Here is a 144,179-nt window from a genome sequence, read left to right as displayed (position 1 = left end):
ATCCATCCATCCATCAACACATCCTATTCATCCATCCTGCCGTCCGTCCATCCATCCATCCATTGATCCATCAACACATCTTATTTCATCCATCCAGCCATCTACACATTCTATTCCATCCATCAACACATTCTATTCCATCCATCCATCAACACATCTTGCTCCATCCATCCATCAACACATCTTGCTCCGTCCATCCATCAACACATCTTGCTCCATCCATCCATTTACACATCCTCTTTTTGTTGGATTCTTTTAAACTTTTTGCACTTTATTTTGCTGAACTCAAGGCCAACCCATTTAATTGCCTGTTTAATTCTTCATTTATTTAAGCTTTTTTGTTTTGTTTTATTCTTTAAAATAATTTGAGACCAACATTGAACGAGGGCAAATCTTAGTAAATTGGTTCCTAGTATTTGTCCCCGTTTTATTATTATTCATATGGTTTATTTGTATTATTGCCACACATGTATATAGGTAACTGACAAACCCAGTCATCATGACACACAAGTACATGCAGAGAGAAAAATAAGTCATTTTCGGTAGCGCATAAGCTACTATTCCTGTCTCCCTTATTCATGTATTTCATATATTTTCTAAATATACATTTTTTAAAAATATCAAAGTGCTTTTGTTTTGAAAGAGAAATCTTTCTGATTTCTGCGTTTCATGTCCAAATCCTCCCAAGGTGTTTAAAATGTATTGTGTAGCTCAATAAAGTTTGTTAAAGATGATTAGCGAAATACCAACAAATCTGAAATCAGAGATATTCACTTGCATTGGTTTTGTGTCAAAGTGCTAAAAAGCTAGCATTTGGAGACAGTGGCAAGGTAAACATGGGTCATTTGGATGAACTATCCCTTTAATATTAAAGCACATGTTCACACCCTTTCCCTAGGGAAACCTAGACAATGGTTTAGGTGACTGGAAATTCAGTTGCTATAATTACTATTTCTGACGCATTTTATGTTATTATTTTAAGCTTTCCAAATGACAGAGGATTCAGTTACTTGGATAACCTTGGATCTTGGATAACCCTGGATCTTGGATCACCCTGTCTCTATGTAACATGTTGTGCCACGACTATTTTCCCCCTCAATGCATGTGTCAGAAAGAAGCACCATCATGATCCGAGTGTTGAGAGTGCTTGTGAAATAGATTTGGGCAGCTGTCTAATACTATCCAGATTTACTTTTTGAGGGCTTGAATCAGGTGATTCTAAAGGGAGCAATACACAGAGATAAACTATCTTTATAGACACAAACGGGCATCTTGTTTTGTAATATTCTTTCATACATTACATCATATAATCTTATATCATACATTTCTTACATGTTTTCTTCATGGTAGTGTCTCATAAAGACACCTGTTTATGGAGTCTGAATTGTGTACATGAATTCAAGGGCCAGAATCTGTTGGCATGATAAAACATATCAGTTCACATTTTAATATCATCTGGCGTGATTTCTCTGTTTGAACTTTTTAGTAATGAGTTTGACACTCATCCAAGGGATTCCATATGGACTCAAGTATTTCCAGGCTGCCTATCGTTAAAGCCATTCCGTGCATGATGGGAGTCTAATATAGTCTACCCAGTTGCATATACAGCTTAGATTTACACTGCTGTATTTAACGGCATGATGAATGAATAAGAAACTATTAGAGGTGTAGCATCATCCTTTTCTCTTTACCCCTTCTTCATTTACTTCCTGCCTTCTAGTTTTCCAATCTACCCGTCATAGGATTCATTCCACTCAATTAACTTTATCTGATTTGTGCATTTTAGTAATTTAGCAGACACTCTTATCCAGATACATTTTCGTCCTGCAGCAGAGAAATAAAACGAGAAGTCATTTTGATAGATAGTATCGGGAGGATGCTTCCCTCCCCTTTTCCATGGTAAGGCAGCTTCAGCCCGTGGGGGCAGGTGTTTGGGGATTGTGCTCTACTATACTTGGATAGCAGCCAATGGATGTTAACACTGCTGCCTGCATACTCCTTATTACAAACACCTTCCCAATTGGCCTCTCCTCTATCCATCCTTCAGCTTGCCAGATGAGAAAGATATTCCTTCCCCCATGCATGTTGGCTTGCTTACTGTTGCACTGGGCAAAGTCAGAGGACTGTGAGTGAGCGTGCTGAGTGAGTGAGTGAGCGTGCTGAGTGAGTGAGCGTGCTGAGTGAGTGAGCGTGCTGAGTGAGTGAGCGTGCTGAGTGAGTGAGCGTGCTGAGTGAGTGAGCGTACAGTATCCAGGCGAACAGAAGACAGGAAGGCAGCCCCCAGTGTGAGACAGACTGGTAGTAGCAGAGAAAGGAGGATAGAGGAGCTGAAGCACACACAGAGAGGTATGTGTGCTAGTCAGCTGTGTGTCTGTGCCTGTGTTGTGTGCCTGTGTGGTTGTGTGTGTGCTTGTGTATGAGAAAGAGAGGAGAATTGTGAATGAAAGCTCTGCAAGTTCATGTGTGTATGCATTGCTTTGTTCTCTGCATGCTGTGTTGTAATGAAGAGTATATGTACCAACATTTGTTTTACTCCAGGGACTAAAGCTTAAGTGGAACAAAACAAGACACATCTCAAATTAAGACAGTAGACGTTGCATCTTTGTCAAACTATACAAAGCTTGAGGAATGAATCTTTATACAATTTATTTAAAAAAAATGTTTTTAGAGACACTCAAAGGTTTTTCTACAGATGACACTACTCTGTTGACACATTACAAGACCTGTTTTAGAACCTCATCTAGTTACAGCACTGAATCATTTTCTATATTTTTCTTTCTTTCTGTCTCTCGCTCTGCATTGTTTTCCTGCTGGTTGCAATGCGCATTATTATCTCTCTCATTGAAGGGACAGCTCTGCCAGCCAAGCCTGTGCGAATCTGCTCTTGTTCTCCCCTAAATCTCTGCAATCTCAGGTGGAAACACATCTCGTGTCTAGGAAGAAATTGGCTTTAAGACTCAGATTCCCTCTTTGGATGATATGTGTTGTATTATTTTTTATAAAACCTTTTGATTATACCTGTTCATCTAGATGATGAACTCTCTCAGGTCAAAGTTTAGTCTGATTGACTGAGTCATGCGCTCTCAGTCCTGCCTAGCTGACCGCTGTACCGAGGTATGTGTGGGCTTTAGGCTGAAGTGAGTCTCTCTGCCTCATTAGCTGCATGGCTGCTCTGCGCTGTAGAAGCGATTGCTGCAGCAGTGTTTCAGTACAGGGATAGTTCACCCAAATTACTCTTCCACATATAATGATTGTATATGGACAAGTAGACTGCAATCCCCTCTTTTCCATCTGATTTACCGAGCAACGGTCACCAATCGTTGACTCGCATCCAAATCGTTTTACAGTAGCTTTAAAGAAACTTCAGAGACTGGGATGATTTGGGCTTCTAGGGGGACTTTAAGCTTTGAGCCTTTTTCCAAATGTCAAACGAGCAAAGAGCTATAAGTATGTGCATTTTCTACAGTGCCACTATGTGGCTTAATGCTTCCATAGCACTCCTATAGGCTACTGTCCTTACCTACATTATGCATACAGAATTACACACCCAAGTTGAGTCAATCTGATATACAGTTCATGAGAAGAAGATTTCTGAAGGTTTTTGTGGACATTTGGTTTGGATGGGAATGCAAGGGGCCTCACAGCAGTTCTAAGAGCAACATTTAGGAGAACTATCTGAGCTTTCTGTACTGTATGTTCAGAGTGTTCACTCAATAGGAAGGTGTAGGGGGAAGTTTCCCTAAGGCTAGATTCAATCCGGACAGAGGAAGATCCGCACTATAGCGCAATTTAAATGTAAAGGTAATTTCAGATTGAGCCGACAAATGCAGCATTTACCTTCAATGCAGTATCCGGGAACGCAGGAACAGCTCCAGACCATTATTCCTCCTCAACCAGACCACTTTACAGTTGGCACTATGCATTGGGGCAGGGAGCCTTCTCCTGGCAACCGCCAAACCCAGATTCGTCCGTCAGACTGCCAGATGATGAAGCGTAATTCATCACTCCAGAGAACGTGTTTTCACTGCTCCAGAGTCCAATGGCGGCGAGCTTTACACCACTCCAGCCGACACTTGGCATTGCACATGGTGATCTTAGGCTTCTGTGCAGCTGCTCAGCCATGGAAACCCATTTCATGAAGCTCCTGATGAATAATTATTTTGCTGACGTTGCTTCCAGAGACAGTATGGAACTCGGTAGTGAGTGTTGCAACCGAGGACAGATGTTTTTACGTGCCTCAGCACTCGCTGGTCCCGTTCTTTGAGCTTGTGTGGCCTACCACTTCGCGGCTGAGTCATTGTTGCTCCTAGACATTTCTACTTCACAATAACAGCCCTTACAGTTGACCGGGGCAGCTCTAGCAGGGCAGAAATTTGACCAACTGACTTGTTGTAAATGTTGTATCCTATGACTGTGTCACATTGAACGTCACTGAGCTCTTCAGTAAGGCCATTCTACTGCCAATGTTTGTATTTTGAGATTGCATGGCTGTGTGCTCGATTTTATACACCTGTCATCAACAGGTGTGGCTGAAATAGCCGATTCCACTCATTTAAAGGGGTGTCCACATACTTTTGTATATATGGTGTATTTTACATGGTAATACATATTGTACATGCATCATCAATCAATATAAAGAAGTTGAAAACATTGGTTCTGTCCATTTGAAATGTAAGCATTTTAATTTGTTTCCCTCAATGTTTACTGATACACATTAAATGTCACCATAATCCTTTAGGGATGCATCCTAAATGGCACCCTATTCCCTACACAGTGCACTACTTTTGACCATGTCCAACCTAGGTTACTGTTCTGAACAGATTATCCTCCCTTTCCTTTGCAATGTAGAGCAGTCTACATTGAGTGTAAACAGAACATTATTGTAATCCTGGGTGTTGTTGTCTTTCACTTGCAGAGTACGGGCGTTTCGAGGCCAAAATCCATGATCTGCGGGAACAGATGATGAACCATAGCATGAGCTCTGGGTCCGGATCCCTCCGAACCAATCAGAAACGCTCCCTTTACGTCAGGTGGGTCTCTTTTGGACTTAGTTAAAGTCATCCTGAATAGATGGCATTAACATCATTTTTCTATAATAGCATGTCTTCCTCTGACTCCCTCACAGGGCACTGTTGGACTATGAAAAGGCCAAAGACAGTGGACTCCCTAGCCAGGGCCTCAGCTTCAGGTATGGGGACATCCTCCACGTCATCAACGCCTCAGACGATGAATGGTGGCAGGCCCGGAGGGTGACCCCTGATGGGGACAGCGAAGAGATGGGGGTCATCCCCAGCAAGAGGAGGTAAGTGGTGGATTTGCTAAACTAAACGTCAAAGTGCTTAACCAAAAGGTTTGCTTCTGGGGGACAGTGGACTCTACGTCCCTACCTTTTCGCAAAATTTACCTGTGAGTGGCTGAAAGAAAAAGTTTCTTCATTCCTGTTCCTGCAACAAAATTAACATTTGTTGTATCATTTTACTGCAAGAAAAACGTAATTGTACAACAGCTACTTTTAAATTAGGCTTCCTGTGAGAGATTATACAGGTCTACTATATCCAAGCCTTCAGCATTTAACCCATCTCAAGAGGTGCAATAGGTGTGGTAGACCAGGGGGTGCTGCTGCACCTGGTAGACCAGGGGGTGCTGCTGCACCTGGTAGACCAAGGGGTGCTGCTGCACCTGCATATAACAACTGAGTGACAAGCACAAACATTGTTTTAAAACAAATAAATTCCAGCAGATAGCGTTGGAGAAATGGAAAACCCACTGCAGCATGACTGTTTGTGTCAATGTGTCTGTCCTGGTACTGGCAGGGTTGAGAGGAAAGAACGAGCTCGACTAAAGACAGTGAAGTTCAATGCCAAACCGGGAACCATCGATTCCAAAGGGGTAAGTGCTAAGATCTTATACTAAGGACTGGCAAGCCAACTTAACTTTTGAAGGAAGACATTTTCTGAAATGGAAGTGGTTGTAAACCCATATACAGTGCCTTGCGAAAGTATTCGGCCCCCTTGAACTTTGCGACCTTTTGCCACATTTCAGGCTTCAAACATAAAGATATAAAACTGTATTTTTTTGTGAAGAATCAACAACATGTGGGACACAATCATGAAGTGGAACGACATTTATTGGATATTTCAAACTTTTTTAACAAATCAAAAACTGAAAAATTGGGCGTGCAAAATTATTCAGCCCCCTTAAGTTAATACTTTGTAGCGCCACCTTTTGCTGCGATTACAGCTGTAAGTCGCTTGGGGTATGTCTCTATCAGTTTTGCACATCGAGAGACTGAAATTTTTTCCCATTCCTCCTTGCAAAACAGCTCGAGCTCAGTGAGGTTGGATGGAGAGCATTTGTGAACAGCAGTTTTCAGTTCTTTCCACAGATTCTGGATTGGATTCAGGTCTGGACTTTGACTTGGCCATTCTAACACCTGGATATGTTTATTTTTGAACCATTCCATTGTAGATTTTGCTTTATGTTTTGGATCATTGTCTTGTTGGAAGACAAATCTCCGTCCCAGTCTCAAGTCTTTTGCAGACTCCATCATGTTTTCTTCCAGAATGGTCCTGTATTTGGCTCCATCCATCTTCCCATCAATTTTAACCGTCTTCCCTGTCCCTGCTGAAGAAAAGCAGGCCCAAACCATGATGCTGCCACCACCATGTTTGACAGTGGGGATGGTGTGTTCATTGTGATGAGCTGTGTTACTTTTACGCCAAACATAACGTTTTGCATTGTTGCCAAAAAGTTCAATTTTGGTTTCATCTGACCAGAGCACCTTCTTCCACATGTTTGGTGTGTCTCCCAGGTGGCTGGTGGCAAACTTTAAACAACACTTTTTATGGATATCTTTAAGAAATGGCTTTCTTCTTGCCACTTCCATAAAGGCCAGATTTGTGCAATATACAACTGATTGTTGTCCTATGGACAGAGTCTCCCACCTTAGCTGTAGATCTCTGCAGTTCATCCAGAGTGATCATGGGCCTCTTGGCTGCATCTCTGATCAGTCTTCTCCTCTATGAGCTGAAAGTTTAGAGGGACGGCCAGGTCTTGGTAGATTTGCAGTGGTCTGATACTCCTTCCATTTCAATATTATCGCTTGCACAGTGCTCCTTGGGATGTTTAAAGCTTGGGAAATCTTTTTGTATCCAAATCCGGCTTTAAACTTCTTCACAACAGTATCTCGGACCTGCCTGGTGTGTTCCTTGTTCTTCATGATGCTCTCTGCGCTTTTAACGGACCTCTGAGACTATCACAGTGCAGGTGCATTTATACGGAGACTTGATTACACACAGGTGGATTGTATTTATCATCATTAGTCATTTAGGTCAACATTGGATCATTCAGAGATCCTCACTGAACTTCTGGAGAGAGTTTGCTGCACTGAAAGTAAAGGGGCTGAATAATTGTGCACGCCCAATTTTTCAGTTTTTGATTTGTTAACAAAGTTTGAAATTTCCAATAAATGTCGTTCCACTTCATGATTGTGTCCCACTTGTTGTTGATTTTTCACAAAAAAATACAGTTTTATATCTTTATGTTTGAAGCCTGAAATGTGGCAAAAGGTCGCAAAGTTCAAGGGGGCCGAATACTTTCGCAAAGCACTGTATCAATTACATTCCTTTGTGATATGAAGTGGAGAAAGTAGCTTCTAAACCTCTAAACCTTTGTTTTTGTCTTAATACACGTGAAATGTGGATGTGTAACGTTATCAAGAGCAGCTTTCAGATTTCACATCAGGTTTCTCAGATTTCCCCTCGCATTAGGAGAAGTTGTGGTAGTAATTTATGTTCATCTAAAGCATAAACATTAGCCTTACATGGCACATATTGGTCTCTCTGCCTTGTGTTTCATTATTTATGAGCAAAGACATCCACTGGATGTCAGATCTTTGTAAGTCTGCATAAGCAGACTTAAATGTAAATGTAAATGTCCTTCCTGTGTGGCAAAGACATCACATCTCTGCAGCAGCACCTTCTCCCTGACAGCTTTACCTCACAGCCCTTACCCTAAATAAACATTGCACATTGTATAATTAGATTTTTTTGTGAAGCATTAGAGGCTATTTTTTCCTTTAATGTCATATCGGTCCCTGGGCCAACCTCTGCAGAAGCCAAATCAACATACATCCTTCAAACTCTTCGTCCATTTTGGACATAACAGCAGAACATTTGGCCGTGTTCCTAAGTGTTTTTGCATGCCTATGTTACAAGTAACGAGTAGATGTTGTGTTGTATTCGCTGCGCTCTTTTTAAAACAGGTTCCAAAAGGTTTTGGAGGGTTAGATCATACAAATGTATTTAAATGTTTAACAGATACCTCTCTTCACATTTCTCAAAAATATTGAAAAGTTGTACTGACATTTTGCACGGTTATAGCTCAAATACTGTCCATAAGCTTCCAGTAAAGAGAGACACAACTTCCCCTTGGATTATAGCTGAACTATACCTATTTTAGCCTCCCCAATAGGCTAACATCTCTTGATTAGGTCTCCAGGTGTTGAACTAAGGTCGCTATAGTATATGAACATTTCACTACACCTGCAATAACATCTGCTAAACATGTGTATGTGACCAATAAAATTTGAGAAACAGACGCCTCACAAGTCCTCAATTGGAAGCTCCATTAAATAGTACCCGCAAAGACCCGTCTCAACGTCAACAGTGAAGAGACGACTCCAGGATGCTGGCCTTCTCGGCAAAGTTCCTCTGTCTAGTGTCTGTGTTCTTTTGCCCATCTTAATCTTTTCTTTTTATTGGCAAGTCTGAGATATGGCTTTTTCTTTAAATCTCTGCCTAGAAGGCCAGCATCCCAGAGTCACCTCTTCACTGTTGATGTTAAGACTGGTGTTTTGCGGGTACTATTTAATGAAGCTGCCAATTGAGGACTTGTGAAGCATCTGTTTCTCAAACTAGTCACTAATGTACTTGTCCTCTTTCTCCGTTGTGCACCGGGGCCTCCCACTACTCTATGTATTCTGGTTAGAGCTAGTTTGCGCTGTTCTGTGAAGTGAGTAGTACACAGCGTTGTACAATATCTTCAGTTTCTTGCCAATTTCTCCAATTGAATAGCCTTCATTTTTAAGAACAAGAATAGACTGATTAGTTTATTCTTTGTTTCTGGCCATTTTGAGCCTGTAATCAAACCCACAAATGCTGATGCTCCAGAAACTCAAATAGTCTAAAGAAGGCCAGTTTTATTGCTTCTTTAATCAGAACAACAGTTCAGCTGTGCTAACATAATTGCAAAATAGTTTTCTAATGATCAATTGTCCTTTAAAAATGATACATTTGGATTAGCTAACACAACGTGCCATTGGAACACAGGAGTGATGTTTGCTGATAATGGGCCTATGTAGATATTCCATCAAAAAATCTGCCGTTTCCAGCTACAATAGTCATTTACAACATTAACAATGTCTACACTGTATTTCTGATCAATTTGTTGTTATTTTAATGGACAAAACTGTTTGCTTTTCTTTCAAAAACAAGAACATTTCTAAGTGACCCTAAACTTTTGAACAGAAGTGTACGTAGTTAAGGCTGGTATTGTAACCAGTTTCGGTGATCATTGCTGGTTTAACGATTATACCTTTAGAATCGGATTTATGAAGCACATGCATGCAAATGAGTATTCGTCACAAATAAACATCACAACTGCAATTCCTTCTTTCTCCTCCACGCCACCTCCTAGCTTTTCAAACAGCGCTATGCACAACTTCTCTCCTTTAATTTTGTTTGTTTGTAATTTAACACTCAAAACATTTGATCAATCTGACCCCTTCGTATCATAATTCTTTATATGTTTGTTAATTTAGGATTTGATATCTTCACAAGCCTATCTAAATATATAGTTTTCGTTAACAATGACCTGATTTCTTTAAGCCATGTCATGGGATCTCATCCTTCCACCTCCTGAAGTTTTAACCTGCATGATTGTTGGACATCATTTGTATCACAGCCATGTTCCTAATGTCATAGCATGATCCTGTTAACATCTTTGCTGCATGGCATACCACATATCGGCATTTATCTGTGTGTTTGACACGTGCTCTCTGATTTTGTTTTATTTTCAAGTGTTTGAGAATGTTTTGGGTGCAATTGTGCACATGAAGTAAATGATGGCAAATTATTACTGTGTAGTTCTTCTCTATCAAACATTGAGTCATTTTGACAGTGTTATCATCGAACAGACAAACAAAATGAGATATTTGTGAAATGTCATGATTAATTAGTATTAGCTAAAGCAACATATTTATATGATTAGGTTATAATTCAACCCTGCTCTGATGGATGAATCATCTAGTGTAATGTCAGTACTGTGGTGTCAGTCCTGTCGTCCATTTCTGGTGACCACGCCATAATTTCTTCATGTCCCACATATTGCAGCTCGTTGGTTTGTCAGCATGAATATGACAACAGTTAGAGCTCCCTGTTTGCCCCACCCCATGCTTTCTTTCCTCCACAGTCATTCAATGACAAGCGTAAAAACAACTTCATCTTTACACGAAAGTTCCCATTCTACAAGAACAAGGAGTTGGGTGAGCAGGATGGCAGTGATTCAGAACGTAAGTAGGCTTGAACACACACGCACACTGACACGGGTACACACACTGACACAGGTACACACACCGACACAGGTACATATAGGTGACATATAAATTGTGGAGACGTGTGCAGGGATAGGGTTTTCACGGAGGTCCCCCTCCTATCTTTCTTTTTTCTCTCTCTGGTGGCTCTGGTGCAGTGATGGTGTCTGGGTGCTCAGATCAGGATCAACACTGAGCAGTCACCAGTGGTTCCTCAAAAACTACCCCGGCCATCATCTATCACAAAGTGGTCCAATTATCTGATGTGACTTTTTTTATTTTTAAAATACAGTTTATGACAGGTTATGACCGGTTCAGGCTGGTCGTCTTGTGTCTGAACAGATGATCTGAGCTCGGCTAACTAATCTTGCCTTTCAGGATTTCACAGCTTCCACTCTTTAATGCCACTTACCTCTTCCTTCCACCTTTCTGGCTATCTCTGCCCTGTCTCCTTGTCTTTGCTTTCTTGGGACGGCCATGTAGGACATCCCAGGATTAGGTGACGACGGGTATGGGACGAAGACGCTGAGTAAGTTGGTTGAGGAATGGTCCTGTCTGTACAGTCAAACAACACTCCACTCCCCCCAAAACATTTCTCTTTTGACTTAGTGTTTGTTTCCTCTCTCTTTATTTTTTTGTTCCCTTATTGACTCATTTTGATAGCCTGTTTGCATGCTTCAGTATGACCTCTCAGTTTTTGTCCTGATTGTCTTGATTTCTGTCACCTCCCATCCTAACTCTGACATTGTTTGCAAATCACAAAAAAAGAAAGACATAAAAAAAGTGTTTGAGTTGTCTGGAAATACATTTTGTGTTTTTATCATGTAACTAGTATGTTCATTGTCTCTTTCTATAACAGACACAGCTGTTTGGATGTACTCTTGGGCAGCTGAATGTGATCACCTATTTTTAGGCCAGCATGCTGAGGTGTTCGTACTGTCAATGCTGTGTATATTTGTGCCTTTAAATGATTTCACATAGTACATTTTTAATGTCCTCTGTAATCTAGGATCCATGATCTTCCTCTATTTTGATGTATTGTTGAATCCCATGAAAATATGAGGTGCAAAGTGAAAGGGAAAAGTGCTCTTTCCTCCCATGTCTTGCTAGCTACGGTAGTCTCTTAACCCTTTACACTCGTACCCATATACTGTTTCAAAATGGCATATTTGGGCACTAATAAGCAGGGGTTGGAACCAAAAGTATGAACAGAACCACATTTTTTTTGTTCTCTTTCACTGTTCCAACCAGCAAAATAAAATTCTGAACCTGTTCAAATCCCCAAAAAGTACCGGTTTATATCGTTCCGTTCTGTTCCTTTTTTAACCTGTAAATCAGCGTTTTTTTACATTTAGCTCATTAAATTACTTCACCAATCAGTGCGAATACAGCAGGCAAGCTAGTTGTTCACATGCGTGATGGAAAGACAAGTGTGGCCTATGGCGCAAGATGCGACTGAAATTTGTCAGGTGGGGAGAGAGCGAGTGAGGGTTGAAGAAGAGGCTTAAAGCTCTGGGCATCTTGTTGTGACATGCATTATCTGAATTAGGTCCACAGAATTATACCTAAGAGGGGTGGTTTCTATGGAGGAACTTTGAATGTCCTTTGAGCTAGCTAGCTAACAAGCTTGTGTGTGCAGAGCGGCACCTGAATTAAAAACACGTCTTAGCTTTTTGTAGTTAATAAATCCATATGATAACTAGGACTATAGTATCCTTACCTACATAGCATTGAAAAACTTAATCCATTCTTCTTTAGCTATTTCATTAAAACGTCAGTACAGTAGCCTATGTTTCTGAGGTGGAGGGGCAGGTAGCCTAAAAGCCTAAACACGCACACACACACTGGCAACGATTTTTTTCAGCATGCAGGCAGACACTATAATATATTTATAAGTGATAGAGTGAGGGCTTTGCATAGGCGCTTTGTTGTGTTTTTTTTGTGGGACTAGAATAAAAATGCCTGGAACGTAAAATAACATTATTATCCGGTTCCTATCCTTTTAAAATAACGGTTCAGTTCCCGGAACAGTATGGATCACTTTCGTTCCCGGTTCCGTTTCTTTCCCCCCCCAAAAAACATAAGGTTTCGGTTCTGTTCCCTGAACCGGTCCCAACCCCTGCTAATAAGCGCCTAAATTGGAACGTGGTGGCTGTACAGTAATATGCTATACATGACATCAGAGCTCTGGCTCTGTGCTTCACAAGGCTGTATGGGTTTTGACTGACAGCTGTTCTGAACTTGAGCACAGCGCAACAAGAAGTTGCTCCCATCCCTCCCGCTAATTGGGCAACATTTGAAAATGTTTTGTTGAGTGAGGAAAATGCTGTAAATTAAGATGACTCAAATGTATTTTGAAAGGTGAGACATTGAGGATTATAATAAATACCGCTTTGATGTCATACAAGCAAGCCAACCACCGTGAGTCCAAATGTGTACTTCACATTTCCAGATTCTAAATCTCATGTCATATACAGTGTCAATGTTTATGATCACTATGTTTGATGTACAGTTACAAGATGACATGGCATCATCACCTGGTTTTTCTGAACAGAATGAGCCTGTTTGTTTATTGAGAAGAACATTGGCTGTGGCACACGCACTTGAATGCACTCATGACTCCTTTCTATGCGGACCAAAATTACAATCTGTTTTTCTGAATTACCTTCTGAAAGCCTAACTTATAACTTAGCTAGTCATGTTGGTAATAGAACAAGCCCACTTGACTGAGATTGTGAATTATAAAATGGACTGTTTTTAGATTACGTAAACAACAACAGTAGTTGTGTGATGGGGATGAAATAACTACAACTACAAGTCTGCTTGCTCTAGTTCCTCAATTTCACAGCTAGGAGAGCTCAGAAAAGTACCTTAGAGTTGAAGATTCTTTGAGTCATAAGTGTATTGAAATTGCTGAGGAACTGTGCACACATTTTCCTGTTATCTTCAAACTGTTACTTTTCCATTGCTACCATGGTTATGCATAAGCTTTTCATATGGAATTATGTAAGAAACATTTAAATGTAGCCCTATCCATATAGGCCAAATCCCATGAGTGTAAAGGGTTACAGGTTTTATTTTACTGCAACATTAATGGACACCCATCTATTGTAATGTTAGCTTTCTCCTCTTTTTTTATAAAACTATTATCTTGCTGTGTTTGATCCCTATCCTTGGATCAGAATACAAATAGTTGCAGAATAAAATCATGTTGGTACTTTCTTGCACATACTAACCAATCAACTTATACTAACCAATCAACTTATACTAACCAATCAACTAATACTAACCAATCAACTTATACTAACCAATCAACTTATACTAACCAATCAACTAATACTAACCAATCAACTAATACTAACCAATCAACTTATACTAACCAATCAACTAATACTAACCAATCAACTAATACTAACCAATCAACTTATACTAACCAATCAACTTATACTAACCAATCAACTAATACTAACCAATCAACTAATACTAACCAATCAACTTATACTAACCAATCAACTTATACTAACCAATCAACTTGTACTAACCAATCAACTAATACTAACCAACTTGTACAAAAAATGTGGAAATCAATCAATCCGCCATCATTAACACAATGGAAAAATCTAATGATTTATTATTGAAATTGTATGGGCGACCGAGGAAAAACAAATTGGTACAATTCAAGGCCAAGTGGCAAACCATAATGCAGCCACTAGGGATGGGGGTGTGAACATGCTGGTCTGGCTAGATGAGATGTAGCCATTATTTGTGTGCGTCCGTAAATTGTTGTTTGTATCTGGAGTAACAAAATCTATAAAATACAAATCTACTTAGCATGCACTCTAAAAGCAGAACCAATTAGATACAGCTGTACCTTTTCTGTGAGTTGCAAGGTTCATATAGATTTTATATGTGTTATGCTGAGCGTTAAAACTAAAGCAGGACAAATATTGTGTTATAGTAGAAGGTTAAATGAATCCTGGCAAAGGGAATGGGAAGGTTTTGAGACAAGCACACAACGTGATCATCCTCCCGAGAGCTACAGTCATTACCTAAAATAGATTAGGCCTATATTGACAATCTTTTGACTAGAGAAAATGATTTGCCCTCATAATATTCAAATGTATCGACCAAATAGTACAATGAAGCAATATAACTTGACACATTTCCCAACCCAAGCTCTAAATGAAAACGCATCCACTGGTCATTACTGCAGGCGAGAGAAAATAACCTCAGTGTTTGTGTTTGTGTTTGTTTGGGATTATACGGATACTTGAAAAGGATGTTTGCATAGTGCACTAGACAGTCACAATTCACTTTGAAAGCAGTATAAACGTTCTTGCCTTCTGTTGGGTGTTGTGTCACCACTCTTTGTCCACAATCAGTCTCATTCCTTTTTTTGTATGGCACAATTTACATTGAGCGTTTTCATTGAATGCTTCTAATCACTTCTTTATTCATCCAGATTGACATTCCTCCTGTCTTGGGACACTTGGTCAAGAGAATAAGCATGAACATGCATGTAATGTCCGTTTTAGTAACTTTTCTGTTTTATAGTAACTATTTTAGTAACTGTTTTATGTCACCAGGGAGTCAAGAGGACATGATTCTCTCCTATGAGCCTGTCATTCGGCAAGAGAGTGAGTCCTCTTCCAGTCTTTTATCAGAGTGGTCCTTGATAATGCACTATTTCAGTCAGTGAAACATTAGCTGCTTGCACATTGTCATGTATATATCTATGCACGCCAGTGTGTACAAGCACCACAGAGGTTTTAAAAATGAGACTAAACAATTGATTACTTCCTGTAACTCCTGCGAGGAAGATTCTGGAAAGTTCTTCCGTACTAGTTATTTACAGGAAGTAATCGCTGGTTGAGTCTCTAGACATCAAAACCTCTCTGGCACGAATACGCATTGGCTTGCTCAGATATAGCGTGGTTGTTGTAGTGAAATTGCTTGCCCACATTTACTGTGGAGACTAATGCTCAATGCACAGTTATAACCTATTATGTCTGTAAGTGAGTTGATTGACACATTTTATCTTACAGTTAATTACGCCAGACCCGTCATAATCCTTGGACCAATGAAAGACAGAATCAACGACGACCTGATATCCGAATTTCCTGACAAATTTGGCTCCTGCGTGCCACGTAAGTCCCTCTACCATCACAAGGAGATCAGTGGCCGTATGTATAACGCTTCTCAGATTAGGAGCGCTGATTTTGGATCAGTTTTGCCTCAGGTCAAAATTGATAAGATTTCATGGACAGGGTGAACCTGGGCCCAGATTCACAAAACCTTCTTTGGAATACATTTCTTCTTAACTGCCATTTTCACCTTAAGTATAGACTTATGAAGAAAGTTAAGCAAAGTTGCTATTCCTCAATAAAGTTATTGGAAATGTTCATACGTTTTTTCCTATGTTTCTTCCTATGAAAAGAGTTAAGAAGAAATGGGATTCTTGAAAATAATGTTTTAGGATCTTCTTGAAAATGTACTCAACTTTAGGACAGCTAAACCCTTGTCTTGTGACAACTGGATACTTTTGTAACCATGTATGTTTTCTTGCGCCACTGCCACAGACACAGTTGGCTACCGGACATTTAAATTAACAATAATAATTAACAATATTCTAGAAGTATTAAATAGCTAGCGTTAGCTTGTTAATTTGCAAAGAAGAACATGGCTAACTTAGCTAACGTTAATGTTGTTAACTATGTTGGCTAATGTTGTTATGCGTTAGCTCTTACCGGTCACGCAGTCCCTCTACCACTGCCTCTCCTATCATGGACAAAACCTTCTCCTCCAGCTGGTCCACATGAATGGTTGATACCCCTCCCCCCATCCAGTCTTCTTCAAATCCCTGCTTCTCTCAACTCCCTTCTTAGCAGCCGACTTGATGTCGGACTACTGTCCCTTGCTATACCCCCGACGGTGAAGACAGACTTGGGCACTCTCGCCCATCCTCTCTTTTGGTCTCTGCAATGACCCTTTAGTTATCGAGTCTCCCCAACAGCAACCTTTTCCTGGCTGCTATTTCCTCCACCATCACTTCAAGCTCTTGTTTTTGCACTTTCCTTGGTTATCCATTTTTGTGTTGATATACAGTAGCTAGTCTGATGGCTATAATGTGTGAATAATAACGTTTGTTTTTGTGTATAAAGGGTTCGCGAGCCAACAACAACAACAAACATTCTCAAGACATAAAGCAGATGAATAAATGTAATAAAATGGAAATATTAGAACTTTATTATAGTGGGCCAAATCCTATCATCCCTGTCACATAAGCTTATTTATTGGTTTCAAGCACGTCGCTAATGTCAATGCCACATAAGAAGATAGTTTTTAGGAAAGATATTTACGAAGTTCTTCAGAAAACTATGAATTCCGAAGAACATTTTGAGGAATTGCACTTACAAACTAAGTAGTGTTTTGTGAATCTGGCCCATGATCCTGGATCAGCACTTATACTCTGAGACGCTTGATACATATGGCCCCAGTCTACCAGGCTGTCTCAGGGTGGACACAGTTGCTGCATCAAGAATACATTGTGTGATCATGTGCCCTTGTGATTAGCTCTCCCTAATAAATTCCACCGTGCTGCCAATATACCATTGTAGTTTTATTTTATACCCATCTTCATTTGCTATGTTGTTATGGTGTTTGATTCATTATTTTTCCTCATTTCTCACCAAAAAGCTATTAATGTTCCCCCCCTTACATGTTTTGTTGGGTTCTTTGATTTGTATTATACATACTTGGTTAAATTATCCAGAGATGATTTCTTGATGACAATAATAATGTAGGTTGTTATTATACCCTGCTATTCACATGTGCAATTCTATTGAACCATTAAAGGGGAAGTTCAGGATTTTAGAATTTGACGTTAAGTCTCATGCTGAAAGTAGTCTATAGGCCAGGAGAAACTGTAATCCAAGGTTCGGTTTTTCTTGAAGAAATTACTATGAACTTCAGCTAACTTTAGCCACAGCTAGGTAATAATCAATGAAAGTTTATTTTTATTTTTTATGGCCAACTGAGAAAGGCAAAATCCAATAAAAGCTATGGGAACAAATCCAAATACATGTGGAATTCGTTTTACAGACAACAGGATTTGGAGTTTTGGCTGTAGACCAGATACTGTTTATGTATAGTAGTGTGACCATACTACTAAGTTCAAAGGTTCATGGACAGTAGAGTGCTTCTGGCATTTTACTCTAAAACCATTTTTCATACATTTCTCATTGGTACGCCATTAGTATGGTCTCACAATCCAATTATTTTGCACATTCAAGCCTCATATAGCGGTCCTAATAGCAGGCCTATGATTCATTCCTGAAAAAGTTTTGGATCCTTATGAGAGTTTTTGCTCCTGTTTGATTTTGGTAATCAGGAGACTGAACGTAATGTAATGAAAATAATTTTGAAAACTTGGATTTTTGGGACAGTATTAAAAGTTGACTAAGTAAGAAATAATCAACGAGGGGCTATGCATTCTATGGAAAATAATGAACAACGTGGAAGTGTGTAGCACGTCGTGGAACTGACCTTCCACAGAGTTGCATTATTTTCCAGAGATCGCACAGAGCTTCAAGTTGATTATCCCTTTTATACCATGGCTATAATTGAATACATTTGCCACTAGAAATGTGTTCATTTGCTGGTAGAAATGTGTTCAACATCCACTAGAGTAGCTCTATAATGCCCTTCAAGCCAATCAGAAAGGAGTATTCAACAATTCCATGGTATAATTAAACAATAAGGCACGAGGGGGTGTGGTATATGGCCAATATACTACAACTAAGGGTTGTTCTTAGGCACAACACATCGTGGAGTGCCTGGACACAGAACCTTAGCTGTGGTATATTGGTCATATACCACAAACCTCCGACATGCCTTAATGCTATTATAAACTGGTTATCAACGTAATTAGAGCAGTAAAAATAAATGTTTTGTCATACCCGTAGTATACGGTCTGATATACCATGGCTGTCAGCCAATCAGCATTCAGGGCTCAAACCACCCAGTTTTTAATGAGGAATATTTACAAACAATTGTTTGAGTTATATGACCTTTTTAAATACAGTTTTTCAGTATAATGATAGTATTTCATACTATTGTATATTTCAAAGAACTGTCCACACCACTGTCTACTTGATGTCATATTTTTATTTTGATCGCCATTGTTTTGATTTGGTTTGTTTTAATTGATTTATCTTTTTATTCCATCTATTTTGTAAACCATGTAAAGCGGCTAACTGTTCAGGGCAGCCAGGTAAGTGAGCCCCTTAGTTGCTGTATACAGAATGTAGTGTAACTAAGTTATTGGTTAATACAATGTAGTGAAAGGAAGTAGAATATGTTCCACACTGTTGTAAGTAGTAGATTGAAAATGGACTTAGAGTAGAAATTGCAGTATTGACATTTTAAAAATACTCCAAATGCCTCTCTACACATAGTTACCAGGAGATGTACAGATTCATTGTGGGGAATTGGGAAATTTCCCTTACTATTAAATCTACACATTTTTTAACAGTGTGATGGAGAATCTATAGATTTCCAGTGGAATCGCTAGACTTCCCTATTTTACACATTTACCGTAACACATATACCAAAGGTCAGATTGAACAAAATGCACATTTACCGTAACACATAAACCAAAGGTCAGATTGAACAAAATGCACATTTACAGTATCATTAACAGTTAGACTGGGTTTACATTCAAATCACCCTGCAAACACCAGATCTTAGCTTAGGTGCACTACTTTTTATGCTTTCAAAACACGATCATGGTATTTTGAAACATTTTCAGTGCATAATTAATTAGTTTGTTTACACAAACAGGTATAATAGTTGTGTTTATGTACAGTATCTATACTGTAGTCACACTGTACCTGCCTATGTAACTATAATATAAATAAAAGGTACTACGCTTCGATCACACCCACAGCGTCATTGCATTTTGGTACGACAGAATTACATTAATTTCCAATGAAACGCTGCATTTGACTTGCAGCATTGCGTTACAGAGGCGGTTGCAGTGTGTTCTGTGTGGTGCATCCTTTGAATTTATTGAACGTATGCGTCAAACTGTATGTGTAGACGGCTTAACAGAAATGGTAGCAGAAGGTGAATGTTGAACTTTTGTTGCACACATATCCAGATGATGCTGCGTACTATTTTGTGCAAGGACTCTTATCGTTGTGTTCGAAGTGTGGGATGTAGTGCCTTCTGAGATACTTCTAAATTGTTAAACCGATCACTATACGCTGCCCCCTCTATTACTCGCTTATCAAAAAGTTGCACATTCAGTTAAACAGTTTCCTCCCATTACATTGTACTTTCTGTATTATTTTAGCTTATTGTCTTCTCCTCTTGCATCAAAGATACCACTCGGTCGAGGAGGGACTACGAGGTCGATGGGCGGGACTACCATTTTGTAATGTCCAGAGAGCAGATGGAGCAGGACATCCAAGAGCACAAGTTCATTGAGGCGGGCCAGTACAACGACAATCTATATGGAACCAGTGTTCAGTCGGTCAAATATGTGGCGGAGAGGGTGAGTGTCACTGTCATTGAGATATACTGTATTTAGGCACTGTGTTTTCAACAGGCAGAAAAATAACGGTGGCTGGCGGCGGTGCGCTAATCCAATGTTAACTTTTATGGCTTATGCCTCGATCACATCGACAATGTTATTGCATTTTGGTACAACAGAAGTACATTAATTTCCAATGGAAATGTTCTGTTTGGTGCACAAATTGGATTTATTAAACGTATGCGTCAAACTGTATGCGTCGACGGCTTGACAGAAATGGTAGCAGAAGGTGATTGTTGAACTTTTGCGCAAAAGTGCTATTAGTGTGATCAAGGAATAACCATTTCCTTAATTAACTTCACTGAAACATTTTGTTGTTGTATTTTACGATCTTGTCTCATCGCTGGAACTCCCCAACGGGCTCAGGAGAGGCGAAGGTGGAGTCGCGCGTCCTTCGAAACATGACTCACCTAACTGCGCTCCTTTACACCCGCCAGCTTAACCCATTTGCCAGCCGCACCAATGTGTCGGAGGAAACACTGTTCAACTGGCTACCGGGGTCAGCGTTGCAGTGCCTTAGACCGCTGAGTCACTCAGGAGGCCCCACTGAAACTATATCTAACCTAATTCCTTAACCTAACCTTAACTCTACTACTACCTTAATACATATCGACCCCTATACATTAACTAACAAAAATGTTCTGCTGGTCGAAAATACACTTCCATATTTAACACTATTCAGGTTCCATTAAAATCTGTGGTTGTAGCATTGTGCTGATCTATATTTAATCCAGACAAAATGTGTTTTTATGTGTGATGTAACCACACAAAAAGATCATACCAAAATGTTTATTTTATTAGACCAATTTCAGAATTTTAAAATGTGGGTCTTATTGGACAAATAACTTAAAGGACAACCATGGTCTCCAAACATATCTATTCCTTTGTATGTGTTAAATACCTCTTCTAATAAAGTATTATGTCAGAAACAGTTATTTGACTCAATCAAGGACATTATGTAAATTCAATGATATACACTTTGTGTACAAAACATTAAGGTTACCTGCACTTTCCATGACATAGAATGACCAGGTGAATCCAGGTGAAAGCTATGATCCCTTATTGATGTCACTGGTTAAATCCACTTCAAATCAGTGTAGATAAAGGGGAGGGGACAGGTTAAAGAAGGATGTTTAAGCCTTGAGACAGTTGAGACGGGGATTGTGTTTGTACCATACAGAAGGTGAATGGGCATGACAAAATATGTAAGTGTCCTTTGAACTGTAGGCGCACCGGTTTGTGTCAAGAACTGCAACGCTGCTGGGTTTTTCACACTCAAAATTTCCCGTGTGTATCAAGAATAGGCCACCACCCAAAGGACATCCAGCCAACTTTACACATCTGTGGGAAGCATTGGAGTCAACATGGGCCAATATCCCTATGGAATGCTTTCGACACCTTGTCCTGACAAATTTGGTATTTGGTATTTTATTAGGATCCCCATTCGCTGTTGCAAAAGTTGCAGCTACTCTTCAAATCAGTGTAGATAAAGGGAGCTGTTCTGAGGGCAAAAGGGGATGCAACTCAATATTAGGAAGGTGTTCTTAATGTTTGTACACTCAGTGTATACTGTATAGAGTATGTACGTGTATAAACTGTCTCTTTCCTCTGTCAGCAGGGTAAACATTGCATACTGGACGTGTCAGGGAATGCCATAAAACGACTACAAGTAGCACAACTCTACCCCATTGCCATCTTTATAAAGCCTAGGTCCATTGATTCATTAATGTGAGTTCTCTCATATCCTAACTCATGAAAATATTACATAGCAGATGTGTTTATTACGGATATCCAATACAGGAGAAGGAGCTGTCATCATTAAATCGAGTGCAGAATATATTTTTAAATGGGGAGGGGGTAAATCAGGCAATTAAGTGGAAATGGGAGTTGAATTGACAAATACCACATTAACCTAATGAACGTAATTCATAGTCCATACATGTGGAAATGTAGTTGCAGAGATTAGAACCTTTGGGACTGATTTCCCAGACATAGATTGAGCTTGCTTTTTAGTCCAGGACTAGGCATAATCTGTGTCTGGGAAACTGCCCCAGGGTCTCTGATGCCTCACAACAAACCTTTGTTCCCAGGGAGATGAATAAGAGATTAACAGAAGAGCAGGCCAGGAAGACATTTGACCGGGCCATGAAGTTGGAGCAGGAGTTTGGCGAGTTTTTCACAGGTACAGTATCCATGAGTAAAGATGCACAATGTTCCTCATTTTAGACAAAAGAGATGTGAAAGTTGTAGTCTCAACCCTTGTTAATGTATACAGTCCTGGGGCCTCATTTCTCAAGCCTCTGTGGATTAAAAAGAAATTGGCCCACATGGAGATACTACAATTAGATGGGAATTATGAACATTATTGATGTTCATCATTTCAATGATTAAACAGATCCCTACTGTAATTCTGCATATGTGAATGAGCATTACAAGCCTGCCTGGATAATGCCCTTCATTCACCTTTTATGGTGACAAATTACACCCTCATTTGCTGTATGGTTAAGAACTATTAGAACTAAGCCACGGCAGTAAAAACCAAAAGAGCAGGTGTTTGCAGAATGTTTTAATCTTTTGCAGTGACTTTTTCCACCTTAACCTGTGTGACCACAATGTGTTCTATGGGTGCAATTTATTATCATCACAAACAGTATGTACATGACAAAAAAAGATTTCCTTCTATTAGGAAATAATTTATAAATGGTTAGATCTGCCTGTACTAAATGTATCCCCTTGTTTTGCAGCCCTTGTTCAAGGTGACACCTTAGAAGACATTTATAACCACTGCAAAATGGTGATAGAGGAGCATTCAGGACCCTACATCTGGATCCCATCAAAAGAGAAATTATGAGAACACACCACTTTGGCAGGGATATTGGACTGCTAGATTCACAACATACTTTGTAACATATGTTCAACTGTAATGGTAATTTATATTGTTCATAATTATAGCCAATTAAACTGATTTTTTTCTTATAGTTTCTTTTTTTTCCACGTTCAATATGAATGTTCCTGAATGTACACCACAACGTTTAAGACACATTTTTGGCCTATAACAATTGACTGTTTGTATATTTCATGTTTTTATTTTTAAAAATGCTAAGGAAATTTAATAAACAAGGGCATGTGTTCACGTCGACACTGCGTGGAATTTCAAATGAATATTCGAAGATCGCCACGCCAATGAAGGAGGGGAAGGAAATAATATCAGCTTCTTTTGCTTCTCTCCACACAACAGCTAGCACTGTGTCCCCTGACATTCACCTCACATCAGTAGTTGACATTTTGTGTGACTTTAGCATCTATGGCCCTTGGACACAGTTCATCGTAATCCGCCTATTTTTACGTTCTTCTTCTTCTTTTTTATTATTTTGTGAATTCAGATTTGTTTGAAAATGTTTTCTTTGAATAAGAATTCTCAACTGTATTGTTTTTTGTTGTTGTGCAGATTATTTCTTAAAAAATACAATTATTGTTAAGATGCTTTGATTAGAATGAAGAATTAAGGGGGACATCTACATTTAGGTGTAGGAAATGTGACATTATATTTTGCTATTTATATTGATAGAGGGCACAACAGCACAAAGTATTTATTATGAAGATATATAACTTTGATTAAAAAACGAATAAATCATCTGATCTTAATTGTTTAACATAGTGTGTGGTAGATTTAGAGATGATGGGGTTGTTATTTGAGAGTAAATGGAAAACTACAGGTCCCAAGTCCTTTGAGGACTGATAGTAAGTAATGCACTGTGGTGAGCCTAAAGTCTTAATCCGTATATTCACAAAGCAGTCTAATGATAACTTTGCCACTTAGGAGCAATTCTTATCAGAATTCTGTAATTTTTCCCATAAGTGTAATACATTTTCTGAAAGTAATTCCCAAATTCTCACTTTGCGCACGTTTGCCACAGACTTCCCAACATTTGAATTCCCAGTGGCCGAGTGCAGCATCTGGAAAGTGTCTGAAGTGAAATTTCACAAATGAAAAGTAAGTATCATAATGAATTACAGTAGGCCTATAACCAAATGCAATGTGCTTTGTTACTTTTTTTTCCATTCATGAAACACATTTGGGGATTTTGATGAATGGAAGCTCCTGTGTCCGTTCAATTATTTAAAGAACTATAGTCTTGTATATCGGATACAATTAAAGTAAATTAAAAGGATTATTTTATGATTTCTTACCAGTCTTACGTTTATCAATCAATCTTATTTTATTTAGTGAACGCTGAAATGACAATATGCCTCTAACAAAGCTCTTAATTTAGGAGAGGTGGAGAGGACTTCTAAGGGCTTTAGAATTTTCTTAACTGTCAGCTTTTGCCATTACCAAGCCTAGACACATCAGCCTATTAAAGATCTTAAAAGACTAAAATATCTTGTGCCAATATTGCATTGATGCATCATTGACAAGGCTACTAGCTACTACTAACATTAGACAACATTTAAGTTTTCGAATATATTACAAAATCCCACGTTTTTGTATATCTGTTTCACACATATCCATGTGCTTTTAAGGAAAAAAAGATAAGAGGTCCATGTTGTAAGTTCATCATATGTTGTAAAAAAACAAAGAGCCTTACGGATTTGTCAAATAGAAGTCCTGTAGGATATTGTTATTGTCATCGCTCCAAGGTGGCACCATGCAAAAGTGCACTTTAACCATAGTTTCTCACGTGATGGATGATTATTGTAATGCATATCCTATAACATGTTAAAGGCCTACATGTCAGTGAAGCCAACATGAATATACTAATGATTGTATATATTGATGTCTCCTCGCCAGCAGAGGGCGTAATCACTCTATGGGTTGGCTCCACCAGGCTATCATTGATGAATATCAAATCAAATGTATTTATAAAGCCCTTCATACATCAGCTGATGTCACAAAGTGCTGTACAGAAACCCAGCCTAAAACCCCAAACAGCAAGCAATGCAGATGTAGAAGCACGATGGCTAGGAAAAACTCCCTAGAAAGGCCAGAACCCAGGAAGAAACCTAGAGAGGACCCAGGCTATGAGGGGTGGCCAGTCCTCTTCTGGCTGTGCCGGGTGGAGATTATAACAGTACATGGCCAAGATGTTCAAATGTTCATAGATAACCAGCAGGTTCAAATAATAATAATCACAGTGGTTGTTGAGGGTGCAACAGGTCAGCACCTCAGGAGTAAATGTCAGTTGGCTTTTCATAGCCGATCATTCAGAGTATCTCTACCGCTCCTGCTGTCTCTAGAGAGTTGAAAATACCAGGTACGGGACAGTTAGCACGTCCGGTGAACAGGTCAGGGTTCCATTGCCGCAGGCAGAACAGTTGAAATTGGAGCAGCAGCATGGCCAGGTGTACTGGGGACAGCGAGGAGTCATCAGGCCAGGTAGTTCTGAGGCATGGTCCTAGGGCTCAGGTCCTCTGAGAAAAAGAAAGAAAGAGAAAGAAAGAAAGAGAGAATTAGAAAGAGAATACTTAAATTCACACAGGACACCGGATAAGACAGGAGAAATACTCCAGATATAAGAGACTGACCCTAGCCCCCCGACACAAACTACTGCAGCATAAATACTAGAGACTGAGACAGGAGGGATCGGGAGACACTGTGGCCCCATCCGACGATACCCCCGGACAGGGCCAACCAGGCAGGATATAACCCCACCCACTGCCAAAGCACAGCCCCCACACCATTAGAGGGATATCTTCAACCACCAATTTACCATCCTGAGACAAGGCCGAGTATAGCCCACAAAGGTCACCGCCACGGCACAACCCAAGGGTGGCGCCAACCCAGACAGGGAGATCACGTCAGTGACTCAACCCACTCAAGTGACGCACCTCTCCTCGGGACGGCATGGAAGAGCAACTGTAAGCCAGTGACTCAGCCCCTGTAATAGTGTTTAGAGACAGAGAATCACAGTGGCGAGAGGGGAACCAGCCAAGCAGAGACAGCAAGGGCGGTTCGCTTCTCCAGTGCCTTTCCATTCACCTTCACACTCTTGGGCCAGACTACACTCAATCATAGGACCAACTGAAGAGATGAGTCTTCAATAAAGACTTAAAGGTTGAGACCGAGTCTGCGTCTCTCACATGGGTAGGCAGACCATTCCATAAAAATAGAGCTCTATTGGAGAAACCCCTGCTTCTATGATATATTGGGGGTCCACTTTCTATGATATAATAGAATCTCTTCTTCTATGATATAATGGGGGTCCTCAAACAATCGTTTAAGTGCATGCCGCCACCTACTGTGCTGGACGATGTACGATCAATCATGATCTTCCCAATTCTGTACTACCATGAAAAAATTAACTAAAACAAAATAAATCCCTACTAACTTTTACCACACCCTCCCCCAAAACCCCTCCCCAACCCTATTAAACTATATCTATATCATGCTGAAACACTCCAGCCTTAGGATTGTTCAGGATGTCAACAACCATTTCAACAGTAACATCTGTTACCCCCAATATCTCTTTTGCCATCTCCACATGAGCCCACTCAGACACTCTTGACACTCATTCCATGTGCACAGTCCAATAGCACTACAAAAACATCCTTCTTCAGACACCCACATAGAGGTTGAAAAATCCCTGATAGCGTTATCATCTTATGCAAAAATGTAAAACAACGCATTGCTGAACACTGCAGCTCAATCTGGTGTAAGAACACTGACTATCCAGTAGTAGCTCACTTTGTTGAAGCGAACCGTCCTCTCTCCTCCCTCAAATACACAGGCATTGAGCATGTTGCTCTACCAAGGAAAGGAGGTAACATTGAGATCTGCCATTTGTGCTGTAGACTTGTTAGGTAATCCAGCCATCTCTGACATTCTATGCAGGCTTATTGGTGCTTACGAATGGCTCCTCGTCCTCCAATTATCCAGTACTTCCGCCTCATCTCCCCATAGACCCTCTCTGGCCCTGGGTGGAGAAGCCTCTCATCATAACTCTTGATGAGGAGCCTGGTAAGAGGGTGTCTGGAGTCAAGGATAATTTGGTGGATAGCATCGGGGTCCAAAACCGACTCTGATCACTCCAAGGATTTGATCATATTCTGGGGCGAGAGAGAGAAGACGGCTCTCCTTAGCAACTTCCCTACCGGCTTTCAGAGCTTTTAGCTCCTCAGGGAAGCTAACTGCTTGTGTATGCTGGAGGAGTAGTGTCTCTGCCGCAAGGCAGGTGGGTATAGAAGCCACCCCATCTGAGGTCTGGTTTGTGGCGCCGATCAGATCCGGCAATGTTTGGGATTGTGCTAGGTCAGGGAGTGCTGTTGTTGGTTCCGTGAGCTTCAGTTGGTTGCGGAGGGGCCACACGCCTGGGGGCTGTCGGCCACTCGTTCTCTAGTTGGGACAAGAATGGTGGTCCCAAGCTCCAGCGATGGGGTTGAGCCAGTTCCTTAAGTGTTTTACCGCAAGTAACGTCATCAGCAGGATTGTTTATGCTATCAACATACCTCCAGTCCTGGACTTCTATTAGGTCTTGGATTTCCGCAATGCGAGTTCCGACGAACACCTTAAACCTGCAAGACACCGACATGAGCCAGGTCAATGCAGTGGTCGAATCACTCCAGTAGATGGCAAGGTGAGCTCACAAGGTAGAGGCCAACTGGGCGCTGGAAAGGGCAGCACTGAGTTCCAGCCAAGGCATTGACAACTGCTTCTTGGGTGCGACCCTGGACCTGGCCATGACAAAGGAGACATGGGTGTGGCCTGCCTTATCCTCCACTCTTAGATAGGAAACCGCCCCATAAGCTCGCTCCGAAGCGTCACAGAACACATGCAGTTCCAGGCATGATCCCAGTTGGCCAGCACAGGGTGGTACATAACATCCTGGCATTTGGACTTCAGAGAGCTCCGATAACTCTGTTTCCCAACAGATCCATCGTTCCACTAGGTCAGCCGGGTGGATCGGTTCATCCCAGTCTCTCTTGGTAGCTTCCGGTTGGTTCATCCCAGTCCCTCTTGGTCTGCCACAGGTCCTGGACTAAGACTTTGGCCCGGGTTGTGTATGGCAGGATATACCCAAGGGGATCGTATTGACTGGCCAGGGTCCTATAGATGGTACGCTGAGTGGGGGTTTTGGTACTCAGGGCTGAGCGGTGCTTGTACCCCAGGGTATCCGGTATGCAGCTCCATCTCAGTCCTAGAGTGGGCTCTTCTGGGTTAACACCAGACTGCGATAGCCATAGTTCACTGCTACTGGACCTAGCTTGTTGAGGGAGGTGCTGGATAACCTCCGCACTGTTACTAGCCCACTATCGGACTTCAAATCCCCCTTTGGACAGTAGATTCCGTACTTTATCAAGGAGTGCTTTCACTTCAGCCATGGATGGGTTGCTCTGTAAGAGATTATCCACATAGAAGGCATTTTCCACTGAATTCCATACCTCTGGGTCACTGTCTGGATGCTCCCGTGCGTGTCTCTGCAGAGCATATATGGCACAGCAAGGACTGCAGGTGGTGTCAAATGGGAGTTCTTGCCATTCATAGATGGTGGGCTCTGCGTCTCGTTCCATATAATAATAATAATAATATAATAATATATCCCATTTAGCAGACGCTTTTCTCCAAAGCGACTTACAAGTCGGCTGGGGCCACTACTTTTACATATGGGTGGCCCCAGTGGGAAACGAACCCACGACGCTTGGCGTTGCAAGCGCCATGCTCTACCGACTGAGCCACACAGGACAGGACACAGGACTATCTCGCCATATGAACCGGAGCAGTGTGGTGTCGGAAGGCAGCAGACGAATCTGATGAAACATGGCTTTAATGTCTCCACTGATGGCTGTAGAGTGTTGCCGGAACCGGAGGAGGACACAGAGCAAGGAAGGACCTAAGGTTGGTCCGGGGAGTAGACAGTCATTCAGGCTTTGACCAGCAGCTTGGAATAACAGTTGAAGACAAGTCGGTACTTCCCACCGTGTTGCTGGATAACATGGTGAGGGAGACACCAGGATTTGCTGAGTGTGTTCCCCTCTCCGTGAGTGGTCACTTTTGTGACATAGCCTGCCTTCACAAGGTTATGAATCTCTCGGTTGGAGAAGGTGTCCATCTTCCAGAGCATCTCTACATTCTGAAGGAGGTCAGTGGCTGCACAGGGGGATGGAGTTGGATTGCTTCTGGTGAAGAGGACTTGCTGTGACTGTACAGCTTGGGTGGAGAGAAGTAGATGGGCTGGACCTTGCACAGCCCAACCCAAGGATGTACGGACAGCAATGGGCCCTCCTTCTGGTCCAGCTCGTATAGGCTCAGTCGGGGTGATGAGATGTGGGTGGTCAGACCCAATCAGGATAAGTGGCGCTACTCTGGCCAGGTTAGGAAGATGCAATCCTCGTAGATGAGGATATTGTTTCTGTAGAACACTTACCGGGCAGGAGTGCTCTGCAAGATTCAAGCCATCTAAGGCATTGGTGATGTTATAGGCCACATCCCTGTTTCCTGAAGGTGAAATGCTAAAGGTCACAACAGAGCCTTTCATTTGGATAACATCATGTCGCACTGTTCTGAGATTAAGGGTCTCGGGGGTCCCCTCCAGGTTAAGCTGACGGGTGGCCGCCGTGAGAATGATTGTTCTTTCTGACCCATCATCTAAAATGGCGAATGTATCAATGCTTCTCCCTTCACTTTGTAGAGTGACCTTGACCACCTTCAACATGACCCTTGGAGACCGGTTCTGCTGATTGAGGTACACCTCCTTTGCAGCTCCTTCCATGAGCATACTCTGCTCTTTCTGTGCTTGGAGAATTACATCAAGCAACACGGTGAGATGGATTTCCTTACAGCGATTGCAGGGTTTCCTCAATGTGCAGGTCTCCCCACCTTATGGCTACGGGCACACTTGTAGCATCACTCGCCTGAAGCGATCCAGGCCTTCAATTGAGTTTGAGTGAGCTTTTTAACCCTGGAGCATGAGCCAAGGAAGTGCCCCTTACTATTGCAATATGGGCAGTAAGGCTGGAATTTGATGTTCTTGCTCTTGAGAGGAGTCTTCTTCCCGGGTTTCTCCCCGGCTTCACTATTTAACTTCTTCGATATAGGGGGCGCTCTTTTAATTTTTGGATAAAAAAACGTTCCCGTTTTAAACAAGATATTTTGTCACGAAAAGATGCTCGACTATGCATATAATTAACAGCTTTGGAAAGAAAACACTGACGTTTCCAAAACTGCAAAGATATTGTCTGTGAGTGCCACAGAACTAATGCTACAAGTGAAACCAAGATGAAATTTCATACAGGAAGTGCCCCAGATTTTGAATGCGCTGTGTTCCAATGTCTCCTTATATGGCTGTGAATGCGCCAGGAATGAGCCTACACTTTCTGTCATTTCCCCAAGGTGTCTGCAGCATTGTGACGTATTTGTAGGCATATCATTGGAAGATTGACCACAAGAGACTACATTTACCAGGTGTCCGCTTGGGGTCCTCCGTCGGAATTATTGCGCAATCTCCAGCTGCGTGCACTTTTCCATTTTCTTCAGAGGAGAAAGGCAACTGCCACGAATGATTTATCATCGAATAGATATGTGAAAAACACCTTGAGGATTGATTCTAAACAACGTTTGCCATGTTTCTGTCAATATTATGGAGTTAATTTGGAAAGAAGTTTGGCGTTGTAATGACTGAATTTTCAGGGTTTTTTCTTAGCCAAAACGTGATGAACAAAACTGAGCGATTTCTCCTACACAAATAATCTTTTTGGAAAAACTGAACATTTGCTATCTTTATTTTATTTTCTTACCTTTATTTAACTAGGCAAGTCAGTTAAGAACAAATTCTTATTGTCAATGACGGCCTAGGAACAGTGGGTTAACTGCCTTGTTCAGGGGCAGAACGACAGATTTGTACCTTGTCAGCTCGGGGATTTGAACTTGCAACCTTCCGGTTACTAGTCCAAAGCTCTAACCACTAGGCTGCCGCCCAGTGCTCCTCATTGAAAACATCTGAAGTTCTTCAAAGGTAAATGATTTTATTTTAATGCTTTTCTTGTTTTTGTGAAAATGTTGCCTGCTGAATGCTAGGCTAATGCTATGCTAGCTATCAATACCTCTTACACAAATGCTTATGTAGCGATGGTTGAAAAGCATATTTTGAAAATCTGAGATGACAGTGTTGTTAACAAAAGGCTAAGCTTGTGAGTGAATATATTTATTTTATTTCATTTTGCAATTTTCATGAATAGTTAACGTTGCGTTATGCTAATGAGCTTGAAGCTATGATTACGCTCCCGGATACGGGATTGCTCGACGCTAGAGGTTAAGTACATGGTAGTGGGATTTGGCCTTTTCGGTCCCTCCTGGCATTCAAACTCCTTCCTTCCCCCAGTGGCTATGGCTGAGATTGTAGCCTGGTGAGCGATGCTCTTCGCCTTTGCCTTCACCTCCAACCTTGTGGCCAGGTCTCTGAGAGCATAGGTGCTTCTCGAGCCCTCTCTCAGGATGCCCTTGTTCAAACAATGTTCAATGAAACAGTCTCTGAGGTACACTGGAAGTTTGCTAAGAAGCCTGTCCACGTGGGAACCACATTTCAGCTCGTTCCATTCTTCTCCTTCAACGGATTGGAGCATTGAGGTCAGGGATTGGACAGCCAGGGAGAACTCTTGGAAGGCAGCATGGTCTCCCATTTTAAGGGCTTGGAGAGCGGCAGTGTACGGTGTTGTGGAGTGGATAAAGGATTGGGCTAGGATTGGGCTAGCCTGTATGCACTGGGAAACCGCAAATGATCCATTAGTATTTGGTATTTGTAGCGTTCTGACAGATGACTATGAATACCCAGTAGGCTCTCCAATGCCATTTCCAAAAGGACAAATTCACTCTCCTTTCCGCTCTCAAAGTATGGTAGTTTGGGTCTGGGAATTCCATAGGCTGAGGCTACTAGTAGTTTCATAATGTTCGCTCCCTTAACTGGTTGCGTGAAGGATAAACCCGGGACTTCTGATGAGCCCACTGTGGCCTCATTGGGCCGGTCCCCTACTGTCCCAGACCCTCCATTGATGCAGCCGGAATTGGGTGAGACCCCTCCCACCTGAGATTTGAGGACTGGCCTGGCCCTGGACGAAAGGAACAATTTGCCGTGGTTGGTAATTGGCGGAAAGGCAAAGGAGTGATGCTTTGTCCAGATGGAGGAATGCTAACTTGTGTCACTGGCATAGAGGGAGTTGGTGGAGCGGCCTGTCCCCCGTGCTGGCTGTTGACCCCGGAGCCTCCGGGGACTGTGTGCCATGCTGTACCAGAGGGGCAGATTGGGAAAGAAAGACAGGTCAGGACCATGTGGAGGGGTGGTCAGGTCAACTCCCTGTTCGTTCTTCTCCAGGAAGGATGAGACCATCCGTGCCTCCTCCAATTCCATTCTGGCTTGATGGTGCCGTCGCTGCTGTGCCAGGTCCTTGGAAATGAATTCCCGTTCCTGTAGAGCTCTACGGGCCTGCACATCCAATTGGTGACATTGTTCGTCAGCCTGTTGTTCCTCCTCAATCTGACGCTCAATTTCCTCCAAAGCCAATAATTTCATCCTCTTTTGTAGGACAGCGGTCTGTGAATCGCTGAGGGCTAGTGAATGGCGTCTACCATGGCCACTTCCAAAGGGGTATCCACCGGTTGAACTCCCACTCCGTCTAGAGTGCCTCAACATTTTCCCATTAGTTAAGGGGTGAGCGGAACCTGCCTCAGGAAGCTGGTGCTGTGCTGTTGGAGTCACCTCCATGGGTTCTTCATGTAGACCACTTTCCTGCTCCAAAGCAGTTTCCGGTCCTTGGCTCAGATGGCTGAAACGTATAGTTGATCCATCAACACTTTGAGCTCTGGTGGACTTGCCCTTTGATGTTGGAAACTCAACCACATAATCCTTAAAATAACCAGGTGCTTGCCTAGTTCTTCTGGTGCTGCTGGTCGTTGAGGATGAAGCCTTTGTTGCTTTCGGCTTAGCTCCTGGATATTTCCTTTGTTCCAAGACCTTTCCCTCAGCTGCTCTCTCCTCCTCTCTTCTTCCTTCCAGTGGAGGCAATTCTTCCCTCTCCTCCAGTCATTTAGGCTCGTAACTATTTATCATATATCATGAAGGAATACAAACAGTGGTTATTCAATCTATAATCCCCATTAGTTTGATATCAAAGTCAAACATTACACAATGTTTGAAGCGTGAGCTCCAAGCCGCGCTCCGCAGTAATAACTATAAACAATAACTGATGGCCCACTCTCCGGATCGCAACAGATAGTTCAGATGAAAGGTAACAGAGTCGGTGGACTTGTGTGGATTCATGGACGCACAGAACTTCTGGATCAGATGGAGTTAAGGAAGAGAAAGCAGTGAGCTCGGGCGATGGCAATTTCCTCCTTTTATGGAGTTGAGATCTGTCTGACATTTCCACCTGACCTAATTAAAGTGCCCCTGGCCCAGCTGAGTAAGTGTCAATGAATTAAAGGATTATTCCACCAACTTCATGGGCCTTTTCTACAGTACACTTCAACTGTATATCCTGTGTGTACTTTCTGGCAAATGTGTCAAATGTACCTGTTTTAAGGTATCCATTTGAGAGAAACCCTTCCAACAATCAGACCAATGGTATGGTTTCTCTCTTGCGTGAACTCTCTGATAATGGTTAGTTTAGGGTTTGTAATAAAGCACTTTCACAGTCAGAGCAGGAGTGAGGCTTCTCTCACCATGAGGAATATATTTCACAATCTCTTCCTCTTCTTTAATCAGCCCCAGTGTTTGACTGCAGTCTCCCAGCTTTACTGATATCATCTCTGGATCCTGCGCTGCACACTGGACTCCACTGTCACAATCAGGAACCAGTGACTCTGGTTTGGGCTCAGTGTGGAAGGAGAGTGGCAGGCTGTGTCTGTCCTCACTGTCCTACAAATTGATGAGAGAAAATATATTCAAACAAATTGATGGCACAGCATTATCACAACTCTCTTATATGGTAGAAGTGAGACCTTATAGCTTATTAAAATGGCTAAATGACTTGCCTATATATGGAACAAATGTATAAATGAGTGTGGAAGGTAGCCTAGTTGTTAAGACAGTCTGGCTAGTGCATGACCCATAATTGCTCAGTTGCTCTGGATAGGAGTGTCTGCTAAATTAGTAAAATGTAATAAATACACAACTAATATTGTTCCATCACTCACCATTTCAAAAACGGGTTTGTCACCTGATTTCCCTTGAAATATCTGTGATGCTTTGTTAATCAAGCAGACTTTATGAGATCTCTGTACTTAAAAGTTGTTTCCTGACGAGAGCTAGTTAACGTTATATGGTTAAACAAACACAAATGCAGCTACTTTGCTGTTATTCTGGCTGCAGTGTTTGACGTGACTGTAAATTAGCCGTAGTTGGCAAGCTAGCAAGCAAGGGATAAGAACGTTGCCAGCCAGTATGACAATAGAACGAATGACTGGGTCGCGCCCATAGATACAGAACAAAATACTTAATGACTGTGTCACGTTTTTGGCAACAGAACCAATAGAACGAACGACAAACGATTTGTACCGGGACTGTATCTTGTGGAAGGATAAATAAACAAAAATAAAGTTTAATTAAAATCTCAATCATTATTTTAACATGTTGGTAACCCATTGCATAACGCTCTCGAAGCGTGCGCTTGGCGGATATATTGGCACCGTAACAACACCCGTGCCAATATATCCTCTGAACACCGGTATTAACACTTAAATATGTGATAGGTCAGGTTCGGGATCATTTTCAAGTCATCTGCTGGTTACTGTCCTAACCCTGGAACGGGTAGTACCGTAAAAAGGAGCTGGCTTTCTGAAAACTGTGGCCATCCTGTCTGCTCTCTATGGGCTGGGTTTCTATTTAGTTTAAAAGGAATTAAGATGATCTTAGTGCTACAATGCTTTTGGGAAACCCAGCCCAGGTCTCGTTGAAAGTTGTAATCATCCAAATTAAACGAATAATTGTGTTAGTGGCGGAGTTTGGGGTGAGAAAAACTGGAATGGTGTTACTCCAGCTAACAATTTAGTGATATTACCTAAGAAGCTGGTGTTTGGAGGATATATCGAGGGCCGGCAAACCGTGCCAATATATCCTCCAAACACCAGCATCGAGGGCATTATCACTTTTATACAACAGGTTACCAAGATAGTCCAATAATATTTCGTTAACTTTATTTTTATGAATTTATTCACGCTATTTAATCCTTCCACAAGATATAGTCCTGACACAAATCTAAGGTTGCGCCCCAAGCCGGCTGGTCGTTCATTCTATTTGTTCGGTTATCAGAGACACGACCCAGTTGTTCAGACTTTTTGTTCTGTATCTATGGATTCCATTGTCATACTGGCTGGCAATGTTCTTGTCCCTTGCTTGCTAGCTAGCCAACTACGGCGAACTTACAGTCACGTAAAACAGTGCAGACAGTAGCTGCATTTGCATTAGTTTAAGCTGTTTTTTAGTGACATTTATTTGTATACATCCATAACAATGAGCTAATGAGGCGCGATTTCGCCTGGCATAGAAAATGTGCTCTCTCCTCAGGACACCGTTCAGAGGAGCAAGCTAACAACACAGCCAACTGAATCTGGAAAGACTACAAACTAGATGCACTTCATTCCGTTTGACTTTTTTCAATTTACATTTCTTTGTATATTTCCATAAAAATGATGCCCGCTGATTCATGTTTTCGACAGGCTGAGAAACACTGCCTGTCTGTCTTCTGAATATTGAAACAATGATGCAAATGTCAGAGACACAGGAGCTAATGTTTAAACAAATAGCTGCTGTTGAAAACTACATGTTGGTCTAAAATAAATGTGAGATAATGTTTTAATGCTTTTTATAATGGAGATCAATTATATAACTTGCCTGAATGGGCTGATGAGACAGTGGATTGCGCAGTCAGATGGAACAGAGTAAATAGGCATTTTAATGTCATAGATTTAGCTGGTGGTAACTTGTGGAATAGACACTGGCTGAAATGCGCTTTTAACCAATCAGCATTAGACCCACCAGTTGTATAATAGGACATTAGTATATAACAGACCTCCCACTGTCCTCACTTTCAGGATCCAGTCCTACGTACCAACCTACCTGCTGTCCTCATGCACTTTGATTATACTATAGCACTTAGCACCATGACCAAGATCTCTATTCATTTAAGTGATCAGATTAGGGCTTTCAGGAGGAAGGGGAAATCTAGTGAGGACATTTCAAAAATACTGTTAGATTTGGGGATTACAGTCACGGACAGTGCTATTCGAAAACACTATCGTCAGATGCCTGTTTTACGCCGAACGCGAAAGCCCAGGAAAATGAACAGGTATAGTATGGCTGCAGTACGCCTAATAATGCTAAACATAATGTTTAAATACATCTACTGGTAGCCTTTACTGTATGCTGCACATTTTTAGATTGTATACCATTTCCAGCAAGACTATACAAGCCATCTACTCACTGATTGATGAAGATGATGAGCGATCGGCGAAGGAGATGAGGAATCTGTTGGCATCACAGCACAACATCAACATTGCTCTAATCACAGTCAGAAGGCAGTTGAAGAAACTTGGGTGGATTTCTAAGAATAAGGCTCGGTATGAAACATATGTTTCTGAAGGTATTGTAGGCTTTCTGTTTTACAGAACATTAACCATGTGGGTTCTTGTTCTGTAGTTTCGACCCAATGGAAAAACGCGTGGTTCCAAAGAAAGCGGTGAGTTTGGCGAGATTCCTAAAACGTGTTTGTGTATGCAGCATTTGTGTAGAACAGTCACTTGTGATTGTTAAGATTGAGTGAGCTAATGCATCTACTGTTTCTATCATAGGCCATGATAGATGGGGGGCCAGCGCAGTACCATTCCGCTCAGCTGATGAAGTTGCACATGGAGCAGATTCAAACTTTGAAAACTGACATCGAGTCATTGAAGGTAGACCAGCAGAAAGAGAAACATTATCTGAGGGCTGAGATACGGGCTACGGCTGATGCATTGGTCCAGAGCCAGGTGGCATTGGCAGAGTGCCAGGCCGCATTGGTGGAGAGTCAGACAGAGAATGGTTCGTTGAAGAGGGAAGAGATGGAGTCACAATTCATGCCAATCCATGTGAGCTCCGGAACCACACTTCCGACAGGCAGTTCGTCAGTTCACCCTGACATTTCCATTCCTCGACTGACACCAGAACGTAACGAACTGCTCACCGAGCACAGCATGGGCCGCCCGGACCGTTATGCTGTTGTGCTATTCCAAGAATGCGTAACCAAAGAGAGATATCGCGAGTGGGCACAGAATACCAATTGGGATGGATCCAGAGGCAAATTTGGCTTACCAGTGAATCTCCGAGTGTTCATCATGAAAAATGTGTCTCAGATGTTTCTCTCCTTGAGTGATGCAACCCGAAAAAGCATAAAAGATCGAGTAAATGAATCTTTGAGGAAGCCGAGGAAGTCTGGATATGGCATGGCCCGTTTTCCTTGAATTAGGCATATGTCTACAGTATGTAGGCTAGTAAAATTATAGTTGCCCTGTTTGTTGTTTTTGTCACACTTTACAGTGGCCGAATAAACATCCATATTTTGAATGTATTTTTATTTGTATCGAACTCAATAATATACATTCTACTACTGTAAATAGGGGCCGTCATTGCAAATAATAATTTGTTCTTAACTGACTTGCCTAGTTAAAGATGAAATAAAAATACAAATAAAAGATGCTGTGTTTAAATTTGTTTGAATACAGTACTGGGCTTACAGTAGTGACGGACATAGGTCACAATCAATTCATGCCTTGACGAGCCATTAAATTGGCTAGCTGAAACCCTCATAATAGCTAATTGGTGATCGAAACTACTTTGACTGAGACACAAATTCATTTGAATTTGTATATGCAAGCGATTACATCGCAGAAGTTGGTGTTACTCAGAAAGAAAACATGGATACAAGATTAAAATATAAATATAAAAAACGAAAATACCCTGTAGAAACAAAATAAAAGGACTATAGGCAGGTTTAAACGAGTACGCCAGCCGTTCCACTAAAATCACAATGTTTACCATTTATAGGCCTATAGTCATGCTACAAAGGGTGTATAAAAAAAATTGAAACCACCAAATGTCGGTCTTTAACCGTCCCAATATTTCATTCAATATTCGGAACACATTTCTATGAAAATGTATGGCTTGAAATGTAATGATGGATGTTTTAGGTAGGCTATAGGCTTACATAACGTCTGGTGTGCATCACAGGAGGTTGGTGGCACCTTAACTGGGGAGAACGGGCTCGTGGTAATGACTGGAGCGGGGTCTTTGGAATGGTATCAAACACATGGTTTCCAGGTGTTTACTGCCATTCCATTTGCTCCGTTCCTGCCATTATTATGAACCATTCTCAGCAGCCTCCACTGCTCTGCATGCAACTGAAAAGTCACATTTGTTGGAATTATGCCTTGCGGTTAAATACATCAACGTCTCGTCAGCAACACTAAAAAAGTACTTCCGGGTCACAATTTTAGAACTGTTCAAAATAAAATAAAAATACCTGTATATATTGGAAATTGAAAAATAATTGTCTAACCATGAACCATTATTCATATGTTCATATTTAAGAGACATTTGCATCAAATGTGCGTTTTAAAACATGTTCCAATTAAGTGATAATGCCATCGAAGCCGGTGTTTAGTTGTCTCATAGTAATGAATATGTAGGATCGGGATGAGACAGACAGGTAGGCAGTATTTCTCAGCCAGTTGAAATCATGAATTAGCTGGCATCATTTGTATGTATATATACAAAGAAATGTAAATTAAAAAAAGTCAAACGAAACAAAGTGGAGCAAGTTTGCATTCTTTCCAGCTTCAGTTTGAAGTTGTGTTAGCTGTGTTTTTGGTTCGCTCCCCTGAACAACAGTGACCTGAGGAGAGAGCACATTTACTATGCCAGGCTAAATTGCGCATCATTAGTTCATTGTTATGGATGTATCCATAAACGTCACTAGAAAACAGCTTAAACAAATGCAAATGGACTACTGTCTGCACTGTTTGACGCGACTGTAGCTAGCAATAAGAACGTTTCCAGCCAGCATGACAATGAAACATTTAGAACTGTTCTGTCCATAGATAAAGAACAAAAAGACAGGACTGGGTCACGTCTCTGGCAACCGAACCAATAGAACGAAAGACTAGCCGGCTTGGGTAGCAAACCCTAGATTTGTTTCGGTACTATATCTTGTGGAAGGATGAAATAGTATGAATAAATAAATCAAAATACAGTTTTTAAAGAAGATCTGTCAATCATTATTTGAACATGTTAGTAATCCATTGTATAAAAGTAATAATGCCCTCGACGCAGGTGTTTGGAGGATATATTGGCATGGTTTGCCTAACAACACCAGTGCCATCCTCCAAACAGCTGGAGATTGAATTTGAGAATTGAAACCATGTTGCAAATGTCGGAGAGACAAACAGCAAAGTTGAAAACGAAATGTTAGTCTAGATGCTTTTTATAGTGGAGATCAAGTTTACAATTTACCTGACTGGGCTGATGAGGCAGTCAGATGGAACAGAGTAAATAGGCATTTTAACGTCAGATTTAGCTGGTGGTAATTTGTGGAATCGACACTGGCTGGAATGCGCTTTTAACCAATCAGCATTCAGGATTAGATCCACATTGTTTCAATATTCAAATTCAATCCCCAGATGTTCCATAGTAATGTGAACGTGTCGGGAGTCAGGATGAGACAGGCAGGAAGCTTTTCTCAGCCAGTCGAAATCATGAATCAGCATCATTTTTATGGATATATACAAAGAACTATCAATAGAAAACAGGTAAAACAAAACGAAGTGCCGCTATCTTTCCAGCTTCAGTTTGAAGTGATTGTGTTAGCTGTGTTTTTGGTGTTGGATTCTGTATTTTACATTATAGACATTAGCATATATATGATTCAATATTATCTGATGTTGGTTGTGTGAGGTGTCTGCATTTGTGCACTGGAGCATCATTATGAGATTAAACAACTGCTTGCTACTTGCCTGTTTGTGTGTGACAAGAACTGAGTAACATGGTGTGACCTGCATGTTGCAAAACTGTAGATAACAGCCCAGCAGATGCTTTGTCCTTGTGTTTGTATGTAACAATATTGAGCACATGGTGTGACTTGCTGTATCTTACAAAGTTGTGATAGGGAGGGGTGGTCATCACGAGGTTTAACTGAGATGGAAAAATACTGAACAACACTGTAGCAGGAACTGAGCAACTGTTATAACTAGGGGGTGATACCAGAACAGTAGGAATCTATACATCGACGGAGGGAGGACTCCAAGAAGCACCAAGAGGCGGGGACCTGCCTGAGCGCCTGCGATAGGCTGGGCAAGTTTAAACCACGCCCAGCCTCTACTGTGATAGACATAGTTCCAACCCGTCTGTTGGCCTATCGCAGTATAAAGAATACTGTTTTCATACATCCTGTCAGTTCTCTGTTCTGCCCTGCGTGGTATTACAGTGAGCCCGTATATACGAAAGTTGCATTTGCCATTTATTACTTAGCTAATAAAAAATACATAGTATACAATCGGTGACTCATTGTTATATTTATCCTGATACCAGATTCGAATTTACGCAACCCTAACAATGGCTAGCTCCTCATGAAAACAGTGTCCTGAGGAGAGAGCACATTTTCTACGCCAGTCGAAATCGCGCATCATGAGCTCATTGTTATGGATGCATCCAAATAAATGTGACTAGAAAACAGCTTAGACAAACGCAAATGCAGACACTTTGCTGTTATTCTGGCTGTAATGTTTGACGTGACTGTAAGTTAGCCGTAGTTGGCAAGCTAGCAAGCAAGGGATAAGAAGGTTGCCTGCCAGTATGATAAATAGCACACCTAGAACGAACGACTGAGTCTCGTCCATAGATACAGAACAAAAAGACTGAACAACTAGGTCGCATCTCTGGCAACCGAACACTCACACTTTAACCCCCCCCCCCAACCCCCTACTTGCTGTGACCTTGCTGTTAGTACATTTCCACCAAAAAAAGTAGCTTACTATGACTGTGATATGTGGTTGCCTCACCTAGCCACCTTAAGACGAATGCACCAACTATAAATCACTCTGTCATATAGCAGATGCTCTTGTCCAATGTAAAATGAGTTAAATTAAGGAATGTCAAGTGCTCAGAGAAGACCCTCAGACTGCCAACTTAATATGCACAATGTACACACTTGAGGCTAAAGAACCTGTTTCTTATCTTCACCCTGATGTAGCCAATAGTTCATATGATGGAGTGTCAGTGGTGCAGCTCAATCAAATCTGACACCCAACATTTTGGGAATGAATACTACCACTTAAAGACAGAAAGTTGGGGTAGAGGTTTATCAGATGAGGAAACCTTAAGCTCTATGAAAAATGCTGCTCATCTGATTCAGTTAACTGGAAAGGTTGACATAAGCAAGGACACACTGAAATGTGTTTTGCCAGATGAGGAAACTTTTGGAGGGTTCAGGCATACTCCAAATAATGGTGTGTTATGTTAACTCGTGACAAATGGGAGAGGTCCATTCAGAAGCAAGGTTAACTTCAGTTGTGGTGTTTATGCACGCTTGTTCTCTAAAGTAGTCTTATGAGAGGGCAATGTGAATACACTTTCTCACAATGGCATAGCATGTTTTACATGAGTTACCGGAGGAAATTACTTAGTTGAAAGAAGTTAAGGTTTTAAGCTTGAACAATATAGCAGACAGATGAAATGAAGCTATATGCTTAATTATGAAGTGATTTAGTGGTGGTTGGCACCAATATCGATAATTTGATATATCGATTCCGTTTGATATGAGCAAGGCATATCGTGATATTGGTTTATTCTTTGTGTTCCTACACTATTCTCCCTCTAAAAAAAGCATACATTACTGTTCCTGCATGCACAAAGACCTCCCACAGACCAAACATTTTTCCTGTATAGTGCTAAATTTGTACCAAATTGTTCAGGCATCCCATTTTAAGCTATTTGACAACAGTAAAAGGCCAGCAACTCTCCTTATTATTCAGAGTCCCATTAAATGACACCATATACTAAGTCTACAGACCCTGCTAAGTATTCCCAACCACACTTTTACATTGGCATAGCTTTTTTTCTCTATAAAGACAATATGTAATTTATAGACCTACTGTGTACTGCATTGGGACCAATGAAATGTGTGAACTAGAAAGGACTGCTGGGTATTTAGACAACATTCATCCAACAAATAACACCACATATAGACTCGAGTACTAGATCAATAGAGTCTGTAGAATATTGTTTGTTACATTACTTAAGCTCCAGCCATTTCTCAATACGCTCCACCTTATATTATATCAAGTAGTAATTATCTTTCGTTTAGATTTTCCCCCGATGATGCCATGACGCTTAATGTTAAATACTTCCCTTATGGTCTCACCCCCAACCCCAAACCAACAGATGAGACGAACCACAGTTTGATTCAAGAAGCAGCTGTATTTGACCAGAAAGGCATCTCCAATCCAGTGTCTTTACAGCATTTTCTCTCACACAACATTTCAGTGTAAAAATCCTTCACTCTAATAATAGAAAATCACCTTCAATAAATCCAAAATAACAATTATAATGTATCTAAAAATAAATCAAGATTCCTCCCACTGGGAACAGACTTCATTTCAATGTTTAGTTTTGATTTACATTTGGTTGAGTTGTCAACTAATGTGAATTCAAAGTGAAATAAACAAATGTCACCATGTCATTGGATTTAGACAGTTAGGTATAAGAAAAAGAAAATTCCCTTAAGTTTATGATTTTTTTCAAATCCAATCAGTATTCCATGTTGACTCAAACTCACATGGATTTTTTGTTGTTGTTGAAATGACATGGAAACAACGTTGATTCAACCAGTTTTTGCCCAGTGGGCTTCTATTTTCATTACCACAGAATTGCCAATGGAAATAGAAAACCATAAGGATTTTTTTAAGTACGATGTTTTTTTTTAGCTTAATCTATAGGATTGTAAGAGTGCTCAGGTGAGGCAGACTTGCATTAGCGAAGATTGGCATCTCTATCGGACGAGGCCACAGAGGCGGCTAACATAATGGGTATTAAGTATCTTTATAAGAACATACAAAGTCGAGTAAGAGTCCCTGTCGCACTGTGATATGTTGCAGTTACCTGCACTGCAGCAGAATCATACCAGGTACAGTCCCCTACCTGCTCTCCTCCTCTCCCCTCTCTCCCCTTTTCTTATGCGGTCACTAGAAGAGTAGGCAGTGTTAGGAGTGTAGAAAAAGAATGGACAGAACAGGCATGGTTCCCCATGTCATTGGGAAATGGATACGGTTGGCAACCTGTTGGATGTGCTGCACAGGGAGCTCGGAAATGTCACGGACATTGGAGTGCTTAAGAATTCATTCTTCATTCTTAAATAGATACAATTAAAATAATCTAAGATCCTATGAGCAATAGCTAATTGCTTTTAGAGGATAATGCCCATTCTAATCATTCTGTTTCTGTGATTAGGTGAGAATTGTCACCGTAAAATCAACCCCTGACCCTATGCACTTGTGGAGATCTGAAAGGATAAGATAGACATAAGTAATATAGTAATAGTTTCAACATGCTCTCTGATTGGCTGGATGCCATATTGCTTACACAAATCCAATCTTCTCACAACCCCACTAGTGAAGGGAGGCAAAGGTTGATTTGGGATTGGACCGGTTTGTCATCCATAGGTGGTCTGCTGCGATCCTCTGTGCTAAATGCTAAGGAGAAGTGGGCATGGTGACTAGTATAGGACCTGTTGCAGACGGTCCTATCTAGCACTAACTGATATGCTTCCTCTAATCCCTGAGTTTGGAAAAAACAAACAATTGATGTGAGGTGTAGCAAGAGCTCAGAGGAGTTGGCAACCCGTTCGCTATTAGAGTATAAGGTGGCAGTATAAGGTGGTTGAAGTTTCCTTAAGTACAGTTCTAGGATTAGCTTCCTCTCCCCCAAACTTAAACATAAGTGGAGAAAATGCAAAACTGACCCAAGATCAGGGTCTAGGAACAACTTCACACTACTCCTATTAGGTGTAGTAGACAGGCCGACATATATTTAACCAGATCTCTTATTGTTGCAAGCTGGGATTTGTAGTTCCGACTGTTCCGGGGTTGTACAGAGACTACAGAAAAAGGCAGGCCCTCTGTTCCGATTCTCCTGTTTCACAGCTCCACCGTGTGGTCAACTGCTGCAGCTGAACCGTTTCCCCACAGATAGGTTGGTGTGAGAGTGAAATGTGTGACTGTTGACAATGTACTGTGTTTTGATGGTGTGGTTGACGGTATTCCCTGAATTCTCTGCATCAGGTTTGGGCTCAATTCGAATTGAAGTCAGTAAATTCAGAAAGTGAATTTAAAATCCAAAATGTGTAAAAGTTGACATAAATAGCTTCTCCTTTTCAGTTTATTGAGAAGTGATTGAAATTAGATGCCCTTTTTTCAATAATTGAATTGGAATTTCAGTTGACTGCCTTCAATTCGAACTGAGCCAAACCTGGCTCCGCACTAGTGAAAAGTAAGGCGAGATACGTCCAGGTAAGATATGGGCGTTGACTTGGGAGGCAGGGAGAGAGTAGAGTAAGGTAGGCAGTGATGGTGGAGCAAGAGAGAAGCACAGCACAGCAGAGCTCTTGAAACCATAAGACAAACAAGAAAAACAGCCCCTAAAAAAGTTTGGAAGACTGCCGATTGGTACAGTCCTAAATGTATAGGTATGTGTGTGTGTAACATTGAAGGAAATATATGAGCCATCCACCCCTCCATATGGCTATCTCTCCCTTCCACCCCCCACCCCTCCCCAGTGGATGTATGTTGAGAGACTATACTGGTCCTCTCTTTTGTAGCTCCTGGATAAATGCTGAAAGAGAAAGAGGAAGGGAATTCATGAGAAAGGCACCAAAATTCCTTACACATTGTCTTGTGATTTAGTCATTATATAAAAAGTCCAAATATATGATTCGTAATATGTGAATTGAGAGAATATAAAATAAAATACTTTAAGTATTAAGACCCCTTGACTTGTTCCACATTTTGTTACATTTGTCTTATTCTAAAAGGGATTAAATAGTTTTTCCCTCAACAACCGACACACAATGCCCATAATAACAAAGCAAAGAGTTTATTTTTCCCCCAGCAAATTTATAAAAAATAAAAACAGAAATATTACATTTACATAAGTATTCAGACCCTTTACTCAGTACTTTGTTAAGGCAGCTTTGGCAGCGAATACAACCTTGAGTCTTCTTGGGTATGACGCTACAAGCTTGGCACACTTGTATTTGTGGAGTTACTCTCATTCTTCTCTGCAGACCCTCTCAAGCTCTGTCAGGTTGGATGGGGAGCGTTGCTGCACAACTATTTTCAGGTCTCTCCAGAGCTGTTTGATCGGGATCAAGTCCGTGCTCTAGCCAGGCCACTCAAGGACATTCAGAGACTTGTCCCGAAGCCACTCCTGCGTGGTCTTGGCTGTGTGCTTCGGGTCGTTATCCTGTTGGAAGATGAACCTTCGCCCCAGTCTGAAGTCCTGAGCGCTCTGGAACAGGTTTTCATCAAGGATCTCTCTGCATTTTACTCTGTTCATCTTTCCCTTGATCCTCACTAGTCTCCCAGTCACTGCTGAAAAACATCCCCCACAGCATGATGCTGCCATCACCATGCTTCACAGTAGGGATTGTGCCAGGTTTCCTTCAGATGTGACGCTTGGCATTCAGGTTTTATCAGACCAGAGAATCTTGTTTCTCGTGGTCTGAGAGTCATTAGGTGCCTTTTGGCAAACTCCAAGCCGGTTTTCATGTGCCTTTTACTAAGGAGTGGCTTCCGTCTGGCCACTCTACCATAAAGGCCTGATTAGTGGAGTGCTGCATAGATGGTTGTCCTTCTGGACAGTTTTCCCATTTCCACAGAGGAACTCTGAAGCTCTGTCAGAGTGACCATCAGGTTTTTGGTCACCTCCCTGACCAAGGCCCTTCTCCCCAGATTATTCAGTTTGGCTGGGCGGCCAGCTCAAGGAAGAGTCTTGGTGGTTTCAAACCACTTATATTTAAGGGACCCTCAATGCTGCAGACATGTTTTGATACACTTCCCCAGATCTGTGCCTCAACACAATCCTGTCACGGAGCTCTACGGCCATTTCCTTCAACCTAATGGCTTGGTTTCTGCTCTGACATGCAGTGTTAGTTGTGGGACCTTATATAGACAGGTGTATGCCTCTCCAAATCATGTCCAATAAATTGAATTGACCACAAGTGGACTCCAATCAAGTTGTAGAAACATCAAAGATGATCAATGTAAACAGGATGTATCTGAGCTCAATTTCGAGTCTCATAGCAAAGGGTCTGAATACTTCTGCAAATAAGGTATTTGTTCTTTATTTTTAACACATTTGCAAACATTTCGAAAAACCTGTTTTCATTTTGTCATTATAGGGTATTGTGTGTAGATTGATTAAAAAAACATTTAAATCCATAATCCTGTTAAGTAACAAAATGTGGAAATAGTTCAGCGGTCTGAATACTTTCCCGAATACACTGTATGTAGTGTTAGAGCACAGGAGGGTGGCGGCACCTTAATTGGGGAGGATGGGATCATGGTAATGGCTGAAGTGGAATAAGTGGAATGTTAGTAAATACAACAAACACATGGGTTGAAAGCGTTTGATTCCATTCCAGTCATTATCATGAGCCGTCCTCCCCTCAGCAGCCTCCAATGTGTTAGAGGCATATGAATATACTACTGCGGCTGGAGCAACATTGTATTGTGATTCCTATTGACTGTACTGCTAAAGACATACAAAAATACAAGCTAGGGAGTGCTCCTTGAAATGGATGGACAAATCAGGAACTCACCACAGATGATTTCATCCTTCACTTTATGGAGCTCTTTTCTCACTTCCTCAAGGATGTCCTAAACACACAAATTATCTTCATCATCACAGTCATTATCATTCTGATCATCTCCAATCAATTAAGCATATACTCAAACCAAGAACACCTGCTTTCCCACAAATACAAAAAATGAAAGTGTTAACTGACAATTTAAATGTATTTTTAATTTAACCTTTAACTAGGCAAGTCAGCTAAGAACAAATTCTTATTTACATTGACGGCCTACCCTGGCCAAACCCGGACAATGCTGAGCCAATTGTGCGCCATCCTATGGGACCCCCAATCACGGCTAGATGTGATTCAGCCTGGATGATGCCAAGTCATCCTCATCTGACACCATCAGTGGGGGAGCAATGGCCACCCTGTTATCTCTAGCCTACATACCAATAATCCTTTAAACAACATTAACAGGTAATGGTGGAGCTCACCTGTTTGATTCTCTCCATCTCTGTGTCTTCACTGCCTGTGCTGTCCGTGGTACTGTTCACTGCCTTCATCCTGAGAGATACAGCGAGAGAGATACAGCGAGAGAGAAAGGCGTGAGGAGAGGGAGAATGAAAAAAGGAGTGAATGGAGAGATGGTCAGAGAGAGGGAGGGCAACAACAAACCCCAAGGATATGGAAGCTCAGTTCGGGCAACAGTGGCGGGTTGTTGTGCTGCCATGGCAACAAATGGCAATCTTGACAGGAGCCACGGACCAGCCATCTTGTCACCATTAACAGCAGAAGCGCAACGGAAAACTGCAGACTGTTGCACCAACATAGAAACTTGGTCAGTGTATTATTTTTAATATTGGAGGTTGAAACCATTTCACTGAATGGGTCAAATTTGCCTACATTAGTTGCAATGGTTTGTTCCAACCAAGCACAAGTACACCAGATTGAATTTCATCATAGCCACTGGCCTTGAGTTAATCAGTTTTGTTTCCACATCTGAGGGAGAGAGAATTGTTTTACTCAAGTGGTGACTTGAGCGAAACCCCAGTCCAGAAACATACCTTAACCCTTTGGCACTTGACGTAGATCTGAAAAAACTGGATAAGTAATACGGTAGTTCCACCACCTTGCCCTCTGATAGGCTAGGTGGAATTTTCCCCATATTGCTTATACATATCCAATCCGTTCAAATCTATACCAGTGCCTAGGGTGTATAGAGGGTTGTTTCTGGGCCATGCCCTGGACTAGGGTAGTGTCATTAGCAGAAGCTGGACAGAAACGCTTAGTCAGAAGACATAGTAAAGACACACAGCAGGCTCAAAGCAAGGCGGCAGAAAAAAATAATCAAATTTACTGAAACCATCTCTTGCGCTTCTCCTGTGATACTTTTTAAAATCTCAGCAAGACCGAAAAGACAAAAACATGGAGTACCAAAGACGTGGCCAGAACTTGAGAATTGCTAGGCCCTAAAGCAGTGTTTCCCAATCCTGGTCATTTATGTACAGTGCCTTGTGAAAGTATTCGGCCCCCTTGAACTTTGCAACCTTTTGCCACATTTCAGGCTTCAAACATAAAGATATAAAACTGTATTTTTTGTGAAGAATCAACAACAAGTGGGACACAATCATGAAGTGGATCGACATTTATTGGATATTTCAAACTTTTTTAACAAATCAAAAACTGAAAAATTGGGCGTGCAAATTATTCAGCCCCTTTACTTTCAGTGCAGCAAACTCTCTCCAGAAGTTCAGTGAGGATCTCTGAATGATCCAATGTTGACCTAAATGACTAATGATGATAAATACAATCCACCTGTGTGTAACCAAGTCTCCGTATAAATGCACCTGCACTGTGATAGTCTCAGAGGTCCGTTAAAAGCGCAGAGAGCATCATGAAGAACAAGGAACACACCAGGCAGGTCCGAGATACTGTTGTGAAGAAGTTTAAAGCCGGATTTGGATACAAAAAGATTTCCCAAGCTTTAAACATCCCAAGGAGCACTGTGCAAGTGATAATATTGAAATGGAAGGAGTATCAGACCACTGCAAATCTACCAAGACCTGGCCGTCCCTCTAAACTTTCAGCTCATAGAGGAGAAGACTGATCAGAGATGCAGCCAAGAGGCCCATGATCACTCTGGATGAACTGCAGAGATCTACAGCTGAGGTGGGAGACTCTGTCCATAGGACAACAATCAGTCGTATATTGCACAAATCTGGCCTTTATGGAAGAGTGGCAAGAAGAAAGCCATTTCTTAAAGATATCCATAAAAAGTGTCGTTTAAAGTTTGCCACAAGCCACCTGGGAGACACACCAAACATGTGGAAGAAGGTGCTCTGGTCAGATGAAACCAAAATTGAACTTTTTGGCAACAATGCAAAACGTTATGTTTGGCGTAAAAGCAACACAGCTCATCACAATGAACACACCATCCCCACTGTCAAACATGGTGGCAGCATCATGGTTTGGGCCTGCTTTTCTTCAGCAGGGACAGGGAAGACGGTTAAAATTGATGGGAAGATGGATGGAGCCAAATACAGGACCATTCTGGAAGAGAACCTGATGGAGTCTGCAAAAGACCTGAGACTGGGATGGAGATTTGTCTTCCAACCAGACAATGATCCAAAACATAAAGCAAAATCTACAATGGAATGCTTCAGAAATAAACATATCCAGGTGTTAGAATGGCCAAGTCAAAGTCGAGACCTGAATCCAATCGAGAATATGTGGAAAGAACTGAAAACTGCTGTTCACAAATGCTCTCCATCCAACCTCACTGAGCAGTATAAAAGACCTGTCCACAACCTCAAACAGTCACACTCCAAACTCCACTATGGTCAAGACCAAAGAGATGTCAAAGGACACCAGAAACAAAATTGTAGACCTGCACCAGGCTGGGAAGACTGAATCTGCAATAGATAAGCAGCTTGGTTTGAAGAAATCAACTGTGGTAGCAATTATTAGGAAATGGAAGACATACAAGACCACTGATAATCTCCCTCGATCTGGGGCTCCACGCAAGATCTCACCCCGTGGGGTCAAAATGATCACAAGAACGGTGAGCAAAAATCCCAGAACCACACGGGGGGACCTAGTGAATGACCTGCAGAGAGCTGGGACCAAAGTAACAAAGCCTACCATCAGCAAGGGCATTGAAGATGAAACGTGGCTGGGTATTTCAGCATGACAATGATCCCAAACACACCGCCCGGGCAACGAAGAAGTGGCTTCGTAAGAAGCATTTCAAGGTCCTGGAGTGGCCGAGCCAGTCTCCAGATCTCAACCGCATAGAAAATCTTGAAAGTCCGTGTTGCCCAGCAACAGCCCCAAAACATTGCTGCTCTAGAGGAGATCTGCATGGAGTAATGGGCCAAAAAAACAGCAACAGTGTGTGAAAACCTTGTGAAGACTTACAGAAAACGTTTGACCTCTGTTATATACTATTTGTTGGCAATGCCAAAGTATTGAGATAAACTTTTGTTATTGACCAAATACTTATTTTCCTCCATAATTTGCAAATAAATTCATTAAAAATCCTACAATGTGATTTTGAGAGGATGTTTATTTTTTTGCTGAGTTTAGTTGACGGACGTTGGTTCAATTGTTTGAATTCCATTTTGTTCATTTTTTTTCTGTGAGCTCAATGCAGAGTTTGTCTAGAGATAAATTATATCGAGTTGTAGTTTCCAACAGGCCAATATTCTACATAGTTTAGCTTTGAAAACGTGTCAACTAACTGCAATGACCATAATTCATTGCGTGCATGCTTAAACTTGTCTGGTCTGTACAGAGTAATCCACAGAGACTGAGAGAAGAGAGAACGCGAGACTGAAAGGGATAGAAAGCAGTTGCTTCACGAACCGGGAAATACATGATCTAAGTGATTGATAAGATGGCGCCGGAGAAGAAGGCAGACGTTTTACATGCCCCCAACCGAATGGAACTTATTTTTTTTAAACTTATTTTGTACATAATGTTGCTGCTACCATCTCTTATGACGGAAAATAACTTCTGGACATCAGGACTGCGATTACTCACCACAGACTGGCAGAAGAGTGAGTTTGTTCATTCACAAGGCCACATGGTCAGATGAATTACCAGGACATGTACATTCACAAGGCCGCAGGGCCAGACAGATTACCAGGACGCGTACTGCGATTATGCGCTGACAAACTGGCAAGTGTCTTCACTGACATTTTCAATCGCTCCCTGTCCGAGTCTGTAATACCAACATGTCTTAGCCAGACCACCATTGTGTCTGTGCCCAAGAACACTAAGGTAACCTGCCTAAATGAAAACCGACCCATAGCACACACGTCTGTAGACATGAAGTGCTTAGAAAGGCTGGTCATGGCTCACATCAACACCATTATCCCAGAAACCCTAGACCCACTCCAATTTGCATACCGCCCTAACAGATCCACAGATGATGCAATCTCTATTGCACACCACACTACCCTTTAACATCTAGACAAAAGGAACACCTATGTGAGAATGCTATTCATTGACTACAGCTCAGCATTAAACACCATAGTCCCCTCAAAGCTCCTCAATAAGCTAAGGGCCCTGGGACTAAACACCTCCCTCTGCAACTGGATCCTGGACTTCCTGACGGTGGTAAGGGTAGGTAAACACCACATCCGCCACGCTGATCCTCAACACAGGGGCCCCTCAGGTGTGTGTGCTCAGTCCCCTCCTGTACTCCCTGTTCACTCATGACAGCACGGCCAGGCATGACTCCAACACCATCATTAAGTTTGCAGATGACAACAGTGGTAGGCCTGATCATCGACAACAACGAGACAGCCTATAGGGAGGTCTGAGACCTGGCCGCGTGGTGCCAGGACAACAACCTCTCCTTCAACGTGATCAAGACAAAGGAGATGATTGTGCACTACAGGAAAAAGAGGACAGAGCACACCCCCATTCTCATCGAAGGGGCTGCGGTGGAGCAGGTTGAGAGCTTGAAGTTCCTTTGGTGTCCACATCACCAACAAACTAACATGGTCCAAGTACACCAAGACAGTCGTGAAGAGGGCACGACAAAACCTATTCCCCCTCAGGAGACTGAAAAGATTTGGCATGGGTCCTCAGATCCTCAAAAGGTTCTACAGCTGCACCATCTAGAGCATCCTGACTAATTGCATCACTGAATGGTATGGCAACTGCTCGGTCTCCGACCGCAAGGCACTACAGAGGGTAGTGTGAACAGCCCAGTACATCACTGGGGCCAAGCTTCCTGCCATCCAGGACCTCTATACCAGACGGTGTCAGAGGAAGGCCCTAAAAATTGTCAATGACTCCAGCCACCCTAGTCATAGATTGTTCTCTCTGCTACCGCATGGCAAGGGTACCGGAGAGCCAAGTCTAGGTCCAAGAGGCTTCTAAACAGCTTCTACCCCCAAGCCATAAGACTCCTGAACACCTAATCAAATTAATACTCAGATTTGCAACCAAAATAATGCATAGTGCATTAAATAAAATACAAAAATAGAAAACTGATAATTTTTCCATAATCGAATCCAAACAGACTTCAAAAACTACTCATTGCTCAACACTACTAGTGAGACTGTAGCATAGCTGCAGACAGACGTGGAGTTCCGGCATAAGGGAAAAGGATGGGGGGGGGTTAAATAGGGGGTACCTGGACACTGGGGTAGAGGATGGAGAAGGGGGAACGGGAGGAAGGGCAGAGGTGGTGGGGCTTGCGCTGCTGTCCTGCACCTGGGTCTTGGTGGTTGAGTTAGTCCTGTTTGAGACATGCAAGATTTTCTCTCAAACACACTCTTTTTACAGTGCCAGAAAGATGGGATAGAGAGGGGCAGGGCCGGCTCCACGGGGGTCACAGATGGAATTTGTGCCCACACAGTTGTCTCTCCATAGTAAACATAAAAACAGTTATTGTAGTGAATTAAACTGGGGGGACTGTAATTTCCTGCACCACAGGTATTCGAGACAGCGTGTTGGCGTTTATTGTGTGGACATTCAACAGACGGGTGAATTCCCTACCGTGGCATGGTGGCGGATTTCTCCCACGGTCTCCTGAGGGTGTCTGTCATGGCAAAAGTAGATCATGAAAATTATGAAACATCAAAATCTATATTATGTTTATGAGCTATATTATACTTTATTCAGTAAAAAGGCCAACCAGTGCTTCACAGCTCAAATCAGACAAAGGATAGATCATTCATATGAGGCAAAGAGATCTGGGTTGTATTCATTAGTGCACACTGTAGCAAAAGAAAAGAGAACTAGGTTTAGGTAGTCCCTCCCCATTTTGGTGTGTTTTCTTTAATTTGGTACCTAATGAATATGACCCAGGAAACTACACTAGCTGTCACAAGTTAAATGTATACAAACATAAGACTTCCAGTGCATTCGCAAAGTACTCAGACCCCTTCACTTTTTCCACATTTTGTTACATTATAGCCTTATTCTAAAATTAATTCAATCGTTTTCTCCCCTTAAATCTACACAATAGCAATGACAAAGCAAAAACAGATTAGATTTTTTGCAAATGTATTAAAAAAAACAACTGAAATATCACATTTAAAGAAGTATTCAGACACTTTACTCAGTACTTTGTAGAAGCACCTTTGGTCGCGACTACAGCCTTGCGTCTTCTGGTGTATGACGCTACAAGCTTGGCACACCTGTATTTGGGGAGTTGGTCCCATTCTTCTCAAGTGGTCATGTTGTATGGGGAGCGTCGCTGCACAGCCATTTTCAGGTCTCTCCAGAGATGTTCGATCGTGTTCAAGTCCGGGCTCTGGCTGGGCCACTCAGACATTCAGAGACATGTCCCGAAGCCACTCCTGCATGGTCTTGGCTGTGTGCTTAGGGTCTTTGTCCTGTTGGAAGGTGAACCTTCACCCCAATCTGAGGTCGTGAGCGCTCTGGAGCAGGTTTTCATCAAGGACCCGACTAATCTCCCAGTCCCTGCCACTGAAAAACATCACCACAGCATGATGCTGCCACCACCCTGCTTCACCGTAGGGACGGTGCCAGGTGTCCTCCAGATGTGATGCTTGGCATTCAGACAGGTGTGTGCCTTTCCAAATCATGTCCAATCAATTTCATTTACCACAGGTGGACTCCAATCAAGTTGTAGAAACATCAAGGATGATCAATAAAAACAGGAGCACCTGAGCTCAATTTCGAGTCTCATAGCAAAGGGTCTGAATACTTATGTAAATAAGGTATGTTTAATTTTTTTTAAATGCATTTGCAAAAAAATGTATAACAACCTGTTTTATTTGTGTCATTATGGGGTATTGTGTGTATATTGATGAGGAATAAAAATAAAATTACTACATTTTAGAATAAGGCTGCAACGAAACAAAATGTGGAAAAAGTGAAGGGGTCTGAATACTTTCCAAATGCATCGTACATCATTTTAAGATCAGTGGAGTGTTCCAGAAAACAGGCCCATTAAGTTAACCAGTTAACTTTGCTAAGCAGTAAAATACTATATCTCCTTTGATTTTAGAAAGCTAAACTTTGATATGGGTTGTTGGTTGTCGAGTCAATTATACCATGCTAATTTCAAGTCTATACATCTTAAAAACGATGCTATTTCAGAAACGCATCATTTGTGACACAGCTCGCGGCTGTGCTTCCCTTTGTAGTCTGTAATAGTTTGCAAGCCCTGCCACATAAGATGAGCGTTGGAGCTGGCGTAGTATGATTCAGTCTCAGCCCCGTATTGACGCTTTGCCTGTTTGATGGTTCGTCGCAGAGCATCGCATGATTTCTTGTAAGCTTCTGGGTTAGAGTCCCGCACCTTGAAAGCGGCAGCTCTACCCTTTAGCTCAGTGCGAGTGTTGCCTGTAATCCATGGCTTCTGGTTGAGGTATGTACTTACAGTCACTGTGGGGACGACATCCTCGATGCACTTATTGATAAAGCCAGTGACTGATGTGGTGTATTCCTCAATGCCATCGGAAGAATCCCGGAACTTTCCAGTCTGTGATAGCAAAACAGTCCTGTAGTTTAGCATCTGCTTCACCTGACCACTTTTTGTATAGACCGAGTCACTGGTGATTCCTGCTTTCATTTTTGCTTGTCAGCAGGAATCAGGAGGATAGAGTTGTGGTCGGATTTACCAAATGGAGGGAAGGGAGAGCTTTGTACGCATCTCTGTGTGTGGAGTACAGGTGAACTCGTTCCCCCCCCCTCTGGTTGCACATTTAACATTTGGTAGAACTGATTTAAGTTTCACTGCATTAAAGTCTCCGGCCACTAGGAGAGCCTCCTCTGGGTGAGTGGTTTCCTGTTTGCTTATTTCCTTATACAGCTGACTGAGTTCGGTCTAAGTGCCAGCATCTGTCTGTGGTGGTAAATAAACAGCCACAAAAAGTATAGCTGAAAAATCTCTAGGCAAGTAGTGTGGCCTGCAATTTATCACAATATACTCTACCTCAGGCAAGCAAAATCTAGAGACTTCCTTAGCTGTTTACAAATATGCACAGACCTCCGCTCTTCGTCTTACCGGAGTGTGATGTTCTATCTTCCCGGTGCAGTGTGTATCTCGCTAGCTGAATATCCATGTTGTAATTCAGCCACGATTCCGTGAAACATAGGATATTACAGTTTTTGATGTCCCGTTGGTAGTATATTTGTGATCGTACCTCGTCTAGTTTATTGTCCAATGATTGCATGTTGGCGAGTAGTATTGACGGTAACGGCAGCTTTCCCACTCACCTTTTCCGGGTCCTGACGAGGCATCCAGCTCTTTGTCCTCTACACCAGCGTCGCTTCCTCTTGCAAATAATGGGGATGTAATCCAAGTAAAAAATGTCCTGTCTTAGCTCAGTTAGGATCACCACTATTTTAAGAATGTGAAATGTCAGAATAATATCAGAGAGAATGATTTATTTCAGCTTTTATTTAGTTCATCACATTCTCAGTGGGTCAGAAGTTTACAAACACTCAATTAGTATTTGGTAGCACTGCCTTTAAATTGTTTAGCTTGGGTCAAACGTTTCGGGTAGCCTTCCACAAGCTTCACACAATAAGTTGGGTGAATTTTGGCCCCTTCCTCCTGACAGAGCTGGTGTAATGTAGTCAGGTTTTTAGGCCTCCTTGCTTGCAAACGCTTTTTCAGTTCTGCCCACAAATGTTCTATGTGATTGAGGTCAGGGCTTTGTGATGGCACCTCCAATACCTTGACTTTGTCCTTAAGCCATTTTTCCACAACTTTGAAAGTATGCTTGGGGTCATTGTCCGTTTGGAAGACCCATTTGTGACCAAGCTTTAACTTCCTGACTGACGTCTTGAGACGTTGCTTCAATATATCCACAAAATGTCCTTCCTCATGATGCCATCTACTTTGTGAAGTGCACTAATCTCTTCTGCAGCAAAGCACCCCCACAACATGATGCTGCCACCCCCGTGATTCACGGTTGGGATGGTGTTCTTCAGCTTGCAAGCCTCCCCCTTTTTCCTCCAAACATAACGATGGTCATTATGGCCAAACAGTTCTATTTTTGTTTCATCAGACCAGAGGACATTTCTCCAAAAAGTATGATATTTGTCCCCATGTGCAGTTGCAAACCGTAGTCTGGCTTTCCTATGGTGGTTTTGAAGCAGTGGCTTCTTCCTTGCTGAGCGGCCTTTCAGGTTATGTCGATATAGGACTCGTTTTACTGTGAATATAGACACTTTTGTACCCGTTTCCTCCAGCGTCTTCACAAGGTCCTTTAATGTTGTTCTGGGATTGATTCGCACCAAAGTACGTTCATCTCTAGGTCACAGAACGCGTCTCCTTCCTGAGCGGTATGACGACTGCGTGGTTCCATGGTGTTTATACTTGCATACTATTGTTTGTACAGATGAAAGTGGTACCTTCAAGCGTTTGGAAATTGCTCCCAAGGATGAACCAGACTTGTGGAGGTCTACAATTGTTTTTCTGAGTTCTTGTCTGATTTCTTTTGATTTTCCCATGATGTCAAGCAAAGAGGCACCGAGTTTGAAGGTATCCAATTGACTCAAATGATGTCAATTAGCCCATCAGAAGCTTCTAAAGCCATGACATAATTTTCTGGAATTTTCCAAGCTGTTTAAAGGCATAGTCAATTTAGTGTATGTAAACTTCTGACCCACTAGAATTGTGATACAGTGAAGTAATCTGTCTGTAAACAATTGTTGGAAAAATGGACTTTTCATACACAAAGTAGATGTCCTAAACGACTTGCCAAAACTATAGTTTGTTAACAAGAAATTTGTGGAGTGGTTGAAAAACGAGTTTTAATGACTCCAACCTAAGTGTATGTAAACTTCAGACTCCAACTGTATGTATGTATGTCTGTCTGTATGTATTCAGCCATTACATTTTTGAAACAGTTAGTGGGCCAACTCATTGATCCTGCTTTCTGGAACAGCTCCCAGGTGCATGCTGAGTCAAACACAAAAAGAATGGACTGAAGACTTCAGTGGATCTACTCACCACCTTGGCCTGAGGACTTTGAGGAGTCTTCCTAAAATCACAGAGAAAGAAAACAACATTGTGTCATCCCTTTACTATGCACATATGTTTTTAACCATAGTGTGACTTGACTTGCAGCTTACACACACATTCTTATTTAAAAGCAGAGGTATAAAGTATTTTTTTGGGTGGGGGTATCTGTACTTTACTATTTATATATATTTGACTACTTTTACTTCTCTAAATTCCTTAAGGAAAATGTATGGAGTAAAAAGTATATTTTCTTGACACCCAAAAGTACTCGTTATATTTTGAATGCTTAGCAGGACAGGAAAAAGGTCCAATTCACACACTTATCAACAGAACATCCCTGGTCATCCCATTGCCTCTGATCTGGTCGAATCACTAAACACACATGCTTCGTTTGTAAATTATGTCTGAGTGTTGGAGTGTGCCTTTGGCTTTCCGTAAAAAAAAAATAAAAAAAATTTAATGAAGAAAATGGTGCCGTCTGGTTTGCTTAATATAAGAATTTGAAATTATTTATACTTTTGATACTTAAGTATATTTTAAACCAACTATTTTTAGACTTTTACTGAAGTAGAATTTTACTGGGTGACTTACTTTTTCTTTAGTTATTTTTTATTAAGTTATCTTTACGTTTACTAGGGTATGACAATTGGGTACTTTTTCCACCACTGCTTAAAACCTCTTAAGGATCCACCCCTTTTTAAAAAGATTATTGACCTAAAATGACATACCCAAATATAAGTGCCTGTATCTCAGGCCCTGAAGCAAGATATGCATAGTATTGGTACCATTTGAAAGGAAACACTTAAGTGTGGAAATATTAAAGGAATGTAAGAGAATATAACACAATTTATCTGGTAAAAGATAATACGAAGAAAAAACCCAAACTTTTTTGTATTTTTTTTGTACCATCATCTTTGAAATGCAAGAGAAAGGCCATAATGTATTATTCCAGCCCAGATGCAATTGAGATTTTAGCCACTCTGTGGCAGCAGTGTATGTGCAATGTTTTAGACTGATTCAATGAACCATTGCATTTCTGGTCAAAATGTTGTAGCAAGACTGCACAAATGTGCCTAATTTGTTTATTAATAACTTTATGTTCAAAATTGTGCACTCTTCTCAAACAATAGCATGTTATTCTTTCACTGTAATAGCTACTGTAAATTGAACAGTGCAGTTAGATTAACAAGAATTTAATCTTTCTGCCCATATCAGATATGTCTATGTCCTGGGAAATTGTTTTGTTACTTACAACCTCATGCTAATCGCATTAGCCTACATTTTTTAAACTTCCCGCTTTGGGCTGGATGTGTCAAGGTCAAGTTTGCATTCAAGCCTCAGTTTTGGATTTAAAACATTTTTTGATGCTGTGCGGGCCTCCTCTTTCAATGTCTAGTTCATACATATATAATCTATGGGCAGAATTACTGTTTACCTCAATTAGCCACGAAATCCCTAGTGTGAAAGAGACTTTTGTTGAAGTTGTCTCGGGCCATTTTCATTACATTGCCCCCCATGTGGGCCAGCCCCCAAGCAATTCGAGTTCCAGCCTATGAGCTTCAACCACTTGCATTTGAGTGGCAGCTAGCAAGAAGTCTGCCCAGCGTAATCCAGTGACAGTTACAGGGCTGGCCCAAAGGCTCAGTTGACACAGCAGAGACAGAGTAATAACGTGGTACGCATACGTGACGTAGTACGCAATTACCGGAGAATCTCTTTAAGTATTTATTAGAGGAGGATTGTTGTCTCTACAAATATCATTGACAGGAGACTTACATTGCCGGGCTCATCCTTCTTTGCGCCTGGATTATCTGACATTTTCTTCCTGAATACAAAGACACACAATGAAGACGAGATCTAAGCCTCAGCAATCACACACATGCACAGTTAAATGATCATAAACGTCACACACAACGTTAACACATCACACACACTCGTCCAGGCCCACATTTAACAAAGACTGAGACAGTGGCTCACCGTCGGGCCAGGATGGCACTCATCTCCCCCATCAGATTTCCTCCCCCACCACCTCCTCCTCCTCCAGATGTAGGAAGTGCCGCCGCACCGCTATCTTCCTACAGAGAGAGACTCTGTTTCAATATTTTAAAATGCAACCTTCTTTCCTACCTTCCTTCAAGAAACCACTAATCTGGGACTAAGATTTGAGAAAGGTGGAAACCATGTCTTCATCTACAGTATATCCATGCACTTAAAGACCAGGGATTACCTCAAGAAAAAGATGGAAGAAAAGATGCATTTGAAAGTTGTTCGACTCACTGAACCAACAAGGTGTTCACTAAATTTTAAACATGCATCAACAATGGAATATCGAGTAAAAGAGATGCGTTCCAGGTCTTTTTTGAAGGTTCGATGCCTACACAATTCAAACAAGATATTCTATATGATATTGCCGTGGCTCTTGAGACGTTAAATACTTCTCCAGGCTTCATAAGATCTGATCATATGCACAGCATGACTACAATGAAGACTACCTGGAAAACGTCTGACACCGGTCTCACCTTCGTGGATTTGCGTAGTTTGGCTCCTGCCAGGGCAGCAGCTAGTCCACCGGGATCACCGAGACCCCCTCCATCCCCCCCTCCTCCTGGCAGAGGTGGGGCAGGTGGTGCCCCGGACCCAGGGGGTGGTGGGGGGCCAGGTGGGGGTGGAGGGCCAGCAGGTGGGGGGCCTGGGGGTGGTGGCGGGCCTGGGGAGGCGGGGGTCCACCGGGGGCTGAGGGAGGGGCGGGTGGGGCTGTAGGAGGGATGGCTGCGGCCTGTCTCTCTCTCTCCTGCTGCTCCTGCCTCTGCAGCTCCATTCTATGAGGGGAGAGACACAGACAGGGTTCTTTATATCAGTTAATGTTCACACACAGATGTAGGAGCTTTTCATTTGAGCCAGTTTGCTACAGCAGGACAAAAATCCAGCAGCAACAGGAAATGCAAATGATTATGTACATTTTTCGTATGGGAAAATAAAGCCTGAAATTTCAAAATGGAACTTCAGAAAGTTCTCCTGCAACAGGGTTATCAAATTAAGATCCTACATCTGTATAAACAGGCACACACAAAGGTGTATACACGCATACACAAAAAATGAAAGACTCATGATTGGATATTATTTACACATTATCTTCGCATCATCTACACACCATACCACCAATGTACAACGTAAAATAACTTAGTGTGTGGTACTGTAGATTAGTGTTTTAAATCAAATTATATGTCACACACACCAAATACAACCTTACTGTGAAATGCTTACAAGTCCTTAACCAACAATGCAGTTCAAGAAAGAGTGTTAAGAAAATATTTGCTAAATAAAATGTAAACAATTTAAAGTAGCACAAAATTGCATAACAATAACGAGGCTATATACAGGGGGTACCAGTACCGAGTCAATGTGCAGGGGTACAGGTTAGTTTGTACATGTATGCTGGGGTAAAATGTGACTAAAATAAACAGTGAGTAGCAGCAGTGTAAAAATAAAAGGGGGGTGTTAATGTAAATAGTCTGGGTGGCACTGTAGATTAGAGTGTGTTAGTGTGTGGCACTGTAGATTAGAGTGTGTGGCACTGTAGATTAGAGTGCGTTAGTGTGTGGTACTGTAGGAACTATTGTGCCATTCAGCAGACACTTTTATACAAAGCCACTAACATTAGGAAATTGAACCCAGCGCCCATGCTCTACCAACTGAGCCACACAGAACCAGACTGCGTTAGTGTCAGGGTTAGATGTCAGTGACAGTCATAATAGGAGAATTGCAACAAAGAAACAGAACTTGTCATGGAGCACCGTGTTCGTATACTTTTAAGAAAACCAGTGCTGAAGGGAGATTACATGCACCAGCATGCTAAAATAAGCTTCACTAAAACAAAAAACCCACAAGTATAAACCAGTGATTAAGCTATTGTCTAGAATCTTTTTTCCCACCCCAATGAGTTATCAACCAATCAGGAGAATTGGAAATTTAGGCTGATGCATGTAAAATACTTATTTTAAGAACAGGGGAGTAGTAGGCCTATGTGTGCTATTTGATATTTGAAAAAGCTTTAGACTACATTTTCATTTATAAAAAAATATAGATTATAACAGTTTTTGAATACTCCTACTAACTACACTAACAGTACTATTTGTGACGTAAGTATGTCAAAAGTTATAGGATGTCGTACTAAATTCACCAAAATACAAAGTATACAAGCAGTGGACACTATTTCCGTGCTTTTAGGGCCCATAATGCAATTCTTCAGATAATGGGCTTGGCTTCACAACTTTTTCAGATTTGAAGAAAATGGCAGAAAATATGCAGCCGAAGTCCTTTAACTAATTATGACAAATGTTAAGCAATGTAAGAAAGTAATGACTTTTCAAATAAGTTAAGTTACACGTTATGTTGCCTGACAATTTGTTAGCTACGCTATCCTTACAAACCACGTAGCATTACAGTATGTACCGGTATGTTAGCTAGTTACCGTCCTAACCAACATTAGTTAGCTACTAATAAAGCTAACTAACAACCCAACGTTTATTGATTTGATTATTCACGTTATTCTTAGGGGGTATTAGTCGTGAGTTCTCAATGGACATAGTTAATTCTTGCTATCTACTCCGATTTCAGAGAACTCGTCTGAGTGTGGCAGAGCGCAGAATAACTGATGGATTTACGAATGCTCAACACCCGTTATATTTGAATATGGCCAGTGTCAGTAAACGTCAACAAAAACAAGTGTAATTAAATTGTTGCCAGCAGCACAGAAACAGTCACCAACGCTCTGGATAACATGAACACTGCCTAACCAGCACTGCAAGGCCGAGTAAAATGGTCAGAATGAGGTGTTCTCTCATTTGTGTCTGGAAGTAGCTAGCAAGCTAGCCAACGTTAGCCAGTTAGCTTGGGAGCTTGCCTGCCGTTGTGAGGTCAGAACACTCGAATCCGATCAACCCTACTCCACGACCAGAGCGTCCAGTGTATGCTCCGAAAGCGAAATGCTCTGAATTTACGAAGGGACAATCTGACAACGCTCTGGTTTTGTGCACACGAACTCCAGATTGAATTTATGAACACACCTAAAACCATAAAATGTCTAGCTATGTTATGCTAACAAGCTAGCAAGAGGTTGCATAGCAACAGCATCAACTTCTGGTAGACAGGCAAAGCAATAGTATGCTCAACTGAAAGGATACCGTTCGTTTAAGGTATGAACTAAACTATAACTAATAGTATATACTCTTTTAACTATGTAGTATGTTAATAAGGGTATTCGGACACAGTTTATGTAACCCATCAAGATTGACCTGGTTTAGTTAAAAATTTCAAATATGGACAGTGCAGGGATATCCGGCCAGGTCTTGATAAGAAATTACAATACTTTTTAAATACAAATTGTAATTACCCAAGAAAACTGTACCCGGTAACTGAACTAAATGACTATCGCCGTTCACTTCTGTCACCATGAACGGCTTTAAGAGACGAGTCAAGGATCATATCACCTCTACCTTACTGGACACCCTAGACCCACTTCAATTTACTTACCACCCCAACAGATCCACAGACGATGCATGGCTTTGTGATGGCCACTCCAACACCTTGACTTTATTGTCCTTAAGCCATTTATTTTATTCGACCACCTTTTTCTCCCCAATTTCGTGGTATCCAATTGTTAGTAATTACTATCTTGTCTCATCGCTACAACTCCCGTGCAGGCTCGGGAGAGACGAAGGTCGAAAGCCACGCGTCCTCTGAAACACAACCCAACCAAGCCGCACTGCTTCTTAACACAGCGTGCCTCCAAAACGGAAGCCAGCCGCACCAATGTGTCGGAGGAAACACTGTGCACCTGGCTAACTTGGTTAGCGTGCACTGCGCCCGGCCGCTGGTGCGTGGTGAGACAAGGATATCCCTACCGGCCAAACCCTCCCTAACCCGGACGACGCTAGGCCAATTGTGCGTCACCCCACGGACCTCCCGGTTGTGGCCGGCTGCGGCAGAGCCCGGGAGCGATCCCAGAGTCTCTGGTGGCACAGCTAGCGCTGCAATGCCCGAGACCACTGCGCCACTCGGGAGGCCCGTCCTTAAGCCATTTTGCCACAACTTTGGAAGTATGCTTGGGGTCATTGTCCATTTGGAAGACCCATTTGTGACAAAGCTTTAGCTTCCTGACTGATGTCTTGAGATGTTGCTTCAACATATCCACAAAATGTCCTTCCTCATGATGCTATCGATTATGTGAAGTGCACCAGTCCCTCCTGCAGCAAAGCACTCCCACAACATGATGCTGCCACCCCGGTGCATCACGGTTGGGATGGTGTTCTTCAGTTTGCAAGCCTCCCCCTTTTTCCTCCAAACATACCGATGGTCATTATGGCCAAACAAGATGTTTTGTTCATTAAAATAACATCAAATTGATCAGAAACACAGTGCTAATGTTGTAAATGAATATTGTAACTGGAAACAGCAGTCCGCGTGATCAAAACAATCTTGAAGCGTGGATTCCCATTGGTTAGACCAGCGTTGAATTGAACTTAGCACAAGTATTTCCGGTTTGAGTGTCTGCCTATGGGAAGGGAAGAGCAAAATGGAGTTGTGATCAGATTTGCCGAAGGGAGGTCGGGGGAGGTCCTTGAGGAAGTTGGAGTAGCAGTGGTTGTGTTTTAGCAGTGCGAGTACTGCAGTCAATGTCGATAGAACTTCGGTAGCATTTTCCTCAAATTTGCTTTGTTAAAATCCTTAGTTACAATAAATGCGGCATCAGGATATGTGGTTTCCAGTTTGTATAAAGTCAAGTGACGTTCTTTGAGGTTCGTCGTGGTATCGGCTTGAGGGGGGAATATACACAGCTGTATAAGGAGGTAATTCAGTCAGCATTTCATTGTGTGGTATTCTAGGTTGGGTGATCAAAAGGACTTGAGTTTCTGTATGTTGTTATCACAATCACACCATGAGTAGCTAATCATGAAACATACACTCCCGTCCTTCTTCCCGGAGAGATATTTATCTACATTGGCGAACAGATGCCCATTATCAGCAACCTGTGTTCCAATGGCATGTGGTGTTAGCTAATCCAAGTTAAGCTAATTGAACATTAGAAAACCCCTTTCCTATTATGGTAGCCCAGCTGAAAACAGTTGCGTTAATTAAAGGAGCAATAAAAACTGTCCTTCTTTAGACTAGTTGAGTATCTGGAGATTCAGCATTTATGGGTATGATTACAGGCTCAAAATACCAGAAATGAAGACATTTCTTCTGACAGTGGTAAATCTATTCTTGATCTGGGAAATGAAGGCTATTCCATGTGAGAAATTGCCAAGAAACTGAAGATCTTGTACAACGCTGTGTACTACTTCCCTTCACAGAACAGCGCAAACTGGCTCTAACCAGAATAGAAAGAGTGACAGGCCCCGGTGAACAACTGAACAAGAGGACAAGTACACGAGTTTCTAGTTTGAGAAACAGATGCCTCACAAGTCCTCAACCGGAAGCTTCATTAAATAGTACCCACAAAACACCAGTCTCAACGTCAACAGTGAAGAGGCGACTGCAGGATGTTGGCCTTCTAGGCAGAGTTGCAAAGAAAAAGCCATATCTCAGACTGGCCAATAAAAATAAAAGATTAAGATGGACAATAGAACAGACACTGGACAGAGCAAGATAGGAAAAGTGTTATGGCCAGACAAATCTTAAGTTTGAGGTGTTCGGATCACAAAGAACAACATTCGTGAGACGCAAAAAAAAAATGAAAAGATGCCGGAGGAGTGCTGATGCAATCTATCAAGCATGGTGGAGGCAATGTGATGGTCTGGGGTTCTTTGGTGGTGGTAAAATTGGAGATTTGTACAGGGTAAAAGGGATCTTGAAGAAGGAAGGCTATCACGCCATTTTGCAATGCCATGCCATACCCTGTGTACAGCGCTTAATTGGAGCCAATTTCCTCCTACAACAGGACAATGACCCAAAGCATAGCTCCAAACTATGTAAGAACTATTTAGGGAAGAAGCAGTCAGCTGGTATACTGTCTATAAAGGAGTGGCCAGAACAGTCACCGGATCTCAACCCTATTGAGTTGTTGTGGAAGCAGCTTGACCGTATGGTACGTAAGAAGTGCCCATCAAGCCAATCTAACTTGTGGGAGGTGCTTCAGGAAGCATGGGGTGAAATCTCTTCAGATTACCTCAACAAATTGACAACTAGAATGCGGAAGGTCTGCAAGGCTGTAATTGCTGCAAATGGAGGATTCTTTGATGAAAGCGAAGTTTGAAGGAGACAATTATTATTTAAATTAAAAATCATTATTTATAATTTAACGTTTTGACTATATTTCCTATTCATTTTGCAACTAACTTCATGTATGTTTTCATGGAAAACAAGGACATTTCTAAGTATTTAGTCAGCCACCAATTGTGCAAGTTCTCCCACTTAAAAGGATGAGAGGCGCCTGTAATTTTCATCATAGGTACACTTCAACTATGACAGACAAAATAAGAAAAAAAATCCAGAAAATCACAATGTAGGATTTTTAATGAATTTCCAAATTATGGTGGAAAATAAGGATTTGGTCACCTACAAACAAGCAAGATTTCTGGCTCTCACAGACCTGTAACTTCTTCTTTAAGAAGCTCCTCTGTCCTCCACTTGTTAACTGTATTAATGACACCGGTTTGAACTTGTTATCAGTATAAAAGACACCTGTCCACAACCTCAAACAGTCACACTCCAAACTCCACTATGGTCAAGACCAAAGAGCTGTCAAAGCACACCAGAAACAAAATTGTAGACCTGCACCAGGCTGGGAAGACAGAATCTGCAATAGGTAAGCAGCTTGGTTTGAAGAAATCAATTGTGGGAGCAATTATTAGGAAATGGAAGACATACAAGACCACTGATAATCTCCCTTGATCTGTGGCTCCACACAAGATCTCACCCCGTGGGGTCAAAATGATCACAAGAACAGTGAGCAAAAATCCCAGAACCACACGGGGGGACCGAGTGAATGATCTGCAGAGAGCTGGGACCAAAGTAACAAAGCCTACCATCAGTAACACACTACGCCGCCAGGGACTCAACTACTGCAGTGCCAGACATGTCCCCCTGATTAAGCCAGTACATGTCCAGGCCCATCTGAAGTTTGCTAGAGAGCATTTGGATGATCCAGAAGAAGATTGGGAGAAGGTCGTATGGTCAGATGAAACCAAAATAGAACCTCTTGGTAAAAACACAACTCGTTGTGTTTGGAGGACAAAGAATGCTGAGTTGTCTCCAAAGAACACCATACCTACTGTGAAGCATGGGGGTGGAAACATCATGCTTTGGAGCCGTTTTTCTGCAAAGGGACCAGGATGACTGATCCGTTCTAAAGGAAAGAATGAATGAGGCCATGTATCGTGAGATTTTGAGTGAAAACCTCCTTCCATCAACAAGGGCATTGAAGATGAAACGTGGCTGGGTCTTTCAGCATGACAATGATCCCAAACACACCGCCCGGGCAACGAAGGAGTGGCTTCGTAAGAAGAATTTCAAGGTCCTGGAGTGGCCTAGCCAGTCTCCAGATCTCAACCCCATAGAAAATCTTTGGAGGGAGTTGAAAGTCCGTGTTGCCGAGCAACAGCCCCAAAACATCACTGCTCTAGAGGAGATCTGCATGGAGGAATGGGCCAAAATACCAGCAACAGTGTGTGAAAACCTTGTGAAGACTGACAGAAAACATTTCACCTCTGTTATTGCCAACAAAGGGTATATAACAGAGTACTGAGATAAACTTATTGACCAAATACTTATTTTCTACCATAATTTGCAAATAAATTCATTAAAAATCCTACAATGTGATTTTCTGGATTTTTTTTCCTAATTTTGTCTGTAATAGTTGAAGTGTACCTATGATAAATTACAGGCCTCTCATCTTTTTAAGTGGGAGAACTTGCACAATTAGTGGCTGACTAAATTATTTTTTGCCCCACTGTATGCTTAATTCTATTCCTCTACTTAGATGTGTGTATTGTTCTGAAACAGTTAGATGTTAGTTGTTAGATATTACTGCACTGTTGGAGCGAGAAACACAAGCATTTTGCTACACGGCCTCCGAAACACGACCTCACCACACTGCTCCTTGACACATTGCTCGCTTAACCCGTAAGCCATCTGCAACAATGTGTCGGAGGAAACACCATACAGCTGGTGACCAAAGTTAGTGTGCATGCGACTGGCAACCACTAGGAGTCGCTAGAACGCGATGGGATAAGGACATCCCAGCCAGCCAAACCCTCCCCTAACCCGGACAATGCTGGGCCAATTGTGTGCCACCTCATGGGTCTGCAATGCAGTGCCTTAGACCGCTGCTCCACTCAGGAGGCGCAGAGTGTTTTAGACATATAAAATGTGTGAAGTTGTAAGGTAGAGAGTGTGTTTTACTAATTGTGCACAACCAATATGAAGATGTGGGTAAGTTGGTATGCAACAGGAACATTACCAGGAGCTATAGAGAACTTATATTTGGTGCTGTACTACTCAGCACCTGAAGAAACCCTAAAATTATGTGAACGATACCTCCTCTGCTGCTCCAGCTCCTCTGGGGAGGGTCCATTCTGGACAGGGCGAGGGAGAGAGGAGTATCCTGAAGATAGAAAAAGACAACGAGTGAGTGAGTAATGTGTATTTTAGCAGTCCTGTTTAAATGCATTTTTTTAAGTATCTTTCCCTTCTCCCTTTCTGACAACATCTATCCAATGGTGTTAGGTAAAGGCTAGAATCCTTAATTGTGAAACAGCCACGTTCTTTTGCGATATTAGAAGAATTGCCTGCAGACAACAAATACTGTTTTTCCTTCTCTGACTTAAAAAAAAACATCACGTTGCGCGACGCTCCTCACCTCTACTTTGACAAAAAAAAAATTATAATAACAATGGTGGTGAGGTGGACAGTGGTGCAGTTTCCCCTACTGCGGATTCCAGTTCACTGATTGAAGCAAGAAAGAAATAACAGGCGAGCGACCTTCCGTTCAATTTATTTAAAATTCACAGTGAACAAACAAAATGCGTTTCACGTTAATTTATTTTTCTATATATATTTTTGGTATGCATTGAATTTTTGTCCTATATTGTGGGTCATACCAGAGTCGCCGAGAGCACTCAGCACCTCCAGGGCGTGCATCATGCCGTTGGCAAAGAGGGTGGCGTCCTCCTTGCTGCCGAAGTTCAGTCCCCACACCTGCCGGGCGTCCCGCCACTGGTGGAAGTTGGTTGTGGCCTGATTGTACTTCAGCACCTTGACGATTGGACAGTTGATCACCACCTGGGAGTGTCAGGCAGGAAGTAAAAGACAATGAGAAACTATGAGTGGAATGAGAGTATGCATTCACTGAGAGAATGTGTGTGTGGAATATAGCATGTGTAGGTAAGTAAACACTGGAGAGAGAACCTAGATTGTATTTGTACCTTGTATTTCAAAATGGTTTAATCCTTGTATCCCTTCATGCTCAACTAGTGCTACAGTCAGTGCCTTGCAAAATTATTAATTCCCCTTTGGTATTACAACCTGTAATTTAAATGGATTTTTATTTTTTGTAATAGACATCCACAAAATATTCCAAATTTGTGAAGTAAAATGGAGCAGAAAAAAAAGGACTTGTTTCAAAAAAAGTATTTATTTTTTTTTAAACGGAAAAGTGGCACCACCAAGCCCAAGGAGCTCTCCTAACAGGTCAGGGACACAGTTGTTGAGAAGTATGTGGGAGACTCCCCAAAAAAATGGAAGAAGGTTCTCTGGTTAGATGAGACTAAAATTGAGCTTTCCAAGGAAAACACTATGTCTGGCGCAAACTAAACACCTCTCATCACTCCGAGAACACATCCCCACAGTGAAGCATGGTGGTAGCAGCATCATGTCGTGGGGATATTTTTCCATCGGCAGAGACAGGGAAACTGGTCAGAATTGAAGGAATGATGGATGGCACTAAATACAGGGAAATTCTTGAGGGAAAACTTTCAGTCTTCCAGCAATTTGAGACTGGGACGGAGGTTCACCTTCCAGCAGGACAATGACCCTAAGCATACTGCTAAAGCAACACTCAAGTGGTTTAAGGGGACACATTTAAATGTCTTGGAATGGTCTAGTCAAAGCCCAGACCTCAATCCAATTGAGAATATTTGAGGTATGACAAAGATTTCTGAACACTAGTGGAACCCATCCAACTTGCAGGAGCTAGAGCAGTTATGCCTTGAAGAATGGGCAGAAATCCCAGTGGCTAGATATGCCAAGCTTATAGAGACTTGCAGCTGTAATTGCTGCAAAATTCTTAAGGTTAGCCAATAACTCTGAATGGTTAATGGTTAAGGTTTAGAATATGCTTAGAATAAATATTTGAAAAATAACTTTCTATCACTGGATTTGAACATGCAACCTTTTGAACCAGAGGCAGATGCTTATACCCATCCACAACACTACTTGAAGTTAACAGCGCTCACTGTTTCCCCTAGTGTCCAGTTTCCATATCTCCTCCAACGTCCTCAGACATGGATGGACGCTGAATACTGACTTGTATCACGGGTGACCTGCCTGGCCCCATCTGTGGAATCAGTGAAGCGGAGGTGCATTTGAAAATAGAGCTATTAGTGAAACTGTGCTAATATGCTTGGCTAAGTCTCTCTAGTCAATTGTGCTACTAGTAGTGGACCCTTCCATTGCCCTTTCCAAAGCAATAGAGCTTTTGTAAACTGTGCTAAGATGCTAGGCTAGGATAAACTAAAAGTTGGTTCAAGTTAGGCTTGGCTACACTAGGTCTCTTTCATCTTAGTGTGGGTCCTCCACTACCCTAGTGTGAGAGGAAGGTGTGTGAGAGCAGAGGTAGTGACACACAGTAAACAGAAGTGATATAGGGAACCCAGAGAGAAAGAGGAAGACATCTGACACATACAACCCAAACTATACTAATGACACTAACCTCAAGGAGCAGAGAGGCTGATGGCTGCATGTTCACAGTATGCAGCAGACAGACAAATGACAAAGCCTAACTACAAATCTCTGAGTGTGACAGGGCAAGGAAGCACCAAGGGGACTGGTTCCCATATGGTGTTATAGCAACACTCACAAGATTTACAGATCAGTTTGTCTAATAATGTTCAAGTCAGACTCTCCAAAGAGGTTCCAGACCAGTAGTAAAAATGTTACCCTCCAAGCAACGCATTGTTGTCTCGTGTATGTGTTCATATGTATGTACAGTAACAGTCAAATGTTTGGACACACCTAATCATTCAAGGGTGTTTATTTTCACTCTTTTCTACATTGTAAAATAATAGACATCAAAACTATGAAATAACACATATGGAATCATGTAGTCACCAAATAAAAATATTTTATATTTGAGGTTCTTCAAAGCAGCCACACTTTGCCTTGAAAGCTTTGCACACTCTTGGCATTCTCTCAACCAGCTTCATGATCTGGAATGCATTTCAATTAACAGGTGTGCCTTGTTAAAAGTTACATTTCTGGAATTTCTTTCCTTCTTAAATGAGCCAATCAGTGGTGTTGTCACAAGATATGGGTGGTATACAGAAGATAGCCATATTTGGTAAAATACCAAGTCCTTATTATGGCAAGAACAGCTCAAATAAGCAAAGAGAAATGACAGTCCATCATTACTTTAAGACATAATGTCAGTCAATTCAAGTGCAGTTGCAAAAACCATCAAGCGCTATGATGAAACTGGCTCTCATGAGGACTGCCATAGGAAAGACCCAGAGTTACCTCTGCTGCAGAGGATGAGTTCATTAGAGTTACCAGCATCAGTAATTGCAACCCAAATAAATGCTTCAGAGTTCAAGTAACAGACACATCTCAACATCAACTGTTCAGAGGAGACTGCGTGAACCAGGCCTTCATGGTCGAATTGCTGCAAAGAAACCTCTACTAAAGGACACCAATTAGAAGAAAAGACTTGCTTGGGTCAAGAAACAAGAGCAATGGATATTAGACCGGTGGAAATCTGTCCAACCGCCTTGTCTTTGTGACACAGAGTAGGTGAACAGATGATCTCCGCATTTGTGGTTCCCACTGTGAAGCATGGATGTGTTATGGTGTGGGGGTGCTTTGCTGGTGATACTGTCTGTGATTGATTTAGAATTCAAGGTACACTTAACCAAAATGGCTTCCACAGCATTCCGCAGCGATATGCCATCCCATCTGGTTTGCGCTCAGTGGGACTATCATTAGTTTTTCAACAGGACAATAACCCAAATCACACCTCCAGGCTGTGTAAGGGCTATTTGTCCAAGAAGGAGAGCAATGGAGTGCCTCATTAGATCACCTGGCCTCCACAATCACCTGACCTCAACCCAATTGAGATGGTTTGGGATGAGCTTACATTTTTTTAAGAACTTATTTAAATCTTATTAAATCTTAAATTCTTATACAATGACGGCCTACACCGGCCAAACCCGGACGATGCTGGGCCAATTGTGTGCCGCCCTATGGGACTCCCAATCACAGACGGTTGTGATACAGCCTGGAGTTTTATTAATTGAACCTTTATTTAACTAGGCAAGTCAGTTAAGAACAAATTATTATTTACAATGACGACTTACACCGGTCAAACCCGGACAACGCTGGGGCAATTGTGTGCCGCAAAGTGAAAGAAAAGCAGCCGACAAGTGCTTAGCATATGTGGGAACGCCTTCAAGACTGTTGGAAAAGCATTCTAGGTGAAGCTGGTTGAGAGAATGCCAAGCGTGTGCAAAGTCAAGGCAAAGTGTGGCTATTTTGAAGAATCTAAAGTATTACTACATGATTCCATATGTGTTATTTCATAGTGTGTCGTCTTCACTATTATTCTACAATAGAAAATAGTAAAAATAAAGAAAAACCCTTGAATTAGTAGATGTCCAAACTCTTTGACTGGTACTGTAAGTGTAAATATACACACAGTGCTTTCAGAGAGTATTCTAAACCCTGGACTTTTTCTACATTTTGTTCTGTTACAAAGTGGGATTTAAATTGAATTGTCATTCTTTGTCAATGATCTACCCAAAATACTCTAATGTCAAAGTTCAAGAGAAATTCAAACATTTGTAAAACATTCATAAAAAAACACGATTATATCTTAATTCGATAAGTATTCAACACCCTGAGTCAATTCATGTTATTATCAACTTTGTGGGTAAGTCTAAGAGTTTCCACACCTGGATTGTGCAACATTTGCCCATTATTCTTTTCCAAATTATTCAAGCTCTGTCAGATTTGTTGTTGAAAATTGCTAGACAACCATTTTCAGGTATTGCCATAGATTTCCAAGCAGATTTAAGTCAAAACAGTAACCAGGTAACTCAGGAACATTCACTGTCTTCTTGGTAAACAACTCCAGTGTAGACTTGGCCTTGTGTTTTAGGCTAGTGTCCTACTGAAAGGTGAAATCACCTCCCAGTCTCTGGTGGAAAGCAGACTGAACCAGGCTTGCCGACTTGGATTTTGCCTGTGCTTAGCTCCATTCCGTTACTTCTTTTAACCTGAAACTCCCCAGTCCTTAACGATTACAAGCATACCCAAAACATGATGCAGCCACCTCTATGCTTGAAAATATGGAGAGTGGTACTGAATAAAGTGTTGTATTGAATTTGAATATAACACTTCGCATTCAGGACAAAAAGTGATTTGCTCTGACACATTATTTTGAAGTATTACTTTAGTGCGTAGTTGCAAACAGGATGCATGTTTCGAAATATTTTTATTCTGTACATGCTTCCTTCTTTTCACTCTGTCAATTAGGCAAGTAATGTGGCGTAACTACAATGTTGTTGGTCCACCTTCAGTGTCCTCCTATCACAGCCATTAAACTCTAACAGTTTTAAAGTCACCATTGGCCTCATGGTGAAAACCCTGAGCTGTTTCCTTCCTCTCCGGCAAGTGAGTTAAGAAGGAAGCCTGTATATTTGTAGTGACGGTGTATTGATACACCACCCAAAGTGTAATTAATAACTCCATAATGCTCAAAGGGATATTCAAGTGCCCATATTTGTTAGGCATTGGAAGACCTCCCTGATCGTTGTGGTTGATTTAATGCTTGTAATTCTCTGCTTGACTGAGGGACCTTACAGATGATAGTATGTGTGGTACAGAGATGAGGTAGTCATTTCCAAATGATGTTAAAAACAAATTATTGCAGATAGAGTCCATGTAACTTGTGATTTGATAAGCACATTTTTACTCCTGAACTTATTTAGACTTGCTATAATAAAGGGGTTGAATACTTATTGATTCAAGACATCACAGATTTGAATTTTTAATACATTTGTAAAAAACTTGAAAAACATAATTCCACTTTGACATTATGGGGTATTATGCGTAGGGCAGTGACAAAACAAATCTCAATATAATCCATTATAAATTCAGGCTGTAACAACAAAATGTGGAAAAAGTCAAGGGGTGTGAATACCTTCCGAAGGCACTGTCTTTACAGTATATACTGTAAAATGTGTTTGATCTTGATGGGCCACCATAGTTGTTCCTCCCAACCTCACAACAGCTGTTGTAGCCATTATAGATACCCACTGGGCATACACTGGTTGAATCAACATTGTTTCCACATAATTTCAATTAAATGATGTTGAACCAACGTGGAAAAGACATTGAATTGACATCTGTGCCCATTAGTTTGATTAGTGAGAAGTCGGACAGAAATACTTGATGAAAGACGTGAAAGCTTAAAAAATAAAACAAAACAGCTATTTTGCTCAATCGAATATCTGACAGTGCCTCCAAGGAATTTCTCTGTTCATGGTGTGTGTGTGTGTACACTAGTTACCTGCTGGTCGGCCTGAATCTTGCGTCCCACCACTCGGAATGTGTTGGCCACAGGGTTGTGGTAGATCTGGACCCTGCTGAAGGCCTGGCCCCCTGTGCCTGCTGGCACCCAACGCTTGTTAGCATCATCGTACAGCATGACCGTGGCCCGCGCCTGGCAGATACTGGACTCACTGAGAGAGAAAAGGGGGGGGGCAGAGAGAAAGATGGAGGAGAGGGAAAGGAATAGAAGGGTAGAGGAGAGGGACAGAGAGAGAGAGAGAGATGAACAGGGAAAGGGTGGCAGAGAGATAAAGGAAGAGGAGAGATGAAGAGAGATAGAAACAGGGAGTGTGTGGAGGGGAAGAAAGAGGGAAGGAGTTAATTCAGTCATCTCCGACAAGGAAATAATGAGATGGCCCATATCTGGGTTTTGAGTGCAGTTAATGCACTGTTGTGGACATTGCTTTGTTGTCGATGTTGCTTTATGGCAGTAAGAGCAAGACGAGGAACTTAAGGACGCCTAAAAGAGCTTACAAATCAATGTTTTACAGTAAACAGATATCACGAGTGACTTTTTAGCACCATTTTTCTGGAAGCTGTGCTGCGACATTTTCCCCCACGTGGGCCAGGCCCCTATCCATTTGAGTGACAGCATGGAAGGTATACAGAACCCTTGACCTTTTCCACATTTTGTTACGTTACAGCCTTATTCTAAAATGGATTAAAATGTTCTCTCCTTATCAAGCGACACACACAATACCCCATAATGACAAAGCAAAAACAGGTTTTTAGAAATTAGCGCAAATTTCTAAAATAAAAAAACTGAAATATTACACATGCATAAGTATTCAGACTCTTTACTCAGTACTTTGTTAAAGCACCTTTGGCAGCAATTACAGCCTCGAGTCTTTTTGGGTATGACGCTACAAGCTTGGCACACCTGTATTTGGGGAGTTACTCCCATTCTGCACAGCTATTTTCAGGTCTCTCCAGAGATGTTTGATCGGGTTCAAGTCCGGGCTCTGGCTGGGACACTCAAGGACTTCATCAAGATTCTGTATTTTTCTCCGTTTATCTTTCCCTCGATCCTGACTAGTCTCCCAGTCCCTGCCATTAAAGTTTTTGGGGGTAAACTCTGAATGAGCTGTCAAGTGCCTTTTACTGAGGAGTGGCTTCTGTCTGGCCATTCTACCATAAAGGCCTGATTAGTGGAGTGCTGCAGAGATGGGAAAATCTTCCAGATGGGCAACCATCTCCAGAGGAACCCTGGAGCTCTGTCAGAGTGACCATCAGGCTCTTGGTCACTTCAATGACCAAGGCCCTTCCCCCCCGATTGCATTAGGAAGAGTCTTGGTGGTTCCAAACTTATTCCGTTTAAGAATGATGGAGGCCACTGTGTTCTTGGGGACCTTCAATGCTGCAGACATTTTTTTGGTACCCTTCCCCAGATTGGTGTCTCCACACAATCCTGTCTCAGAGCTCTATGGACAATTCCTTTGATCTCATGGCTTGGTTTTTGCACAGTCAACTGTGCTATATAGACAGGTGTGTGCCTTTCCAAATCATGCCCAATCAATTTATATTTACCACAGGTGGACTCCAAGTTTTAGAAACATTTCAAGGATGATCAATGGAAACCGGAAGCTCAAATTAGAGTCTCATAGCAAAGGGTCTGAATACTCATCTAAATAAAATGTTTTTTATTTTTTAATACATTTGCTAAAAATTCAAAAAACCTGTTTTCGCTATGCCATTATGGGGTATTGTGTGTAGATCGATGATCTACACACTAAGGCTACTTGAGGTAATCTGTACATGTAGGTGAGGGTGAAGTGACATAGGTAACAAAGGTAACAAACAAACAGTGAGTAGCAGTGGTGATTTTTATGATTTGTTAAGCAGTCTAATGGCTTGGGGGTAGAAGTTGTTGAGGAGCCTTTTGGTTCTAGACTTGGCGCTCCGGTACCGCTTGCAGTGTGGTAGCGGAGAAAACAGTCTATAACTTGGGTGACTGGAGTCTCTTACAATTTAATGGGCTTTCCTCTGACACCACCTATTATATAGGTCCTGGATGGCAGGAAGCTTGGCCCCAGTGATGTACTGGGCCATTCGCACTACCCTCTGTAGTGCCTTACGGTCAGATGCCGAGCAGTTGCCATACCAGGCGGTGATGCAACCGGTCAGGCTGCTCTCGATGGTGCAGCTGTATATCTTTTTGAGGATCTGGGGACCCATGCCAAATCTTTTCAGTCTGCTGAGGGGGAAAAGGTTTGGTCGTGCCCTCTTCACTACTGTCTTGGTATGTTTGGACCATGATAGTTCGTTGGTGATGTGGACACCAAGGAACTTGAAACTCTTGACCCGCTCCACTACAGCCCCGTCAATGTTAACGTGGGCCTGTTCGGCCCGCCTTGTCCTGTAGTCCACGATCAGTTCCTTTGTCTTGCTCACATTGAAGGGGAGGTTGTTGTCCTGGCACCACACTGCCAGTTCTCTGAACCCCTCCCTATAGGCCATCTCATCGGTGTCGGTGATCAGGCCTACCACTGTTGTGTCGTCAGCAAACTTGATGGTGTTGGAGTCGTGTTTGGCCACGCAGTCATGGGTGAACAGGGAATACAGGAGGGGACTAAGTACCCACCACTGAGGGGCCCCAGTGTTAAGGATCAGCGTGGCAGACGTGTTGTTGCCTACTCTTACCACCTGGGGGCTGCCCGTCAGGAAGTCCAGAATCCAGATGCATAGGGAGGTTAGTTGCAGAGTCCTTAGCTTAGTGATGAACGCTTAGCTGTAGTCAATGTACACCATTCTCACATAGGTGTTCCTTTTGTCCAGGTGAGAAAGGGCAGTGTGGAGTGCGATTGAGATTTTGGATCTGTTGGGCCGGTATGTGAATTGGAGTAGGTCTAGTGTGTCCGGGAGGATGCTGTTGATGTGAGCCATGACCAGCCTTTCAAAGCACTTCATGGCTACCGACGTGAGTGCCACGGGGCGATAATCATTTAGGCAGGTTACCTTCGCTTCCTTGGGCACAGGGACTGTGGTGACTATGGTGGTCTGCTTAAAACATGTAGGCATTATAGACTCGGTCAGGGAGAGGTTGAAAATGTCAGTGAAGACACTTGATAGATGGTCCGTGCATGCTTTGAGTACACGTCCTGGTAATCCCTCTGGCCCAGCGGCTTTGTGTATGTTGACCTGTTTAAAAGGTTTTGTTCACGTCGGCTACCGAGAGCGTTGCCACACAGTCATTCAGAACAGATGGTGCTCTCGTGCATGTGTCAGTGTTGCTTGCCTCGAAGCGAGCAAAGAAGGCATTTAGCTCGTCTGGTAGGCTCGTGTCACTGGGCAGCTCGTGTCGGTTTTTCCTTTTGTAGTCCGTATCAGTTTTCGAGCCATGCCACCACCGACAAGCGTCAGAGCCGGAGTAGTAGGATTCAATCTTAATCCTATATTGAGGCTTTGCTTGTTTGATGGTTCGTCTGAGGGCATAGCAGGATTTCTTATAAGCATCCGGATTAGTCTCCCGCTCCTTGAAAGCGGTAGCTCCAGCCTTTAGCTCGATGCGGATGTTGAACGGTAATCCATGGCTTGTGGTTGGGATATGAACGTACAGTCACGGTGGGAACAATGTCATCGATACACTTATTGATGAAGCTGATGACTGAGGTGGTGTATTCCTTTATGCCATTGGATGAATCCCGGAGCATATTCCAGTCTGTGCTAGCAAAACAGTCCTGTAGTGTAGCATCCGTGTCATCTGACCACTTCCGTATTGAGCGAGTCACTGGTACTTCCTGGTTGAGTTGTTACTTTTAAGCAGGATTCAGGAGGATAGAATTTGGTCAGATTTGTCAAAAATGGAAGGCGGGGGAGAGCTTTGTATGCATCTGTGTGTGGAGTAAAGGTGGTCTAGGGTTTTTTCCCCCTGGTTGCACATGTGACATGCTGGTAAAAATGTGATTTAAGTTTGCCTGCATTAAAGTTCCTGGCCACTAGGAGCGAGCACTTTATTCTTTGCTTATGGCCTTATGGAGTTGTTTGAGAGTGGCCTTAGTGCCAGCTTCGTTTTGTGGTGGTAAATAGGCGGCTACAAATAATAGAGATGATAACTTTCTTGGTAGATAATGTGGTCTGCAGCTTATCATAAGGTACTACCTCAGGCAAGCAAAGCAATACCTCGAGAATTCTTTAATATTAGACATCGCACACCAGCTGTTATTGACAAAGAAAGACCCCCACCCCTAGTCTTACCAGAGATAGAGTATCTGTTCTGCCGTGCATGGAAAATCCTGCTAGCTCTATGTTATCCGTCTCTTTGTTAGCCACGTCTCGGTGAAACATAAGATGTTACAGTTTTTAATGTCCCGTTGGTAGGATAATCTTAATAGTAGGTTATCAATTTTATTTTCCAATGATTGCATGTTAGAAAGAAGAATGGAAGGCATTGGGAGTTCTTGCTCGCCTCCGGATTCTCAGAAAGATCCACAATATGCGTCCCCTTTTCCGGTGTATTTTCTTCAAGCAAAAGGCGTGCATCTGGGCCTGTTCCAGTGAAAGCAGGATATCCTTCTTGTCGGACTCATTAAAAGGAAAACGTTTCTTCCTGTCCACAGTGCGTAATCGCTTTTCTGATGTCCAGAAGTTATTTTCAGTCATAAGAGACAGTAGCAGCAACATTATGCACACAATAAGTAAAACAAAAAGCACAATTTGTTGGGAGAAAGTAAAACATCAGCCATGTTCTTCTGCGCCATCTCTTCAGTTGAGGTCAGGGCTCTGTGCAGACCGGTCAAGTTCTTCCACACTGATCTCTGTACATTTCTGTAAGGACCTAGCTTTGTGCACAGGGGCATTATCATGCTGAAACAGGAAAGTGCCTTCCCCAAACTGTTGACAAAGTTGGGAGCAAAAAAAAAAAATCATCTAGAATGTCATTGTATGCTGTAGCATTAAGATTTCCCGTCACTGGAATTTAGGGGTCGAGCCCGAACCATGAAAAACAGCACCAGACCATTAGTCCTCCTCCACCACCAAACTTTACAGTTGCCACTATGCATTGGGGCAGGTAGCGTTCTCCTGGCATCTGCCAAACCCAAATTCATCCGTCGGACTGCTAGATGGTGAAGCGTGATTCATCACTCCAGAGAATGCGTTTCCACTGCTCCAGAGTCCAATGGCGGCGAGCTTTACACCACTACAGCAGTTTGGAACTTCAGCACTCAGCAGTCCCGTTCTGTGAGGTTGCGTGGCCTACCACTTCGTGGCTGAGCCGTTGTTGTGCCTACATTTCCACTTCACAATAACAGCACTTAGTTGACCTGGGCAGCCCTAGCAGGGCAGAAATTTGATTAACAGACTTGTTGGAAAGGTGCCATTCTATGATGGTGCCACGTTGAAAGTCACTGAGCTTTTTAGTACGGGCCATTCTACTGCCAATGTTTGTCTATGAAGATTGCATGGCTGTGCACTCGATTTTATACACCTTTCAGCAACTGGTGTGGCTGAAATAACTGAATCCACTCATCTCTGCTGCCAATGACTGGAAAGAATTGCAAAAATCACTGAAGCTGGAGACTCATATCTCCCTCACTAACTTTAAGCATCAGCTGTCAGAGCAGCTCACCGCCCCTGTACACAGCCCATCTGTAAGTAGCACACCCAACTGCCTCATCTCCATATTGTTATTTATTTTTCCTCTTTTGCACCCCAGTATCTCTACTTGCACATCATCATCTGCACATCTATCACTCCAGTGTTAATGCTAAATTGTAAATATTTCACCACTATGCCCAATTTAATTGCCTTACCTCCCTAATCTTACTACATTTGCACACACTGTATATAGATATTTTGATTGTGTTATTGACTGTACGTGTGTTTATCCCATGTGTAAGTCTGTTGTTTTTGTCGCACTGCTTTGCTTTAACTTGGACAGGTCGCAGTTGTTGAGAACAAGTTCTCATTTACTGGCCTACCTGGTTAAATAAAGGAGAAATACATTTATTTTTTATTTTGAAGGGGTGTTCAGATACTTCGTTGTGTGTAAGAATGTATGTGTATGTGGGCAATTTCCAGGGACCACTTTTGGCTCATGAGCACTACTTTGAGAACTACTATGCCCAGGAAGATATCAGTATCGCAATATTTATACATTGGACCTTTAAAAACCTGCTGTATTTTAAATATGGTAGTACTTAAAACTACTGGATAACAAGTATACAAATGTACTGTATAATCTCTTTCAGAGTGTGCCTTTGTGGAATCGTTTTCTCAGACTCTGCTACCATGCAAGGTCACACGCGTCGTCGCCACAGTAACGCGTGTGAGAAAGTCTCAGCTACTTCCTCCTCCTCGGCAGTGTGAGACGTGAAACAATCCCCGACTTCCCGGGGAATCCGAGCCCTGAACACTTCCTGCTCTCACAAACTGCTGCCTAATATGGTCTGGCTCAGTGCCCTTGGCTTGCCTATCGACACACTGGCATACACAAAGGCATACACACTGTAAACACACACAGGCATATACACACACACATACATACACATACAAAGGCATACACACTGTAAACATACACACACATATACACGCACACACACACAGTCATACACACACAGTCACACACACACAGTCATATACAAAGGCATACACACTGTAAACACACACACACACACACACACAGACAGGCAGGCACACACACAGGCAGGCAGGCACACACACACAGACAGGCAGGCACACACACACACAGGCAGGCACACACACAGGCAGGCACACACAGGCAGGCACACAGGCACACACACACAGGCACACACACACACACAGGCAGGCACACACAGGCAGGCACACAGGCACACACACACAGGCACACACACACACACAGGCAGGCACACACAGGCAGGCACACAGGCACACACACACAGGCACACACACACAGGCACACACACAGGCATACACACACACACAGGCATACACACAGGCACACACACAGGCACACACACAGGCACACACACAGGCACACACACAGGCACACACACAGGCACACGCACAGGCACACACACAGGCACACGCACAGGCACACGCATATACACACGCGCATATACACACACAGGCACACACAGGCACACACAGGCACACACAGGCATATATACACACACACAGTCATATACACACACACAGGCATATACAAAGGCATACACACTGTAAACATACACACACACAGGCATATACACAGGCACACACACAGGCACACACACACAGGCACACACACACAGTCACACACACACAGTCACACACACACAGTCACACACACACACAGTCACACACACACGCATATACACACACAGGCACACAGACAGGCATATATATATACACACACAGGCACACACAGTCATATACACACACACAGGCATATACAAAGGCATACACACTGTAAACATACACACACAGGCATACACACACACACAGGCATATACACACACAGTCATACACACACACACACAGTCACACACACACACAGACAGGCATATATACACACACACAGGCACACAGTCATATACACACACACAGGCATATACAAAGGCATACACACTGTAAACATACACACAGGCATATACACAGGCATACACACACACACAGGCATATACACACACACAGGCATATACACACACACACAGGCACACAGTCATATACACACACACAGGCATATACACACACACAGGCATATACACACACACACAGGCATATACACACACACACAGGCAGGCAGGCACACACACAGGCAGGCAGGCACACACACAGGCAGGCACACACACAGGCAGGCACACACACACACACAGGCATATATACACACACAGGCATATCTATCGCCACAGGCATATACAAAGGCATACACACTGTAAACATACACAGGCATACACACACACACACACACACAGGCATACACACACACAGACACACAGGCAGGCACACACAGACACACAGGCAGGCACACACAGACACACAGACACACAGGCAGGCACACACACAGGCAGGCACACACACACAGGCACACACACACAGGCACACACACACAGGCACACACACACAGGCACACACACAGGCATATACACACACACACACAGGCATATCTACACACACACACAGGCATATCTACACACACACACAGGCATATCTACACACACACAGGCATATCTACACACACACACAGGCATATCTACACACACAGGCATATCTACACACACAGGCATATCTACACACACAGGCATATCTACACACACAGGCATATCTATCGCCACAGGCATATACAAAGGCATACACACTGTAAACATACACAGGCATACACACAGGCATACACACAGGCATACAGACAGGCATACACACACAAAAGGTGCAAACGTCAAATGTACACCAGGATATGCACCCCCCCAAAAAAACATCCAAAAAGCATGCACACAGGCACACACAGAAGGCATTATGTTCCGAGGTGGTGGGATTTAATCTTATTTCAATCTACCTCAATTAGGCAGAGAATTTCTGCCATCTATTATGCTACATTATCTGACAGGCATTTGATTGAATACAGTGATAAACAAAAACATTATGACATCAACCTAAATTCTGAAGGTCTTTTAATGAAAAATCATGACATGACTGCATAACTGTTTCGGAGACACCCTTTAACCTAAAAGGCTATCTGAAAAACAACAAGGTGACAAAAATCAACTGTAATATGCAGTCAGATATGAAAGGGCTGAAGACTAAAAACAGTATCTGATGCTCAGGTCTACCTAAAGGCTGTGCAAATTCCTGTTCCTCACGTGTGTGTGTGCCTTTCAACTCAACCCATTTTCCCTGTTTTCACCCACATCTCCCTCCCTCCACCTCTCTTGGTTTCTAGGAGTTGTTCTGTATCTGGTGTTGAGTTTGTTTACAGAACCCATGGTGCCTGTGGACACTGTGTGTGTGTGTGTGTGTGTCCAGCCCTGCAGCAGTGACAACAAACACAGGTCACACACAAACACACCAGTGCTGCATAGAAAGTCTGACAGAGACACACAAACAAAGACACACAGGTAATTGAAACACCCACATACAATAGCAGAGCCACTAAAGTTATTGAACGTGTCTAAGAACAGCGGCAAGTGTGTTTAGTGCTTACTTTCAGTTCTCTCAATGTAAATCAGAGAGCCTGACTCAACTACAGTGTTGACTTGATCTTCGAGTACTGACAGATTTAGCGTTCTGCTCAGAACATATCCAAGGCCAAATGTGCTGTATGCTACTGAGAGGTCATATCATCACTTTCACGCGGTTTTGTCTTCGTGTCTAAGCTTAGACAGGAAGTACACATTCATGTGCGCACACGCAAGCAGTCAGACACTAGTTGAGAGACACAGAGACATTGCCAGATGGTGGTAGAGGTGTGAAAATAGTTGATGGAGCGGCTACAGAATGAGACATGCGATGAGTGGAGTGTAGACACAAATTCAGTGTTGGTGCCACTGCAACTTCCTGCTCACTAGGGGAATGCATGCTATCAAACACACTGGGTGAGCATTAGGGTGAAGTTGCCTAGATGCTGATCTTGAGTGAGTTAAGCATTTCCCCCACTGATGGTTAAGGTTAGGTCCAGATCTGATCCTAGATCTGTACCTACTAGGGGACATTTCACTCCGGAGCCTTGTTCACTGGAGAATGCTTTCAAACACACTGGGTTAGCTCTTATCAGCTCTTATAAATATAAAACAAACCACACTGAGTAAACCAAACATTAAAAACACCTTCCTAATATTGAGTTGTTGTTTTTGTTCAATGTCATAAACCGGATAGCCATGCCTGCCTCTAGGTTAAGAAAATTCCATCTCCATGCACTTTAGTCATAAACCTCATCAATAGACCATAGAAATGAGGGCCTCCAGAGCGCCAGCTGTGCCACCAGAGACTCTGGGTTCGCGCCCAGGCTCTGTCGCAACCGGCCGCGACCGGGAGGTCCGTGGGGCGACGCACAATTGGCCTAGCGTTGTCCGGGTTAGGGAGGGTTTGGCTGGTAGGGAAATCCTTGTCTCACCGCGCACCAGCGACTCCTGTGGCGGGCCGGGCGCTGTGCGCACTAACCAAGGCTGCCAGGTGCACGTGTTTCCTCCGACACATTGGTGTGGCTGGCTTCCGGGTTGGATGCGCACTGTTAAGAAGCAGTGCGGCTTGGTTGGGTTATAGACCATGGAAATGGTCTATAGTTTGGTTTATTACAAAGTTAATACAATGCACCAAAATTGCTTTCAAAGAAATATATATTTATATTACAAGTGGGGAAATATAGAAGGTGGGTTAGAAGGTGAAGAAGGTTAGAAGGTGGGTGTCATAAAAGATTACGATTGATGTGTATGGTTGTCAGTAGTTGTAGCACTGAGATAACAGAAACCAGCTGGCCACCATCGTTCCTCTAAAAGGGTGAGTCAAAGATCATGATATTTTTGTAGAGGTTTCCAAGATCGTTTGTAATAATTTAGAGGTTTCCTTTCATTAGCTCCTTCCTTTTGTCTGTATTTCAGAAAGCTGGATTAGAAATACCTGGTTTGTGACTGAAACAGCGATAGACTACCTGGATATATCCAATAAGTAGTTCTCATTTGAGTTCTGTTGCAAAACGTTTTTAAAATGTTTTCTGCTGCGTGGCGTACTGAACACAACCCTGGCAGGTCATCCATCATATTGCATTTACGGCTCTCAAATACTTTCAGATCAGTGCAGAATAAAGTAGAGGAGACAAGGAGATGAAGCCACTTCTGAGTATTGAGGCTCACCCCAAAAAAGAGGAACCAGAGCTAGCATTAAATGAGCCAACTCACACCCTGACTCACTCTAGCCAGGTCACTGGTCTGTTCGTGCTGTATAGCCAACTCCTATTGCCAACTATGAATGTGGCCTGGGTGACACAGTGTTTCAGCCAGACACTGACTTCACTCTGAAAACAAATAAATGCATAGAGACAGAATATTCCAACCTATAGAGCATTATACAAACACTCACAACTCCACCTTCAAACTAACTTTACAATTCAAGAAAGACAGGCTTTCTGTATGTACCTATAATGGATAGCGAGTAATAGCCTAGTGTCTTTTCACCTTGCTAGCTACCAGTATAAAGGCTATCGCTATAATAACGTGAAAACCGAAGGCACCGAGACACTCATAGGCAGAAATAGAGAAGCAAGATGTATTTAAAAATAGAAAGACAGAATTCAAGCGCCTCACACCTTCAATCCCTGGCTCATGACTTTAGAAATAACTGGAAAAGTTGTATCAACTCAGACAGAAATGTCCCCCACCCTTTGTGTGTTTGTGTGTCCATAATAGTGTATAGTGGCATGTGAGACTGTGTCTGTCTGTTGTACTGCAGAGGTGTGTGTGCGGGTGAGAGAGCGAGCCACCAGTCCTGAGGAGAGGCATGAGTGACAGCTATTTTTAATGTGTGTGACTAACCACGGTCACCTCACTGACAGCCACATACTGAAAGACTCTGCAGCTATAAGTGATGTTAATGTGCTGACATCTCTCACAATCAGCCTTTCGTTCCTCATCCTTTCCCATCTGTCTGTTCGCCATACATCCCCTTCAGTCAAGTTTATGAAACATTTTTTTAATGGCAAAGTGATCATTTGAGTCTTATGGGATAGTTTACTATATTGTAAGTAATGAAACTAACATTTATACATTAGCATGAGTCCTTCTCTCAGCCTGTTTCACCCTTTGTACTTCCTTCCTTTTAGGTTTCTTCCCCTCTCTTGAAAACAGCAGATGCAAACTTTGCATCAGTAGATAGATGGTTGACTAAATCTGACATTTGGGACTGTTTCTTGGACGCTGTTTAAGCTTAGTCCTGGACTATTTCAAATTGAGCAAGCTTTTTTGTCCAGGACTAGGCTTAATCTGTATCCAGGAAACTGTCCCTATCACAGGATACCTGCTTCTCAGACAGCATTATCATCCATCCACTACTTTATCTATTGACATGTCCATCAGGTTGAATTTCATTTACTGGCAGCATTTCCTGGGGGTTATGACATTAGTCTGCACATGATGTCATGTAATCAAGGATGAGTGTTAATGGAACCTGATTCCCACTCTGGTGGGGAGCTTTGGGGCCTTCTCCGCTGATACCTCAGGGATTAGGCTTCTGCATTCATCCTCTATAGCTGGCTGAGAGAGGGTCTCTGCTCACACCATTACACCACAGCTGCTGGGATAGTAATGAACTCTAAAGGATGACCTGACCTCTGAGGTCCAACCTTATGGGGGAGATACACACTCACCTCACTCTGGCTTGGATAGGTGCACACTGCAGTGGCACGTCCATTTCCTTTCTGTATAACAACGCAAATGCATTTAGTCTCTCCCGTTGTGAAGAAATACTTTAAGTGTAAGAAAAGCAATTGCACATACCCTGCAGTATTCCTACACACTAGCATTATGATGTTAACATAGCCTAGATCAGGGTTGCCCAACAGGTGGCCTGCAGGCGATTTTATTTGGCACCCCAAGTTACCAGAGCTAAAAAATAAAAATATGTTTTTATAAAAGACTAAAGACACCAGCAAATCAGCTCCGAGCAGGACTGTCACCAGAGTTTCATAACATTTGGGGATCAGTCCTGAAGACCAGAGTCTGAGGGGTTTGCAGGTCCAAGAAAAAAAATGGCCTTTTCTAAAATAATTTCCTGCAATTCGACATCATATTACATTACAAAATTATCATCTTTTACACCACACAAATGACCAAAATTACAGGCTACTTTGACATTGACATACTAAGATCAATAAAATGAATGACCCATTTCTTAAGTGCAACCAATAGCATAGGCTCATGAAAAGAGTGGACAAAATATGAGGAAATTAGTCCACCAACTTTCCATTGGCACTCACATATCCAAACTGTTCTTTCCCACAATTGTATTTTGAAATATTGCAAAAGACCTTTTAGCGGCCACCTGCTGTTCACTGACAACCACATCAACAATAAGCATGTTTGATATTTGCTACGCGGGCTGCCCAATTGCGGGACTCCCGACTGTAGGACTATAGGACAAAACACAATCTACAGCAATTTTCCACAAGGCCAAATAATCAACACTTATTATTAGAATGTGGTCGGTAACCCCATATGGAGGTTATTTAGTTGGTTGTCCTACTGTTACAATAACATTTTAAATTATCTATGAGCAAGTAGCCTAGCCAACAAAGATGTCAGATGACTTCAATAGCATATGGGAATAGTGTAAAAAAATGTGCATTTGCATAAGTAGGCTAAGTGACTGAAATGCATCAGAAAAGGAAAACATCAGGGAAGCTCATTAGGTAGGCTATAGGTGTAATGTGTGTGTAGAGAAGATCTGCATTGCTTTTAATTGTTTGACTAATGATCACTCACCTCAATTTAGCTAAGATTTCCCAGCCTAATTCTAAAACCAAATATCCAAACAGAGATGAAGTGAAAACAAAAATCTGACATTGATTTATTTATCAAGTGGAGTTCCCATGCTTGTCCAAAAGTAGTGCAATGATGCTGTCCCAATCAAAACCGTGCTGGAATTATCAGTTGACCACACTTGGAAATTGTTTTACATCTATTATTATTGACATTATAACCAGTGGTGAAGTGCTGTTTGTTTAGGTAGCCTACCAGAGCATAATTATTTAGTATAATTACATCATCATTTCTGAATGAATGTTGGTGCCGACATGTAGCCTATTGAATAAAATAATCTTAGAATATACATACAATACATACATCCAAATTGCACCATTGCCTATGTCCATACGTGGCACAATGAAAATGTTATATTTTTTAAATCCTAAAACACAAAATTAGGCTGACCTTAAGTGATCACTGTCAATCTTGAATGCTAATTCTTCAAGTAGTACAGGTGAAACGTCCATGCTGCATGATTGCCAACCATTTGATCCCAATCAATTTAATGGAAATATGCATTTCGATCCTCTTGAATGACCTAGGTTAATCAGCCTAACTACGGTTTAATCGAATGTTAGAGAAGATGGAGTTTAACACAGCCACCTGTATTTTGTTTCAATCAAAGCATATTCAAAATTTCAGCAATTACGTGGTGTTTTAGTATAAGAGTAGCCGAACATTATCATGCTATTAGAATCGGTTTGTTATGTATAATACTAAGGAATCATTAAGTCATCTTGCTAGACATGGCACCATTCTGAAAAGTGGCGGATTAGAAAGGTTGGATGAATTGAGTTTCACGGAACCATAGCTAAATGAACTAAGCGACGCAATCATTTTTTTTTACACCATAGCAGGAGCGCCAAAGATTCTGGGCTGACCCAAAATTATTTCGGGCTCAAGCCACGAAACCCAGGCCCTAGTGACCTCCCTGGTTCAAAGTGAATTTAATTTAGGAAATCTGTTCCAAAGTATTCCCACGCAGAACAGAGAGATAAAGGTGATCGTATACAAATGTACGCAAGGTTTGAAAGGATTATGTTTTAGTCAGATATATTTGTTTGGGCTTCTTGCAGAGTACAAGTTATTTGTAATTATGTTCTGACCCCTGACCTTCCAATTAAGAAAATTTTAAAAATCGACCTGCGGCTGAATCTAGTTGATGATTAACCCAATATTGGACCAAATGTGCCTAACGATACTTCTTAGTTCAAGGACATTATATGTTCTAAGCGTCGAATTGGCTCCCCGGAAGCAAAAACAGCCAAAACACCCCATCTAAACGTGAACCGATTCTCAATTGTGGTACGGATATATAAACAAATCCATCTACTTTCATATAACATCAAAATAATTTCACAAATGCAAAATACACACTTACTGTTTCAACAGTTTCAGCCGAAAGTATTTCTCAGTGACAACACGTTTATGGAGTCTCTTCTATTTACACACAGGAGTTCGGAGATGCAGGTAGCTAATTGCACAAGTAGTCGTCTGTTTTCCGTAAACAAGCGCTTTAAAGATTAAAATATTGCGGTGTGGGAACCCTGACCATATAAAAAGGTGTGTATCAAGGTAACCTTTTGTTTTCGAAAATGATTTATTGCTGATATGAAAGATCCTTTCCAAAAACCATACCCCAAGCGATGTTCAGACCGAGCGTCGCGATTCTTAAAACTCCCCCCTAAAGAAAATGCCTTCGGCCAATGACTCATATGTGTAATGTAATGGAACGGAGAGTCATGAATGATCAAGAGCTAGTTGATGATCCCTGGCCTACATCCTATTATCAAGGCCATAGTGTCAACATCTTCAAGAAGTTGAGTTAGCGAAGTGCCACAGCGAGTTGTTTTTAAATCAGAATTTTGTATAATAAGAAGCTTACGTTTGGACCATAACTTGGCTGAAAGCTAGAATCTAAGCTACTGGAGAAAATGTGACATTGCAAATATTTTCCCCTTGAGATAGGCTACAAACTACACTGTATGGGGGCGGGTTATAACCAGTCGTCTAAATATGATAAATTGGCCTACATCTGCAGCAGCCTGAGTATGGTCATGTTTTCAGATAGGTATAAAACACCGGTAGTCTACGTTCACACTATTTTGCTAATGCTATGCCCCACATGTGCATAGCCGAACCATAAATCATGTTCGTAGCCTCTTTTGTTGACCATTTTGTCATTTTGAGAAGAAAAAATAAATGACACGGGAAATTCTACCATTGTGAGGATACAATGTGTTCCTTTATAAAAAAAAGAATCACGACAATTAACATCAAGGTTGCAAACGCGAAATTGTAACATTATAGAATATCGAAACAAAACAGGCAAGTGCACAGATCAGATTTTCCACGCCCTTACCTCATTGTTTGGCGAGACTGCAAATCTTCTCTCCCAAGCTAGATGTTTGGTTTCCGATGAGAAGCCGGTGTGGAAAAATAGAAGACATAAGATATAACGATGGTAAAAATGTGATACACACATGTACCAATCTTGCCACCCTAATCGGGCTGTGCACGAATGGGCGAAGTAGACAGCAGCACACACCACGACAATTTCCAGGGGTGTATACACTAGGAACCAAACAGAACGAAACGGGGAGGGATTTACATGCATTTGTCCAATTGAAACTCTCGCGGTATTTCCGTTTGGAGTAAAAGGTTTCCGTGGCAAAACGTTTTGGAATAATGATTGCACCGCCGGGTGTATTCATTAGGCCTACGTCTAATGACGTCTAATGACGTAGGCCATTTACCGCTTAACAACCAAAAGGAAGCAAACCGAGCAAATGGACCTTAACGGGGAGGGGCCTACCTGAATCTGTCAACTAGAAACTCTCGTTTTCGTTGCAAAAGGTTTTTAGTTTGGAGTAAACGATTTCTGTAGCAAAACGTTTTGCAACACACGAAACCTTTCCAACATAATCGGAGTACACCCCTCATTCAAAGGAACATCTTTCAATGGATGACTGAATGTAGTGGGGCAAACTTGTCAAATCCTATCACCATCCCTCCTCAGGCCACACCGCTTCTATTCAACTACTGAAGTTTACTCCTGAAACAGAGGGAGAGATTGTTTTGGATCGTGCTAAAGGGGCTACGATTTGAATGGGGAACTATTTTCTTTCACGTGGCGCACAGATTTCGCGTTGATCTGAACGCCCATTGTTGCTGTTCACTTGAGCCTATTCAAATCAAATTGTATTTGTCACGTGCGCTGAATACAGCAGGTGGACTTTACCGTGAGGTGTTTACTTATGAGCCTTCCTTTCCCAACAATGCAGAGTTATAAAGTAAGAAAAGTCAGCCAAAAATTCTACCACAATAAAATAACAATAAGGAGATGATATACAGGAGTCCTAGTACTGAGTCAATGTGCAAGCGTACAAGATAGTTGAGGTATTCAAGGTAATATGTACATGTAGGTAGTGGTAAAAGTGACTTGACAATCAGGATCAATAATAGAGAGTAGCAGCAGTGTATGTGAGTGGGTGTGGCATAAATGTGCATGTGTGTTTTAGGTGTGTGAGCATATATAGTGTGTGTGTATTGGAGTGTCAGTGTAGTATGTGTGAGTGTGTGGGTAGAGTCCAGTAAGTGTGCATAGAGCACGTGCAAGAAAGTCCGTGCAAATAAAAATGGGGTCCTGCAAATAATCAGGGTAGACATTTGATTAACTGTTCAGCAGTCTTATGGCTTGGGGGTAGAAGCTGTTCAGGAGCCTTTCGGTCCCAGACTAGGTGCTCCGGTACCACTTGCTGTGCGGTAGCAAAAAGAACAGTCTTTGAATTCGGTGGCTAGAGTCTGACCATTTTTAGGGCCTTCCTCTGACACCGCCTGGTATAGAGGTCCTGGATGGCAGGGAGCTTGGCCCCAGGGATGTACTGTGCCATATGCACTACCATCTGTAGCACCTTACGGTCAGATGCCAAGCAGTTGCCATACCAAGCGGCCTACCACCATCTTGTCGTCGGCAAACTTAATGATGATGTTGGAGTTGTGCTTTGCCACACAATCGTGGGTGAACAGGGAGTGCAGGAGGGAACTAAGCACGCACCCCTGAGTTGCCCCCAAGTTGAGGGTCAGCGTGGCGGATGTGTTGTTGCCTACCTTTACCAACTTAGGGTGGCTCGTCAGAGAGTCCAGGGACCAGTTGCAGAGGGAGGTGTTTAGTCCTAGGGTCCTGAGCTTGGAAGGCACTATGGTGTTAAATCCTGAGCTGTAGTCAGTGAACAGCATTCTCGCATACTGTAGGTGTTCCTTTTGTCCAGGTAGGAAAGGGCAGTGTGGAGTGCAATAGAGATCGCATCATCTGTGGATCTGTTGGGTAGTATGCGAGTTGGAGTGGGTCCAGGGTTTCTGGGATGATGGTGTTGATGTGAGCCATGACCAGCCTTTCAAAGCATTTCATGACTACAGATGTGCATGCTACCAGGTGCTAATCATTTAGACAAGTTACCTTGGCATTCTTGGGCACAGGGACTATGGTTGTCTAGTTGAAACGTGTAGGTATTGCAGACTGGGTTCAAATAGACTTTCCCTTGCCTAAGTAAGCTTTTTCACCCATGGCTTACCATGTTTTTTTGGAATTAAAACATTTGTTAATTAAGGTAGAGAATGTATTCTTTATTGTAGAATTTTAGGAGAGCACAGCACTAAAACACACCTGATTCAAATAGTCAGGGTCTTGTTGAATCAGGTTAGAGGTAGAACAATACGTGCATGCACACTCTAGGACCGGGGTTATTGATAGGCCTATTACTACTCAACATGAACATATAAAAATAGAAGGATGCTTATGTTGGCAAAACATACTATGGAAATCCACTTAGCATTTTAGTTGTCACTTACTGGCCCTCAATGAGAATGAGATGAAAGTACAATTTACAAGCCTGAAATGAAGTCACATATGGGGAAAAGAGATGGGAGACTGTGTAGCCACGAACGAGAACATTATCGTGCCAACAAATGTCTATGGCTATGCTCTGCAGCAAATGTCAAATGTATTGCACCAACAGTGTTTTTAGAGTTTTGAAATTTGAGGCTTTCATATCCTTTCCTGGACATCTTCACACAAAAAACCTTCCTGTTTACTGAAAAATTGGGTAATTTATGCATGGGTACTTCAAAAACGGAAAATACTTACTGAAATGACATTTGTCCAATGATTAGGCTATATATTAACATTCTAAAAAGTGATGTGGTAAAAATGGGAAAAATAAGTTCAAATTGTATTCAATCAATCAATCAAATGTATTTATAAAGCCCTTTTAATATCAGCCGATGTCACTAAGTGCTGTACAGAAACCCAGCCTAAAACCACAAACAGCAAGCAATGCAGATGTAGAAGAACGGTGGCTAGGAAAAACTCCCCAGAAAAGCTAGAACCTAGGAAGAAACCTAAAGAGGAACCAGGCTCTGAGGGGTGGCCAGTCCTCTTCTGGCTTTGCTGGGTTGAGATGATAACAGTATATGGCCAAAATGTTTGAACATTCATAGATGACCAGCAGGGTCAAATAATTATAATAATCACAGTGGTTGTAGAGGGTGCAACAGGTCAGCACCTCAGGAGTAAATGTCAGTTGGCTTTTCATAGCCAAGCATTCAGAGTTAGAGACTGCTGGAGCGGTAGAGTCGAAAACAGCAGGTCCGGGACAAGGTGGCACGTCCGGTGAACAGGTTAGGGTTCCATAGTTGTATGTACGGGATACACATGGTATACATCGTCCAAATAAATGCTACTTGCAGGTTCCTTCTCGTCAATGCAACACTAAATAATAAAAGATGAGAATACAAAGTAAATGACATTAGAATAGAATAAACATGTTAGCATTTATTATAATACAGGAATGCACAATTTATAGTCCAATATTTACACCTGTATTGGGGAAGGTTGGGGGCAAGTGTATAAATTGAGCAGTATAATAACACGTATAGCAGAAGTTGTGATGTGTGTGTAGAATGAATGTCTATACAGTTGAATTCGGAAGTTTACATACACTTAGGTTGGAGTCATTAAAACTCGCTTTTCAACCACTCCACAAATTTCTTGTTAACAAACTATACTTTTGGCAAGTCGGTAAGGACATCTACTTTGTGCATGACACAAGTCATTTTTCCAACAATTGTTTACAGACAGATTATTTCACTTATAACTCACTGTATCACAATTCCAGTGGGTCAGAAATTTACATACACTAAGTTGATTGTGCCTTTAAAACAGCTTGGAAAATTCCATAAAATGATGTCATGTCTTTAGAAGCTTCTGATAGGCTAATTGACATAATTTGAGTCAATTGGAGGTTTACCTGTGGATGTATTTCAAGGCCTACCTTCAAACTCAGTGCCTCTTTGCTTTGACATCATGGGAAAATCAAATTAAATCAGCCTAGACCTCAGAATTTTTTTTGTAGATCTCCACAAGTCTGGTTCATCCTTGGGAGCAATTTCCAAATACCTGAAGGTACCACATTCATCTCTACAAACAATAGTACGAAAGAATAAACACCATGGGACCACGCAGCCATCATACTGCTCAGGAAGGAGATGTGTTCTGTGTCCTAGAGATGAATGTACTTTGGTGTTGTCATGATGTTGGCCTGGGGTTAGGTTTATGACAGTCATAAATACCTCTTACCCCCCTTTTTCCTCTCTCTATCCTACTGATGTTACATTTTCAAAACCCTTGGTTAACATAGAGATTCTGCGAACATCAGAAGGTGGGGGGAAATAAACGATATTCTGGTCATCTGACCAATTGAACATATGCGGTGGTACTTAATGAATATGATGTCAGTTCGGTTTGCATCTGAGACATTCTCATCAATGATAAGATGACAAACTCTACAGTGGAATGTCTACACATCAGAGTTATCGGATTCACATGGAATTGTTGTTCAATTTAAATGCTTGAATATGAAATTATTCGTGATGGGATGAAATGTGATTTTAGCTTCTAAAATGTGAGATTTGGGTTTTCATAAGGTAGGGCTCTGCTCAATCAGTGGCCTGCCCCTGCGAAGGGACATGGGCTATAAAACGTTTCAAACACACCCTCCTCTCCCTTCCTATATAAAGCCTTGACGACAATATAACCTCCTGTTCCGAGGAACAGTGAGGACGACGGTCCGATAATAACTACAGAACGAAGCCACATCAGCGTGAGCTTTGGTTGCGAATGGTATGAACTTTGAACTCTTATTCACTACGGAAGTGATATCTCCTAGCCGTTGAGTTAGCAACAGCAGCTGCAAACGAGGGTTAGGAAGGAATAGACAGAGTACCCCGTCTATCACACAAAGACATTACTACAACTTATCCAATTGACCACCAGAGACATTCTTCAAAGGACTCGGTTTGGCAACACGGCCTTCAATCTACCACCAACCTACCGAAGCGCAGCTCAGAGTAAATATTTATTGCATTTTCCTTTTCCAAATGGGCGGTAATCTAGAATGCATAAGATACTGTATTTACAATAGCACAGCTTCGCCCTTTGTTCCTCAGTCTTCCCGCACTTTCACTCAAACCCAGCCCCTTTTCTTTTGTGTAACAAGCTGTCATATCTGTTCCGCCTGCTAGGGACGTTTTCCTTTATGACGGAATTTGTAATCAAGTTATGATTAATTATATGTATGTGTAATTCTGTGTGATTAGTTAGGTATTTAGTTAATAAATATTTAAATCCAATTTTGTTTCATGATTCAACTTGTTAGCCAGGGTTCACAAAGATAACCAAAAATGTACAACTTTCAGATGAGACTGAATTAAGGTGACGATTAATATTGACTGCTATTGATGTAAAATATTACTAGGTCTTTAAGAGTTTATTCGGAAGATAACAGCTCTATAAATATTATTTTGCGGTGCCCCGACTCTCTAGTTAATTACATTTACATGATTAGCTCAAATCAGGTAATATTAATTACGGAGAAATTATTTTCTAGAATAGCATGTCATATCACTTAATCCGGCATAGCCAAAGACACAACAGTGTGAAAAGTGCAAATAAATCCCAGAACAACAGCAAAGGACCTTGTGAAGATGCTGGAGGAAACAGGTACAAAAGTATCTATATCCACAGTAAAACGAGTCCTATATCGATATAACCTGAAAGGCCTCTCAGCAAGGAAGAAGCCACTGCTCCAAAACCGCCATAAAAAAGCCAGACTACAGTTTGCAACTGCACCTGGGGACAAAGCTCATACTTTTTGGATAATTGTCCTCTGGTCTGATGAAACAAAAATAGAACTGTTTGGCCATAATGACCATTGTTATGTTTGGAGGAAAAAGGGGGAGGCTTGCAAGCCGAAGAACACCATCCCAACCGTGAAGCACGAGGGTGGCAGCATCATGTTGTGGGGGTGCTTTGCTGCAGGAGGGACTGGTGCACTTCACAAAATAGATGGCATCACCAGGAAGGAAAATGATGTAGATATATTGAAGCATCATCAAGCCATCAGTCGGGAAGTTAAAGCTCGGTCGCAAATGGGTCTTCCAAATGGACAATGACCCCAAGCATACTTCCAAAGTTGTGGCAAAATGGCTTAAGGACAACAAAGTCAAGGTATTGGAGTGGCCATCACAAAGCCCTGATCTCAATCCTATAGAAAATTGGTGGGCAACCTGACTCAGTTACACCAGCTCTGTCAGGAGGAATGGGCCAAAATTCACCCAACTTATTGTGGGAAGCTTGTGGAAAGCTACCCAAAATGTTTGACCCAAGTTAAACCATTTAAAGGCAATGCTACCAAATACTAATTGAGTCTATGTAAACTTCTGACCCATGGGGAATGTGATGAAAGAAAGAAAAGCTTAAATAAATCATTCTCTCTGTTATTATTCTGACATTTCATTCTTAAAATAAAGTGGTGATCCTAACTGACCTAAGACAGGGAATTTTTATTAGGATTACATGTCAGGAATTATGAAAAACTGACTTTAAATGTATTTGGCTAAGGTGTAAGTAAACTTCCGACTTCAACTGTAAATGTGTGTGTTCATGAGTGCATGTGTGCTAAGGTGCAGCGTCAGTCCATTTCAATTGTTCAGCCGCAGTAGATAGAATCTCTGAGCCTGTTGGTATCAGACCTCATGCTCCGATACCATCTGCCCGACAGTAAAGGAGAGAGCAGCTGGTGTGTGGGGTCCTTGATGATGCTGCGAGCATTCCTCAGTCACCGTTTTGAGTAGATGTCCTGGATGGGTGGGAGCACGGTTCCAGTGATGTACTGGGCCATCTTAGCCTCCCACTGGAGGGCCTTGCTGTCTCGGATGGATTAAAACCCATACCAGGCCGTGATGTAACCGGTCAGGACGCTCTCGATGGTGATTCGGTAGTAATGTATTTGGAGGAACCGGGGAGGCATGCAGAATTTATTCAGCCGCATTAGAAAGTAGACGCTGTTGCGCCCTCTTGACAAGAGTGGTGGTGTTGTTAGTCTATTTTTCTGTACTGTATACCAAAACCTAACATTAGTAAGAAATCCTCAGTGATACCATACAGATTAGCCCACCACTAGAGGGCATTGAAATATCACATTCTGCATGCTGTACTGTGCTCAAGGCTGAGAGACTCATCCATTTCCTGGCTTTGCAAGGACCCAAGTGTTACTTTTACCACAAATGTGAGGTTAACCAATAACCTTAAACATTCCCTACAACAGTTTAGACTCTATACAGTGTACAAAACATTAGGAACACCTTCCTAATATTGAGTTGCAGCCCCCTTCGCCCTCAGAACAGCCTCAATTTGTTGGGGCAAGGACTACAAGGTGTCGAAAGCGTTCCACAGGGATGCTGGCCATGTTGACTCCAGTACTTCCCACAGTTGTCAATAACTCCTTCATACACACAGGCAACTGTTTAGTGTGAAACACACAGCAGTGTTGCAGTTCTTGACTCAATCAAACCATTGCACCTGGCACTTACTACCATACCCGGTCAAAGGCACTTATATTTTGTCTTGCCCATTCACCCTCTGAATGGCACACATACACAATCCATGTCTCAAGGCTTACAAATCCTTTAACCCGTATCCTCCACTTCATCTACACTGATTGAGGTGAACTCAACAGGTTCTCTCAATAAGGGATCATAGCCTTCATCTGGATTTACCTGGTCAGTCTAATGCACATATGTCAGAGTCAAGGCCCGCGGGCCACATCCGGCCCGCGAGAAGGTTTTTTACGGCCCCTGGGATGATCTTGATTTATTATTAGAACCGGCCCGCAGACCGCAGCAAGCCGGCAGCCCGCAGATCTTTTACACGCACCAATACTACATTTCCCACAATGCAACGGTGACGCACCGAGCAGTAGGCTGCTTCATTTCAATATTTATTTAAAGCCTTGAAAATGGAGCATGTAATGAGCATCATCACGCACAGTTAACTTTATCAGAGCCAAAGGTTTGAATCACCGCCAGTTCAAGGCATTTCTGACGGAGTTAGAAACGGAGCATGGTGATTTGCCTTATCACACAGAGGTGAGATGGCTAAGCCAGGGAAAGGTGCTTCAAAGATGTTTCGAGCTTCGTGAGGAGATTTGTCTGTTCTTGGACAGCAAAGGGAAAGACACAACACAACTCCGAGACGAAATGTTTCTGTGTGAAATGGCTTTTCTGTGTGACATTACGAGTCATCTGAATGCAATGAACTTGCAGCTGCAGGGTCGGGATCATGTCATCTCTGATATGTACAGTACAGTGAAGGCATTTAAAACCAAACTGACTCTGTGGGAGACGCAGATGCGGAAAGAAAATTTGAGCCACTTTCCCAGCTGCCAGACCATGAAAGAGAAGCTCTCTACCAGTGCGTTCCCGAGCGCACAGTTGGCTGATAAAATAGGTATGCTTGCCGCTGACTTTCGACGCCGATTTGCTGACTTTGAAGCACAAAAAAGCAGGTTGGAACTGCTCGGTAACCCATTTGCTGTTGACGTGGAAAGCTCACCACCAAACCTCCAAATGGAGTTGATTGACCTCCAATGCAATGATGCACTGAGGGCAAAATATGCGGCAGTGGGTGCTGCGGAGTTCGCCCGTTTCCTCCCCGACACAATGCCCCAGCTGCGCATCCAGGCTGCTCAAACGTTGTCTATGTTTGGCAGCACATACCTGTGTGAACAACTTTTTCTTTGATGAACCTGAACAAAACATCACACAGAAGTCGACTTACTGCTGAACACCTCCACTCAATTCTGAGGATTTCCTCAGCTCAGAGCCTTACCCCGAACATTGATGAACTTGTGGAAAAGATGGGACACCACCAAGTATCACCCTCAACCTCAAACAAGTGAACATTACTGTGCAATCACATATTTAGAGTTTTTACTCAGTTCAAGTTTAAAAGTTAAAGTTTAATATTTGTTTTCACTGCATGTTACTTCTCCTTAAACAAAGTGTTGTTTTTGATTAATAGATTTTTGCACTTTATTTTATTGTATTTCAATCCAATTATATTTTAAAAATATTTCAGTTGAGTGGATGATAGAAAATTGCTATTATTGTTTTTTTCTTTGAAGTAAATTTAGCCCACTTTTGCTAAAATAGAAAATATAGGCTACTGATGGTGCCTTGAATACCGGTTTCTTTCATTTAATGTTCATGTTATGGGGATTTTTATATAAAGGAAATTTGTCTTTTGTGTCTGTTGAAAATTAAAGATTACTGACAGAGCCATAAGAAAATATTGCTTTATTTATCTGATCATATTGGAATATATTTGTTAGGTTTTCAGTAGGTTCAATTAGGTTCACTAGACTATATGCGTCATTTAAAAATTTTTCAATGAACATTCGAACAGTCCGGCCCTCGGCTTGTAGCTAAAATTTTTATTTGGCCCTCCGTCCATTTGACTTTGACACCCCTGGTCTAATGGAAAGAGCAGGTGTTCCTAATGTTTTGTACACTGTGTAATTAACCATTTTGTCCTTTCTTGCATGGCCATCAAGCCACTTCCACACAAGATGGCCTGTTTTGCAGTTTCTTAATTTACATTAAATGCATGGTTTTCAGAGATAGAGAACAAAAATTTGTTTATTAAAATATTAAACAAAGAGAAAAAAACAATATGTTCCTTGTAGGAATTTTATCACCGCCTCAATAATACAGGCCGATATCAGATTGGAGCTTTGAGTACAAAATTCAGCAGTTTGAAAAACTATGACAAGATCAGCCAATAATATTATTCTCCATTATGTGTGTTGGATGTTGGAATCATATCAAACAATATTAAATCATAACATAAACAGAGGGGTCATGTTCAAAAGGGCAACTTAAGGTCACATATGGTTAAACTAATCTCTCAACTCTAACAGGTTGGAAGAAATCAATTCTGATTTAGTTGATGTCCTGTTGCAGAGCACTTTTTGAAAACTTGGGCCTTACTAAAAGAGAGCCAATATACATGATCGAGTTCTGAGTCGAATGCTTTACGCAGAAATATAAAAGATTTAAAAATGGAAAACAAAGTATTCGAGAAATACCACCACTACTAAGAGTTTCTCCATGTCATGCTTACAGAACTTGACCCAGGGCCACGTTCAGTAGTCAAACATTGTGGAACGTTTAATATAGAAATGTAATGAATAGAGCTGACGTGAATCCTTTTTCTAGATGTCAGAGACGCATGTTTGTTCCACATTGTATATTTATATCTAAATGTTCCACAACATTGTGGACTGTGGAACGCAGCCCTGGTGTGGAGAGCAAACAGATTGAAAAGACAGAGTAACTAAAACAATCTCATGTACTTGACAAATGCTGTGGAACATTTTAGATTGATGTGATTGCTCATTCTAAAAAGGGGCTTGAACATTCCACAACATTGTGTCCTGATGAACATTGCCCTGCTCTTGTAGTTTCTCAGCTAAAGCAGGGTAGTATTCACTAGAAACCAAACAGAAGAAAACTGACCAAAACGGGGCGGGACGGTGTGTACTAATTATTATGACCCAGTGTGGTACAGACTTTGGGTGAGATGTCAGTCTACTTCCCCCCAGTCCCAGTGATAAGAGGGTTCCTCAACACAACAATGACAGAGTCCCCTCTCAGAAACATCTTAGAGATGTACCGGTCCTTGTTCACTGGCTTGGACTTCTTTTTCCCCTTGCCACTCTTCGGGACCTCTGTCCACATCTCCTTCACATTCTCCAACACCATGTTGCAGTGCCTACATAGAGAGAAGACAATGTGAAATTATACAGAACAAAAATATAAAGCGCAACAGGCAATAATTTAGTTACAGTTTATATAAAGGCCCTTTATTTTAGGGCTACTTCATTAAGCCCCAATCTAAGGATTTCACATGAATGGGCATGGGTGCAGCCATGGGTTGACCTTTGAGGGCATAGGCCCACCCACTTGGTAGCCAGACCCAGCCAATCAGAATTAGTTTTTCCACACAAAATGGCTTTATGAGACAGAAAACTCCCCAGCACCCTCCAGCAAATGATCCCGCAGTTGAAGAAGCCAGACGTGGAGGTCCTGGGCTGGCGTGGTTACACGTGGTCTGCGGTTGTGAGGCTGGTTGGACGTACTGACAAATTCTCTAAAACGACGTTGGAGGCAGCTTATGGTAGAGAAATTAAACATTCAATTCTCTGGCAACAGCTCTGGTGGAAATTCCTGTAGTCAGCATGCCAATTGCATACTCCCCCAAAACTTTAAAACATCTGTGGCATTGTGTTGTGACAAAACTGCACATTCTAAAGAGACCTTGCCCCCAGCACAAAGTGCGCCTATGTAAAGATCATGTTAAATCAGCTTCTTGATATGCCACACCTGTCAGGTGGATGGATTATCTTGACTAAGACGAAATGCTTACTAAGAGGGATGTAAACAAACTTGTCCACAAAATTTGATTGAAATACACTTTTAGTTGCGCTTAGAACATTTCTGGGATTTTTTTTAATTTTAGCCCATGAAACATGGCACCAACACTTTACATGTTGCATTTATATTTTTGTTCAGTGTACATGCTAATTGAAATGGGTTTTGGGAACCAAGTAATAGAATAATCCAAACAAGACATGAGGTCATGATCTGGAAGGTGATGGAAAAGTAGTTTATTTTCTGCCATTTTCAGTTACTCATTCAATTCATTACCTGTCGAAGGCTTTGACTCGTCCAAGTAGCTTTTTGTTGTTGCGGCAGTTGACAAGGACTTGTGTGTTGCTTTTCACGGACTGGGTGAGCACAGATAGTGGTCCAGTGTTGAATTCTTCCTCCTCTCGTTTCTGCAACTCTTCTGGAGTCATCTCAGACTTGGGTTTATTCAGCAAACTCCTAGAAAGACCAAATAACATGTGTCAAAATGCATAATCTAAAACCTAGCTATAGGTATTAGTTAGGTAACTCAAATGTGCAAAATATTAATAATATGGGATTTATTTAGCTCTTTTCAAGGACCCAAAGTCGATAATTGTAGGAAATATCAGACTAGACAAAAACTTGCATAATGATGAGGTCAAAGGGAAAGAGTAACAAAGTTAAACTTTCCCTCATTATTGTTTAGCTATCAACAATGGTTAGCGAGCTAGCTCTCTATAACTTGCAGCTAACGTGATCACTTCAGATTCAAGCACACTAACGTTAGCTAGCTAGCCTGTATAAGAACGATTCAGTAAACTTTGAGCAAGCTCATTACAACCAAATCCCAGCACACATTGCAAAACAAACGCATTTAGTTGATACATTAAATGAATACTCAAATGCACTCTTGAACTTACATGTTTGTGAATTGGCGTTATTTATGCTCTGAATGAATGAGGAGAAAATTATTTCGGACTGAAAACGTTGCGCGAAAAATACCAAATACTTCCGGGTAAATTAAAGGCTCCTCTGCAGTCCTAACAATGGACACAATGAGGCGGCATCTACTGGCAAGGAGTATAAATGCTACTACACTACAGCTCATTCATTAATTTCTCCCCAAATATATTTCAGGTATTGATTGAGATATACATGTCAATTAAGGTTTTGTATCGTATTGATCTCAAAATAGCAACAATGGGTAGCATAACCGTTTTTGCAGTCACCCTTCCTTGCCCTATGGTTAGCATTGTACTGAAAATTGCATGTCATTGTGACTACTCATCTTGTGGTAATCCATCCCTATGATCATGACTGAACAAGATATAAGAAGTATTGTGAAATCTTGTTTTAAAAAACGCCTTAACAGACACTTTTACAGATACAAAGTTGACAACATAGGCACCATCATTCTTTGGCATGTCATTTGAAACGGTGATATCACACACACACACACACACACACACACACACACACACACACACACACACACACACACACACACACACACACACACACACACACACACACACACACACACACACACACACACACACACACACACACACACACACACACACACACACACACACTCTGGTGTCACCTATGTAGTTCTCTTTCTCATCCCTTTCAGTAAAATAATTAGCTAAGGGCGTGGCTCACACCGCAGACACAGATATTTAACAGTCAAACATGCCCTCTCTTTCCTTCGTGTTCAGACTGGTCAGCGCAAATTTAACTATGCAAATAAGACCTAGTGTAGTATCTGCGGATCTGTGCTGGTTCTTTGAGTATTTTATGTCTTTCATCGTCATCAATAAGTTTAAACCGACTTGGTCCACACATCTCACACACAAGAGACGATCTACTGACATGTGCAAATGCAGTGCTTTGTGTGACTCCACATGATCTCTGCCTGATTTAGGCTATGTAGCAGTAGTAGGCTTGTTCTCACACAAAAGTGTCATACAAGTTTAATAATTGAATTGATTAATAATGGAATTGAAATAGGAAATATGGCAACATTTTCAAATTTTTCTGAAATCAGAGAATGCAATCAGTTTCAGTGGATTTATTTCTCTCTCTCTCGCTCTCTCTCTCTCTGGTGTGGATCTCCTATTGATTTGCATGCTGCATCATACATTTGCATACAGTTACAGCGCAGCTCTGGAGGACATCAGGACACAGTACAGTCAACAGTCTTCTGGTTGTCTGAAAGAGGCAGCCATCCCCGCAAACCTTTTCAATCAACTTTGTTTCACCGTCATTTTAACAAAACAAATCTAGATTTTTCCTTCTGATGATGTTGAATCAAAGTGGAAAAGTGATTTGATTTGAAAGAAGTCATCAACGTAAAGAAGTTTCGGAAATGTCCAATCAAACGTAGGCCTAAATAGAAATTTGACGTTGAATTTAAGTCTGTGCCCAGTGGAATGTCTGTCAAACCTGTCTACAGGAGCCTGTAGGAATGACATATTCAACGACATGGAACAAAACAATTTCTCACACGTACATAAAGTCAGGCATGATGACTGATGTACAACCATTATGTGAATGTTTCAAACCTCTGTATCTGTGAATGCTCGAGTATAAATGCAGGTTTTAATCGCAGATACAGTATATTAGCTAACAACATACTTTCAATAGATTCTCCCCTTTAGTAAGTCTGAAGAATAGGGAGGGAGACTCAGCTCTTGAAATCACTTTGTTGTATTTTTTATGTGTGATTATTTTGTGATTATTCATAAATTATATGCTCACAAACAGAGACTTAAGACAAAGGAAATAACAATATCAATAATACCATCCCACCCCCTCCCTCAGGACCTCCCCAACCATTTTTAGCTTTACGTTACAGCCAGTGGTGTAAAGTACTTAAGTAAAAAATACTTTAAAGTATGACTTAAGTAGTTTTTGGTTGGTATTTGTACTTTACTTTAGGATTTACATATTTATTTATACTTTTACTTGTGATACTTAACTATATTTTAGCACTTCCATTTACTTTTGATACTCAAGCATATTTAAAACCAAATACTTTTACACTTTTCCTCAAGTAGAATTTTACTGGGTAACATTTTTATTTCAGTAATTTTCTATTACTTTTACTCAAGTATGACAATTGAGGTACTTTTTCCACCACTGCTTACAGCACGTGTCGAACACATTCCACGGCACGGAGGGATGAGTGTCTGCGGGTTTTCGCTCCTCCCTTGTACTTGATTGATTAATTAAGATCACTAATTAGGAAGAAACTCCCCTCATCTGGTTGTCTAGGGCTTATTTTAAATGAAAAAACAAAAAACAGCAGACAGTTCGATGTCTATGGAATGAGTTTGACACCCCTGCCTTACTGAAGCAACCTCTGAGGCTTAAACTTTTTCTACTGACAGTTTATGAAGACAATTGAAAACCTTTCGAAGGTGAAGGATTCTCTTGCTCTGGTGTTGGGATGTTTTTCTGTTGACCTCTATGGCATTTGCATGTTGGGGTTTCGTGTCTGGCTGCTGCAGCTGTATTTGCCATTCAGAGTCCAGTGAAATGAGCCAAACAGAGTTCTGTTTCTCTCTCTCTCTCTCTCTCTCTCTCTCTCTCTCTCTCTCTCTCTCTCTCTCTCTCTCTCTCTCTCTCTCTCTCTCTCTCTCTCTCTCTCTCTCTCTCTCTCACTAACCTTTTCTCTCTCACTAACTTTTTCTCTCATGTGAAACATATGTTAACATTGCCAACACAAGTGAGGTAGATAATATACAAAAGTGAAATGAACAATAAAATAAACAGTAAATATTACACTCACAGAAGTTCCAAAAGAATGAAGACATGACTAATGTCATATTATGTATATATACAGTGTTGTAATGATGTGCAAATGGCTAAAGTACAAAAGGGAAAATAAATAAACACAAATATGGGTTGTATTTACAATGGTGTTTGTTCTTCACTGGTTGCCCTTTTTCTTGTGGTAACAGGTCACATATATTGCTGTTGTGATGTCACATTGTGGTATTTCACCCAGTAGATATGGGAGTTTATCAAAATCCAGTTTTCTAATTTTTTGTGGATCTGTGTAATCTGAAGGAAATATGTGTCTCTAATATAGTCATACATTTGGCAGGAGGTTAGGAAGTGCAGCTCAGTTTCCACCTCATTTTGTGGGCAGTGTGCACCTAGCCTGTCTTCTCTTGCGAGCCAGGTCTGCCTACGGCAGCCTTTCTCAATAGCAAGACTATGCTCACTGTCTGTACATAGACATAGCTTTCCTTAAGTGTGGGTCACTCACAGTGGTCAGGTATTCTGCCACTGTGTACCCTCTATTTGGAGCCAAATAGTGTTCTAGTTTGATCAGTTTTTTTGTTAATTCTTCCAATGTGTCAAGTAATTATCTTTTTGTTTTCTCATGATTTGGTTGGGTCTAATTGTGTTGCTGTCCTGGAGCTCTGTGGGGTCTGTTTGTGTTTGTGAACAGAGCCCCGGGATCAGCTTGCTTAGGGGACCCTTCTCCAGGTTCATCTCTCTGTAGGTGATGGCTTTGTAATGGAAGGTTTGGGAATCGCTTCCTTTTAGGTGGTTGTAGAATTTAACATATCTTTTCTGGATTTGATAATTAGCGGGTACTGGCCAAATTCTGCTGTGCATTAAGTGTTTTATGTTGTACACAGAGGATATTTTTGCAGAATTCTGCATGCAGAAATTCAATTTGGTGTTTGTCCCATTTTGTGAATTCTTGGTTTGTGAGCGGACCCCAGACCTCACAACCACAAAGGGCAATGGGTTTTATAACTGATTAAAGTATTTTCAGCCAGATCCCAATTGGTATGTTGAATTTTATGTTCCTTTTGATGGCATAGAATGCCCTTCTTGCCTTGTCTCTCAGATTGTTAGCTGTGGCGCTGATGTTTAGACCAAGGTATGTGTCGTTTTTTGTGTGCTCTAGGGCAACAGTGTCTAGATAGAATTTGTATTTGTGGTCCTGGCGACTGGACCTGTTTTGGAACACCATTATTTTGGTCTTACTGAGATTTACTGTCAGGGCCCAGGTCTGGCAGAATCTGTGCAGAAGATCTAGATGCTGCTGTAGGCCCTCCTTGGTTGGTGACAGAAGCACCAGATCATCAGCAAACAGTAGACATTTGACTTCAGATTCTAGTACGGTGAGGCCGTGTGCTGCAGACTGTTCTAGTGCCCTCGCCAATTCGTTGATATACACGGCTCAAAAAAATTAAGGGAACACTAAAATAACACATCCAAGATCTGAATGAATGAATGAAATATTCTTATTAAGTACTTTTTTCTTTACATAGTTGAATGTGCTGACAACAAAATCACACAAAAATGATCAATTGAAATCAAATGTATCAACCCATGGAGTTCTGGATTTGGAGTCACACTCAAACTTAAAGTGGAAATCCACACTACAGGCTGATCCAACTTTGATGTAATGTCCTTAAAACAAGTCAAAATGAGGCTCAGTCGTGTGTGTGGCCTCCACGTGCCTGTATAACCTCCCTACAACGCCTGGGCATGCTCCTGATGAGGTGGCGGATGGTCTCCTGAGGGATCTCCTCCCAGACCTGGACTAAAGCATCCGCCAACTCCTGGACAGTCTGTGGTGCAGCATGGCGTTGGTGGATGGAGTGAGACATGATGTCCCAGATGTGCTCAATTGGATTCAGGTCTGGGGAACGGACGGGCGGGCCAGTCCATAGCATCAATGCCTTCCTCTTGCAGGAACTGCTGACACACTCCAGCCACATGAGGTCTAGCATTGTCTTGCATTAGGAGGAACCCAGGGCCAACCGCACCAGCATATGGTCTCACAAGGGGTCTGAGGATCTCATCTCGGTACCTAATGGCAGTCAGGCTACCTCTGGCGAGCACATGGAGGGCTGTGCGGCCCCCCAAAGAAATGCCACCCCACATCATGACTGACCCACCGCCAAACCGTTCATGCTGGATGATGTTGCAGGCAGCAGAACGTTCTCCACGGCGTCTCCAGACTCTGTCACGTCTGCCACATGTGCTCAGTGTGAACCTGCTTTCATCTGTGAAGAGCACAGGGCGCTAGTGGCGAATTTGCCAATCTTGGTGTTCTCTGGCAAATGCCACACGTCCTGCACAGTGTTGGGCTGTAAGCACAACCCCCACCTGTGGACGTCGGCCCTCATACCACCCTCATGGAGTCTGTTTCTGACCGTTTGAGCAGACACATGCACTGTTGTGGCCTGCTGGAGGTCATTTGTGCTCCTCCTGCTCCTCCTTGCACAAAGGCGGAGGTAGCGGTCCTGCTGCTGGGTTGTTGCCCTCCTACGGCCTCCTCCACGTCTCCTGATGTACTGGCCTGTCTCCTGGTAGCGCCTCCATGCTCTGGACACCACGCTGATAGACACAGCAAACCTTCTTGCCACAGCTCGCATTGATGTGCCATCCTGGATGAGCTGCACTAGCTGAGCCACTTGTGTGGGTTTGTAGACTCCGTCTCATGCTACCACAAGAGTGTAAGCACCGCCAGAATTCAAAAGTGACCAAAACATCAGCCAGGAAGCTTAGGAACTGAGAAGTGGTCTCTGGTCACCACCTGCAGAACCACTCCTTTATTGGGGGTGTCTTGCTAATTGCCTATAGTTTCCACCTGTTGTCTATTCCATTTGCACAACAGCATGTGAAATTTATTGTCAATCAGTGTTGCTTCCTATGTGGACAGTTTGATTTCACAGAAGTGTGATTGACTTGGAGTTACATTGTGTTGTTTAAGTGTTCCCTTTATTTTTTTGAGCAGTGTATATATGATGAAGAGGGTGGGGCTTAAGCTGCACCTCTGTCTCACCCCACGGCCCTGTGGAAAGAAATGTGTGTGTTTTTTGTCTATTTTAACCGCACACTTGTTGTTTGTGTACATGGATTTTATAATGTCGTATCTTTTTTCCTCAACACCACTTTCCATCAATTTGTATAGCAGACCCTAATGACAAATTGACTCTCTCTCTTTGTCTCTCTCCCCGTCTCTCTTTCTCTCTCTCCCCTGACTCTCTCTCTCTCCCTGTCTCTCTTTCTCTCGCTCCCCGTCTCTTTCTCTCTCTCCCCGTCTCTCTCTTTCTCTCCCCGTCTCTCTTTCTCTCTCTCCCCGTCTCTCTCTTTCTCTCTCTCCCGTCTCTCTTTCTCTCCCCTTCTCTCTTTCTCTCTCTCCCCTGACTCTCTCTCTCTCTCTCTCCCCCGTCTCTCTTTCTTTCTCTCCCCGTCTCTCTTTCTCTCCCCGTCTCTCTTCCTCTCTCTCCCCATGTCTCTCTCTCTCTCTCTTCCCTTGTCTCTCTCTCTCTCTCCCCTTGTCTCTCTCTCTCTCCCCTTGTCTTTCTCTCTCCCCCCTTCTCTCTCTCTCTCTCTCTCTCTCCCCCCTTCTCTCTCTCTCTCCCCCCCTTCTCTCTCTCTCCTTGTCTCTCTCTCCCCTTGTCTCTCTCCCCATGTCTCTCTCTCCCCTTGTCTCTCTCTCTCCCTGAAATACTTTTTGGTCCAGGACTAGGCTTAATATGTACAGTGCCTTGCGAAAGTATTCGGCACTCTTGAACATTGCGACCTTTTGACACATTTCAGGCTTCAAACATAAAGATATAAAACTGTATTTTTTTGTGAAGAATCAACAACAAGTGGGACACAATCATGAAGTGGAACGACATTTATTGGATATTTCAAACTTTTTTAACAAATCAAAAACTGAAAAATTGGGCGTGCAAAATTATTCAGCCCCCTTAAGTTAATACTTTGTAGCGCCACCTTTTGCTGCGATTACAGCTGTAAGTCGCTTGGGGTATGTCTCTATCAGTTTTGCACATCGAGAGACTGAAATCTTTTCCCATTCCTCCTTGCAAAACAGCTCGAGCTCAGTGAGGTTGGATGGAGAGCATTTGTGAACAGCAGTTTTCAGTTCTTTCCACAGATTCTCGATTGGATTCAGGTCTGGACTTTGACTTGGCCATTCTAACACCTGGATATGTTTATTTTTGAACCATTCCATTGTAGATTTTGCTTTATGTTTTGGATCATTGTCTTGTTGGAAGACAAATCTCCGTCCCAGTCTCAGGTTTTTTGCAGACTCCATCAGGTTTTCTTCCAGAATGGTCCTGTATTTGGCTCCATCCATCTTCCTATCAATTTTAACCATCTTCCCTGTCCCTGCTGAAGAAAAGCAGGCCCAAACCATGATGCTGCCACCACCATGTTTGACAGTGGGTATGGTGTGTTCAGGGTGATGAGCTGTGTTGCTTTTATGCCAAACATAATGTTTTGCATTGTTGCCAAAATGTTCAATTTTGGTTTCATCTGACCAGAGCACCTTCTTCCACATGTTTGGTGTGTCTCCCAGGTGGCTTGTTGCAAACTTTAAACGACACTTTTTATGGATATCTTTAAGAAATGGCTTTCTTCTTGCCACTCTTCCATAAAGGCCAGATTTGTGCAATATACGACTGATTGTTGTTCTATGGACAGAGTCTCCCACCTCAGCTGTAGATCTCTGCAGTTCATCCAGAGTGATCATGGGGCTCTTGCCTGCATCTCTGATCAGTCTTCTCCTTGTATGAGCTGAAAGTTTAGAGGGAAGGCCAGGTCTTGGTAGATTTGCAGTGGTCTGATACTCCTTCCATTTCAATATTATCGCTTGCACAGTGCTCCTTGGGATGTTTAAAGCTTGGGAAATCTTTTTGTATCCAAATCCGGCTTTAAACGTCTTCACAACAGTATCTCGGACCTGCCTGGTGTGTTCCTTGTTTTTCATGATGCTCTCTGCACTTTTAACGGACCTCTGAGACTATCACAGTGCAGGTGCATTTATACGGAGACTTGATTACACACAGGTGAATTGTATTTATCATCATTAGTCATTTAGGTCAACATTGGATCATTCAGGGATCCTCACTGAACTTCTGGAGAGAGTTTGCTGCACTGAAAGTAAAGGGGCTGAATAATTTTGCATGCCCAATTTTTCAGTTTTTGATTTGTTAAAAAAGTTTGAAATATCTAATAAATGTTGTTCCACTTCATGATTGTGTCCCACTTGTTGATTCTTCACAAAAAAATACAGTTTTATATCTTTATGTTTGAAGCCTGAAATGTGGCAAAAGGTCGCAAAGTTCAAGGGGGCCGAATACTTTCGCAAGGCACTGTAGATACCAATAACATAGAAAAAGGTAGCCTAAAACATGGGTGGACACACAGGGTGCGTGCCAATAATATCACTTTTCTCCTGAAGTGTGCACTCGTTCACTACTTCCTATACGTTTAAAAGCTTTATGAAGCTTTTTTGATCAGTAAAGGTGTAGATTTAGGTGGAGTTTTCAACATATTTCTTATACCAATAATTTCCTTTCAGTTCCATCATTCATTCCAATGACAGTTTGTTTCCAGTGAATTCTGAATGGCAGTTTGATTGGAGGTGGTTTGAATGGAGGAATATCTGTGCATTCACCTGCCACATTCACCTGTCTATTTACAGAATAATTCACTCAATAAATCAACAGCCATGAGTGGGGATGGAACGCTTACAAGTGTTATTAGTTTCTCTAAACCGAGCAGTCAACGGAGGACAAACAGTAGAGGAGTTAGCCCTTTCTATTGCATTTGAATGGCCATTGTCTGAGACCAAAATCCACCAGACAATCCGAGCAGGGGGGAGAAGAAAAGGCTGTGGCTCTTCTGTGCGTGCTCCTGTTACTCCGACCGGGCCCTCTGTCCAGGCACAGCCGGGTCCACATTTGCATGACAGGGTCCACTTGAATGTGGAGGCCAGATTCTCACTGCCTGGCATGCAAAACCAGTGGGGGACCAGTTAAAAGAGGCGCACGCGCACAGTCAACGCAGGTGTGCACCAGTAAAAAAGCCTCCCCCCTCCGCAACCCCACCCCGCCCCAACCATCTAAATGAGTGTTATGGAAATGAGCGCTGTGATTTTCTTGAGCTACCTGGACAGAGGTTGGATAGAGGGTATTGGCACGATGGTGAGGGGATGGCCAACAGTGAGTGGGGGGGAGGGGGGTGTAAGGTGATACATGGTCCTGTAGCTGAACACAAAACCAAAGTGGTGGGACACAGGAGCATTTGACAGTAGCCTCAGAGTCAGAAAGTAGCAGATTCATACAGAGACGAGAGAGAGAGAGAGAGAGAGAGAGAGGATGCCGCGGTCGTTCCTACTGAATAAGAAAAAGAAGAAACAGGGGGCATGTGGAGGATGGAGGTGGAGAGACCCAGAGCAGACAGACTGGAAAGAGGACAACAGAACAGGTCAGTTCGGGATATGTTTATTCATATTGTTCAAGAAGACAAGGATTCTTCTTATCTTCCTTCTTCTTCTACTACTGTTGTAAATAGTATCTGAGAAAATAGTAAATGTGTACAAAAAAAGGGAAAGAGAAACCACTGAACAAAAATACAAATGCAACATGTAAAGTGTTGATCCCATGTTTCATGAGCTGAAATAAAAGATCCCAGAAATGTTCCATACACACAAAAAGCTTATTTCTCTCAAATGTTTTGGAACAAATGTGTTTACATCCCTGTTAATGAGCATTTCTTCTTCGCCAACATAATCCATCCACCTGACAGGTGTGGCATATCAATAAGCTGAATAAATAGCATGATCGTTATACAGGTCACCTTGTTCTGGGACAATAAAAGACCACTCTAATATGTGCCGTTTTGTCACACAACACAATGCCACAGATGTCTAAATTTTAGGAATTCCGGTGTGTTGGAGCATCGTTATTTTGTTCGATCATTACTGTATTTAGTACAACATATAATTTTTGTCCAAGAAACCCTAATAATATTATTTTATACAGACAATCCATATTTGCATTTAGTTTGAGTTGTATTGTTGTCATTTGTAGGGAAGTTACAGTTTGTTTTTATCAGAGGACAGAATATTATTGAATAGCCTCACAGGCAGTTTGATACTGGTGTTGCCTCATAGGTTGGTCATTTGTTATGGATGTCTATGCGTGTTTTGAGTGTGTGTCTCTTACCTTTTCAGTGTGTGAGAAGGCTGAGGTGCAGTCTACAACAGTCACCTGCCCTGACTTCCCTAAACCTGTGGTTCTGCCTGAGCCAGCAACCCCCTCTTCAGTATCAGGACTAGTACCAGGACCATTACCAGGGGAAGGACCAGAGGTCGGGCCAGACAGGGGCCAAGATTGGTCCAATCTCCTGTCCCGGACCATGGGCCAGCACCAGGGTCATTTCTACCACCCTGCTACACTGGCATCCCGAGCCAAGGTAAACTTCCACTGTATTTCTATGAGACATTGGTGTCTATGAGATGTCTGTTGGTTGCTGTGAAACACAGTTATGTATAGGTAGATAGTCTCGGAATGCCATCCTTCCAAGTCATGTTCATCACTCAGAGGAAACCTGGAAAACTTAGTGATATGCTGTTAAAGGAGGTTCACAACTCATGAAAAACCATATTTGACTGAATGTGTCCTAGAGTCCCTTATGAAAGAGCTGACAGTAAATTGAAGCAGTGTCTGTGTCTTAACCTCCCTTCTCTCACTCAGCCCCGCCCCCGTGTACCTCCCGGCTCGGGTGACTTCCTGTGTTCGGTGTGTCACAAGGTGTTTCCCCTGCAGCGCATGTTGACGCGTCACCTCAAGTGCCACAGCATGGTGAAGAGACACCCCTGCCGCTACTGTGGCAAGGGCTTCAACGACACCTTCGACCTCAAGAGGCACATGCGCACACACACAGGTGAGGTGTGAAAACACAGACACACACTGCTCAGTCTTAACCCCCCCCCCCCACACAAACACACTCTCCTCACCCTCTCTCCCCTCCCACCAGGTATCCGTCCGTACCGTTGTGAGCTATGTGACAAGGCCTTCACACAGCGCTGCTCCCTTGAATCCCACCTGAGGAAGATCCATGGCGTGCGCCAGCAGTACGCCTACCGCCAGCGCCGCTCCAAGATCTTTGTGTGCGAGGACTGTGGCTACACGTCCAACCGTCCAGAAGAGTACTTCCTCCACGTGCGCCAGTGCCACCCAGGCAGCCCCGCCCTGCGGCGCTACTACCGTCGCCAGGCACACGAGGGCACCAACAACGTGCCCACCGAACACAAACTCAGTCCCTTCTTGATGTATCCCACTGGGTACTATGTGGGTTGATTTAAACTCCTGGGTGAAGATTCGCTAATAACATTCAAGTGTGCTATTCGGTTTCTGCCTTAGTCAATTCCTTCGTTGTAACCTTGCCACAGAGCAGAAACAGGCTAGTATCAACGCTAACACATCAATTTTACAGTAAGGTGAATGGACAATATGTTTGGGGTTATTCCCCACCCAGTCAGTGCCTGGCCAGAAGGCCAAAATAACATTGAAAATCATCAGCATTGGTGTGGCTATTTTAAAAACACCGCCCCCTGGTGTCCACTTTAGGTAATGCAGAGAGATTAAGGAGAGGGTGTGTCTGGTCAATAGTCAACTACGGTCAATGTTGATTAAAGGTATGTTTTTGTGGATTGGTGACTTATCGATGTGTCCTTCAAAATAAATTGTATCCCTGGCACACATGCCTGTCCCTCCTCTCCTTGCCACCCATCCTCCCACCTGTACAGTTACAATCATCCCATGTTATATTGACTTGCATGGGGTATTGCTGCCGCATGTTTGACGTTTCATTATGATATTGTGTTTTAAAGATGTGCTGCATAAAATACCAAATAAATGTTCCAATCTCAGGATAATTCCTTTTAATCCTAATTCCAATAAGAGGAATGTGCTACTGTATAATACTGTATATTACCAGGGCTGTGTTCAGGAGGGTGCAACATTACAGACCCATCAGAAATACCTAGTATAGAACAATGATTGCCTATCAGCTTTCTATCTGAATGTTATGCGACGTTACCAGGGCTATGTTCAGTGAGGTGAAACGTTCAAAATGTTTAAAATATGTTGAACATATATGTCCAGTAGAATTGGGAATCACTAACTGTTTATCTGTAACATTTCACCTCACTGAACACAGCCCTGTTAACAGAGATGGTCACCTTGGACGTGAAGTTCCACTTGGGTCATGTCCCTAAGAAAGCGCACTACTATAGACCGAGGCCCATAAGGATATAGTTAAAAGTAGTGCACTATATAGGTAATAGGGTGCCATTTGGGACACATTGTATTAAACCATTTATTTTTTTTGCTTTAACTAGGCAAGTCAGTTAAAAATATATATTTTAATCGTATTTACCATGACGGTCTACCCTGTATAGAGCCACATAATTAGAATTGACTTCTGGCAACAGCCCTCCATTGTGCTACCTTGTCTCATCACAAAAGCAATAAATGGAAATGATAGCTGCACCCCTCTAGGTTTTAGAACTACGGTGTGAGCCAATCTCATGGTGCTCTATAGCTTGGCCTTTCTACACTATAAAAATCTCATTCAATAGTATTTGCTTTCTGCAATATTCTAAAGCAGGGTACGAGAGAGGTGCAGTCTATGTAAACAAGAGCCTAAAGGATTTTAGTGTTTGCTTATCATTGTATGTCAACCATATTTCTCTGATGTGCAGCCAGCTAAGAGATTGTAGTTTAGGCACATATTTACTTATTGCAACACAGATCAGGGAAAAATTGTAACATTTGTACTCTAGAAGATCGAGCCAGTAAGCCATAACAGTTACTAAATACTATAACAAGTTAGTTCAATATTGTGAGTTAGGAATGAGAAGTCTGAGTGAATCATTAATCCAATATGGGATTTAGGGAACAAAACAAAAATCTTTGTTATTGGACAAGTTCAGGTAGTTCATCCCATTTGGTGCATAGTGAACATGACCCAGGAAATTAATGTACAAATAGGAGACTTTTCTGGGGGCTTGGGAGGGAATAAAATCAAATCTAACTGTCACAACTGCAACTTTTTAGATTTACCATCACAGCCATAATGTTTATGATCAATTAATTATTCATCACAATCAGCTGAGTACCTTTTATTCTACAATACATCTGGATATTATAGTTTACAGTACATCTAAGGTAACATAACATTCAAAAGTGTTCAGAGTCTTCTCATGCTGGTGAGTTGAATGTGACACCAGCACATCAGTCGTCTGCAGAGTAAAAGATCTGGACAAGAAATGAGAAGCCTTTCACTCCCTGCCAGCTGGGTTGTCAAGCCACTTTTGTGGAAGATCATTGGTCAGAAGATCAAGAGCATGGGCTCTTAGTCTTGCTTAGCCAATGGGAAGGTGCGTTTAATTCTGGAGTAAGGTCCAAGCGAATCACAAAACACAAAGTCCCAGAGCACCCGTGTCCATGAGTCATGCTGTGGTAAATCATCATAGAACTCTGGAGCCATCTGTTTCACCTGGACAAAAGAGAGAGAAAGTTATTTTTCATTACAATGTGAAGGGATGAGAGTAAATAGCACAGCAATGAGAACTCACACAGAGGATGATAATCAATGGATCCATTAGTGTACAGACAAGTACACAGCCAATATTCACAAAGCATTTCAGTAAGTTCTGATTTGGCCTTTTAGATGATAACAAAAAATAAGATTACATGGACGGGAAAGGGGCTGATCCTAGATCAGCACTCCTTCTCGATGAATACTGGCCCCGTATCTATGGCTAGTCTGTCTACTGAGGCGGGGGGGAAAAAAAAAACTACACCTCACTGATTAGCTGGGCCTGGCTCCCAAGTGGGTGGGCCCACAGGTGGCTGCGCTCCTGCCCAGTTATGTGAAATCTATAGATTAGGGCCTAAATTAATGCATTACCATGGACTGATTTCCTTCTATGAACTAACACAGTAAAATCTTTGAAATTGTTGCATGATGCAGTTACATTTTTCTTCAGTATATCTTTATATCATGACCCCAGGTAGAAGGGCCTAAACAAAGCTTACTCAGAGTGTGGGATACATGTTTTTTTTTAAGGCCATCTGTACAAAGACCTAGTATACAAATTAAATTTGATTAGCTTGACCAGTGGGAGAGACTAGGGCATTTCAAGATGCTAATATTTTGAGGAAAAGTGAGACTGAAACAAAGTGTCAAACATCCCTGTACCCATAGTAACAAAAGTAATAAATGGGGTAAAACATAACAGGAGAACATTGTTCAAACACATTACCGCTTGTGTCCTGTCAGTTGTTTAATTTATGTATGAGCCACATGCCTGTAACCAGAAAACTAAAAATGTCCACTCCTAACAAGAATGAAATTCAAAACTTTAACAATCCTAAAATGTGGTATAAGCTGTCAAACTACGTCAAGTCAGGATAGAACTAGACCAACCAGATCATCTTTCATAAGAAGGCTTACGTCACCCTGTCATTCTAGCATCTGTCTGCCTTTGTCTTGTCTAACTGTCATAACAGGACCGTCTGACAAGTAGGCCTACAAGTTATTAAACCATGTTCACATTGGCAGTTTCAAGTGACTCAAATAAAATAATTGCCTAGCCGATCGTTCATTTTCTGAACAGCCAGAAATCACATGGAATCTGATCAATTTCAAACCCTCTAGCTTGTTAATTGTTTACAAAACAAATTTGTGAATGTGCTACAACAAATTTGTGAATGTGCTAAAGAGTGCTAAAGAGCTAGCTTGTTGACTGCCTTGGCTAGCCAATAAGGACTTGTTTTGAAAGTTGGATCATCTTATCCTTTGAAGCTGTAAAAGGGTTCTTACGATATGATTTTGAACATTCAGAGCAACGTCAATGGCTGGCATTGTTCACCTTAACTTCTGGGTGATATGAAGCACAAGCACCAATCAGCCTACACCCCAGTGCACACATCCCATCACTACCATGACTGGAGTAGCCATGGCAGAAAATGACTGCTGTCTGAAAACACAAATACCCTTGTCACTTGTAACTTTGTTTGGACAGTCAGTATTCCAAAAGGTATTTGAAAAAGAGCATTACGTTCTGCAGTGTGAACAAGGCTTTAGATACTGTATTGACAGAATAGGAACACCACTATGGCCAGGTGGCAAAACATAGGGGTGGGCCTGCAGCATTCCTCCACAGTTTATGACTGAAACTCATATCTAGAGGCTTGTTGTGAGGCATCATGGGATTTGTTCCATAACTGAGGTTTTATAACATTTTATTTTGCTTGAAAAGATAAGTCACTTTGTACTTTAGGTGAACTATTTGTTTCCATTGCATTTTATAACCAAAAGTCAAAGCAATGTGAAAGATTGTCAGTCTGAAAGATAGTGAAGCTCAATGACTTGGTTCAAAATGTTTATTTTACTGTTATTAGCACAGCTGCTGGCAGTGGCTAGGTAAACAAGCCTTAAGCGTGGATTGCAGTCTCTCCTTGTCCACAGACTGCTTTCAAGGTAAGTATACAAATAAGTAACTTGGAGATATTGTCCCTGCACTGCTGAGGACTATATTTGTCCACACATACAGGAGTAATAAAGGCCTCCCAAATAAAAGCATTTCTTATTTACTCTGATTTTTCAGGGGTGCTGCAGCACCCTCAGTACCACTACTTTCTGCCACTATGCTAGGTGAGATGGTTTATTTCAAAAGACTTTCATCACAACCATAACTGCTTTATTGCTCCTTATACCTTATGATCCTGTGATATAGTAAAAGTTGTTAGCTTACAGTCTCTACAAAGACCGAGGTTCTCATTAACTGTTGTTTTGGGTGTCACCAGTCCTCCCTAATGACTGCTGTACACAAACGATACAGACCTTAGCTCCTATTCATAGTGTTAGCCAAACACACACACAGCTAATTGCTCAGCATTGTGCTTCCACCCATAACAGCAGTCAAGATGTAGCAATCCATGTGTTCTGTTTCACCACACCACTGTAGTAACTTTTTCAGTATCCATTGTCCCTTTGATGTCAGTCCGTCAGCATTGCCCTTTGTCAGTGCTGATCTGGGATCAGTTTAGCTTTATAGATCATATAAATAAGATTATATGGACAGGTGACTTACTCAGAGTCTGAGACACTAGGAATATGGGCCTTGAATCTTTCACAATTGTCAGTGGAATGCCAGCAAGGTTTAAAGTTGAATGCCACGTGACTGGTGTGATTCAGCGATCATTAGGGCCAGGGGTTTGCACCAAACGGAATGATACCGAGGGCACATTAGTCAACAGAAAACTGTTGCTACATTTCACCATTGATATCCTACACAAGTTCACATCCTATAATCACAATTCACATCCAATCCAGGGTTACTTTGAAATCAATTTAAATACTTTATCTGTGCCCATTTGATGTGGTCTGGCATATTAAACAAATAGAAAAAAAGTCAATCCCTGCCCATCTGGCACTCCGGGCAGACTCAAGCAAACACTCAAAGTAACGAAAGATTAAGTATTTGAACCAAGTCTATTTAATGTCTTACAATCACCTTCATCCTAAACAAACAGTTTATCCTTCATGAAAAGTGAGTTACCTGAGGGAGCCGGCTGCCGGGGATGCTGGGAAAGTCATGGTGCTCCATGTGGTATCCCACATTAAAGGTGATATAGTTCAGCGGCCCGTAGTACGAGTACGTCTCGATCCCGCTCAGGTACATATAGTGTTCGGCGATAAAATGCCCCGAGATCGGGTGCAGTCCCATACACAACAGCGAACCTGCTATCAGGTAGACCAGAGGCTTAAGCCCCCAGAGGTACACTATGAAAGCATTGAATGCTAGCTGCACCATTAAATTCAACAGCTCGAGCCTGCCTACAGGTTTAGGGTTGACCACCAGGGGACGAAACGCGTAGAATAGCGGCTGCAGGAAGAGCCACAGGATCTTGCGTGCGGGGGAGCTGAAGAGACAAGCCTCCAGGTGGGTCGGGACATCCACGTCGAGTCCATGGCCACCCAGGTAACGGTGATGGTCCACATGGTACTTCTTGAAGCTGATGGAGTATGGCACGCCAATTGGTAGGTTGGCGAAGATGCCAAAGAGGCGGTTGCACATGGCATCCTTATTTCCAAAGGCCACATTGTGCGAGATGTCGTGGATGGCGAGCGTGAGGGAGTGGTTGATGCAACCGCCGAACATGTAGGCCCAGAAGATGAGCCACTTCCAGCTGAGGTCGCGTACCAGGAAGCAGCAGAGCACCTGGGTTAGGACCATGGCTGTCACCACCCACTTGAGCTGGGGGTCAGGGCCCATCAAGGACTTGATCTCCGGGTGCTTGGCTGTGGAGTGGGAGGAAAGGAGGGGGTGAGGAAAAAAACAAAAACAAATTGAGGTACAGTATTACTTTTACACTGGTCTCTCGTGACAGACAATATTATAATGCAGCTGATTTCAGAAGATGATGTGGCAGATATAAATAGTTATTGATTCCTTATTTAGAGTGTTATGACATCCAAACAGGGCTGTTCAATTCCTGTCCTGGAAAGCCAAAACACTTCTGGTTTGTTTCTACCCGTCAGTTAATTGCACTCACCTGGTTTCTAGGACCAGAAATTAGTCCCTTATAAGAAAAGAATGAAAACCAGATGTGCTTTGCCCCACCAGGGCACCAAAGTTGTGTACGCCAAGGAACTTGTCACAAACTTAAATGGTCCACTCAGAGAGTGTGGTGAAGGCACAATAGCGCCTCTTCAACTTCAGGAGGCTGAAAATTGGGCTTGTCACCTAAACCCCTGACAAACTTCTACAGATGGACAATCAAGAGCGTCCTGTCAGGCTGTATCACAGCATGGTACGGTAACCGCAAGGCTCTCCAGAGGGTGGTGTGGTCTGCACAACGCATCACTGGGGGCAAACTACCTGCCCTCCATGACACTTACAGCACCCAATGTTACAGGAAGGCCAAAAAGATCAAGGACGTCAACCACCTGAGCCACTGCCTGTTCCCCCCGCTACCATCCAGAAGGCGAGGTCAGTACAGGTGCATCAAAGCTGGGACCGAGAGACAGAAGCTGTTTTTCAACCTCAAGGCCATCAGACTGCTACCTACATTGAGACCCAATTTCTGGCCACTTAAATAGATCACTTGTCACTTTATACAATGCCACTCTAATAATGTTTAGATATTACATTACTCATGTATATACTGTATTTTATACCATCTATTGCACCTTGCCTATGCCGCTCGGCCATCGCTCATACATATACTCGACCGATTATGATTTTCCAACACTGATACCGATTATTGGAGGACCAAAAAAGCAGATACCGATTAATCTGACAATTTTTTAAATATATTTGTAATAATGACAATTACAGCAATACTGAAATAACACTTATTTTAACTAAATATAATACAAATAAATCTAGTCTCATAAATAAACATGTTCAATTTGGTTTTAATAATGCAAAAAAGTGTGGAGAAGAAAGTAAAAGTGCAATATGCCATGTAAAAAAGCTAATGTTTATATTCTTTGCTCAGAACATATGAAAGCTGGTGGTTCCTTTTAACATAACTTCTTAACTGGGAATTTTGAAGACTAAGTTGTTATTAGGACCATTTCTCTCTATACCATTTGTATTTCATATACCTTTGACTATTGGATGTTCTCATAGCCACTATAGTATTGCCAGCCTAATCTCGGGAGTTGATAGGCTTGAAGTCATAAACAGAGCTGTGCTTCAAGCATTGCGAAGAGTTGCTGGCAAACGCAGGAAAGTGCTGTTTGAATGAATGCTTACGAGCCTGCTGCTGCCTACCACCACTCAGTCAGACTTAACTATAATAAACACACAGAAATACGAGCCTTAGTTTCTGAATTTGACCATTATTAATGACCTATCATTTCAAAAACAAACCACTTATTCTTTCAGTGAAATACAGAACCGTTCCATATTTTATCAAACGGGTGGCATCCAGAAGTATAAATATTGCTGTTACATTGCACAACATTCAATGTTGTGTCATAATTCTGTAAAATTCTAGAAAATTAATTATGGTCTTTGTTAGGAAGAAATGGTCTTCATAGTTTGCAACCAGCCAGGCGGCCCAAACTGCTGTATATATCCAGAAGAGAATTGACAATTTCCCTAGTTAATATTGCCAGTTAACATGAATTTATTTGAACTTAATATGCAGGTTAAAAAAAACAAAAAAACTTGTGTATTGATTTTAAGAATGGCATTGATGTTTATGGTCAGGTACGTTGGTGCAACAGTTCTTTTTTAGCGAATGCGCTTGTTAAAAAAAAAACCCCGTTTCGGCAAAGTAGGCTGTGATTCGATGATAAAGTAACAGGCAATGCATTGATTATTTGCAACACAGGAGCTAGTTAAACTAGTAATATCAACCATGTGTAGTTAACTAGTGATTATGTTAAGATAAAAAAAACTATCAATAAGATGAGTTTAATGCTAGCTAGCAACTTACCTTGGCTCCTTGCTGCACTCACGTAACAGGTGGTCAGCCTGCCACACAGTGTCGCCGTGGAGTGCAACGTAATCAGCGCACAAAAATGCTGATTACCGGTTATGAAAACTTGAAATCGGCCCCAATTAAATGGGCCATACAGAAGAATAGGTCGACCTCTAATACTTCGATATACATATTCACCCCTTTAGATGTGTGTAATTAGGGAATTGTTGGATATTACTGCACTGCCGGAACAAGAAGCACAAGCATTTTGCAACACTCGCATTAACATCTGCTAACCGTGTGTGTGACAAATAAAATTTGATTTGGATATTGAACAGCCCTTTGACTCCTGGCTGTCCCCAGTCCACCTGGTTGTGCTGCTGCTCCAGTTTCAACTGTTCTGTCTGCGGCAATGAAACCCTGACCTGTTCACCGGACGTGTTACCCTATCCCGGACCTGCTGTTTTCAACTCTCCCTACTGCCTCGACCTCTCATTGCTTGTCTATGAAAAGCAAACTGACATTTACTCCTGAGGTGCTGACCTGTTGCACTCGCTACAACCACTGATTATTATTTGACCCTGCTGGTCATCGATGAACCTTTCAACATCTTGAAGAACAATCTGGCCTTAAATGGCCATGTACTCTTAGAATCTCCACCCGGCACAGCCTGAAGAGGACTGGCCACCCCTCAGAGCCTGGTTCCTCTCTAAGTTTCTGCATTTCTAAGGAGTTTTTCCTAGCCACTGTGCTTCTACATCGCTTGCTGTTTGGGGTTTTAGGCTGGGTTTCTGTATAAGCACTTTGTGACAACTGTTGATGTATTTATGAAGCCCTTTTTACAAATACATTTTATTGGAGGTTTAAATAGTGTATTTAAAAATCAGTAATCTCAGACACACTGGCCAACAGAATCATACAATGACTTACATCTGTCCATTGGGATAAACTCAAATCAAAATTATGGGACTGCAATTTAGGAAATAAACTTAAAGCTAACTAATAGTATGAATATTTGTCTGTAGCGCCTCAGAGCAAGATGGCCACAATCATGCAAATAAAGAAGCTCCCATTCAAAAGTAGGATCTGCATTTCCTCACCTTGAACCCAAGTTTCCCACTACTTAGCAAGGAAAACTTGTCTTACCTGTCAAACAGGTGGTTAGGTTACACCAGTTTCGGTCTTGGTTATATCCTGTGCCTCTAAGACAATATTTACTAGGCTATAGATAAACAGAAGGAATACACGAGTAGTAGGATGTCATGTCCCAAGATATCAAAATACCTGATAACCTATACTTTATCAGTCAAGTGGTCATTGATGTAGGATGTGAATGATGATGATCACTCGTCATCATTGCATGGGAACGGCATCTTTCTGGTGGTACAACATGATCAGGCTTCATTGAATTAAGAGTAAATCAGTGAAAACATGCATAACCAAATGGTTAAAGAAAAAGTGATTAATTAAAAGTTAGAGACTATGTAAAGTCTTATCCATATTGTGAAATGTATATAGCCTAGTTAGACTATATGGCTAAGCCTAAGGAAGCATCTGTTGGATTTTACAGGAGTAAACAAGCATTTATGCCATTCGACAAGACAACAAAATTACATTCCTTTGGCCAATGTATTTTTGAGCAGTCGACGATTGATACGGACGTCAGAGAATGGGCTGCTTACCTAATATCTGCTTCCTCCGACTACAGTGCGGTTGCTCCGTATATACCCACTCGAAGTCATCCCTCGTTACCGTGTTCCCCATCTCTTGCTCACGGTAGGACTATCTGCCAGTTCCCCGAGCTCTTATCACAAAAAAACGGAGTAGAGACACACAGTCCGCCTGTACAAAAAGGCGAGGGAAAATGAAGAGGAAAGATCCAAGTTGCTCGTACCAAACACCCCCGTCCACAGGTAGGCTATAAGGTCATACAGATAGACTGCGGCACGCCTAATTAAGTGGGCGCACTTTCACGACAGTTGGTTAAACAGGTAAATGCCAAAATAGTGGAAACATTTGAGTAAATGAGGGATACAAAGTATATTGAAAGCAGGTGCTTCCAAACAGGTGTGGTTCCTGAGTTAATTAAGAAATTAACATCTCATCATGCTTAGGGTCATGTATATAATGCTGGGAAGGCCATTATTTTGGCTACCATGGCTTTGCTGCCATAGGATGACAATTCACCCAATCCCAGGGCATTAGTGGTCACTGAATGGTTTGATGAGCATGGAAATGATATAAACCATATGCCATGGCCGTCTCAGATCTCAACTCAGTTGAACAATTAAGGGAGATTCCGGAGTGGCACCTGAGACAGCATTTTCCACCACCATCAACAAACAACCAAATGATGGAATTGTTCGTGGAGGAAGGGTGTCCAATCCCTCCAATAGAGTTCCAGACACTTATAGAATCAATGCCAAGGTGTATTGAAGCTGTTCTTGCTCGTGGTGGCCCAACGCCCTATTAAGACACTTGGTGTTTCCTTAATTTAGTCAGTTACCTGTATATCAACACGTGTTATTCGAACCAGTTCGTTTGGCACATAACTTTTAATTACTATCTTCTTCTTCTATGAGTTTTGACGGCGGTTGGCATCTAATTTGTTGCATTACTGCCACCTACTAGACTTGAGTACAACTCCCTAATACTTTGCTTGAAAAATAATGTATAATAAATGTACTAAGTAAATATGTTACCATCTAACACTACACTCACTAATTTCAAAATTCTATGAAATAAAATTAACTCCTCTAATTAAATGTATTTATTCCTACCTCATGCCATCATCCTGAAAGGGTGGGACATCACCACTTAACAAACCCTGTAACTCTTCTGATGTCAAGTCTCACACACCCAAATACCTCTGCAGCTGCCACCACAATCTCAATTTTCTGAGACTTCTGATCCATCCCTGCAGTACAATTGATAACCATTAATATAAATGCTAAAAATCCAATCTTACTGAAACTTATATCACTTTTTGGCCTATCGCTCTGTACTGGTATGTCTCTACTACTCTCACCACTCCTCCCCGTTAACCCGTAATCTTCCTCTACTTTCTTCACTGCCTCAGCATATGACAGCTTCTGCTCTACTCTAACCCCGTAAACCTCAATCTGCCTCTCTCGCACGAGACATTTCTGATCTCCAGCTCCATGGGCACCCCTACAATTAACACATACCACTAGAAGTTGTTCGATTAATTGGCATGGCCGATTAATTGGGGCCAATTTCAAGTTTTCAATCGGTAATCGGCATTTTTGTACGCCAATTATGGCCCGATTACATTGCATTCCATGAGGAAACTGCGTGGCAGGCTGACCACCTGTAACGCGAGTGCAGCAAGGAGCCAAGGTAAATTGCTAGCTAGCATTAAACTTATCTTATGAAAAAACAATCAATCTTAACATAATCACTAGTTAAATACACATGGTTGACGATATTACTAGTTTAACTAACTTGTCCTGCGTTGCAAGTAATCAATGCGGTGCCTGTTAATTTATCATCGAATCACAGCCTAATTTGCTGAACGGGTGATGATTTAACAAAAGCTCAATCGTTGCATGAATGTACCTGACCATAAATATCAATGCTTTCTTAAAATCAATACACAGAAGTATTTTTTTTTAAACCAGCATATTTAGTTAAAATAAATTCATGTTAGCAGGCAATATTAACTAGGGAAATTATGTCACTTCTCTTGCGTTCATTGCATGCAGAGTCAGGGTATATGCAACAGTTTGGGCCGTCTGGCTCGTTGCAAATTAATTTGCCAGAATTTTAAATAATTATGACAACATTGAAGGTTGTGAAATGTAACAGCAATATTTAGACTTATGGATGCCACCCGTTTGATAAAATACGGAACGGTTCCGTATTTCACTGAAAGAATAAGCGTTTTGTTTTTGAAATTATAGTTTCCGCATTTGACCATATCAATGACCTAAGGCTCGTATTTCTGTGTGTTTATTATATTAGAATTAGTTCTGATTTGATATTTAATAGAGCAGTCTGACTGAGTGGTGGTAGGCAGCAGCAGGCTCGTAAGCATTCATTCAAACAGCACTTTCCTGCGTTTGCCAGCAACTCTTCGCAATGCTTCAAGCACAGCGCTGTTTATGACTTCAAGCCTATCAACTCCTGAGATTAGGCTGGCAATACTATAGTGGCTATAAGAACATCCAATAGTCAAAGGTATATGAAATACAAATGGTATAGAGAGAAATAGTCTTACAAATTCCTATAATAACTACAACCTAAAACTTCTTAACTGGGAATATTGAAGACGATGTTTAAAAGGAACCACCAGATTTCATATGTTCTCATGTTCTGAGCAAGGAAATTAAACGTTAGCTTTTTTACATGACATATATTGCACTTTTACTTTCTTCTCCACACTGTTTTTGCATTATTAAACCAAATTGTTTCATTATTATTTTTTGACTAAATTGATTTTATTTATTTATTAAGTTAAAATAAAAATGTTAATTCAGTATTGTTGTAATTGTCATTATTACAAATATATATATGTATATATATATATATATATATAAAAAAATTGGCCGATAAATCTGTATTGGCTTTTTTTGGTCCTCCAATAATCGGTATCGGTGGTGAAAAATCATAAACGGTCGACCTCTACATTCCACTACTTTCCCCAATACTACACATTCCTTTGTCTCATGCCCTTCTGTACGTTTCTCACACATTGGACCCCCCCTCTTACACACTGCTGCCACATGCCCATAAGCTTGACAACTGTAACATCGTAATGTATTCGGGACATACACTTGTATAGGATAACATATATCCTAACTTCACTTTGTCGGGCAAAGACTCAACTTCAAAACTCAACAGAACAGACAATGGCTCTTCTGTTTCCCCACTCTTGCCACCCTGTCTGCGTCGCATCAAATGACGAGCATCACATACACCGGGAATCTTTCCTCTCAGCTGATCAACTTTTATATTTACTGCTACCCAAGTTATTACCCCTTTCATTGGTGCCCTTATCTTGAGAACAAAACAAGTCACTTTTCTTGCCCCCATTCATTTTACTACGAGCGCCTTCTCCCTCTGCCCAACAGAAACACTAACAATTATCATTAGACCTCTTCTGGTTACCCTCATCGATTCCACATGACCCAACTCTTTTTTTCACCCACCATGAAACCACAAATGGATCAGCCAAAAAGCAAGCGTCCACTTTTAACAATAAACTTCAGTCCTACTGTCACAGACTCTTCTTTTTCCTGATCCTCGGTACATACCTCGGTTTCCGATGACTTCACCACACCCACCACCTCCGATACTTCACCCTCATTCACTTCCTTTTCTCCTCCTGTTTTCAGCTCCATCTGCTTACATTTTCTACCATTCTTCTTCAACAAACCATCTCCCTTTTTTCCACCATTTTTATCCGACTCAAGCTCACCCTCTTCTTCCCTCTCTCTCTTAGACCTCTCACCCTCTTCTTCCCTCTCTCTCTTAGACCTCTCACCCTCTTCTTCCCTCTCTCTCTTAGACCTCTCACCCTCTTCTTCCCTCTCTCTCTTAGACCTCTCACCCTCTTCTTCCCTCTCTCTCTTAGACCTCTGACCCTCTTCTTCCCTCTCTCTCTTAGACCTCTCACCCTCTTCTTCCCTCTCTCTCTTAGACCTCTCACCCTCTTCTTCCCTCTCTCTCTTAGACCTCTCACCCTCTTCTTCCCTCTCTCTCTTAGACCTCTCACCCTCTTCTTCCCTCTCTCTCTTAGACCTCTCTCCCTCTTCTTCCCTCTCTCTCTTAGACCTCTCTCCCTCTTCTTCCATCTCTCTCTTAGACCTCTCACCCTCTTCTTCCCTCTCTCTCTTAGACCTCTCACCCTCTTCTTCCCTCTCTCTCTTAGACCTCTCACCCTCTTCTTCCCTCTCTCTCTTAGACCTCTCACCCTCTTCTTCCCTCTCTCTCTTAGACCTCTCACCCTCTTCTTCCCTCTCTCTCTTAGACCTCTCACCCTCTTCTTCCCTCTCTCTCTTAGACTTCTCTCCCTCTTTTTCCCTCCACTCCTCCTCAGTTTTCCAAGTATAAGTCTCCTTATGATAATACTGCTGCCCCACTCCTGACACCCATCTTGTTCTTGCTTTCTCTAGGGACTCCTTGCCCCCATTCCTTTTAATCACTATAATTGAAGGTTTGATTGTTGGTAGCCTAATAAGCTAATATAGACCTTAGCACATTTGATGATCATAATTTTAATTGAAATGATTTGAAACACAATTGAAAATGTTGACAACAGGAAAAATGTTCATAGGAAATAGTAATCACAGCAAAAAGTGTAGTAATTTCCTTCAAAATGAATATGCGTGTTTTATCCTTTTTCGACCACATAGGGGCGATATTGGCTTATGTCTCACTTCATTCATGAGCCAAGAGATAGATCCACAATAAATACTTTATTAGTATAATCAATATGGTTTCCAAAAGATTATTAAATAAGTGCAGAAAAACTTTAAGGCATCTCAGTAATCAAATATAATACCACTTCTTTTAAAGCAAATTAAGTAAGAAAAAGAAAAAAAGACCTTTAGGTGCCCAGTGATTGAACAGTCGTGTAATGCCTCATGCACATCTCAAATATTGCTCACATAGAAAAGGCCTTGTAAGCTATGGTGAATATTTTGTAGCATACAGCAATTCTCTCACCAAAATCCGGTATTATTCTCTCGCATGCTTCCCCGTCCAAAGGACCATATTAGGCCTATATGATTTAACATGGCTTTCCCTAACAGCAAGGTGCATAGCATTTTGGCAGTATGATCTATAGCTACCACAGTATACATTTTGTGGATTTAAACCAATATTCTTGCGATCATTAATTGGCTATACTGTACTCTAACCAGAAGAGCAAACGTTCCTTCATACCATTGCCTTCCTTGTGCCCCATTGCCCCCAATCATGTATTCTAACAGTTGAAGTCGAAGTTTACATACACTTAGGTTGGAGTAATTAAAACTCGTTTTTCAAACACCAAATATTTCTTGTTAACAAACTATAGTCTTGGCAAGTCGGTTAGGACATCTACTTTGTGCACGACACAAGTCATTTTTCCAACAATTGTTTACAGACAGATTATTTCACTTATAATTCACTGTAACACAATTCCACTGGGTCAAAAGTTTACATACACTAAGTTAACTGTACCTTTAATCAGCATGGAAAATTCCATTAAATTATGTAATGGCTTTAGAAGCTTCTGATGTGTACCTGTGGATGTATTTTAAGTCCAGTTCCTCTTTGCTTGACATGAGAAAATCAAAAGAAATCAGCCTAGACCTCAGAAAATAATTTGTGGTTCATCCTAGGGAGAAATTTCCAAACGCCTGACGGTACCACGTTCATCTGTACAATCAATAGTACGCAATAATAAACACCATGGGACCACGCAGCCGTCATACCGCTCAGGAAGGAGATGCGTTCTGTCTCCTAGAGATGAACGTACTTTGGTGCGAAAAGTGCAAATCAATCCCAGAACAACAGCAAAGGACCTTGTGAAGATGTTGGAGGATACAGGTACAAAAGTATCTATATCTACAGTAAAATGAGTCCTATAGCAACATAACCTGAAAGGCCGCTCAGCAAGGAAGAAGCCACTGCACCAAAACCGCCATAAGAAAGCCAGACTACGGTTTGCAACTGCACATGGGGACAAAGATCGTACTTTTTGTAGAAATGCCCTCTGGTCTGATGAAACAAAAATAGAACTGTTTGGCCATAATGACCATCGTTGTGTTTGGAAGAAAAAGGGGGAGGCTTGCAAGCCCAAGAACACCATCCCAACCGTGAAGAATGGAGGGACTGGTGCACTTCACAAAATAGATGGCATCGTGAGGTAGGAAAATGATGTGGACACATTGAAGCAACATCTCAAGACATCAGTCAGAGGAAGTTAAACCTCGGTCACAAATGGGTCTTCCAAATGGACAATGACCCCAAGCATACTTCCAAAGTTGGCAAAATGGCTTAAGGACAACAAAGTCAAGGTATTGGAGTGGCCATCACAAAGCCCTGACCTCAATCCTATAGAACATTTGTGGGCAGAACTGAAAAGGCATGTGCGAGCAAGGAGGCCTACAAACCTGACTCAGTTACACCAGCACTGTCAGAAGGAATGGGCCAAAATTCACCCAACTTATTGTGGGAAGCTTGTGGAAAGCTACCCAAAACGTTTGATCAAGTTAAACAATGTAAAGGCAACGCTACCAAATACTAATTGAGTGTATGTAAACTTCTGACCCACTGGGAATGTGATGAAATAAATAAAAGCTGAAATAAATAATTCTCTCTGCTGTTATTCTGACATTTCACATTTTTAAAATAAAGTGGTGATCCTAACTGACCTAAGACAGTGACTTTTTACTAGGATTAAATGTTTGGCTAAGGTGAATGTAAACCTCCGACTTCAACTGTACATCATCTATCCTAGCACTGGTTCAAGGCAACCTACACAGCCTTGATGTAGGAAGGCTCAGCATCAGCAAGCCCTGGACCTGAGCTAAGTGCAACCTTAAAGTGTAACCTTGCAATCCCAGAAATCGTAAAACACACCAACCTTCGATCTCTCTGTCCTTAGCCTTCAGTCAACATTTGCTTGGTATTGTTCTGTAGATGTTATCTATGTATTCCAAACAGGCCCATCTAAAAGCATGCTTCCATCAAAGCCTGTAGTGCAACGAATACCTCTCACATTCAACACAATCCACACTTACATGTATATATACAAAGTAAACCACTAGATGATGCTGTTAAAAATTAATGACTGAACATTTGTACCACATTAATATTGGACAAAATGCACCAATAATGTCCAGGTGTGCTGGAGAGTGTGTGCTTATGGAGTGGACTGATTGTCCCCTCTGGCTGTCACTTAAACCAGCAATGTCTCTTTGCTGTGGTGCCTTCTTGTTGTCAGAGCTTGCTTTTACCTCAGTCCGCTCAGAGATATAAGTGCCCACATAGCGACACTCGGAAAGCAACAGGCATCTATTAGTAGTCCAGGAGGAGATGTCCTTCATTTACATTTTCTATACCTCCCCATTCATTTTAAGCTAGTGACAGTCCTTAGCTTTCCTATGGTTATCCCACTGCTCCATGTTCCCCGTTACCCCATTTATGCGCAGCACTCTGCTCACTCTTAATTCTATATATGGGACAAGTGCAATGAGTATAGCATTCGCTTTAACATCCGTCCACCATACTAGCTCAAAACTCTCTCCTTCAGAGGTACTATAATAGGACTCTGTGGTGGATGCAGAGCAGCATCATGCTACTGCCACTCCAGTGTGTTCTGTCCACTTCACGTTAAGCCCATTTCATCCCCACCCTTCATCCCTCCAGCCATGTGGTGCTCCTGTCCTGTTAGCCGAGGGGGTGTTTGGGGGAAGGGAGCAGCTGTAGCGTAGGGGGTGACATCTGGGTTGCCCCTCGATCCCAAGAGGGGGAGGTAGCTAAACCAAGAGGGGGTGGGGTGGGGGGGTTCAGGAGATCTCAGTACAGCAGTGTCTGTCCCAGGCTTGGAGATCTCCCCCTCCGCACACACCAACAAGTAGGACTCACTTCTCTCCTGTGGCCAGCGCATCTGAGAGAGAGGGAGACAGAGGAGGGAAGGGAGGGAGAGGGTGAGAGGAAGATAGAGAAGGAAAGGAGAGGGAGGGGAGCATGAAGGGGGAGAGATGTGAGACAGAGAGAGAGAGAGTATAAAGGGGGAGAGGTGGAGAAAGAAAGGTAGAGCCATTGTGGGAAGGAGGGGGAGATAGAGCAACAGTGCAAAGAGAGAGAGATGCAGTCATACAGTCATTTTTTCATCAAGTATATGGGTGTGTCAAATGGCACCCTATTCCCTATACTTTAGACCAGACCCCTGTTGTCCCTGGTCAAAAGTGCACTAAATAGGGAATTAGGGTATAATTTGGGACAAAAACATAATTTCCAGTCCTCATGTTTCAAATCTCCTACCCTGTGAAACAGCAGCAGGTGGCGGTGGAGAGGGATCACCAGCGGGTAGTGACAGGCAGGGGGCGATTTCTTCTCCTGAAACACACTCACAGTCACGAACTGAACAGGATTGCAGGCCAGGGTACAGATGCAGTCTTTTTTTTGTGCGAGTCACAGCACAGCACAGCACAGCTTGCCGCACTCGCCTGGGTCAAAATCCGTGAGAGAAAGGCAGACACAAAATTATTTCATTGGCCCTGGGCATGATGAGGACTCGTTATTTCAGATTAATGCAGTGAAATATATTTCGCCAGGCGAGTGTGGCATGCTGTGCTGTGACGTGCCCAAAAAAGACGCTTAATTTGGATAGTACAGTTAGCCACTAACTCTCGCCCTACCCCTAACACTAGCTGTATATCAGCAAGGTGTATAGACCGGCAAGTTGTAAACCATCTATAGAGGACTATCCAAATAAAGTGGGACCCATTGCAGGAGCAGAAATATGGGCTGGGTGTAAGTGGGGTAAGAGCTTGTTATGCTTTATTTGCACTACCTCTATATCCACTTGGAAATGTACACACATTCTCTTTATATACCCCAAATAAGGCCAATGTTAGTTTCTAAAACAAGATGTTTCCCAAATGACCAAGCAGACAGCCAAATAGGTTGTTTGTTTGCCCTCAGAAAGCCTTTGATCATCTCAGAAAGAGAGAGAGAGAGAGAGAAAGAGAGTAAGTCTTACATCGTCCAGACAGTGTGCAGGCAGAGAAAGAGACGACGGGCAGACACGCAGTTCTGTGATTGGAGAAGAGAGAGGTACATTAGAACAGCCCAAGGCTGGGTTTCCTAAAAGCATCGTAGCACTAAGATCATCTTAATTCCATTGAAACTAAAGGGACGAGCAATGATCTTAGTCCTACAATGCTTTTGGGAAACCTAGCCCAAGAGAGCAGGGGCCTGTTCAGGAGGGGGAAAAGTTACAGGAATGTTCAGATAGAAATATATTGTGTAGAACAGATATGGTTGTCTGTCACCCAGAATTGGCGATGAGCTCTATCATGTCAGCCCAGCTAGCACATAATGTTCTGAGAACCATACTGTATGTTTCTTAGCGCTTGGTGAGAGCGTGGTTTTCCTATTGTTATTTTGCAGAAAACCTTCCCACAACATTCTGGGAATGGTGCACAATACCCAGCTAGCACATAACGTTCTGAGAACCATATGTTTCTTAGGTGGGAATTTCTGTACATCAGCATAACAATTTCTACGGGTTTCCTCATGGTTTTATTTAAAGTCATGTTCTCAGAACATCAGGAAAACATTTCATATAAATGACAAGAAAACATATACATTCTGCTCTCAGCATCAACAAAACTATATCCTCTATCTTGTATGCTCAGGTGTGTTGGCCACGCCCACTAATTGGCCACATCTGATCTTGATGAATTCTCGTTTCCTTTGAAATGGGGTCTGTTTGAATAGACTAAAATGAACATGGCATGCTAGCTCCATCCTGGTGGCGCAGTGGACTAATTCCATGGATAGAGAACAGAAGATCATTGGTTCAAATTTCACTGATGCTGCGCCACAATAGAAATACATGTGTTTGCATGATTAATTCCTTAGGACACATGGAAATTAATTTGCTATGTGTACTTGAAGTTCAAAACGGTGTTATTAAAAGTCTTATTGGAACATGTTCTCAGAATATTATTTAATTACCTTGAAATAACGTATAATTTCCGTTCTCAGAACTTTAATGAAATCTTTCAGGGAAAGTAGTAAAATGTTCTCAGAACCTCCCTACAACCCAAAAATGAACATTCCCAGAACAGGCAAATTGTTTATTTCCGTTCTCAGAATGCTTTAAAAACATTCAGTTTTACCTGCCAGGAAACATATGACTTCGTTCCCAGAACCAATAGGAAACCAAAAACTTAAGTTTACACAACATCCAAGGAGCCAAATAGCTGGGAGTTCTATTCCTCATGACATTTCTATGTGCAGCATTCCTCAATGTTTGCCTACTGAACGTGGCCCAGGACTGAGTAGCTGCACTTTCGCAGGAAACTGTTTTGGGTGGGTGCACTGCTGACGAGCCAGCTGTGAAAGTCACAACAACAACAAAAACTTAAACAATTTCAGCAGCAGTGATTGCGTGAGTGAATGGGTGTGTGGAAGTGAGAGAGAGAAAGAGAAAATGTGATGAAAATGGAGTGATTGGAAAGGGCGTGAGGCTTTGCCAGTGTTTCTTAGCAACTTTTTAAAAGTATAGTACGTAGATATGTTTATTATTTCATTAACAATGTTGTTTCCCCTTTAAACAAGCTAGCCGGTCCTGTTTATCTGCTTGTCAACAGCGCCTGTCATTTGGTGCATTCTGGGAGTTGGAGTCCTCTACGGGACTGAATGCATCCAGCCCTCCATCCATCCATTAGAAACCTACCCTGAAGGAGACCCCCAAACACTGCATCTTTAAAAGGCTCATTACGCTGTATTGATTTATAGAGAGGGAGGGCCAATGGCTGCATACCAGGCCTATTCTTAGATGGGGTATTTATTGTTCTGTTCTGGCCAAGGGCTCAAACATAAGCAGATGCTGCTTGGTGCTCCTGCTATGAAACACTATTTTTTCACAGTATGTGGCTCATATGGTCTGGAAATCCTACCATATCACATTTGTGTTGTTAGACACTGTTGCCTGTGAAGAGATGCTATAGCACTTATTGATATATCCTATTATAGTCTATAGGATGAGGTAATGCTGCTACACAATTCCAGGGTTGTGTTCACAAGGCATCAAATGTATGAAAATGTTTTGAAAAAGGGAGGGACAAGCTGGATTCTTCCAATAAGAAAACCGTATTTTAGTTTTCCGTTGCAAAACGGTTTAAAAAGTTTTCAGTTGTGTACTCTTATGAACACGACACAACCTTCAGGTCAAAAGTTCAAAATGGTTGGAAAAGAAACCCAAGGAAGGATGATAGAACAGGCAATGATTCAAGTATGAGGTTTTTTTGAAGAGGAGATGAGGAGGGATGAGTGCTGGGTCCCTTGCCTGTCTCCTTGGGGGACTTCAGGCCCTGGATCTCCCCTCTCAGTCTCTCCATCTCTTTCTCCAGCTCTCCATTCCTCTTCTCTGCCTCTTGCAGCCGCCTACGTAGATGATTGGATAAGATCAGTTTTGAATACAATGGCTCTGGTATTGGCTATGAATACTCACCTAAATATCAAAAGGCATCATTACATTATAGCTTGTATTAGCTACATATAATATACAGTGGCTTGGGAAAGTATTCACCCCCTTTGGCATTTTCCCGATTTTGTCGCCCTACAACCTGGAATTTAAATAGATTTTTTGGGGGGTTTGCACAATTTCATTTACACAACATGCCTACCACTTTGAAGATGCTAAATATTTTTTTATTGTGAAACAAACAAGAAATAAGACAAAAAAACAGAAAATTTGAGGGTGCATAACTATTCACCCCCCCTCAAAGTCAATACTTTGTAGAGACACCTTTTGCAGCAATTTCAGCTGAAAGTCTCTTGGAGTATGTCTCTATAAGCTTGGCACATCTAGCCACTGGGATTTTTGCCCATTCGTCAAGGCAAAACTGCTGCAGATCCTTCAAGTTGGATGGGTTCCGCTGGTGTACAGCAATCTTTAAGTCATACCACAGATTCTCAATTGGATTGAGGTCTGGGCTTTGACTAGGCCATTCCAAGATGTTTAAATGTGTCCCCTTAAACCACTTGAGTGTCGCTTTAGCAGTATGCTTAGGGTCATTGTCCTGCTGGAAGGTGAACCTCCGTCCCAGTCTCAAATCTCTGGAAGACTGAAACAGGTTTCCCTCAAGAATTTCCCTGTATTTAGTGCCATCCATCATTCCTTCAATTCTGACCAGTTTCCCAGTCCCTGCCGATGGAAAAACATCCCCACACCATGATGCTGCCACCACCATGCTTCACTGTGGGAGGGGAGGGGATTGAACACTGATGGTGTTCTCGGGGTGATGAGAAGTGTTAGGTATTTTTCTTTAAGCAATGGCTTTTTTTCTGGCCACTCTTCTGTAAAGCCCAGCTCTGTGGAGTGTGTGGCTTAAAGTGGTCCTATGGACAGATTCTCCAATCTCAGCTGTGGCGCTTTGCAGCTCTTTCGGGGTTATCTTTGGTCTCTTTGTTGCCTCTCTGATTAATGCCCTCCTTGCCTGGTCCGTGAGTTTTGGTGGGCAGCCCTGTCTTGGCAGGTTTGTTGTGGTGCCATTTTCTTCCCATTTTTTTAAGGATTTAATGGTGCTCCATGAAATGTTAAAGGTTTCTGATATTTTTTTGTAACCCAACCCTGATCTGCAGTTCTCCACAACTTTGTCCCTGATATGTTTGTTGAGCTCCGTGGGCTTCATGCTGCCACTTGCTTGGTGGTGCTCCTTGCTGCGTGGTGTTGCAGACTCTGGGGCCTTTCAGAACAGGTGTTTCTATACTAAGATCATGTGACAGATCATGTGACACTTAGATTGCACACAGGTGGACTTTATTTAACTGAAGGTAATTGGTTGCACCAGATCTTATTTAGGGAATTCGTAGCAGAGGGGGGAAAAATTGGCATGCACCACTTTTCCATTTTTTATTTTTGAGAATTTTTTGAAACAAGTCATTTTTTAAATTTCGCTTCACCATTTTGGACTATTTTGTGTATGTCCATTACATGAAATCCAAATAAAAATCCATTTAAATTACAGGTTGTAATGCAACAAAATAGTAAAAACTTTTGCAAAGCTACCCATTTGTCTGCTGAGTCTGTCAAGTATGAAAGGAAAAGGTGAGGGAGACTCATTTTTAGCAGTAGAGCAATACTGAAATAAAAGCATAGGCCCCATATCTACCTGTGTGTGCCTAACAATGTTTGTCCTTCTGCCATGTTGTGCTGCTGCCGTGTTATGTTGTTGTCTTAGGTCTCTCTTTATGTATTGTTGTCATGTGTCTTGTCGTGATGTGTGTTTTGTCTTAGTTTTTTATTTTTTGCCTCTTGGTAGGCCGTCATTGTAAATAAAATGTGTTCTTAATTGACTTGCCTGGTTAAATAAAGGTTAAAAAAGGTTACCAAAAAAATGTATATATGTATCTGTCTGTCTCACTCAGGAGTGATCTAACCTATGCAGATCCTCATCAAGTACTGAATTCTGGTCGTTCTCCTCCTCTTCCTCCTCTGTTGTGGTGTGAGTCGACTCTGCAGTACCCTGCTCCAAGGCTAGGGGGAGCTCAAGCAGGGCAGGCAGGTTGTCAGGCGTGGTCAGGACATCTCTGAGCTGCCACATCTGACTCTGAAAGCCCACAGCACCCCTCTCAGTGTTAGACATACACCGCCTGATAAAGGTTAACATTGTGTAGCCCTCAGCATCAGTGGAGGCTGCGGAGGGGAGAGCACAGGTTATGCTGAGCACAGGTGTTTGGTGGCACCTTAATTGGGGAGGATGGGCTCATAATGATGGCTGGAACAGAGCTAATGGAATGGCATCAAACCATGTGTTGGCATCAAACCATGGCATCAAACTATACCATTCCACCTATTCCGCTCCAGCCATTACCACGTGCCCATCCTCCCCAATTAAGGTGCCACCAACCACCTGTGCTCAGCATAACCTAATCTAGCAGCCGTTAGTATTTATTGCATGCCTAACTTTGACGTCTGCCACAAAACACATTCAAGATGTTGCTAGCTCAGGAAGAGCTAAGCATTTTTGTCACTGCTTAGTGACACACAAGACGAGGAAAGCACATAGCGTTCCTGCATAAATAAATGGACATGTATGTGTAACAGGGTGGGAGTCCCAACCTACAGCTAACTAGCTAGTGGTTACACATCGCTTACCCGACTACTCAAATTGTCCTTAGTAGCCAATCTAGCAGTTAGCATTCTAGTCTTGATTGTTAAAATGTAACTCAGCTAGTTGTTAGGTGTGGATAGTCAACCTACAAGCTTATCCTGGAAATTGAAGCTTGGCAACCCAAGGTGTCGCTGGTGGTCAATCTCCATCATGATGTCACGACTGCGATCCAAGGCACCTGTCTGTCTGTAAAAGATACAAAAAAAACCAGAAAGAACAAAAGACAAAGAAAACATTATAACTGTGTTGATATAGTTTTGAATGATACCCCATTCATTTGGGGTACTTTGATACTGAGACAGTATATGATATGAATGTGACCTTGTAGCTGTGTAGGAGTAGCCAACGAAAGCCAGGTGAACTCCGATAGGGGCCTTGTCCATAACATCACTCAGTGTTTCCTGTAGAACACAAGACAGCATTACAAATAGAGTGCTTTATATGTTTATATGTTATCTGCTATATTTGCTTTTCAGGCTTGCTTCTGGAGCCATGTAATATTCTGTGGAGTCCCTTAAGGCTCTGTATTAGACTCCTTTACATTTAAATGGATCGTATATATATTGTAGATTGTATATTGACTTTTCGGATTAATACCATTTCACTGAGGCAGTCATCCAACACATCAAAGTTGGAGGTGTCAGTGGCGTTGGAGACTTCAGGTTGGAAGGGTGCTGGAAGTTCATGCAGGGAGCCCCAGTCTAGTCCACAGAAGAAGGGGTGGGCCCTGAAGTCCCCAGAACCCCTGGCCCCCATACGGTCCTCCCTCTCACAGATTAGCCCCATGATGAGGGAACGGGCCTCATCTGAAACCTCGGGGCCAGACGGGGGGAACTCAAAGTGCTCCTGGGGGGACATAATGGTTGGTTCCTCTTAGTTCTTCAGAGTTCTTTAGGTTTGAGCTCAATATATACCTCTTTGCACTCCTTGCAGATGTATAAGAAAATGGTCTCAAAGATCACTATGGCCCAATCCCAAATTGACCCCTAAACCCTACACCCTATGCACTTTAAAAATATATATATATTAAAAAAAAAAGTTTTACGCCCTATGCACTTGCAGAGATCTGATTGGTTTTGACAGGTGTAAGCAATATTATAATAGCTCTAGGAAGCTATGTGGAAGTTTCACCATACTGCTTGTACTAATTGAATTCTCTAATATCTCCACAAGTGTAGGGTTTAGGGGTAGATTTGGGATTGTAGTTCTTGTTCGACATCCTTCCCTCTTCGTATTTCCTATGAATTTTTGCACTGATATCTACAGAGACATATGGAAAATGTTCTGATGACCCTCAACATGTTCTCTTGATCAATCTGTAAGATTAGTTTCTGTATAAAGTCCCCATCGTACCTGGAAGCTCATGATCCTGGCGTAGGTCTCCGAGATGGAGTCTGCGTAGAAGGGTGTGGTCCCCTGCAGCATCTCGTAGGCACAGACCCCCAGGGCCCACCAGTCACACTCAGGGCCATAGCCTCCCCCTCCCTCCACCGCACGCAGGATCTCTGGGGACAGGTAGTCGGGTGTGCCCACCGCCAGGGAAGAGTACACCTGCAAATACACAGACACATGTCAAGGCACACAAATGCATTTACAAAAGTTCGAATTCTATCTTCGGGATAGCTCCCTGAGCATTTACAAAAGTTAGAATTCTATCCTCGGATAGCTCCCTGAGCATTTACAAAAGTTAGAATTCTATCCTCGGGTTAGCTCCCTGAGCCTTGGCTTTAGCTCGAAGGGCTTACACAACCTTGTGACTCACAGTAGACCCAGGTTCTATACCCACTCTGTTACTTTTGCACAACAGTATTGTGGAGTAAATTTTGTGGCCCTTTGGGGTCTCTCACCATGCCATCTTCCTGGACCCTCAGACAGGAACCAAAGTCCCCCAGCCTGACATGGCCTTCCGCCGTCAGCATGATGTTGTCAGGTTTGATGTCCCTGCAAAGGGGAGAGTGAAGGATGCAAATCTGACTATGCACATTCACAGGTCTGAACATTATTCTTACTGTTCCCAGGTCATAGATATGAGATTTCATAGCTAACGTACCCATGGTTCATGGAACCCTAGACTCAGAACTTGGGGTGCATGGACCAAAATGAAACCATTAGATGACGTAGACAGTCCACACTCAAAAAGAGACTTCTCAAGTTCTATTATGCTTATTTATTCATGCATTCCAGAGTCAACAAACATTATTTGAACCTCTCTTGTAGGCCCTCCAAAGTAAGGAACAATGTTCCCTGTTTTCTGAGAACACTTCTTCCAGAAAAATGACTGTTTTCAGAACATTACGGCGGTATTCTAGGAACACCACAAATTGTTTGCTGGAGGTTGTCATGTTGCCAGGTGTCTCTGACCAACTAACCTGTGCACATAGCCCATCCTGTGGATGGAGTCGATCGCCATGACCATCTCAGCCAAGTAGAACTGGGCCATGTCCTCAGGGATACGGTCGCCAAACTTACTGAGCAGGGTCAACAGGTCACCACCCACGTAGTAGTCCATCACCAGGTACTGAGAGAGAGAGAGCGAGAGTGAGTGAGATAGAGAGATGTGAAGAAGAAAAAATTAAGAGAAAGAAAGATTAAATTATTATCCCTTGGTGTATTTCAAGGGAAAGAAACTGAGGGAAGTGACTGAATCACACCAGGTAGACTGCAGTCAGATGTGAAGGCTGAAATGACCCTGATGTTTGCGATTTGTCACTAATACCCACCAGGTAATTGTCGTCCTGGAAGGCATAGTGCAGCTCTGTGATCCACCTTCGATCACCCTTCAGCAGAACCTCTCTCTCCTCCTGGTAACAAGCTGTCTACAGGACAGAAACACAAAGACGCAACACAGAGAAACAGATGGCCTCACATCCCAGCTTGGTTCCTTGGAAGTTGTGGGAACATACGGTTTTGGTTCTGGGAATGAAGCCATAAGTTTCCTGACATGTAAAACGGAACGTTCTGAGAACGGTAGTGACATTTTTGCCTGTTCTGGGTTCGTTCCTTTTTGGGTTGCAGGGAGGTTCTGAGAACATTTTACTATGGTTTCCTGAAAGTTTTCCTGGGAGGCTTTATTAATGTTCTGCGAACAGAAATTATATCTTATTTGAAGGTAATTAACCCTTTTTATTTATTTTTTATTTCACCTTTATTTAACCAGGTAGGCAAGTTGAGAACAAGTTCTCATTTACTATTGCGACCTGGCAACCCTCTATGGCATGACTTTTTATTTTGGGGGGGAAAAAGCATTTTTACCCAATTTTGTTTTTTTGGGGGGGGGGCTTGGGGTGTCCCTGATAATATATCTATCATAAAATTTGTCGTCCATTCCCCCCACCCCACACCCCCGAACCAGACATTTGTTTGTTGCCTCAGGGCTGGAATATGGAAGTGGAACACCAGCCGGTGGTACCACTTCTTTGCTGTGATTTTGTTCCAGTACAGTGCACTCAGTGAGTCAAGCAGATCCACCCCACCAATATCCTTGTTGTATTCTTTCACCACAGCAGGGCAGGGGACTTTGGTGATCATCTTTCACTTGAGATCCCACCTGTCAACCTCAGTTTTGTTTTGATGGCCTCCCTTCTATTCAGTATCATGGTGTCAGCAACTTGGGACACTCAACAGACTTTGTTCCAAAACATGCGTGTGCCTGGTAAAGCAAACAACGACATGTACACCACAATACTCAGGAACTGCTCCAATTCTTTTGTTGTGAGGTTAAGGGGCTTGTTTGCATTACATTGTATTGCATATAAACTTGACAGGCCTACAATAACTTCCAGAATGTCTTCAGTGAAAAACTGCTTGAAGTACTGGAGGGGGGACTTGATATCATCAGATCTTGAAAGCAGGCCCTGCCATTCTGGGTAAGCATTGAAGTATGCATTGTTGGGTGTTCTCCACCGGGGTAGGTGTGGAACATCAACCTCTGCTACATCTCCATCCTCAGACTCAGTCTCATTGTCAACAGACAGGCATTCCCCTTTAAAAAAATAAAGCAGGAAGCACACATTTGAATGTGTCATATACCCTTCTTCATCCACTAACGCACGCGCACACATTACTTTGCTGACTGACCCCTAACTGATCCCTGACCTCCTATCTGTCTGTAAAACCTGATTCTGGGATCTACTCTTCCTGTCTCTCCTCAAGCTCATGGCCCTCACTGTCAGAGGGAATGACCCTAACTGCTCAATGATGTTCCTTCCGCCCATAAAATGTTCTTGTGTCCATTTCCTGTAAGTATCAGTAGATAGTAAAGTAAAGTCTGCTAAATGACTTAAATGTAATGTAAATGTAAAAACATTGATGGTCATAATTATGCATCCAAGCACATCTCCACACTTTAGCATGATATTGCCCGAACAAAAGTGGTTTAACTGCACAATGTTGCCCTGAGGCAACAAACCAAAAAACACTGTTTTAGTATAAAAATAAAAACAAAATAAGTCTTTAAACAATCAAACATACTTCTTTACATACTCATGCACATGCATATATTTAAAAAAACAGTTATTTCATTTGAAACATGTTAAAAAGTGATTTTATCTTACCAATTGGTGTGAATGTGTCCCATGTGGCTTTGCTTTCTGAAAGGACTGCTCCACCCCAGACAAAAGGCCACACTCACTTCAGCCCCTCATTTCATAGGACACAGACATGTCCGGTGATATCATATATATATATATATATATATATATATATATATATATATATATATATATACACTGCTCAAAAAATAAAGGGAACACTAAAATAACACATCCTAGATCTGAATTAATGAAATATTCTTATTAAATACTTTTTTCTTTACATAGTTGCATGTGCTGACAACAAAATCACACAAAAATGATCAATGGAAATCAAATTTATCAACCCATAGAGGTCTGAATTTGGAGTGACACTCAAAATTAAAGTGGAAAACTACACTACAGGCTGAATCAACTTTGATGTAATGTCCTTAAAACAAGTAAAAATAAAGCTCAGTAGTGTGTGTGGCCTCCACTTGCCTGTATGACCTCCCTACAACGCCTGGGCATGCTCCTGATGAGGTGGAGTATGGTCTCCGGAGTGATTTCCTCCCAGACCTGGACTAAAGCATCCGCCAACTCCTGGACAGTCTGTGGTGCAACGTGGCATTGGTGGATGGAGCGAGACATGATGTCCCAGATGTGCTCAATTGGATTCAGGTCTGGGGAACAGGCGGGCCAGTACATAGCATCAATGCCTTCCTCTTGCAGGAACTGCTGACACACTACAGCCACATGAGGTCTAGCATTGTCTTGCATTAGGAGGAACCCAGGGCCAACCGCACCAGCATATGGTCTCACAAGGGGTCTGAGGATCTCATCTCGGTACCTAATGGCAGTCAGGCTACCTCTGGCGAGCACATGGAGGACTGTGCGGCCCCCCAAAGAAATGCCACCCCACACCATGACTGACCCACTGCCAAACCGGTCATGCTGGAGGATGTTGCAGGCAGCAGAACGTTCTCCACGGCGTCTCCAGACTCTGTCACGTCTGTCACATGTGCTCAGTGTGAACCTGCTTTCATCTGTGAAGAGCACAGGGCGCCAGTGGCGAATTTGCCAATCTTGGTGTTCTCTGGCAAATGCCAAACGCCCTGCACGGTGTTGGGCTGTAAGCACAACCCCCACCTGTGGACGTCGGGCCCTCATACCACCCTCATGGAGTCTGTTTCTGACCATTTGAGCAGACACATGCACATTTGTGGCCTGCTAGAGGTCATTTTGCAGGGCTCTGGCAGTGCTCCTCCTGCTCCTCCTTGCACAAAGGCGGAGGTAGCGGTCCTGCTGCTGGGTTTTTGCCCTCCTACGGCCTCCTCTACATCTCCTGATGTACTGGCCTGTCTCCTGGTAGCGCCTCCATGCTCTGGACACTACGCTGACAGACACAGCAAACCTTCTTGCCACAGCTCGCATTGATGTTCCATCCTGGATGAGCTGCACTACCTGAGCCACTTGTGTGGGTTTGTAGACTCCGTCTCATGCTACCACTAGAGTGAAGGCACTGCCAGCATTCAAAAGTGACCAAAACATCAGCCAGGAAGCATAGGAACTGAGAAGTGGTCTGTGGTCACCACCTGCAGAATTGTCTTGCTAATTGCCTATAATTTCCACCTGTTGTCTATTCCATTTGCATGTGAAATTTATTGTCAATCAGTGTTGCTTCCTAAGTGGACAGTTTGATTTCACAGAAGTGTGATTGACTTGGAGTTACATTGTGTTGTTTAAGTGTTCCCTTTATTCTTTTGAGCAGTAATATATATAAAAAAATATTATCAAAAAGGGGTGCTGTGAGGTCCAAAAAGGTAGTTTGTTACCATGCCATAGAAGGTTAAATAACATTCTGAGAACAATAAGATTTTTAATAACATGTTTTGCGTTAACTGTTTTGAACTCCAGCCATATATAGCAAATTCCTTTCCATGTGTCCTAAGGCAGTGTTTCCCAACCCTGGTCCTCGAGCACCCTCAACAGTACATGTTTTTTTGTGGCCCTTGACAAACACACCTC

The 144,179-nt window shown here is 42.2% G+C and overlaps 6 protein-coding genes and 1 pseudogene across 17 annotated transcripts in view; 3 read left to right on the top strand and 4 right to left on the bottom strand.

Moving 5' to 3' along the window:
* The window catches only part of LOC135550935 (disks large homolog 2), a 291,390-nt gene extending 268,065 nt beyond the window's left edge, over positions 1 to 23,325 (top strand). For 6 of the 11 annotated variants that reach the window (XM_064982190.1, XM_064982191.1, XM_064982188.1 and 3 more), the window contains 10 exons: positions 4,916 to 5,030; positions 5,126 to 5,302; positions 5,814 to 5,889; positions 10,471 to 10,570; positions 15,178 to 15,228; positions 15,637 to 15,738; positions 19,975 to 20,147; positions 21,802 to 21,914; positions 22,277 to 22,368; positions 22,931 to 23,325. In XM_064982190.1, the coding sequence (XP_064838262.1) occupies positions 4,916 to 5,030; positions 5,126 to 5,302; positions 5,814 to 5,889; positions 10,471 to 10,570; positions 15,178 to 15,228; positions 15,637 to 15,738; positions 19,975 to 20,147; positions 21,802 to 21,914; positions 22,277 to 22,368; positions 22,931 to 23,037 (1,106 nt within the window). In that variant the 3' untranslated portion in view covers positions 23,038 to 23,325. Of the gene's footprint in view, positions 1 to 4,915; positions 5,031 to 5,125; positions 5,303 to 5,813; positions 5,890 to 10,470; positions 10,571 to 11,074; positions 11,121 to 15,177; positions 15,229 to 15,636; positions 15,739 to 19,974; positions 20,148 to 21,801; positions 21,915 to 22,276; positions 22,369 to 22,930 lie in introns of those variants that run through there. The other 5 variants (XM_064982189.1, XM_064982198.1, XM_064982192.1 and 2 more) reach the window with 4 other exon arrangements.
* Positions 23,326 to 36,213: 12,888 nt separating this feature from the next.
* Positions 36,214 to 38,059, top strand: LOC135550934 (uncharacterized). Of its 2 annotated transcripts, none has more exons than XM_064982187.1 (4): positions 36,214 to 36,458; positions 36,568 to 36,729; positions 36,809 to 36,848; positions 36,961 to 38,059. In XM_064982187.1, the coding sequence occupies exons 1-4, from the start codon at positions 36,241 to 36,243 to the stop codon at positions 37,606 to 37,608; spliced, it is 1,068 nt and encodes a 355-aa protein (XP_064838259.1). In that variant the 5' UTR covers positions 36,214 to 36,240; the 3' UTR covers positions 37,609 to 38,059. The 2 variants fall into 2 exon arrangements, with proteins under 2 accessions (XP_064838259.1, XP_064838257.1); XM_064982185.1 differs by having other exon boundaries at positions 36,550 to 36,729.
* A 4,537-nt stretch (positions 38,060 to 42,596) lies between these two features.
* LOC135550933 (vasodilator-stimulated phosphoprotein-like) lies at positions 42,597 to 90,325 on the bottom strand (annotated as a pseudogene).
* A 9,367-nt stretch (positions 90,326 to 99,692) lies between these two features.
* On the bottom strand, positions 99,693 to 102,511 carry LOC135550932 (small nuclear ribonucleoprotein Sm D2-like). The gene is made up of 3 exons (XM_064982184.1): positions 102,404 to 102,511; positions 101,781 to 101,960; positions 99,693 to 100,845 (listed from the first exon to the last, which is right to left on the bottom strand). Coding segments are annotated over exons 1-3 (366 nt in total). The 5' UTR covers positions 102,406 to 102,511; the 3' UTR covers positions 99,693 to 100,661.
* A 9,078-nt stretch (positions 102,512 to 111,589) lies between these two features.
* On the top strand, positions 111,590 to 114,189 carry LOC135549234 (putative transcription factor Ovo-like 1). The gene is made up of 4 exons (XM_064979257.1): positions 111,590 to 111,749; positions 112,498 to 112,739; positions 113,021 to 113,210; positions 113,304 to 114,189. Exons 1-4 carry the CDS (start codon positions 111,641 to 111,643, stop codon positions 113,624 to 113,626), a joined length of 864 nt encoding a protein of 287 aa, XP_064835329.1. The 5' UTR covers positions 111,590 to 111,640; the 3' UTR covers positions 113,627 to 114,189.
* Positions 114,190 to 115,437: 1,248 nt separating this feature from the next.
* Positions 115,438 to 123,755, bottom strand: LOC135550931 (sphingolipid delta(4)-desaturase/C4-monooxygenase DES2-like). Its single transcript, XM_064982183.1, has 3 exons — positions 123,460 to 123,755; positions 118,900 to 119,642; positions 115,438 to 115,829 (listed from the first exon to the last, which is right to left on the bottom strand). The coding sequence occupies exons 1-3, from the start codon at positions 123,539 to 123,541 to the stop codon at positions 115,686 to 115,688; spliced, it is 969 nt and encodes a 322-aa protein (XP_064838255.1). The 5' UTR covers positions 123,542 to 123,755; the 3' UTR covers positions 115,438 to 115,685.
* Positions 123,756 to 131,225: 7,470 nt separating this feature from the next.
* LOC135550930 (myotonin-protein kinase-like) overlaps positions 131,226 to 144,179 on the bottom strand; it is a 20,623-nt gene continuing 7,669 nt past the window's right edge. The window contains 13 exon segments of the mRNA XM_064982182.1: positions 131,226 to 131,351; positions 131,354 to 131,399; positions 131,777 to 131,851; positions 132,498 to 132,550; positions 134,814 to 134,911; positions 136,910 to 137,079; positions 137,733 to 137,829; positions 137,965 to 138,044; positions 138,241 to 138,489; positions 138,997 to 139,194; positions 139,491 to 139,584; positions 140,013 to 140,161; positions 140,364 to 140,459. Coding sequence (XP_064838254.1) covers positions 131,299 to 131,351; positions 131,354 to 131,399; positions 131,777 to 131,851; positions 132,498 to 132,550; positions 134,814 to 134,911; positions 136,910 to 137,079; positions 137,733 to 137,829; positions 137,965 to 138,044; positions 138,241 to 138,489; positions 138,997 to 139,194; positions 139,491 to 139,584; positions 140,013 to 140,161; positions 140,364 to 140,459 — 1,458 coding nt within the window. The 3' untranslated portion in view covers positions 131,226 to 131,298.

Source organism: Oncorhynchus masou, chromosome 12, assembly GCF_036934945.1.
Source record: "Oncorhynchus masou masou isolate Uvic2021 chromosome 12, UVic_Omas_1.1, whole genome shotgun sequence".
NCBI lineage: Eukaryota > Metazoa > Chordata > Actinopteri > Salmoniformes > Salmonidae > Oncorhynchus > Oncorhynchus masou.
The sequence above is the reverse complement of the archived record's forward strand: the minus strand, read 5'-3'. Positions and strand labels throughout refer to the sequence as shown.

What these genes read in the sequence shown, in the direction of transcription:
- LOC135550934 (XM_064982185.1), top strand. Translation starts at nt 36,241, where the DNA reads ATGCACTTTGATTATACTATAGCACTTAGCACCATGACCAAGATCTCT. An exon ending in AAGCCCAGGAAAATGAACAG is followed by an intron (nt 36,459 to 36,549) that starts GTATAGTATGGC and finishes GCACATTTTTAG; the next exon opens with ATTGTATACCATTTCCAGCA. An exon ending in ATTTCTAAGAATAAGGCTCG is followed by an intron (nt 36,730 to 36,808) that starts GTATGAAACATA and finishes CTTGTTCTGTAG; the next exon opens with TTTCGACCCAATGGAAAAAC.
- LOC135550932 (XM_064982184.1), bottom strand. An exon ending in CGAGTCAAAGCCTTCGACAG is followed by an intron (nt 100,846 to 101,780) that starts GTAATGAATTGA and finishes CTCTCTATGTAG; the next exon opens with GCACTGCAACATGGTGTTGG.
- LOC135549234 (XM_064979257.1), top strand. Translation starts at nt 111,641, where the DNA reads ATGCCGCGGTCGTTCCTACTGAATAAGAAAAAGAAGAAACAGGGGGCA. An exon ending in GAAAGAGGACAACAGAACAG is followed by an intron (nt 111,750 to 112,497) that starts GTCAGTTCGGGA and finishes TTACCTTTTCAG; the next exon opens with TGTGTGAGAAGGCTGAGGTG. An exon ending in GCACATGCGCACACACACAG is followed by an intron (nt 113,211 to 113,303) that starts GTGAGGTGTGAA and finishes CCCTCCCACCAG; the next exon opens with GTATCCGTCCGTACCGTTGT.
- LOC135550931 (XM_064982183.1), bottom strand. Translation starts at nt 123,541, where the DNA reads ATGGGGAACACGGTAACGAGGGATGACTTCGAGTGGGTATATACGGAG. An exon ending in TCGGAGGAAGCAGATATTAG is followed by an intron (nt 119,643 to 123,459) that starts GTAAGCAGCCCA and finishes CCCACTCCACAG; the next exon opens with CCAAGCACCCGGAGATCAAG. An exon ending in CCGGCAGCCGGCTCCCTCAG is followed by an intron (nt 115,830 to 118,899) that starts GTAACTCACTTT and finishes TCTTTTGTCCAG; the next exon opens with GTGAAACAGATGGCTCCAGA.